Raw genomic sequence first — 144,179 nt, 5'->3', positions numbered from 1 at the left:
CCTCTGTGTCTTAATTTCTTAAGTTTAATTTGTGGACAATAATATCTGTGAACTATGAAGGTTAAAAATAATGCAGTATTATGATAACTACTCTAGAACTTATCTCCAAAGTTAATAGAGTGTTTAAACAGATACCTAATGGTATGAAAGGTGTAGACTTCTGGTTATTATGATTTAAAAAACGTTTTAATTAGAATATTCTTGCTTCTGTGAGCTCAAAACACTTTACAAGTAAATAGAAATTTTGCATCTCTTTTTCCATTCAATCCTCATAACAGTCCCGTGATGTAAGGTAGGTATTATTTTCCTCATTTTACAAGTGGCTGTGTTCGTGTTAAGGATTAGCAAGATTACATAGTTTACCCTAATATTTTATAAAAAGAAGACCTGAGACTCACACCAGTCTTCTGAAACTAAATGCAGAGTTCATGCTGCCTGACCACACTAGAATTTGTCATTCACCTTCCAAATGCCCAGTGAAAAAATCTATACTCTTATCCTCTCTCATATTCAATTGTTAGAAAACTGTATTCCAGAGATGGAAAGAAAGTTAATTTGGATCATACAGAAAATAAGCAAGAGGAGTGGGGATTTTTAAAGGGAGATCTTAGTATATAACACATAGAATGGCCCAAAGAGATCATGAAAAGGTGTGAGCAATGCTACATGTTCTCTGTGTAACTTGGACAAGTTACTACATCTTAGCAGGCTGAAGTTACCCAAGTTCTGAATTGAGGCTATTAGTATTCACTTCATAGTGTTGCAGTGGTGATTAAATTAGATCATGGATGAGCATCTGGCAAATAGATGCTGAATAGATAGGGGTTTCCTCTACCTCATGCATTATGTTCGTAAATGTCTACTTGGCAAAATCTGGTAACTAAAGGCTTAGAGTTATGAAGCCTACTCATGCCAACAAACCAGGCACAGTGTGTACTTGGCAGGCATGGCCAAATGTCTCGGCAGTTCTTGGTCTCAGCTGTCCTGAAGAGAAGCGTTCTTGGTGGGGCCAATAAAAATACTTGGGCCTCTGAAAGTAAGTTGATTCCTGCCCTTTGGTGTGTAAGGATAATTGCCAGTAAGGGTGCTAATGTGATCCACACGTTGTAACAATTTTCTGCTCTGGATGACTTAGATACTGATAATTAATAGATAAGCACTAAAATTCAAGCTTCATGTGAACACAGGCATGCCTAAGAACAGTACTGGGACCATTAGCTCATACCACAAAGACTACTGAGCCTCTACGAAATGAGCACAGCACTCACTTGCTATTCCATTCCGAGCAACGATGAGTTCTGAGTCCCATTACTGACTGTTGAAGCCTCCTTCCTCCGGCCTTATTTGTAGTCTACCTGCACACAGGGGCTCTTCCCAGATGTAGAAGGGGGAAATCCATTTGATTTAATGGAGGCAAGCCTTTCCTGCCCATGTTCATTTCTTCATGACAGACAAGTTTATTGAAGAGACTGAAAACTTTTAGTAGTCTCTGTGGGCTTATGTGTGTATGTGGGTATGTGTGTACCCTCACCAGCTAACCAGGAGGGAATATGGTTTTCATGATCACCTCCTTCTATACAATCCTGATATAGAGCACACTGTGAGGGCTGACTTATGTGAGGATTATTAGCAAAGTCACCTTTCTAAAGCCCGGGGTGTGTCTGCAACTCTCTACTGCAATTCATTTACTCTCCTGTCTGTGGGTTTTGGCCGTTTCTTGGCTTGTGAAATTTGAATTCTTGCAGTACGTTACCTGTCTCATCCTGGGTGGGGAAATATCCAGTTATTGTTTATGTTTGAGTTTAGTATGTTCTAATTTGATATCAATATCTCAAGTAAAAATGGCAGTCAAATTAATGGCCACACTCTGGACTGCCTTGACAATGGGAAAGACACAGTGCGCTGAGAAGAACCTTGTTCTCTGATACCTCCTTAGGTGTACGTAAGGTGGTACCACTTCTCCATCACAGAAACCAGAGTGTCTGCCCTCCTTGTCAAGCCTGGGGCTCCTTTCATCTTCTGAGATCAGTCTAGGAGGGTCACAGCTCTGTGCTGATTGATCTCAATCATATCTAAACCCATCTATCCCATGTACTTTCTGAAGGGAAGCTTGTAAAAGTCTGAGCCATAGTGTGGTAGTTTTTTTTAATTGCTGCTGTGACAAATGAAAACAAACAGTGGCTTAAAACCATATAAATTTATTATTTTATAGTTCAGGATCAGAAATCTTACAGAAGACTCACTGGGCTAAATTTAAGACTTGGCAAAGCTGTGTTCCTTCTGAAAGTGCTGGGAAAGAATCTGCTTCCTTGCTTTTTCAAGCTTCTAGAGATCAGCCACATCTCTTGGCTCATGACCCCCATCCTCTACCTTCAAAGCCAGCGAGTTCTGGTTGAGTCCTTTCCATGCTGCCATTTCTCTGGTTCTCTCTCTCTTCTGTCTCCCTCTTCCACTTATAAGGACTCTTATGATTACATTGGGCCTTCTTGGATAGTCTAAGGTTACGTCCCCATCTCAGAGTTAACTGATTATCAACCTTAATTCCATCTGCAACCTTAATTTCCTTTTGCCACATAACCTAACACATTCCCACTGGTCCTGGGATGAGGTTATGGACATGTTTGGGGGTCATTATTCTGCCTACTACACAGCATCCCCCTTTTCCCTCATGGCAAAGGATCCCCAGGACCATTGCTAACAGTAGGCCTAGTCAGCTGCTGGCCATACAGCAGCCTCCCCCAGTGAACTGCCTCCTCCTGCCATTGGTAAATGTTTGTGATCAGCCTCCATTGGCAGCCCTCCGAGGCATGTGGCCTGAATCAACTCTCAGGGATCTCAATGTCCTCACCCTTTCAGCTGACACAGCTCTGTGCTCTCAGTCGTCATCCTGTGACCAGTTCACCAAACTCCACCTTGAATTGAAATTTCACTTTGGGAAGACTTGGTGATCTGTGCTTCCTAAGGCTTTAAACATCTGATTGCTAAGACCAAGCAGAGTGTCAGCCCTTGACCTAGGATTAGGGCTACTGGATCTCTGAAGAGGTTTGCTTGAGCTTCTTCACCAGTCCCTAAGACGTTGTATGGCCTAGGCCCAGCAATGGAAGTAGTTAATCCTCTGGTCACAGTCCAACCTAAAGATGATCATAGGATTCAAGCCAGGTGTGGTAGGGACAGTGATGCTCTTCAAACATTATAAATCTCCTCTCACATTCCTAATCATCTTATAGTTAGGCAGGGCCATAGGGCTGGTTCTGGCCACAGGAAGAAAGAGAAAATTATATTGGTCACTGTGGGCCCATGCCTAATTCTCTAGTCACACTGTAGCAGTAAAGGCAATCTTAAGTTCCAGATGGTACAGCTCCAAATTTGTAGAGCGCCCATCATCCTGGTGCCTGAAGACCAATGACACACATTGGACATGTAAAGTGAGGAAGAAGACACAAACAAGGCTGTTGAGCTTCAGATTTGATATCAGTTGATAACCACAGCATAAGCAGCCTGTGCTAACATACCAGCCCAATGAAAGGACTTCCCGAGATTTCCAGAGCTTTTGGAAAAGACTACCTCTCTCTTTCTCTGGCATTGCAAGCACATTTGATCTCGGAACTGCCAATAGTCACCTTGGCACCATGAAGAAAGGACTTGTCTGAAAACAAAGCCAGCAGAACCAAGGATGAAGAAAAAGAATCCCGTTGACCTCATTTGGATCCTTGATACATTTCAGCACAAAGGCTGCTTGACCCTTTGAATCTCTTAGTGATGTGCAAAAGACATTCACATTTTTGCTTAAGCTGGTTTGAATGGCATTTCTGTCCTTTGCAATGGCAAGCATTCTCCCAGTCAAAGACTGTTCTTCTGACAGATTCACGGGGCCATCTGGAATTATGTAGAAAGCGGGATTCTTGCATATCAGAGTGGGGCCCTCAACACAACTTGCTCCCCCTAGAGACTATAATTTTTCCATATTCTATATGCATGTCTCCTGTTGAAGTATAATTACATTCCTCTTTTCCATTTCCTGAGAAGGGAGGCTGTGTTCACAGTTTGGAGTAGGGACACAAAATAACAATCAAATCACTAAAGGGAAGAATTCACCAGTAGTTGAAAATAAAACAAAGGGAAAGTGAATATTGATGACCTCCACTTACAGACAAAACAAAGAAAATGGTGCTGCTTTTATATCACTGTAATGCTCTCTGTTAGCATCGACCTGCCTTCACATGCTTCCCACTTGTTAGCTTGGGCCTTTGGGAGAATGACCAAAGATTCTGAGGTTTCTTTCCCCAGAAGAAATGATGAATGTGTATAGATTCATCCACAGTCTCTCTTTTGTTTCCTGTCTGAGCCTGGAAGGAGGCATGTAAGGGATCACTGATTGGAATGAGATTATGCTCTGTGGCCATGGGATTGTACCAAGATAACAGGTCCACTGAGGGGTCAAACCAACAAAGCTGACCTCGGCTTCAGCTTTAATCAGTGGTGCCAAATTCTGACCAGCTGAGGAGGCTGGGCTGAATCACACTTTGGTGTGACCTGAGCTGGCCCCCATTCTCCACAATCCTAACATGTGATTCCTCAGAAAACTCCCTGAATAGACCAAGTGAAACATCCAAACTTAGAAATGGCCAATGGCCTGGAGGCAGCAGACTCAAAATTTCTTCAACCTTGACCATACTGTGAGTGGATAAAACTGAGTCTTCACCAAGTGTCCTTTTGGCACAAACTCAAGAATTCAGCAAGATCTGTAGGAGAGATGGCATTGCATTGTGCCCAGGAGGTCAGGTTCAAGTTCCAAAAATGCCTCTTGTTAACTAATAGTGTGTATTTAGCAAGAGAACATATATGCACCTTCCTGTGTGAACATGTATTACTGACCTAGGAATTATAATTAGAAGATTGAAAATCTCATTTCTTAGTCCTGATGGCCTCTGTTGGAGAGTGTGTGGGCAGTTTTCCCCTCTGACTCACCAAAGGCAGAATACATTAACACATATTTCAAAAGGATTTATTTCTCCATTGTAAGTATTGCTATTTGGGAGTCATGGCTAAATAGCTCCTGACTTGGATGGAAAGAAGTTGGATGCTATTTACGGTATTCCTTTAAGTTATACTTCTCATTACCCTCGACAATTAAAATGTTAAACAACATAGCATACTTAGTTGTGGAAGTTGGATGCCCCCTATGAAGATCTATTTAGAGAATTATAGAATTTTGTATGGGAAGGGATTATCTGAACTACATGCTCAAGTCTTCTTGGTGACATTCCCCACTCACAGTCTTTTACCCTGGAATGCCACTGCTTCTGGAGGCTGTCTGCAGGAAGTATTGCTGGGACCTGGCCATGTCACCGCACCCACCTCTGATTTTAGCCATGGCTCAGACCAAGCTCACCTTGAGCTGATGGTGTCTCACCTCCAGCAGGTGCCCCATATATTTCAACATCTGCTCATGACCTTATTCCAGGCCACTTACTGTGAAAGTGCAGCCTGAAAGCAGGGTGGTGCTGAAGCCTTGGGGGAACCATAGATCAAGGGTGCTGGACCCTGGCTCAGTGTTGCAGTGTAGCCTACCCTCCTTCAGGTGGGGTAGATGATTCCAGGAGGCTTTCTGCAAGCTTCTCAGAGGTTTCTGCATGACACTCAACAGTAGCTCTTCTTTCTTCCCTGTCTCACTACCCCCACCCCCTTCTTTCCTTTCTGTTACCTGGGATCATCTCCCAAGTAAATGCCTTGCAATCAGGCCTTTGCCTAAGGCTCTAAGTTTGAGGGAAACTAAAACATCCTATTCTGCTATAAGAATGTGAACTTTAGAAATATACTGCCTGACACTACCTATGTGACTGTGAGCAGGTATCTTAACATCTGTGCCCTCGTTTTTTTTTATCTGTAAAATGAGAATGATAATATTACCTACATCCTAGGATTATTATAAGCATTAAATATTTTGAAAGCTCTTAAAAGAGTGTCCAGCCCATCATAAATGCTATATAACCATTGTTACTGTCTACGGGCTCGTGTATACGTGGAACAGCAGTCATTGTTTAAAGCTTTACCCTACAGTGGGTGGAATCTGTCACCTTATAAATTGCATCCTTTAGACAAAATGGCTAAGATTTTTAGGTCACAGTAGCTCAGTTTTACTCAGGAGGCTGGGAAGTGAGTTAAGTTTACTGGGGATTCCTACCTCACTTGGTAAGTCGTTTCTCTGGGTCTGGCTTTGTCCTAGGCACTAAGGCTGTTAAAAACAAACAAACAAAATTCTATAGTTATAGTATAAGGCAAATGGATTATTTTAATTGGTCTATAAATGGATAGCAGTTCATTGTTACAAAAATACTAATAAAATGCTATTAAATACAATAATTTTCACCTTTTTAATTTTTTCTTTTGAGAAAGAGGGTCATATAAATAGCAAAATACAATATCTAGCCTCCTGACAGCCTTGAGTTTATAACCGTAAATGTTCTGCTGATAACATCTGCCTCCCTTTGATACAGAGCCGAACACTATGTTTGGATTTAATTTGCAAGTATAAAAAGTAAGTTTCAAGGAAGTGATAAAAATCAGAGATTGTGAGACCACAATGGGTATTTGCTGGGGTCACCGAGTGGCAGACTGTGTGTGTGACCAGGAATACAAGGAAAAAATACTGAATTGTAATTGCTGGCTCCAATTAGCCCTTTCCACTCCCACTTGCATACAAACATATTCACTTAGTTTCCATGGCCTCTTTACTTAAAATATGGTCCATGGACCCGCAACATCAATACCACCAGGCACCTCAGTAGACCCACAGAATCTCAGGCTCCCTGAGATCGAATCTGCATTTCAGCAAGATCCCCAAGTGCCTCCAATGGGCATGAAAGCATGAGAAGCTCTTAAAAAGGAGGGTTATTTGCTTGCTTAACCAGTTACCCGTCCCAACTTATTCTGATCTTTGCCCACATCTTCCCCGGTTGCCCTAGAATGACTGAAGGCAGACCCTGGGAGTAGAGCTGACTGCTGTTTTCATGTGGGAAGGAGGGAGGGAACTGGCATAATGAAGGCTGAGAGGCAGGGAGAGCGGTGTGTAGGGGAATCTTAGGAAGGGGTGGCTGTAAGGGATAATATTGTCAGTTTTTATGTACTCACCACCTACAATTCATAAAGGTTAGTCATTATGTGTGTTTATCCTAGACTTTTTAAAAATAAAGGGTGATTGATACAATTGAAGTCCCCTGTGTTCTCCCTGGCCCCATCCTTCCCCTCTACCTATAGGCAACCACTGTCATGATTCATAACCTTTTACCACACACACAGCTCTAGATTCTAGAAAGCATTGTATTGTGGTTCTAAATTTTATATAACTGTTATATTGTTTAAACTATAAATAACATTCTAGAAGTTATAATTTTGAAATCTATGCCTATCAAAAATACAGATTTCGCTCATTCATTTTTAAATTTTATTTTATATCATGGTAGAGTATATGTAACACAATTTACCATTTATAAGGGTACATCAGTGACATTAACTGGATTCACAAATTGTTTGACTATAACATCTACCTATTTCCAGAACTTTTTCATCATCCCAGACAGAAACTCTATAGCCGTTAAGCAATAGTTCCCTATTACCACCTTTTCTTAGCCCTTGGTAACCGCCATTTTACTTTTTGTCTTAGCCTGTTTGCTTTTTATTTTGTAACATTACTCATTTGCCTTTAATGGCTACATCACATTTCCTCAATACATATATATTATGCATTCCTCTTTGGGCTAAATTACTATATTAGTTTTCTATCACTACCATAACTTTAGTGGCTTAAAAACAACACAACTTCATTTTCTGAAAGTCTGACACAGCTCTGTCTAGGCTAAAATCGAGGTATTGACAGGGCTGCGTTCCTTTCTGGAGGCTCTAGGAAAAAATCCAGCTTCTAGAGGCTGTTCTCATTCCTCGCCTTGTGGTCCCTTTCTCTGTCTTTGAGGCCAACAACATCTTTCCAACTCTTCCACCATTGTCACATCATTTTCTACAGCTCTCCTCTTTCGCTTTCCTTTTATACTTTTAAGGCCCCTGTGATTACATTGGGCCCACACAGATAATTTAGGATAATCTTTCTTTGATTAGTAACCTTAATTCCATCTGTAAGCATATTTCCCTTTTGCCAAGTAACCTAACATATTAATAGCAGACTAGGATGTGGCTATATTTGGGGGCGGGGGTGGGGGTGAGCAGGGGTGGCTGCATTATTTTACTGGTCACAATTCCTAAAACAATTGACATCCACTTTTTTGTCTTTTAGTGCTCACTTGTAAGAGTTCTCTGGGCAGTAAATCTACAGTAATGTTCTCTTCCTCCTTCATTCTTGAAGGTCATTTTGGAATCATATTTTTCTTTATTTTGGATACAATTTTTGCTGAGACTGACCGCAAGGGGGCCCAGGTTTATTCAAGCTGCACAGGAGTGGAGGCATTGACCTTCACTTTTCAGATATGGCCTTGTGTTTACTGCCTTTCAAGGTCCTACTCTGGAAGCTTTAAGCCAGCAAGTACCACAAAAGCCCATGGAGGACTTTGTAGCAGAGGTGTCTGGGACATGTGCTAAAAACAGAAAGAGCCATTTCTAGGAGAAGAGAAATGAGAACCAGGAAGAAGAGTGTGCAGGGGACAAAGCAAGGAGATGATCCTGGCAGCTGGCCCAAAACATGACTGAGGTTCCTCCGCATAAGGCCTAAGGTATATATGGTGTATGAGAAGCATGTGCATCTCGAGAGCTTTCCCTTTTCAGGTCAAAATAGCATGAAGGTGCTGCTGTTAATCGAAATACTTTTAGAGTTTCATTAAAACCAAAAGCACATTCTTTTGACTATCAGCACAGAAGCAAAATCTTCATTATTTTTGGAAGAGGTTTACTTCCATGGACAGCCAAAGAGCATCACAAGTCAAGTCTTGTAAAAAAGGAAGCTCCCAGCTGAGTAAGAACATTTTTGGTCAAACAATGACTAAAACTGATTTTCTGATGTGGCTCTAGAGCAAAGTGATCACCTGTCCTAGTTTCCCAAGACTGGGTTTTTGCCATTTATCCTAACTTAATTATTAATAGCACCCACTGTCACTCCAGTGTATGTGATAAATTATGACATCCTATCTTAAATGCAGTTCTGAAAAAGGAAATAACAAATGTGTAAGCAATGGCAGGATTTCGCTATTCAGTGCCCAACTTTTCAGTGTGACTGCTTTTAAGAACACATTGATATAAACATATAAGTTCTGATATGTTTATTTGAAAAACAAACATTCAAGCCACTCTCTACATTTTTCTTGGCTTTTTTTAATAAAATCATGAACATACAGGTAGCAGGCAAAGCGAGTTGTGGCGTGACAGTGGTTGGCAGGAAACCTCCCCTTTCACACACCGTCAAGGTAAATTTACATGACTACACCTTCCACAGATTGTCCTTGATATTATTTACTGTAACTAGACTTTATTTCAATAATAATGTTAGGAGAAAATGCAGGAGCTCATGTAGTGTACTGTGTCCTGGATACTGCAGTCCTACAGCAATGGCCTTGGAGACAGGATTTTCTTTTGGGGGCCAGTTTAAAACCAGAAGGAGTGGCTGAGCCATGACAGTGTAATAAGGGAGTTGTGAGAACGCTTGCTAATGAAGACAGCTAATTTCTGTGCATTGCCAGCCACTTAATTCCACGCACACTTTATCTTCATTCTCGCATTGGTGACAGATACACTGGCATCACTTCATAAATATGACCTTACTTATTATCATAATACACTTTCCTGAAAGCTAGAGAGGGCAAAAATACTTCATGGTGACTTGTGACTATTCATTTAACATCATAAAGTTCTATTAGAAACATGAAGACATAATACTGACACTTCAGACTATTTTGGGCTAAGGAATGTAAATAGACAATGTTTCAAATAGAAACATCCCCACCATCTGATATCAAAAATAACAACTTTGCAACAGACTATATATCTGGGGGGTTCCGGCAACAAAGAAGTTCTGAGCGAAATCACAAAACCATAGTGATGAAATACAGAATCAAAATAACACACTTTCAACTATTTTTGGAACTCCCTTTTCCCAAGGAAGTCAACATAATGAAGACGTTTGATCATTTTCCCAAGCCAGACTCCCTTTGAGGAGGCATTAGTGGGTCAGAGGAGGGGTGGGAAAATCAACAGTTAATTGATGAGCAAATATTTATTAAGCGACTATTGTGTGCAGGGCATAGCACAGTGGTTAAGTACATAGGCATTAGATCTACCTGCTCTACCACTCCTAACCTCAGGTGACTTACTTTACCCCTCATTCCCAGTTCTCTAATGTGGAGCTAAAAACAGGATCTGTTTCATAAATTTGTTATGAAAAACCACAATTAATTTTAGGCATTTACAAATCATAAATTAATTAGGCATTTATAAAGTAAGTGGCATAGAGCATGCACTGAAATGTTATAGTTAGGGAAAATAATATATCTGCAGATAAAAATATAACTGCCCTCAAAAGGCAACATATAATAAATATGGAAGGGTCGCTACAGCAAAGTAAAAGACGGTAGGTCTCTGTGAGTTAGGGTGGAGGAATTCTTCATGGAGGAAGTGGAGATCTACCAGAGTCTTGATGTGCAGGTAGGAGGCGAGGAGGTCATAGGGCACACCTCGCCAATGCCAGGGTATAGGTGTACCATATGCAGGTGAGAAGGGAATAAAATAAGTAGGCCTTTCTAGCTGGAGCAGAGGGTTTGTGCAGGGAGAAGTGGGAGAAAAGTTGGTAAAGGTGGTTTAGGCTTAGTTTGGGAGGAACTTAGGTTTTAGCCAGTAAAGGTTTCTTTGGACAAGCTCATGCCTTGGTGCAAGCGATGTTGGTGGCATCATGGGCAGAGTTGGCTGGCCAGCCTGGAGGAAAGATGATGTGTAGCATGAGGATCAACTCTTCTGAGGCTTCTGTAGTACAACAGAGGTCAAGTGTAAGGGCCTGGATAAGGATAAGGCTGCTGAAAGAGCAATTTTCCTGTGGATTCAGCCAGACATGAGAGGCCTTTGCTTAACTCGTGCTAACTGACCCCAAGGGTTTTCTGGTCCTCAGGGGAGGCCAAAGGCCAAGGTCCAGCCTGGGTTGCTAAAAGGATGAGTTGTTATTTTTTAAATCCTCATCCAAATATATGTTTGTTTGTTTGTTTGTTTTGATTTTAGAGAGAGAGGAAGGGGGAGAGATAGGGAGAAGGAGAGGAAGAAACATTGATGTGAGGGAGAAACATTGATCAACTGCCTCTTGTATGCACCCCAACAATGGACCAAACCCACAATCTAGGTATTTGCCCTGACTGGGAATCAAACCCACAACCGTTTTTGGTGAATGGGATGATGCTCCAACCAACTGGGCCACCTGGCCAGGGTGAAAAGTGAGGTCTTAATAAAATAACTGGTGCTTTAAATTTCTTTTTATGTGTTGGATAAGAATGTCCAATGGGAATGAATAATTCTTATTAAACACAAAAGAATATTGGGTATGTACTTGAGCTGGAGACATTAAGAAGAAATATAAAACCAGTTCTCTAAAATCTTGATGGCTCTCACAACCAAGATAGGGGAAGGAAGAGGAGGTGTTTGAGGAGAGGCATTTGTTCAGGAGAAGGCCAAACACATGGCCTCTGGTTGTTTGATAAGTATTGTGAGCAATGTGGATCAAGTGTGCTACTGAAGGTCAAAGAGATTCCTACATGCCACAGTAGTTACAGAAGGCTAATCCAATGATTTATTTTATCATAAATTAAGGTATTTCTAATTTTAGAGAGGAAAAGCTAGTCTTATTTTGGTTAAAGTGAAGACCAAATTAGAAAAATAAAATGACTCATAGATAGAGAGCAGGCTAACAGCTGAGTGGGAGAGGGGAAGTCTTGGAGGATAAAGGGATTGAACAAAAAAGAAAAAAAAAAAGAGTAAAAACTAAAAAAGGGGGAAAGGAAACTAAAGTGAAATTCTACAGTGTTATTTATCTTTTTGCTTTTATGTAAAATTTCTTCTGGGTCATAGACTCGAATGAGCCAAGCGATTTAATAATAACAGCTAACAACTATTGAACCCTTTGTGTTAGGTACTATGTCAGACCATGTGCCTATCAGCTCACTTAGTCCTCACAGACTTTGTAAAATAGGTATACTATATTATGTTCACTTTACAAATGGGGAAAAGGGGTTTTGGAGAGTCAATTTTATTCCCCCCAAAACTTTCATGGCCATAAGTATAAATATCCCCATGATTAGACTCTGACCTGTCATTTCTTTTGTTTTTATTTTGTCACCATTTCTGCCATTCTTTTGAGACTGATAATGTTATGTTTAGGTAGTTTCCACTGCAGGGACCCTTAAGCTCTAACTGGGGCAGATTTGTGGATTCAGTACAGGCAGCGTCACCCCGTAATGCATGCCCCAGATTCAAGTCTACGTGTATTGTTTAAGCACTTCTAACACCCACTGCTGCTAGGACCTCCCTGTATTGCTCTGTCCTGGCCATTTGCTTGGCCTTGGACACTTGCGTGGTGGTTAGGAAGCTGAGGGTTGGAAGTTGAGTGGTACCTGAGGGCTACTTGGGTCTTCTGCCTTCCTCGGCCCCTTGATCATTATTGAAAGGGCTGGTAGCTCAGCCATTTAGTAGCTGTGTGATCTGGAAAAGATGTTCAAATCCTCTAACCATTAGTTTCCCTGCCTATAACATCAGAATAATTATAGTACCTACCTCTTAGGGATGGTGTTTAAATGAGTAACGGTAAAACATTTATAATAATGCTTGGCACATAATAAGAGCTCGATCAATATTTGTTTATTATGTTTCCAGAGCTGTTCAAGTGTTCATTGGGGATATTGAATGGGTTCAGGCCCTAGAATCAAATCACAACTTAGCAATTGTAAATAATTATATATGAGAACAAGTTGTAACATGAATCCAGAACAAGACTGACAAGTAACTATTTTACAAGTAAAGTACATTAGGCTGTAACTTAAGTTTCTTTATCAATTAGGAAGTAGAGCAAAGGGAGGGGAACAGCATTGCCAGAAGAGAGCCTAGCACCCTTGATTTTCACATGCTGAAAGTGTTCACATGTGTTGATCAAAGTTAAGTCTGAGGAACTGTTGCCCAGTAAACTTGTGGATCCTGCTGATTCAGAAGCCCTGGGAATTTCTCAGTGGGGGTGAGGAGGGATTTCTCCTCTCTTTCTCTCTCTTTTTAAAAACAAGTATCCTAGGTGATTGTTAGGCACTTGAACATTTGGTTACCATTCATCCAAGGATTGAGAGTGTCCTGCCAGGATCAAAGTGGATTTGCAGCTGGACAAAAGCACGTCTGAACCTTGAGACTTGACAAAATGATCCTAATTCCTAGGCCTTTGGGACATCAATTGACCAGAGAGATAATTACAAACTGGCCTTGCAGGGCATTTATTGAGTAAAGAGCATTGACCACAATCTTATCTGATGCCAGCTCTGTAGGACACTCAGATCAAGGGATATGGGGCTTAACAACAGCAGAGCAAATCTGCCCCCAACTCTCCACTCAAAACTCTTCCCCTTAATAACAAGAATTAGAGGAATCAGCAACACCACCTTCCATGAAGCTTTAAAACATAAGATATGGAGGAAAAAAGCAGATGGAAAATTGGTAAATGAGTTACCAAAACAGTACAAGGTCAAAACAGAAGGTCTACGGAGGGAAAAGTGAATTAAGCCAATTTGCCTACAAAACTGTGGAAAGGCATAAAAATTGGAGACACGAAGTATTGTGAAATATGGGAAGAGACTGGGTGGGGGTGGGGGTCGGAAAAGATAAGTGGGGTGATTAAAAGCTACATTAAAGTTATTTGAACCCCTGAATTTCAAATAACTACCCTACTCACTTTTTCTGGAAACTGTTGAAGTGTGTACTGACCAAAACAGGGTATAAACTATGAAAGAAGAAGACAGGGATTTTAGGAAACAGGAGACCCACACAGGAAGGACATGAAGGGAATTTCCTGTGTGATGACAAAGGGAACTCCCCAGACAACAGCTGTGCAGCAAGAATAGAGGACAACCACAGCAAAGGGGAGTTTGGAGCAAAGGGCTCTGGGAGGAATGTCTCCAGAGAAAGAAATGGTGACTTACAGTTATTTGATGGGCTTGAAGATGAGAAACATTGTATTGAAAGCATGCTACAAGATGTGGGAAAATTGTGCAATTGATTTAAAAAAAAAAAAAAAAACCAAAAAACCCAAGTAAATAAAAAATTAGGAAATAACAGCAAGAAAAACAAGTTATACAATATAGGACTATAAATAGTGTATGAGTTACTTGGCTTAGAAGTGAATGGTAGTCAAAAATAATGAAAACACTGAATATAAATTTAACCAGAAATTATTATTATAATTATATTGAAGGCATATGCAAGCTAATTATAAACCGAGATATAAGTATATGGATATTCTTTAGCACTACAGTGATAAATACCCAAAGACATAGGGGTGGGACAGTGAGGAGAGGGGGAGAAAGAGAGAGAGAGAAAGAGAGAGAGAGAGAGACAGAGAGAGAGAGAGAGAGAGAGAGAGAGAGAGAGAGAGAGAGAATGTGTGTGTGTTTAGAAATCTGCTGCTTTAATTTTATTTTAAAGACTCAACTTTTATTATAAACTTTCTTGTAGTAGAATATTAAATGTGTTGATTCTGGAGAAAAACTGCTGAGGCTCAAATTCTAATGTCACCACTTCATAGCGTTGGGGCCTTGGGACAATTACTGATGATCTGTGTGCCTGCGTGTTTCCATCAAGACAGTGTGGATGACATGACTCGTGGTCTGAGCTTAGAATTAAATAAGATCGTTCTTGTAAAACACCTAGCACAGTGTCTGGCATATAGCAAGCATTCAATAAGCCCTATCCATTATCATTTGACTTTTAAACTTACATTCGTGTGTGACTGTGATAAGAACAAAATCATAAGTTTTTTAAAAAGCCGAGAGGACAACCAGAAATCCCTAACAAGGGAGCTTTTGGGAGGCTCTCTATCCACACCAACCCAAAACTGCATCCTGGTTTAGTAGGCCTTGAAAAGGAAACTAAAAAAAAAAGAGAGAGAATAAAGCTTGTTGATTAGTGTATCTATTAAAAAACAAATTTGCTTCACTAACATTTTGATATTAGCCTTCCTTTCTAACTCTTCACATGGTATAGAAATAGTTCCCTTTCTTAGGCCTGTTCTTTGAAAGTAGGTAGGAGAACAGTGGAAGTATTTCTCTGGATGAATTAGCTGAGGTGCTGGCAGAGTTCTGCTATTGTCTCTTGGTCAGGGGGCATAATTCATGGGCCAGGGTCAGTGTGGTTTTGTGCGACCCTGTCTCTCCACTTGTCTAGCTGAGGGAAATGACAAGTTAAGATTGGAAATAGGCTGAGCTGGGGTGTTTTCCTCACTGCTGCTACATCAAAACAGCTAATTGGAATCTTTTCTAGCTCTCTCTACATGCAATTGGCTGAAAATGAACCATAATAGCTGACAGAGCTGGAACTTGATTTTGTTTCTCCTAGAGAGGTTTGTCTGTAGGGTTCTTATTAGGAGCAAATAGTGTCTGCTGACTCACTCTGCTCTGAAGCTTTCCAGGCCAGTGCCACCCCCCACCCCCACCCTCGCTCCCAAAAGTTGTATTCCTGGGGACCCATTGAACTACAGGTGTCTGGAGTGCAGCGTCCTTACTCACAACCCCTGCGAAGAGGTTCACTGATGGCCATGCCCCTTCACAAAGTTTTCCCAGCACTGACCATTGGATCATAGACGACTGCTCCCTTCTTCCTGCCTGGACTTGGAACTTGTGGGTCCTCCCCTCCCACATTCCGCACCCTAAGCTCCTCAGACAGCCACCCTTTATGCACTCACCCTTGACTCAGATGGGTTTATTTCTTCTCTCTTCACCATTTAATGTTTAGGTTAAGTGGTCTGTCTTGTCCACGTCTTAAACTTTGAATGCCCAAGGGTCGAGGACTGCATTTCTTTGCAATTCTCTGGTTTCAGCAATTCACACAGCCTATAAGTGCTTCCATGGCATGTAAATGAGAAAGAAGTGAAGAATTTTAAAGCTCATAAACTGTTTAGAAGAATAAGAGAAATACCTAAATTATAGATAAGAGAATGAGAAGACCAAGTTCAGGGACCAAGCAGCATTTTGCAATTCACTCCTTTGTGGTGTGGAGTTCATGAGGAGAGCATCCTGTTAAATGAGGAGTCAGGCCAGAGCTGCTGAACCCCCTGGGAGGATGAATGAAACTCAGCACTCACTTGTTGACCTTCAGTGAGTTATGGGTGCCGTGATCCTTCGGTATCCTCATTGAAAAATTACACAAAGAATAGTTAAGTTATGGAGGGATAAAATAAAGCTGAGGAATGCTTCTGAGCACCTCCAAGAATTGAGGGTTTAAACTTCAGCACCATCTTTTTTGGTGAGTATAACTGAGAAGGGAACGAAGAGGTGATTAACTGAAAGGTCACCAGAAGGGAGGTGGCATTTCCTGGTTCAGCTAGGGAAGCTGGAACACCAGGCCAGAGGGAAGGTTAGAGGGAGTAGGGAAGGCAACGCTTCTCCCTGGAACCACAGAAAGCTAGAGGCAGCATCACAAGTCAAATCCAATGGCAAACACTCCCATGTTGCTCATCACTTCTAGGGGACACAGGAGGCTGCTTTCTGATCACTACTGTATTAGCTTCCCACTGCTGCTGTAACAAATTACTATAAAAATTTATGATCTTACAGTTTTAGAGATCAGAAGTCTAAAACAGTCATAAGGGCTATAATCAAAGCAGAGCGACATGCCTGTAGGAAGCTCTGGGGAGAATCTCTTTTCTGGCCTTCTCCTGTCTCTAGAGACCCCCTGCTTCTTCAGCTTGGAGCCCCTGCCACTCATTACTCTAACCTCTTCTTCTGCTTTCATATCTTCTCTTGACTGTGACCATTCTATCTTTCTCTTATGAGGACTCTTATGACTATATTGCCCCCATGCCCCCCAAAATCCAAGATAATCTTTCCATATCTTAATTTAATTATACCTATATAGCCGCTTTTACCAAGGAAGGTAATGTTTTTGGCAGTTCTGGGGATTAGGAAGTGGTCATCTCTGGGGGCCATTATTCAACCTATCACAGCTACGCAATGAAGTTCATCCCCTTTCTTAAAGATTAATTTTTTTTAGTGGTACAGCCATTATTGTTTATAAATGTAAAATAAACATGTCAGAGGTTTATTTAACTCACACATTAATTAAGGAACTTATAAATTGGCACAATGATTTCAAAGATGAATTAAAAGCTCACATAGGCCACCAGGAATGCTGAAATGATAGATATAAAATTGGCCAATATCTACAGGACAACAATTGAGTACGTCTCCACATATTTTACATTTCCATGAAAATTATCATATTTGCATTACTATCAGTAGTCTACAATTTACAGAGTTGTGGTTTCCCTGAAAGATAAAGATAACCCAATGTGCTATCCCAGACAGCAAGTCATCTTTTTTTGCCCATTTCAATCTTTCACAATGTTTCCTCACACCTCCTACAACTGAAAATTTCTTTTTGATCTTCAAAGAAACACTAGACAACCCTGAGGTAAGACTTGAAACAATCTGGCATCTGCACCCCCAGCTGCTGGACTGTGTAGCCCTTCTGCAAGTCTTTCCACCCTTCTTCAATGCCTCCAGGTCTCCCCACCCTCACATCACTAGGCTATCTACTTCATTGGTGTGCACTTACAACGATCAAGTGCTTAAAATGCGTATATCCCTGAGTGAGGCAAAAACAATCAGGAACCTAAGCATTGTAAATGGAAGGCAATAGTGTAGGTAGCAGTGTTCACCCCAGTTAGAACTAAATAAGGAGGTTTTTAAAAAGTTCCAGTGCTGGGATCCAACCCTAGATCAATTGAATTACTACTTCTAAAGGTGAGAGTCAAGCACTGAGTCTAAAAATCTCCCCTGATAATCTCATTTGAATTCTTATGTGGACTACTGATATAAAGCTATGCTACTCAAAGTGGGGTCCAAACACTAGAGCACAAGCTACACCTGGGAGTTCGATAGATATGCAGAGACTCAGGCTCACCTAGACTTTTAGAATCAAATCCTGAAGATGAATGTGATCTTAGTTGCTTTGTATGCATGTTCAAGTTTAAGGGGCACTGATGTAGAGCAGTGGTTTGGCCAAATTTGGCAAGTCTCAGGATTATCCAGTTGGCTTGTTACAATATACATAGATTGCTGGGTCCGACCGCAGAATTTCTGATTTGGTAAGTCTCAGTAGAATCCAAGAATTTAACTTTCTTGCAAATTCCCAGGGAACCATATGTTGATAACTTCTTCTACAGAACATTAGAGAACATGAGAGAATTCTGCAGAAGCTCTCGCTCTTTCAGGCAAACCACACCATACTACTAACTTATCTATTCCATTGAGCTGGTTGGTCCTCTTAGTAAACAAATAGACTCATGTACCCAAAACTCTTCGGGGCAACCATAAAAAGAGTTGCAAAACCAGGCAGAGAGGTTGTCTTGAGAGCAAGAATATGCAGAATGCATCTTGGGCAGAATCAACTTGCCTTCCTCTCTAGTGTCCCCCATGACCCTTCACTTTTTGTAAGGCTTTCTTTGGGGAAAAGCCAATGTCTTCTTTCTCCTGAGGCTGGAGAGTAAGAAGGAAGCCCAAATATATTTCCTTAGTCTGCCTTCCTCCCTTCCTTTCTTCCTTCCTTCCTTCCTTCCTTCCTTCCTTCCTTCCTTCCTCCCTTCCTTCCTTCCTCCCTTCCTTCCTTCCTTCCTTCCTTCCTTCCTTCCTTCCTTCCTTTCTTCCTTCCTTCCTTCTTTCCTTCCTTCCTTTCTTTCTACTTTCCTTTTTTCCTTCCCTTCCCTTCCCTTCCCTTCCCTTCCCTTCCCTTCCATTCCCTTCCCTTCCCTTCCCTTCTCTTCCCTTCTCTCCCCTTCCCTTCCCTTCCTTTCCCTTCCCTTCCCTTCCCTCCCCTTTCCTTCCTCTTATTCCCGCCCCCCTCTCTCTCAGGCCCCCCTCTTCTCTCTCTTTTGCTGATATAATCCTAGATGAATCAGGATGGTTTGCAATTAACTGACTCCTGTTGTCCTGAGGAACTTTATTTTAACAAGTCACTGATCCATATTCCTCTCTGGGGTAGGAAAGAGCAGGGATAAGTCTTATTAACTCTATTTTATGGATGTGGCATCTAAGGCTAAGTTCCAGTGCCCAAAGTTACTTAGCAAGTTGGTGTTAAGACCTGGTCACTACCCACAAATGCCTCTAGGGCTTTTCAACATAAGCCATTCATTCAGGCTTGCCTGCTCCCGCTATCCTCCTGGGAGAAAATGATGCTGAGGTAGGTGGAAATGCACAAGCCCGGAGTGTGACTCACAGGAGTGGGCAAGAAAGAATGGGTTTCTGCGTCCTTCCAGGTCAGAGCCCACAGCTGCGCCTGGAGGCCATCCAACAGGCCTGTGGAAGAGGGTGTGGAGTACGGAAGTGAGTGGGGAAATCCCAGGGCCTAAGGGCCTGAGGGTGTGCCCAGCCTTGTGCCCGCTTTCCAGAGAGCCTGGTGCTGGTGGGTAGCCCAAAGATTCCACTGCCATCAGTCTTGTGTGTTTTCTTCATTTCTTCCTTGTTCCTCAAATTGCTGACCTAGGGCCACCTTCTCAGGATGGTTAGGAGGATAAAAGCTTTTTTATTTTCCAGCTGCACTGGGAGTGAAATGTGACTTGCTGGTCTGGTTCTTCTTTGCGTTGCTCCTTCTTTTTCATTTTGTCTACATCCCTTCTCCCACCTGTTGGCTGCTTCCTTATGACCAAACCATGGCCCCTATCATCCCCTTGTCCTGACCTAGTGCTCTTGTAATATTGCACAGCCAGAGGGGCTTTTACTAAACACTCCATTTCTGAGTGATGGACCCTGTGTGAGTCCTTCTACACCATGAGTCTCTATGACTCAGCAAAGATGCTTTGCTTTGTGATTGTTTCTTATTGATGGCTGATATTTACTGCCTAGCTCATGCCAGGCACTGAGCTAAGTTCTTTATACAGTTTTTGCTCCTCATTTAATCCTCCTAACACCCTATGAAACAAGTACAGCATTACTACTGTACCAATTGTATAGATGAAGAAACTATACAGTCACCGTGAGGTTAAGTGAGAATTTGTAGTGTGTGTGTTACATTTCAGAATGCTCTTGCTAATGCCTATGGAGAAGGTCCCAATGGTAGGTTACTCTCACACCCTCAGTGTGGTCAGTCCCCAAACTAAACTTCAGGTACAAGAATAACAAAAGAGAAACTATTCTAAGTGATCTGCTATCAGGGTGAGTAGGTTACGTGATGTGTGGATAAACAGCACAAGACACAGAGCTATAGTCTGGCTGTCATGAGACTGTGGGGTCCTCATCACCTTTTAGTCCTTGGTCTCTTTATCTGTAAAATGCGATGGTAGAGCTATATTACTTCCAAGAATATGTTCAACTGTGAAAGCCTAGAGAAGCAGAAGTCTCATTTGCCTCTAGAAACCTGCTCCCCTTCTGTGTTTGTAAACAAGGATCCAAGGCTTAGTGCTGGACAAGTGGACCGATGGGGGAATATGATCTGAGGTAGCCCAGAGGCTTTGGTTGGACAGTCCTGCTATGATGGGACAATTAAATTACAGGAAGAAAAATTTGGATAGAAGTGGTTTGCTAACAGCCATATTCCAGCTAAATTCCTGTTTTATTGTCCTGCTTACAGGGGTTGCTTAAAGCTCTTATTTTTGCTTCTCCTCTATTTGCTGTGGTCTTTGCTGGGAAAACATGTTCTGCATCCAGAGTCTTGAAAGCTGCCCTCAAACCAGGGATTTATAAAGTGTGGGCATGATCCAGTGGCCAAATGGTATTTCCTAGCTCCTGAAACCACAGATCTTCAGCAAATGGAGGTGGTATTAGAAAGAAGTTATGATAAAGTGAATATGGGAAGAGAAGTCATGGGAAACATCCAAAACCTTACTCTAAATAGCTGGGAAGCTCTCGGACCATGTAAGAATGACTGGCCACTAATATAACTGTGAGCTAAAACCAAGCACCTAGTATCACCATTTTTCCCATTATTACTTCAAAACCCTCTTTGGAGAGAAAGAAAGAGGGCCAGAGGAAAACTGAGGCTTAAAGAGAAAGAAGAAAAGGAAATTTAGTTTGGAGAGGTCATGCGCATTATCCTCCCTCCAGCTCAGGTTGCTTGGCTCCCAAGCTCAGGATGCCCATGGCAATAGGGTAGTTATCTTTACTCCCAGTGAGAGGCTAGAGATCTAAGCTGGTGTCCACTTGAATACAACTCAGCCTTGTAGTTAGTCCAGTGGTTCATTCCCCTGGGGCACAGAATGAAATGAGGATTCTGGTGTCATTTCCCTTAAGCCCCACTGGCATAGCCGAGGGCCCAGGGAGAAAATATCCCGAACTAGAAATAAGATGATCTGGGTCCTGAGATGTGATCCTTCATCTCTCTGAGCCTGTGTGCTCTCATCTGTAAAGTACAGATTGTTATACCTGTTTCTCATAGAAAGTGATTATGAGGAGCATCTGAGATAATAAATGCTGAGAGAATGAGTATATTAGTTTATTTGAATTATTGGCTTTCCCAAACAATAAGCATTTGTTATGTCACACAGCTGCAGTAGGTCAGGAATTTGGGGCCAGTTAGCTGAGTGGCTCAGGTTTGAGGACTCTTACGAGCTTGCAGTCAAGATAGCTGCCAGGGCTGTGTCATCTGAAGGTCTGACTGGGGCTCAAGGGTCTACTTCTCAGATGCTGCTTCTCAGATGCTGCACTCACACAGCTGGCAGGCTGATGCTGGCTTTTGGCCAGAGGTCTTAGTTTTTTAGCGTGTGGACCTCTTCTTGGTAGGGCTGCTTGAATGTTCTCATGATCTCTTGCAGGCTTCCCCCAATGCAGGCCTTCCCTTGGCTATATAGATTGGCCCTATTCCATGTGAAAGGGACTATGTAGGAACGTGGCTACCATGGTCAGGACGGAAGCATCTTAGAGGCCATTTTGTAAGTTGGCTACTGTGGGTGTCATCAGAATTATTGTACTGTCTGAGAACATTGCTGTAAGTTGGAACTACTTTATCTTAAGGGGTGACTTTGGCTAAAATTTGGTCTCTCAGACCAGCAGCTCTCTCTGTCCTCTGAGCCTATGACTGCAAAAGGCATTTCTTTTAAAGGGACTCTGGGAGAGTAGGGGTGGGTCGGGAGGTAGTGCAGATGATAGGGAAGAGAAGCTAAGTGCCATGAATATTTAATAAGAGCAATGAGTAAAGATCAGTTAAGAAGCTCAGAAGAGCCTTAGGAATGTTAAGCCAATAGTGTCTCCGTCAGCCCTCACTGTGCCTGCTACAAGGTGGAGGTAGTAACAGAGTCCACAGTAACCAATAGTTTCAAATTTCCGCCCCAGCGGACCTTTAATCAGTTTTTCCACCAAAAAGCAAATATAAGCTTCACTTCCTGTGCTGTTTCCTGCTCAGCTTCTGTATGGGTGTCAGCCGTCACAGAAATGGTCAGAAAAAGTGGCCCAAACTGAAAGTGGTAAGCTCAGCAACCTTCCTTATGCTCTGAGCATTGCATTTATTTTTCACATTAGTGAAATGCAATCAAATCTTGACAGAATTTTTCAAAGGTTTTCTTTTGCTTTTTGTGCCTCAGGGAAATGTCATCAGGGAAATTTTATGAAATAAAATGTCAAAAAACATTTCTTATATTTCTAGGTATTTTATATCTAATAAATTCAATTGTCCAAGTATTTATATACTACCAATAATGTGCCTCAGAACATAGCAAGATAATGGTGAGAGTGGGGAGGAAGCACAGTATAGAGAGAACTAGCCCTGGTTGGTATGGCTCAGTGGGCTGGATGTCATCCATAAACCACAAGCTTGCCGTTTCGATTCCCATTCAGAGCACATGCCTGGGTTGCAGGCCAGGTCCCTGATTGGGTGTGTACAAGAGGCAACCAATCAGATGTTTCTCTTGTACATCAACCTTTCTCTCCCTCTTTCTCTCTACCTCTCTTTCTCTCTCCCTTCCCCTCTCTCTATAAATAAATAAGTAAAATCTTTAATTAAAAAAATGTTTAAAGAGAGAATTAAAAAGTCTCTGCCCTCAAGAGCTTTATGATTTATGTGCAGTGACAAAGGACTTAAAAAGAGAGGGAGAGAGACTAGTGCCACCATTGCAGACTATTGATGGTGGACCTGGCAGCCATTTCAGTATCTTTTCCTTGTCTACCTTCCACTATAGATGCACAAGTGAGGTACCTTCTTTCTTGGCCTCACTGGAAGCTAGTGTGGTCACATAACCTAGTCTTGGCCAAAGAGGTATAAAGTCTGCTGGAGGCATTTGGGAAAATTTTCTTTTCCTTATAAAAAGGACAGGTGTGAGAAGAAAGCTCACTGGCACTGCTCCCCCCTTCTTCTTCCTGCCTTGAATGTGAATATGATGGCTGGAGTCGGGCAGTTATCTCGTGACCATGAAGCAACTAACTTGAGGCCCAAATCTCCATATGCAGAGCAAAGCAATTCCAGCGATTGCCTACTTCCAGACTTCCAATAATATGTATTCTGCCATTTTCAGGTGCCTTTTCTTTTATTTGCAGATTAGTCCTAACTGAGGTGGAAGATACAACTTGAGGCCAAATGAGTGTTAGAGAGTAAAAGGCCTGAAAGATCTATGCAAGGTGGATTCAGTGAGAGTGGAGAGGTCAGGGAGGTCAGTGAGAGAAATCAGGGACTAAGGCTAGATGGAAATGTAGCAGATGGGATGCAGAATGGCATTATACATTGGATACACCAAGAACCTCTATTCATTGTTGTCCTTTCTATAACTATAGCCAGCTCCGGACATGGGTTGAATAAGAAAGCAAAATGTGGGGAATAGTTCTAAAATAATTTCTGAAAATCAAGAACATTATATGAGAGGCACTATCATTTACAAAGGCCCCTTTGACGGATTCCTCTCAAGTGTCAAGGCAAGGAAAATGTTTACCTCACAATGAACTAACCAGTTCCTCCTATTAGAGCATTAGGACTATGGGACCATTGTGTGGTCCTTTTTTTGCCTGTCTGATAGGAAACTCTGTTTTCCTTCAATTATTGGAGCTTTCCTTAGACATGATTTGATTTGATTTTCAATAACTTCTCCCTTCCCTTCCCCTCTTTTACTTCTTGTTTTGCTTTCATATTGATCTTTAAAAAAGAATCCTGTTATACTTGTGTTTAACAAAATGTTACACGATATATTTTTTTCAGAATAACTACATAAATAGAATAGCCAAACAGTCAGGAACCAGTGATTTTAGTGTGTTGGATTGAGGAATCTGATGTTGTGTACCTACATTCCAATAAAAGTAAAAATAATAAAATATTTTCTGGGTGTTGGTAAAGGTGTAAATAAATATTTTAGAAGTAGGTACATTTTGAGTGGGTCTACCACATGTCCAGCCCTATGCTAAGAACTACAATAGATCAAAAGTTATATTTTTTTGAGAAGCTAATTTTATTGGCTAGGAAAGCCTTACCAACAATCATAAATACTGGCTTCTATTTATTACTTGCCAGCCATGTTCCAGGGACATTCTATATATTTTCTTATTTAAGCCTTATCCCAAGACTCTGATTCAACAGGTCGGGTTTGCTACTAAATTGCTACCCAGGTGATTCTAATGTATAGCCAGGGTCGAAAATTTCTAATCCAGTTATAAGATAAATAAATATTAGGAATGTAATGTACAACATGATGGTTGTAGTTAACACTGTATAGTACATTTGAAAGTTAAGAGAGTAAATCCTAAGAATTTAATCATTTCACAATATATGCAAGTCAGATCATTATGCTGTATACTTAAACTTATACAGCACTATATGGCAATGATACCTCAATGCAACATAAAAAATTGAAAAATGCTCTAGTGATATCTTACGTCAATAGATATAATGATTGCTCACTATACAAACTTCAGATAATGTTTTCAAAAGACAACACTAGGTTATCTCCAGCTTGGTATTATGTCATAAATCAGCTCAACAGAAAAATGCTCAGATGCTTTTGAAAAAAGAAAAAAGATAAATGAGTAAGCACCAACATGCTTATCTGCTTTTGCTTTCCAGAGGAAGTTTAGAAATTCCCTGCTCTCTGTAGCATTCAATCACAACTGTCTGAAGCATGACCTCAGGCTTTACTTGTTGTTAAATAAAATATTCTAAAGCTATACCTCTCTTCACATGTGTAAAGTTTTGGCCTATAATACAAGAACAGGACAGTCCACTTCCACTATCAGCACTCATCACATTAACAGCAAAGTGCCAAACAGCACCATTCATCACCAAGGCCGCTCATTAGAATCAGGGTTTTGACTGGAAAATACACCATACGGTCTATGACTAACCTACTGGAATCAATTTATTTATGGAGCTCTCATTTCAGAACTCAATGATTTATAGTCCAAACCTTCACAAACCAAAAAATATGGATAACTTCATCATGATGGAGAAAATGTGCTGGTCACTTGATTTCATATTTCCTGTCATCTTAGGAGAGGCCCTGTGCCACATGGCCCAACGGTAAAGAAGACAGGTGGCTGCCTTCAGTGTATGGGTGAAGGCAAGCTCTTAAACAATTGCCATCCATCATAAGAGACAGAGTAGAGAGGAAGGAACGGTTAGCCTCCAAGGCCAGAGGGAGAAAAAGTTAGGCAACGCCTCAGAAAGGAGCTATCTTAAAATGTTATGTTAGAAAAATCTAACCTATACCTTGTTGCTCTTTCTTAGTCCGCTTGAGCTGCCATCACAAAATAACATAGACCTGGTAGGTTATAAAAACCAGAAAAACAGAAATACATTTCTTGCCATTCTGGAGGCTGGGAAGTCCAAGATCACAGTGCTGGCAGGGCAGGCTTCTCCCCAAGGCTTCTCTTGGCTTGTAGACAGTACTTGATGCTGTGTGCTCCTGTACCCTATCCTGCGTGTGTGGTGCTTGCATGGAGGGACAGCACTCAGGTGTCTCTTCTTATAAGGGCACTAATTCCACAAAGACACCCACCCTTGCTACTTTAACCCTAACTACCTCCCAAAGGCTCCATCACCAAGTGCCATCACATTGTGTGTGTGTGGCAGGGGACTGGGGCTTCAGCTTATGAACTGGCTTGTGGGGGAAGAGGGGACAAGCATTTAGCCCACAGCACTCCTCCCTCCCCTGGGAACCACAAATCTGATATCTTTTTCTATGAGTTTATTGTTGTTGTTTCAGATTCTACAAGATTTGTGTTTCTCTGTCTGACTTACTTTACTTAGCATAATGCCCTCAAGTTTCATCCTTGGTGTTGTAAATGGCAGAATTTCCTTTTCTATGGCTGAGTAATATTGGGTTGGCCAATATTTTCTTTTCTTAAAAAAAAAAAGACATATTTTTTATTTTCACTAGTAACTTTATTGATTTGGATATTTTGAGTATTTTGGCTATATCTCATGTGGTATAATGTTGATTGTTTTCAATTAATGACTTGATTTGATCACTATCAACTTCAACTGGTCTACCCAACCATGGGGCATCATCCAGAGAGAAATCCCTAGCACAAAACTTCACAAACCACGTTTGACATGTTCTATCAGTCACAGCACCTTCTCCATATACTGCACAAATCCTCTACATTTCAGTTGCACTTTTACCTCTCTTGAAATAATAAAGCGTGATGTGCTGAAATGTTGCATATTTCCTTCCATTTCAATATTAAAATGACTACACAAAAATTCACCAATTTTGATAAGTTTTTTTTAAAAATGCATGCTGATATGACAGCTGTCACAATGCAACCTAACAAAATTGTTTCAAATGAAGAACTTAGCATTACTAGAGCCCCATAATGGAAAGAAATAAAGGAACTTCTTGGCCAATCCAATATTTCATTGTGTGTATATATATCCCACAACTTTATCTATTCATCTGTCAATGGACACTCAAGTTGTTTCTATGTCTTGGCTATTGTAATAATGATGCTATGAATATGAGGGTGAAGATACCTTTCAAGTTAGTGTTTTTATTTCCTTTGGTTCTATATCCAGAAGTAGAATTGCTGGATGATATGGTAGTTCTGTTTTTAATTTTTTGAGGCACATCCATACTATTTTCCATAGTAGCTATTACCTGTTTGCAACCAATGAATAGTACACCAAGACTCACTTTTGTCCACATCCGAACCAGCATTTGTTATCACTAGTTGTTTTTGTTTGCTTGATGACCATTCTGTCGGGTGTGAGGTGATATCATTGTGGTTTTCATTTTCATTTTCCTGATGATTAGTGATGTTGAACATCTTTTTATGTACCTGTTGGGCATTTGTATATTTTCTTTGAAAAAAATAGCTATTTAGGTATTTTCCCCATTTTTAAACAGGATTATTATTATTATTATTATTATTATTTGCTATGAGTTGTATGAATTCTTTTACATTTTGGATATTAACTCCTTATCAAATATGTGGTTAGTACATACTTTTTCCAATTTTTATAGTTTGTCTTTTCTGTTTGTTGATTGTTTCTCTTGCTGTGCAGAAAATTTTTAGCTTTATGTAGTTCTAATTATTTATTTTTTATTGTTTTGTTTATTCTTTAGGTGTCATATCCAAAAATAATAATTGTGAAGAGCTTTTTTTCTATAGTTTCTTCTACAAGTTTCAGGTCTCACATTTATGTCTTTAGTCCACTTTGAGTTTATTTTTATAAGTGGTGCAAAATAGGGGTGCAGCTTCATTCTTTTACATGTGAATATCCAATTTTCCCAGCACCATTTATTGAAAAGACTGTTTTTTGACAAATACTATACTATTTCACTTACATGTGGAATATGAAGAGCAAAATAAACAAGTAAACAATATGGAAACAGACTCATAGATACAGAGAATAGACTCATGGTTGCCAGGGGGGAGGGATGTAAGAGGGCTGGGTGAAATCAGTGAATGGATTAAGAAGTACATATCGATAGTCACAAAATAGTTCTAGGAATGTAAAGTACAGCATAAGAAATATGGTAATGATATTGAAATATTATATACAATGCCAGATGGGTACAAATATATGATTGTCTACTATGTTGTACACCTGAAACTAATATTGAATGTAAACTGTAATTTAAAAATAAAATTAAAAAGAAGAAAAAACTTTTCTCCTTTGAGTATTCATGGCTCTCATCAAATATTAGTTGACTGTTTATGCTTGGGTTTGTTTCTGAATTCTCAATTCTATTTCATTGATCTTTTTGTCTGTTTTTGTACAAGTACCATATTGCTTTGATTATTATAACTTTAAAATATAGCTTGAAATCAGGGATTATGATGCCTTCCACTTTGTTCTTTCTCAGGATTGTTTTGGAATCTGTTGTGGTTCCATGTAAATTTTAGGTTGCCATTGGAATCTTGGTAGTGATTTCACTTAATCTATAAGTGGCTTCTGGTAGTATTAATTCTTCCAATCTATGAACACAAGATACCTTTTCAATTATTTGTGTCTTCTTTAATTTCTTTCAGCAATGTCTTGCGGTTTTCAGAGTAGAAATCTTTCACCTCCTTGGTTTATTTCTAAGTATTCTTTATTACATTATTGTAAACTATAGTGTTTTCTTTATTTCTTTTTCAGGTAATTTGTTTTTAGTGTAGAGAAAAACTACTGATTTTTGTATGTTAATTTTGTATCCTACAACTTTACTGAATTTGTTGATTAGCTCTAACAGTTTTTTAGTGGATTCTTTAGGATTTTCCTGTCCATATATGTTGTCACAGATTGAAAAATTATATTTTGTATGGTTGAATAATATTTCATTTTATATACATACCATAATTTCTTTACCCATTCATCTATCAGTAGACACTTACTTAGGTTGTTCCATATCTTGGCTATTGTAAATAATGCTGCAATGAACGTAGGGGCGCATATAACTCTTTGAATTTGTGTTTTTATTGTTTGTTTTTCTTTTTTTATTTTTAAACTACAATTGAAATACAATATTATATTAGTTTCAGGTGTACAGCCTCATGATTATATATTTATATAACTTACAAGGTGATCATGCTGATGAATCTAGTAATCATCTGACACTGTATATAGTTATCACAATATTATTGTCTATATTCCCTATGCCGTACTTTACCTCCCCACGACTATTCTGTAACTAACAATTTGTACTTCTATATCCCTTCGACTTTTTTATCTATTCCTCCAACATCTTGCTCATCTGGCAACCATCTAAATGTTCTCTGTATCTATGAATCTGTCTATGTTCTGCTTGTTTCTTTATTTTGTTTCATATATTTCATATATAAGTGAAATCATATGGTATTTGTCTTTCTCTAATTTCACTTAGCATAATACACACTAAGTCCATCCAGGCTATCGCAAATGGTAAGATTTCATTCTTTTTATGGCCAAGTAATATTTCATTATATATATGTATCACTTTTCTTGATTCATTCATCTACTGATGGACACTTAGGTTGCTTCCATATCTTGGCTATTGTAAATAATACCACAATAAACATATGGATGTATGTATCTTTTTGATTTAATGTTTTGGGGTCCTTTGGATAAATACCCAGAAATGGAGTTGCTGGGTCATTCTTTGTCTCTTGTTATAGCTTTGTTTTAAAGTCTATTTTGTCTGGTATAAGTATTGTACCCCAACTTTTTATTTCGTTTTAGTTTTGTTTTCATTTTCATGAAATATATTTTGCATTTCTTTACTTTCAGCCTGTGTCTTTCAATCTGAAATGACTCTCTCGTAGCCAGCAAATGGAAGGGTTTTGTTTTGTTATCCATTCCGCAATCATATGTCTTTCAATTGGAGCATTTAATTTGTTTGAATTTAAAGTTATTGGTTTTATTTAAGTTTTTTTAAAAGATTTTATTTGTTTATTTTTAGAGAGAGGGGAAGGGAGGGAGGAAGAGAGGGAGAGAAACATCAATGTGTGGTTGCCTTTCTTGCACCCCCAAATGGGGACCTAGCCTGCAACCCAAGTGTGTGCCCTGACTGGGAATCGAATTGGTGACCCTTTGGTTCGCAGGCTGGTACTCAATCTGAGCCACACCATTCAGAGCTGAATTTAAAGTAAATGTTGACGATATGTATTTATTGGCATTTTTAAATTCACATTATTTATTTATTTTTTCTCCTTTTTCTTAAAGGAGACCTTTTAACATTTTTTCTTGTAATACAGGTTTGGTGGTGATGAACTCCTTTAGCATTTCCAAGTCTGGGAAGCTCTTTATATGTTCTTTGATTCTAAATCATCGCCTTGCTGGATAGAGTAATCTTGTTTGTAGTTTCTTCTTTTTCATCACTTTGAGTATTTCTTGCCAATCCCTTTTGGCCTGCAACTTTTCTGTTGAGAAATTAGCTGACAGTTTTATGGAAGCACTCTTGATGATAACTAACTACTTTTCTCTTGCTTCTTTTAAGATTCTCTCCTTGTCTTTAAACCTTTGGCATTTTCATTATAATATGTCTTGGTGTGGGCCTCTTTGGGTTCATCTTGTTTGGGACTCTCTCTGCTTCCTGAATTTATATGTTTGTTTCCTTCACCAGGTTAGGAAAGTTTGCTGTCATTTTTTTAAAAAATAGGTTTTTAATTTCTCCCTCTCTTTCTTCTCATTCCAGTACTGCCATGATGTGAATGTTTATATATTTGGAGTTGTCCCAGAAGTTTCTAACACTATCCTAATTATTATTATTTTCTTTGTGCTGTTCTGATTGGCTGTTTCCTTATATTCTAAATTACTGATCTGATTCTCTGCTTCGTCTACTCTACTGTTGATTCCTGTAATTTATTTTTCATTTCAGTTAGTGTAGCCTTCATTTCTGACTGGTTCTTTTTTATGGTTTCCATATCTTCTTTTGTGTTGTTGAAATTCTCATGAAGTTCCTTGAGCATCCTTATAATCATTGTTTTGAATTCTGTATCCGGTAGTTTGCTTGCCTCCATTTCATTTAATTTTTTTCTGGAGATTTCTCCTGTTCTTTCATTTGGGCCACGTTACTTACTTTATCTCTCCATTCTGGGTGTTTCCCTGTGTTGGTTTCTATGTATTAGGTAGAGCTGCTATGTCTTCTGGATTTGATAGTGTGCCCTTATGTAGTAAGTGTCCTGCAGGGCCCAGTGGCACAGTCTCCTTGGGCACTAGAGCTGGGCACTCCAAGAGCACCCACTCTGTGGGCTGTGTGCACTGTCCTGTTGTAGTTGAACATTGATTCCTGTGGGCACATCACTGGGAGGGATTGACTCCCAAGCTAATTGACTGCAAGGACTGGCTGTGACTACAGTGGAGGAACTTCTGTGCAGGGGCTGACCCCATAGAGCAGGACTTGCTTCAGTGGGGCTTTGGTGTCCATTGAGTCCACCCCTTGTGAGTATCACTCATGGAGGTTGTTGGGCTGCAATCTAGTATGCTCTGAAACTATCCACCAGGTCCCCTGGCTCTGGGGACCCCTGGGAAGTGCAAGGTCAGCTACCACCTGTGCCCTGCCTAGGGTCACCCAGCACAGTCTACAGAGCATTCTTGAGATGGCTGCTACTTGTGTTGGGTTTGGAGGTGCCTGGGAAGACCAAGCTGCAGATGTGGCTGGTTACCAGTATTACAAGGTCTGGAGCTACTTAGCAAGAAATATGGAGAACACTGAGGCCAGATGCTGCTTGTTTGAGAAATTTTAGGGAAGTCACAGCATGAGCCAAGAGGGAAATTTTCTATGGAAAAGCCATTGGAAAAGACTTGGGCAGACCAAAAAATTGGGGTGGGTGGGGTCTCAGGGAATCACTAGAGCAGGGTGAACAGTGTATCAGTTGTAATATCTCTTTTATTTCTGATTTTATTTATATATTTGCTGAGTTGCTAAAGGTTGGTCAATTTTGTTTGTCTTTCTGAAGAACTAGCTCTTAGTTTCACTGAATTTTTTTCTATTGTCATTTTAGTTTCTGTTTTATATATTTCTTCTCTAAGCTTTGTTATTTCCTCCCTTCTACTAATTTTGCACTTCATTTGTTTTTTTGCTAGTTCCTTGAGGTGTGAAGTTAAATTGTTTGAGATTTTTCTTGTTTCTGGAGGTAGTCATTTATTATTATGAACTTCCCTCTTATAACTGCTTTTGCTGCATCCCATAAATTTTGGTTTAATGCCTTTCCATTTTCATTTGTCTCAAGATACTTTTTGATTTCTCCTTTAACTTATTGATTGTTCAGTAGCATGTTGTTTAATCTCCACATATTAGTAAAATTTCCAGTTTTCATGTAAGTAATTTCTAGTTTCATACCATTATGGTCAGAAAAAATACTTGACATTATTTCAATACTCTTAAATTGATTAAGACTTTTTTATGGCCTAACATCTATCTTGAAAAATGTGCCATGTAGGAACAGAATGTATATTGTGTTGCTATTTGATGGAATGTTTTGTAAATATCTTAAGTTTATCTAGTATAACTGATGATTATTTATTTTTCTTTCTGGTTGATCTATCCATTGAAGTATATGGCATATTATTATTATACTATTATTTTATTGCTGTCTATATCTTCATTTAGGTCTGTTAATATTGCTTAATATATGTAGGGTAGACAATTACAAATGTATGTCTCCTTGTTGGATTGACTCCTTTATCATTATGTAATGCCTCTCCTTGTTTCTTATTACAGTCTTTGTTTTTAAAGTCTATTTTGTTTGATATAAGTACTATAGCTACTCAAGCTTTCTTTTGGTTTCCATTTATATGGAATATCTTTTTTCCATCCCTTTACTTCCAGTCTGTGCATGTCCTTATATCTAAAATGAGTCTCTTGTAGGCAACACATAGGTGCATCTTGTTTAAAAAAATCCATTCAGACACTGTGTCTCTTGATTGGAAATTTTAGTTTATTTAAAGTATTTATTGATAGGTATGTGCTTATTGCATATTTGTTAATTGTTCTCTGGCTGTTTTTATATTTCCTTTGCTCTTGCTCTTTCTCTGTGTATTGATCACTTTCTTTAGTTGTATGCTTATATTTCTTTCTCTTTCTCTTTTTGTGCACTTACTGTAGGTTTTTGATTTGTGGTTATTATGAAGATTACATATAGCAACTTATATCTCCAGCAGTCTATTTTAAGTTGTTAAACACTTAAGTTCTCTCTTTTGCTGCTTCTAAAATTCTTTCTTTGTCTTTGATTTTTGATAATTTAATTATGTGTCTGGGTATCATTCCACTTGGATTCAATCTATTTGGTGTTCTTTGGGTCTCTTGGATCTGTATGTTTACTTCTCTCCCCAGATTTGGGAAGTTTTCAGCCATTATTGCTTTAAATATGCTTTCTGTTCCTTTCCCTCTCCTCCTTCTGGAGTTACCATAATACAAATGCTGTTTCTTTTCATTGTGTCCCCTCAGTCGTGTAGGCTTTCTTGACTCTTTTTCATTCTTTTTGGTCCCCTGACTTGTCATTTTCAAATGTCTCATCTACCAGATAGCTTATTCTTTCTTTTGCAGGGTTACATCTGCTTTTAAAGCTCTCTTTTGAATTCTTCAGTTCAGTTACTGTATTTTCAGCTCTAGGCTTTCTGTTTTGTTTTGTTTCAAATAATTTCTATTTCTTTGTTGAACTTCTCATTTTGTTCACTCATTGTTTTCCTAATTTAGTTATTTGTGTGATTTTGTAGTTCACTCAATTTCTTTTTTTTAATTTTTTTAATTTTTCTTATGATTTTTTATTTTTATTTTTATTTATTTTTTTTATTTTGGTTTTTCAGTTACAGTTGTCCCCTTTTCCCCTGAAATGTTTGTCTGACAATTCATAGATCTCCCTTTCTTTAGGGTCATTTATTAGGGCTTTATTAGTTTCCTTTTGTGGTGTCATATTTACCTTATTTTTCATGACCTTTGATTCCTTATGTTGATTCTTTATCTGTGTTTGAGTAAGTAGTCTCCTCTTCCAGACTTTGTGTGTTCCCTTTGGCAGAGCCAGATTTTCACTAGTCAGCTTAGTTTGGGTTTCTAGACGTGTCTGTTGGTAATGTTGTCAGGCAGGTGGGGCCTCTATTAGGCCTTATTTTGGTGTGAGGCAACTATTTGAATTCTAATGTTGAGTATGGTGGGTATGTGCCACTTTCTGAGAAGAGCTGGGTTGGGCTGCTGGCTTTGCTTCCCTGCCCAAGTGAGGCTGTAGATTGGGCTTCACAGTTACCTGGATTCTCTTGCCAGGCTTACTAGATAGTCAGTACTGATTACTATAATCAGCAGTAGGTGGGGCTATGAATTAGGTTCCCTGTTCTGACAGGGCAGCAGGATGGGATCCAGGGACTGCACAATTCATTATTTAGGGACCTGAATTAGGCAAGAGCATGCACTGCATATTCTAGTCAGGTGAGGCCACCAGTTTTTTCTGAAGACAGGAAAAGCCATAGGCTGTACTCTATTCAAGTGCCACTGTAAGCATGGCTGTTGGATGAGCTTTGTGGCTCCCCGTGTACTCTACTAAGGTTCCCTGGTCAGGCAGGCTGACGGCTGTACTCAGTAATGAGAGCTATGAATTAGTTTCCCTGCCCAGGCACAGTGGGAGAACCAGCTCCAAGGCTGCTCAGGTTCTTTCTTTGTAGTCTTGATTTAAGCTGACCTGTGCCCCAAATTCCCTGGCTGTACAGGGCCACCTGCTTTGCTCTGATGGCAATCAGCTCTGCCTGCCTGCCTCTTGGCTCGAGCACTGCTTGGCTGCAAAGCTTCCAGGTGTTCTTGCCAGTCCTTCCTGTCAGATGGGGCTGGGGGCCACACTCTACAGTGGGTGGAGCTGTGACTCAGCTCTTCTACTTGGGTGTGGCAGATCTAGCTCTAGGGCCAGCAAAGCTCTCATTTGAGGACCAGGCAGACTTGTACCCTGGCAACTACCCTGGTCAGACTGTATCACTGACTTAGATTTGCAGAAGAGCAAAGCTGCTGGTTGGGGCTACTATTTGGGCTCTGCAGGTAGAAGCTTGGTCTGCCAAGATCCAAGTGCTGGTTGTTGGAAAGCTCTCTTCTCTGTCACAATCAGATGCCCAGCGCCTGAGCTCTGCAGATTGCCCTGTAGGGCAAGGGCAAGACTAGAGTAGGGGCTCCCAAGAGTGATCCACAACGCTACGGGTGGGAGCTGGATGTCACCTCTGTGTTCTCTTCTCACTAGCGGAACCGTAGACTCAGGGGAGACTTCTTGGCATGATGCTGCACAGGCCTAGGGAAGGGGCAATGCAGTCAGTGTGCAGCTGTTCCTCTTACCCTTGTAATGCAGCCTCTCTTGGTCTCCATGGGGCAGGGGGCTGTTTCAGTCTCACTCCCAGTCAGTGGTGTCCATGAATAGTTGTTAGTTGTTCCTTCTGAGAGGGAGAGCAAAGTCAGGAATGACCTATGTCACCATCTTGGTGATGTCTCTTGCCAACAATAGCCATTCTAGCAGGTGTGAGATGTTATCTCATTGTGGTTTTCATTTGCATTTCCCTGATGATTAAGTGTTGTTGAGCACCTTTTCATGTACCTGGTAGTCATTTGTAGAGTCATACCTCGGTACTCGTAGGCTTCAGAACTCATCAAACACTGTACTCATGGCATTTGGATAAGAAAAAAAAGTTTCAGTACTTGGCGCTTGCTCGGGACTCATTGCTAGAAATTGTATGAGGCACGGCGCTGCCCCGCGAGAGAAAATGCTTCACTGTTTGGTACTCTTCACTTTTGGCCCTCATCACAAGTTCCGGAACGAATTAATGACGAGTATGGAGGTACCACTGTATAGTCTTTAAGAAAATGTCTATTTAAGTCCTTTGTCCATTTTTAAATTGAGTTATTTGTTTGCTTTTTGCTATTTAATTGTATGAGTTTTTAAATATATTTTGGACATTAATTTCTTATCAGATATATGGTTTGCAAATATTTTTTTCTATTTCCTAGGTTGCCTTTTCATTTTGCTGATCATTTCTTTTGCTATGCAAGAGCTTTTTAGTTTAATGTAGTCACCCTTGTTTATTGTTTTGTAACTTTAGGTGTCATATCTAAAAAGGCATTGTGAAAACCCATATCAAATAGGTATTTCCTGTTTTCTTCTAGGAGTTTCATGGTTTCAGGTTTTACATTTAAGTCTTTACAGGAGTCTTACTTTTAGACAGATTTTTTAAAGGGCAAGTTCAGTAAAAAAAATTTTATAATGAGTCGACACAGGGTCAGATCTTAACATAATATACTTAACTGCCTCCTGCCATATTCTGGAGAATTTAGTAAGCCAAGCTCTCACTCAGTGCCCTGTGCTTTAGGTAGAAGGGCAAAGTGTCATCTCCAAGCATACTCCCCTCCATGTTATCAAAATCTTGGCTGCCCATTTTGATTCACCTAAAGTGTAGCCTTAAGACATCAGCAAGATAAATGGACCTTAATTCTGCTAATGCTTTCTTGGCTATTGTCACTGACAAAACAAAGGGCCAAGACTCAAATCAATGGCAGTGGTCTGCAGTCACTAGTCACATTGTGGTTTATAACTGGTCAAATTGTAGATGGAGAACTGGGGTTGAGCACTCTCACATAGCTCCTATCTAAGGCTTTGCCTAACTTCTCCCTCTTGAGGCTTACTGTTCCTTCCTCTCTACTCTGTCTCTTAAGACAAATGACATACGCTCTAGAAGCAGTCCTGGAGACTACGTAGACTCAATCTTATTTCACAGAGAGGGAGTTGGAGGCCTAACAGGTAAACTGAGTTCCTCGCATTCCCAGAGCTGGTTAAAGACAGAGCTAGGACCAGCCTGAGCCTCCTAAGTGGCAAATCAGTCTATTTCTTTCCTGTATACTATGAGCATAAATTATATCAAGTAAACGAGAAGTACTATTTCAATAGTCAGGTGACCTTAAGTAGTCATTCTCAAACTTCAGTGTGCATTAAAATCACCTGGAGAGCTTGTTGAAACAGATTTGCTGGGTCCTGATTTGAGAGTTAGTAGGCCAGGGGTGGGGCGCTGGAATTTGCCCTTCTAGCAGGTTTCTAAGTGGTGATGACAATGTTAAGGCCATCAGTCTGTGGACCACACTTTGGGAACTACTGGTATAAAGCAAACACAAGCCATTGCCTGCCATTCATCATTACCCTCTTATGCAGTGTCCGCCAGTTGAGAGCCACATGGTTAGATTCTCAGCAGGAAGTGACTGCTGAACATTTCCTTGAACTTCCTAGTGCATTTTCCACTGCAGTTGTTACAGCACAGGGGCGAAGAGCGCTGGCCTGAGTGACCACCTAGGTGCTCTGCTCTGTGCTCTAGTTGCTGCATGATCTTAAGTCATTTACCATCTAAGTTTCAGTTTTCTCATCTGTGGAATGTAGTGGAGGCGGTATTATTATCCTCTAACTCAACCGAGGAAGAATTATATCAGATAATGCATATGAAGTGTTTAATGGATAAAAATCACTTGGTATATCAATCAGAGAACAGTCAGGGAAAAAAATGACTCTAGCTCATATAGAGTTGAATAAAGAATAGTTACTTGGGTGATGGAAGGGCTCAGAAACCCAACAGGGGGTAATGAGAGAAACCAGGGGGTTAGCAACAGCAGAAATCAGCTACCTATCTACCACCCCTTAGGCTAGAATGAAAACGGCTCATGTTGCCAGAGCTTAGAAGCCAGAGGCTTCTACTGAGAGGGACGGCAAAGTTAGACTGTTGAGACACCCGAAAGAGGGTGTGTCTGAAGAGTTGGAGCCATACGGGGGAGACTGACTACCTAGAAGCCAGAGGGCAAAGACCCTGAGAATGCTGTTCTCTGCAGTACAGAACAGAGCAGGAGAGAAGCAAGAAGTGAACCTGAGTTATTGCCACACAGAGAGAATGTCATTGTTGCCACAACTGTAATTATTTGTGCTCCTCTTCTCTCCATGACTAGACCATGTTTTCATGTCTAGGACACTCTCTGTGCCCACATGTAAAGTAAGCACCATATACACGCACCACGTGGCATTGCCATAAATTCACTGAGCAAGGACAACAAAATGGGAGCTATTTCATTTACTAGGTGCTACAATGTGAAACCTGAATCTGGAGTGAGCTTAGCTCCCTGCCTACAACCCCACATCACACTCAACATGCTGCCCAAAGCCTCACGCTGTCCCTGTACTGAGTGTTCAGAATACACAAACTGTAGGACGGAGACAAACCAGGTCCTTAATAAACCATAGTTTGTAAAGAATGATTCTGAAGGTTTGGAAATGGATGGTGGAGGAGAGGGGCTGCGGGACAGTGGGCAGTCTTCTGTTTTATTATAGCAAGAGCATGCCTTGAAATGACGTCAACTCGAGGTATCTCATCACTAAGGATATGATGTAATCATGCAAACAAGACTGAGTCATCAGTCACGTGACCACTCCTCCTGCCCTTCGCCCTTTACAAAAGTGAGATAATAGAATGAAGGCGTTGGCAGAGACTACAGAAACGGCGACTTTTCCTAATCAAAAGAGCAAGAGAATGGTTTTAGAAATATTCCTTAGGTGATAATTGAAACTTCAAACCATCACTTAAGTTTCAAAACAACCTTTATTCTGTTTGAAGACCTAATACAATGCATTAAAGCAACTTAAAACAAGACACAGCTCCATGAAATCTATAGCTTGAACCAACTGTCAAGGAGGCACACCCCCCCACACCCCAGTTGCCTTGTAAAGGCAAAATTACAACTGACCATCACATCCTCCCTCTCGTCAAAGACCAACTTTATTTTAACAACGTCATATAAACAGATTTGTAAAAACATTGAACAGATTGTAGTTTTAAAAAATACACACATATAAATGATTTTTTTTTTAAATAGCAGCATCCTGGGTAGCTAATGCTATCTCATGGTGACAAGTTTAATGTTAAGTTGGATAGTGTTTCCAATGAACCCAATTCCGTTCCCTCCCCACTCATACTAGTATTTTACATAACTAGATTTTTTAAAAATAAGAATTTGGCATTTTGGAACTTTGTCCCGTGTGAGGCATTGTGCTTTAAACTGCCCCTTTCCTAAGTGACCCGGAACTCAAATTTCAGGGTCTGCTTTCCAGCTGACTTGGATACCATGCATAGCAAAAGCACAGTTGTTAAAACCAGCAGAATTTTTCTCCCAATAAGGAACATCAGTAGGACTTCCCAAACACATTACTAGTTCATAACCAGCTATATAACAAAGCAATTGGTTCCCTACAGTGACAGCTCACATAAACACATTTTGACTTGACACACTGAAAACAAGGATTTCCAAGTTAAGCAAGTCATCCAGACTAGCTTCCCAAAAGGAGTAACTTTTAAAAACAGGAAAAAAAAAATAGCCAAAGAATTATGAACTTCTCACTTCACTTGCAAACAATTTTCACCTTTGTAAGACAAAACAAAGCAAATTCACAGGAAAACAACAACCCATACATATACACAAGAACTGTACTAGACATTTGCTTGTTACGCACTTGAACTCAATGACTGTGGATCTGTTTTGGCTGAAAGGTGTACTGGAAACAGTCCATGCACATATACATATATACATATATCAAGGGCCGTGAAGTTGTCAGATGTTTCAAATACATACTTTTTGCCTTTTCGTGTGGTTATAATTGTTCTCTCATGTCTAATATCAGGTCCTAATGCTCCCACCTCTATAGCCCTGTGACAGTCGTTCTGCAGCTTAGCTTCCAGCTTTTATTTCTAGGATGCTATCTACCTTGGGTGGGGAAAATCAATGCATAGGTAAGAGCACGAATCAGAGTGCTTCTGCTGTGTCTCTTTGTACTTGTGAGCCACTGAGACAATGTTGGTTGGAGAGGACTGTCTGAAGGAACCCAGAGAGCTCTGCTGGTCAAACATCTACGACACAGGCGGTGGGCATGCTACATACAATCAAGGCACCTGGCAGAGGTGTAACATCATACGTTTGGTGTAACTCACTGTGATAGGGGGTTAGGAGTCCTGCCTTTGCAGTTCGAAGAAATCTATTGTTTGTGCTTGTGAGATGCAAAAATAAGGCTGATGCCTAATATCATGTCATCTGGTGACGTCATGAAGCAAAAACACTAATGAAGCTCTTTTTGAAATGTAACTATTAATAAAATATTCCATCTCAGACATATTTTAGAAATTAAAGGAAAATTATTTATACTTAATAGCATACATGGACGTGCTACCAAAGGGGGGGGGAACACTCTAGTTTATAAACTAATATTAACTAATTGTTAAGACTTCTGTGTGATGTGAAAAGATTGTTTTAAACTAGACACTCACAGACTCAAACCAGGAAAACCATCAATCGTCTAGAGATAAGAAGGAGATGGTCACATCAGTACAGTCAAGTTTGAGGGCTGACAGCCTGGCTGTAAAACTGACTATTGCTTTTGATATGAGTAGCTTCATGTAAAGAGGAAAAAAAATACATTCTACAATTGATTAAGTCAACTGCTAGATTCTTTCCAAAAAGTTTTAAAAGGAACAACATTAAAAAAAACAAAAACAAAGTCCCTCAACCCTAATAAAGGAAAGAGAAATAAAGGTGAGTGAATCTAATGTTGAGAAAGAAAAACTGAAACTCTAAGATTCCATTTAATCTACCAGCGTAGTGACCATGATTATAATTAGCCTTTATTCCTCCCAATACATGCACAACTTCCACTGAACAGAAAGGCTTTTGCGTATGTGAATCAGGGAGACCCCTCACTCATGCGTGCCCTAAATTGCAACAATGACTCTCTAACAACCCCTTCCTTTTCCCCACAGTGAGGTGTAACACCTACAATTATTTGGGTGAATGATGATTTCTGAAATGGCCATGACTTTCACAAGCTCCACACAGCCCAGAGCAGTATCAGTTAACAATCAAACCTACTTGCTTTATGATCTAACATGAATGGAACGCTTGGAAAATAAAAAATAGCCAGATAAAAATCTTTTTTCAGATCATGCTTTTTCTAAAATGAATCCTTACTGGTTGTAATGGTAGTCTAATGTTTAAAAGAGACATTTTCTAAATGTAACAGTTATATTTTGAAATCAGCATTTCAAACAAAGGTGGAATGCTGTTCTAGGTGCTTTCCTTCCTTCCCAAGAACTGAAATATCTGACCAGCTACACTGTGTTAAAGAGTCCTGGTAGATTTGTAATTGTCATAATTGATAATAACTAGCAGATCAAAGTGGGAAAGACCAAAGTATAAGCAACTTCACTTTGCAGTTAGGTACTTTTTCTCTAATCATGAGAAAGAGAAAGTGCATTCCACCACTCCCCCCTCCCCACCCCCCACCTGTACATCCCTTAGCTACATCCCCTCCCTAGATTCAAGAAGTTCACAATTCTTTATAAAACAAACTTGCCAGGTACCGTATTTTAAGTCTTGAAACAACATTGTTGAACTCAGTGATACTTTGTCATATTCATATATCTTTTTCTTCTTTTTATTGAATAAAGCAGCTTTGAAGCTTATCAGGCACTGCCCAACAAAACATTTAGTCCAAAAAAAATCCGTTATGAACTTTTTAACCTTGGACTAACAGCCAAGTACTCTGTACAAGAAAAACTGTAAAATATTTCATAGTTTTAATTCTGAAGCCTTTTTTTTTTTTTTTTTTTTTTTACTGGCATCCTGTACATTTCTTCTTAAAAAAAAAAAAAAGTAAAAGAATAACAAAATGAATATTAACACAAAAATCAGGGACAACAGTATTTTCAAGCAACAAAAATTGGGGTAGGGTAAGCTTATTCTGAAGGTACATTTAAAACTGAGAAAACAACTTAATGAAAATTAAGAATTGCATAGCGCTGTGAATTTAGCCTTCAGCAAAACAAAACAGAAACTATTTGGTATTGATACAAATCCATCTATTTGATAGTCAGTCATCCAATAGTATGTACATATTTTATATACTGAATGTCACTTTAAGTTCTGTTTCCTAAGTTCCATTTTGCCATTGGTGCATTTTGTTTTTTGGTTGAAAAGTTTAAACAAAATGCTTTCTGGCACTTGGCAACAACAGAATTTCCTCTGAACGTACACAAACTGACATTCTCCCAAAGTGTTCTTTGTGAGCCGAAGTGCCTTTTCTGCTACATGTCGTTCTCCTGTTAGAAAATGAAATAATCCACAGTGCGAAGTGTCTGGGTCCACCGTGCACAGCAACACCCAGGCTAAACCAGGCTGGACCGAGCATTCCCAGCCAGGGCTCTTCAGCCCCATCTACCCTCTGGTGTACAAGGTCCCAACTTTGAGCTGGTAAAGCTTCAGAAAGCATTAACGAGCACCATGATGAAAGGCCTCTTTGTCCCTGCACGCAGAGATTTTTGCATTTCTTTTTCTCTTTGTGTTGTGTGTTGTGGTGGCTTTAAATTAAACCAAAAATTTTTTTTAAAGGAAAGGAAGGAAGGAAGGAAGGATAAGCACTCCAGATTAGAAACGTCTGGTCATCACACAGTGCACGTCTTCCCTACTACTTTTGTCGAAAGCTCGAGTCCTATCTGCAGACAGACGGCTTGGTTTCCTCAGCTCAATTCGCAGGTCAGGCTGGAGAGGAGCCCTGTGCTTTCCAGAGGCCTCAGGGTGGCTGAATTTCAGGAGGAGGATCCGAGGGCCTGCTCTTCATCGCCTCTGCTGTGCGTATACCGGGTAGGCTAGTGTGACGTTGAGGGAGTCGTTGTGCTGCACCAGGGAGGTGTGTTGGTAATGGAGCACCAGTTCTTTCAGGGAGCTGTACAGGTTATAGGGCTCAGCAAAGCCATAGCCGGTCGCCGTTTTGTTTATGACACAGTGCTTTACCTCGCCATCCACCCTGGAGAGGAGAGAGAGCAAATGCGTTCTGACCTTGACAAATCGTGACATGGCAGGTGTTTTTAACAAAATCATCATCATCATCATCATCATCATCAAAAAGCACACCGGATGTAGGTCAGTTTCCACCTGGGGAGTAGTCCTAGGTTAACTGTTAGAATCATGGCTCTGTCCCTTGCCAGTGGAGTGACTTGTGGGGGGGGGGGTAACCCAGCTTTACTGAGCCGCTGTATTTTCATCTTTAAATTGGTTTAAAAGGAAGATGATAATAATATATGTGTCACGGGGTAGGTTTGAGAACTGAGATGGTGTGCTTTGTTAGAATGCTTGGAATGCAGTAAGCAAGTAGCAAGTGGGAGCTGCCAACCATCAGCATCAGCGCTGCTGCATGACCAGAGTCATCATGGTGTTGCTAGTTATTAACAAGATCCCTTCTCTAAGGCTGGCCTTACAACGTCTACATGCCTCTCCACCTCGGCATGTACTCTCTACTCTATTCCCCTGTCCTTCCTCAAAGCTCCTCCCACTCCTCCTTTCCTACAGGACTGTTTCTCTGCTTCAAGGGAGGAAGCTCACGGAGTATAATGTTCTTTTAAGAACCCTGCCCTCCCGGGGGCGCTCGCCGATGTTAGTGATCCAAAACTCACTTTTCATTCCGAGCACGCCCCACACTATTAAGAAATAAACAACAAGAAAATGTGCCATAGGACAAAAAGGTCTTCTCTTGGGTGTAATTATTCAAGGACCATGACCAGGGTTCTTTTTTCTTGTTTTCACCTGTTCCCGAGGGGGACTTTTTAAGCTGGGGGTGGCGCTCTTTCTTACGTGAGTTCTGTCTGGTCTAACTCTCCTAGCCTTGAGAGGCAAAAATAAAAAGCCAGTGTTACCATCTCCATGTTAAAGATGGAAAAAAAATAATAAAGACTTAGAGTAGTTGCAACTGAAACGCAGGTTTCCTCCTACTAGACTCTCGTAACAGACCGACTTTAAAATATAATGTCCGTTTTATCCCCACTTCTGTAATTGTTGTACTGTGAGATCCTTTCAGATGAGAACTTTTTCAAATCCTTGCGCCCCACCCCCAATTCGGCCGGCTGACCGAAACACCTCTTCAGGAGATGTTAACGCGACAAGGAGTTTGCCGGAGATACGTACACGACAGAGCAGGCGTAGCAGCCCTGTTTACTGCTTTCCCGGACAAGAAAAGTGCCATCTCGCTTCCCTCGCAGTAGGTTCTCAGCTTTGTTTCGGTTGCTGCTTCCGACATTCCATGTCTTCTCATCATGGTGGGGCAAATCCTCATCGTCTTCCAACAGCGAATATTGGCTAAGGAGAAGAAGAGGTTTCCTAGTGAAGTGCATGGCAGCCACCTACCTGCCCCACTGTCCCTCCCATCACTTTGACCTGCTTCTGTCCCTTCTACGAGCGGGCCTGACTCAGCTAGCCTCTCTGGCCTGAGTTTTCCGCAGTAAGTTATACTCTCTGGTTCTCAAGTCAGCAACTAAGCTCAGGTACCTGGGAAGGTATTAAATAATCCTGTTTGTCCAGCTTTGGTCAGGAAATTGATGGAGTAGGAGGATTGCCAGTGTTCAAATAACTCAAACAAAACATATACTTAAGCTTCAAAAATATACTAAGCCTGTGTCCTTTTTTATTATTGTTCCAAAAATATGTTGGGATTTTTCAGATATTCAGGATCATGGGAAAAAAATAAATCTCTCTCTGCCCTCCCTAAACTTTCCCTTTAAAAAATTCTGGATAATGAGACTGAGTTTACACATTTTCTCCTACAAGATGTTCCAAACTCAGAAAAATTCCTCACTTGTTCTCTAAATAAAGCAAGTCATGTGTTTTCCTAAAATGAAAAAAAAACAAAAACCTTTTGCTGCCTCCCGTCTGTGGTAATGACTTACTCTTCAGTGTTTTCATTGCCCAACCACTCGTTCAGCTTCTTCTGCCGAACACCTTTCTGAGTCAACCACCTGAAGAAGTTTCAAAAAGAAAATGCATTCATTAATTTATCCTTAACTTTCGCCATTCCCAAGCACTCCCTTACGGGATTCCCTTTCCAATAACTTACATCAAGTATTGGTCTCTCGTCTTTCTCAGCTGGATGAGGTCTGGTTTAATGCTGTTCATGCGTTTGTCAATCTCCCGATACTCAGCTGCCTGCTTCTTCAAGTCTTCCTCTAGTCTTCTTCTGCTGTCCACAATTTCACTGATGCGAGACTTTAACTTTTCATAATTATGCATAATCCTACGAGCAAGAGAAATGCATTTGTAATTACCTGAGCTCATCAGGAAGGTTTCCTTCAGGTAAAGAAGGCTTTCTCTTCCTGCTGCTTTTTAAACACGGAAAGCACAGAAAGCGAGATAATTTTTAAGTCATTTTACAAGACTGTGGTTATCTCTAGCACAAGGACAGAGGGAGTACTCATGGTTGACCAACCTTTGTATTTCTTTCTCATTGCCTTCACGTTTAAACTTTTCTATGTACTCTTTGCTGTAGCGCTCCTGGGTTTGGCACTGTTCTTCAAATATTTTTATGGTTTCATTAAATGCTTCAATAGCTGTTCTTTTCATTTGGATTTCCTGCAACACAATTTTAGCAAGACCTCGTCACACCTTTTGTAGAACAGGCAATTTTCTTATTGTGAGACACTCCCAGAACATCTGATCTGTATAATTATCTAGAATGTAAGTACTCTGTTAGCAAGGTGGGATTCTAATTCATAAAACCCACTAAAATACTATCACAAAAAGCACACATCTCCTTTGGGATTTATTCCAGTCTACAGAAGAGGACTGCTTGACAGTTTCCTAAGTTTTCATCTTTGCTGAAGCCACCCCCCTTTATCAAGTTTACGACATCCACATTGCCGTCTGCTCCCCCTGCCGGTCCCAGACACATGATGGCCTAGAGAAGATTACATCTCTAGGAAAACAAAACAGTAAGTGTTGCCTTTGTTTTTCATGGTAGAGTATATCATGGTTAAATCTCTATTTCTGAGATTAGACTAGTCTGTGGAACTTCCAATTATTATTAGCTTCCAATCTAAAAAGAATTCTTCAATCAAGAATTACATCAAATCAACTTAAAACTCAGAAACCTCTTCATTTATCTTATGAACTTAACTTATTCTGATACTTACAGGCTTCATTTACAAGATTTAGAGATACAATGAATAAATTACTAGAATAATCAACAATGATTCACAAACAAATGATCTCTTCCCTCCCACTCTATTTGCAAAGACTCAACCTTTTTTACTTTATTTTTGAAGCTGACTATAATATGTGTTATGTTTTAATAACTAAGACTTCTAAAATTTTAATCTGATTTTCACAGAAAACTCACCTGGGAAGTACGGGTATAATCCTCATATAATCTATCATATTCGCGACTTTTTTCTTGAAATTGAGTGTTATATTCGTGTAATTTTTTCCCTACAGCTTCGATATTATCTTCTTTGACAACTTGATCCTAGAAGGATTAGAGAGCATAAGGAAAAGAAATTCAGTTGATAAACAGTTCTTAATTGATTAAATACCTTCAGAAAATATGTGATGTGGAAAATCCTTATTTTATTCAGTTACTCCAAACGTAATGTTGTGATTATGAGTACAAAGCTTTTCACATTTCATTACATGTAATTCATCTGCTTCAAAATGTTTCTAAGCATTGAAAGTGTCTTATTTAAATAACATAACAACATGAGTATTTGATTACCTGTTGGTATTTGGATACTGGATAAAGTAATTTCACATCCAGCTTGGGATTGTACTGAGCTAGAGATTCATTCCGGTAGTGGTTTATTAATTCAACCACAGAGTTGAAGGTTAATGGGTCAGAGAAGCCATATTTCCCATCTCGGTGAAATATTTTGATTAATTTGTTATTTCCTCCTTTCCTATAAATACAACATAAATATAATGGCATTACAATTTTCTTTACAGAATGTGTTTAAATGTCAATGTGACCCACCCTAATTTTATCTACATTCTTTGACTTACCTTAGTGTAAGAGTATAATCACCATGCATTTTAGTAGATGCGTCTCGTACCAAAAAGGTCCCGTCAGCTGTATCTCGAAGTTTTTCATTCACTTCTTCCCTGAAGTGAAAAGGACATAAGACAGTGCTCACCTTGAGGGTTTAGTGATTCTAGGTGCATTTTTTTAAATAGACTTAATTTTTAGAGCAATTTTAGGTTCACAGCATCACTGAACAGAAAGAAAGTGCATAGATAGCCTCTATATTCCCTGCCCTCATATATTTAATTTATTAATTACATTTTCAGAGCTTAACAATTTATTCTGTTTATATAAAAAAATGTTACAAACTCTATCTCATTATAGACAAGTACATGGGAGTTTAAAAAATAAAAACTCTACTTTCACTATTGGTATAACTGTGGTACAAAGTTTTAATTATTTTAACCAAACATGCTAACGAATCAGCAAAGCAAGTCATGATCCCAAAGAGGTTTCCTACCCACACCCCTCTTTTAAAAAGCTAAGAATAAAAATGCCATTTTATTTTATGATGTTTAAGAAAATAATGATTTTAATTCTTAGAGTTTTGCCTGCTAAGGAGTGAGCTTCCACGCTGCCTTTAGGCAGTGTCAGTTCATCCTGGTGCGTCCCTGACATCTCTGTCAATAACTGAACTTCTCGGGACTTTATAATGATTTCCTGTGGCACCCAGCACCTACAGCTCTCCAGTGGCTCAGTGACTGCTCTGATCGTCTTTGGAAGAGAACCAACTATGCTTCATGCTTATGTTGGATGATATCCTAAAAATGGAACTCAGCAAGCTGGTGCTTTTCTTTCTCTTAATCTAAAACTCTCTATCTCTAGTGAAAACTAAGAGTTTCTGTAGGCTTACCTAGAGATATCTCCCCAGTACCATTCAGCATCTTGTAAGGACATATTGTTATTCATACCGTTGTTGGCTACAGTAGTGGGTTTTGGTGGTTTAGGAGGCAGTGCTGTAGATTAAGGAGAAAGAAGAAGTTGTTTGCAACCCCAAACTACAATTGAACATTTTAAATTAGACCTAAATTTCTTTAGATAAAAAATAGAGTAACTGTGAAATACAACAATAATTCAGAATTCCATGAAACATGATAGTTTTCTTCCAAAAAAAAAAAAAAGAAAAAAGAAAAGAGAAGAAAAAGAAAAAGTCAGCCATCTTTCAGAGTAAGGCTCAAAGAGAAAAGAAACTAAAAAGAGAACAGTTTGAAGACTGACAAAAATATTGGGCTGGCCACCTGAATGGATTTCAGAGTAAATCCAGAGTCATGCCATTTCTACTTCCAGGTTCTAGTTATATTAAAGTTTCATGCGTGGTCAAATCCACCTAACATAAGAAACCATGAACAGATGAGCAGGAGGAATCACCTGGGTTGGCTTTAAATTCCTCTTCTTAACTGTAAGAGACAAATTCAGTTTCTGCCCTCCACAAATACTGTTGTGGTAAAGAAGCTCATTTACGGCAATATGTATTAAGAGCAGAATTAGGTTTCTCTAATCTTAGTATTTCAGGCACTGTTCTGCCAAAAGGCACTTTAAGAAACTCATCTGTGACCTAAACCTCTTCAGTGTTCATGTTACTATTCTAGTGAATAAATTGTGCTCTATATGCCGACTGATTAAAAACCATATTCCTCTTCCTTAAGATCAAATCAGTATTCAGATACTGACAAATGAAAGGCTACAGTGTTTCTGAAATTTCTTAATTAGGAGGAGGGCTAACAGGATGAAATAATTTAGAAAGCAAAATAAGTCTAGGAGTTTTAGTTAAATTCTAAGTCATATGTTTTGCAGCAGTTACTACTTTAATTTATGTAAAAATTATTTCAGGAGTCTATCAAGAATATTTTATAAAGACTAGGATTAAGGAATGGAGAGCCAACTTTTTTTCTCATGACAGTATCTTAATATAAGAGAGCAGGCAGAGAGTCTCAACATTTGATTTAGAATAGTTTCAGGTCACCTAGAACTGAGTTGCAATCACTGCTACATTTTACATGCTTTCTAAAGTAGCAAGTGTTATCACTGCAAAGGTACACCACTGTTCTCATCCACTGGCGACAAAGAAAAGCAGCACAAAGGAGGCATAATTTTAATTAAAGGAACGCTATACAACAATATAACCCAGAGAGCAAAAAGTCTTAACAAAAGACACCAGTGAAAAAACTGGCATTCCATTCATATCCACTCAAGTATGAAGAAGCATTTACCACATACAGCCTGACCTGCTTGCTTCCACAGGCAGTCCACTGGCTTAATTTTTAAGCTATGATCAAACTAATTCTTATTAAATTAGAACAAATCAATAAAAATAGAAATCTAAAGAGGCTCTGTTACAGTAGCTGTCAAAAATAAAATAAAACGCCACAAAATTAACTAGCTTTCTATAAGAATACTGCAGTATTACCTGGTGGATCCATTTCTATATAAAACATCAAGTCTGTGCCACAATTTATATCTGTCTTAGCATATTCTAAATCCAGGTCTTCCATAGTCCAAACAGTGTTGTACATTTGTGCGAGAGTTCCCTTGGCTGAGCTCAGTTATAAGAAAAGAGTCCGGCTTTCTTTGTAATGGTGCCTTGGAATTCATTTTAAAACCTATAAGGGGCTGCACTGTAACCTATTACATCACACACCCCAGCCAATCAAGTCAGAAAAATGTCACCAGACCACTCCTGCTTCATCATTTCTCTTCTATACCAGCCTTAAGCACAATCCCAACCTCACTAAGAACCTACATTTAATAGAACTGCAATGTATACACGCTCGTCGTTTCAAAAAGATGTTTAATTTGACTATTCTCCTCCAGCAGTGAGTTTCCTAATTCCTTTTTTATTACTCCTTGCAGCATGGTACGCTCCGCTGTTGGCAGGTTGACAAAAGCTGATATGCTGCAGCACGTAGCCTTTTTTTTTTTCCCCCTAGTGCATCTGGGTTTTTAGATAGACGATCATTCCTTGGTTTAAAAATCTTACAAATGCATCAAAATGGTGTATATAAGGCATATTTTACAATCCTTAAATACTTCCTCTACATAGTAAAAGCAGAAAGGATCTGGATATTTCAGTCCTACATAATTCACTGAAAACTCAGAACTTAAACACTGTCACAAATGTACCATATTAGAAAGCACAATTAAAAGGAAACATATAGGTGCAATCTCCTCCTCTACCCAACATTGCAAAGTCAAAACTAGACTTTATGAACAAATGTGGAAAATTCTTAACAGGAACGAAGAGGTCTATTGGCAGATATAATCAACATAACTGTCAACATTAGTAATGAGAATTTTAATGTTACTGTCTAATAAGACTGGTCAAGGTAAGCTGTGTCTTCCAAAATGAAAGAGGCCATATGTATCAGAATGCAGAGGAGGGGCAGAGTTATCTTGGCAAAGTATTTCTTACTGATGAACCCATCCTCCATCCTTGGATTTACTGTGCTAATACTGCTTGAGGGAGGAGTGAAGTAATCACTTTTGGGGGGGCTTTTATCCCCTCTATCTCAAATGCCTCACACTGGAGACAAATATTACTATTCCTTCTTAGCAATATTCATGGTAAACAAATCAATTCCCCTATAAATCCTAGTTATTAATCTTTGTTACTTAAAGCTGTCCTGCATATAATCCTGCTGCTCTTACTGGAGCCTAATGTGCATTCCCCTTGAGAAATGGTCTCTCTTTACATTATGATGAGAGGGAAGGAAGAGGGGAAAAAAGCTGCCTCTTCCCATGTAAATGTGGCTGATTTAAAAAACTATAGTGGGCTTTGTGATCTACATACATATTTGTGTGATTATTTAAAGAGCACAGAGGTCCTAAAAAATTTACTCTTAGACTTTCTATCAAATTTGAAATCATAAAGTATATAAAATAGCAGAGCAAAGGCAGGCCATTCCCTGAGCACTGTTCACTTGAATCCCCTCTCTAGTTTAATTCATTTTCCCATTAACCAGGAAGGCAGAATCAGCCCATACTCTCCCATCCTCTCCCACTCACTTGTCTATTGCCCGAGGGTTTTAGTAAACCTAAATTCAAATTTAAATAAAAACGGGAAGAGTGGTGGTGGAGGTGGGGGTGCCTCCAGATAAGATTCAGGAAAAAAAAATCTCTTTAATGAAAGTATTGACCCCCCCGCCCCCCATAAAGGGAGACAAGTCCTCTGGGTAGCTGTGGAGTGTCCCACAGAGGGCCGGCCCGCGCCTCTGGGAGCACCTGGTGCAAACCAGTCCTGCTGCTGGAGCCCATGTGGCACAGCCGCCCTGGAGCAGGGCAGGGGGACAGGTGATTTTCCACGTCTCTCCCAGGCCTGGCCCGGCACCAACTTCCAGCCAACAACTTTGTAATCACCTCCTTTCCTCATTTCCAACTAACCCCCATCTTCCCCTCATGCTGTGCCCCTCCAGGAAAGGGGGAGTATCTCCCCATATCTGCCATCTGCCCTCCCCAGGGAGTGCTTACAATAACCCCCTCTTTCTCTCACTCTGACACACACAGACCCACGTACACAAGAACCTTTCACAGAAGTACCAAAAAAAAAAAAGCAAATAACGAAAAAAAACCCAAACCCTAGCACAACAGCGAAAGGGTAGAGAAGTGCACAAATTAAAAGCAACTTACTTTGTAGGTTATGCATTTCAATGGTTTTTCTTTGAATGCTTGTATCCGACAATGAAAAAAAAAATCCCCAAAGCTATTCTTCAGCAACCGGGAACAGCCCCCACATCTACCCCCTCGGCTCCGGCAGGCGGTGCTCGCGCCCCGAGAACGCGCAGGAGCCCCGGGACAGACAGGGCGAGCGCAGGGCCCAAGCAGCGCCGTCACCGCTGCAGCTGCGCCCTCACCGCCGGCTCCCCACGGAGAAAGCCGCTGGCTGTGGGTACAGTACTGGGGAGGGAACAGGCCCAGGAGCTTGCACGTCTCTCTGAGATAAAGATCACGGCTTTATGATTAACTTGGGCAGGTTCAAATATTTGCTGAGCTAGGGATTTCAGGGAGGGGAGGGGGAGCCCAAGTCAAAGTCAAAGTTGTCATCTGCTAACAAGTGGCCAATGCCAGCCCAACTCGCTCATTTTCGCCGAGGAAATGAGAAGGCCATTGTGCGGGGACCTAAAATAGTCTAACTGGCTGTGGCAGCGCGCTCGCTGGCTCGCGGGGCTCAAGTGGCCACAGTGAAGCGAAGCACTATGCGCAGCCAAACACAGGAAGTGGCTGAGCTAGTTCAGCAAAAAATAGAATCAAAGCCTTGCTTGTAAAGGCCTGAACCTCTTGGAATGGCCCAGAACACCATGCCTTGCTCGAGTCCACCTCCTCCCACACACTAACACAGGCAGCCCGCAGGTGTAACAGGAAAGCCCTATGCAGCGACTGGGCAGGGAACAGGTTTAAAAAATATGTAATAGTCCTAGGGAAGATTATTCTAACTCTGCATGGATACTGTACTTCACTACCACGTGAACACTCAGAAAAAAAAAAAAAAAAGAAAAAAAGCCTCTCTGCAGTTATTTTTATAAAGTCAATTTCAACTCAGACTTAAATAGCCATAGGACTTTGTAATAATTAAAAGGGGTGCCTGCCTGAGGTTCATGTGACCACAACACCGAGCCAAGGATGGGAGGGAAAGCAGAATGGCATATGGAAAACCTTTCTGGAGGATTTTTGTCCTCTATTTGAGAAAGGTGCAATGAGCCAGACTTAGTTGTCTACTATTTAAATAATTAAAATTCGACCTAAGGAAATTTTCACTTGCACCAGCTTTGCTATTATTCCAAGAACCAAAACACAATGTAAAATCACAGAAACACTACCTTTAAAACCAGAGAGTAATTTTTCAAGCAATTTCCTTATTACACAGGCACAAAATTCTGACCCCAGGGGTCCCGTAGTTTGCACAAGATTATAGCACTAGGACCAGGACCCAGCCTTCTGACAGTTGGTCCTGAACCCCTTTTTCTCCACCCACTGGCCCTGCTCTTCACTTCTCTCTGCCAGAGAAAGTAAAAATTAACAAGTGAAACTGAAGCTAATTTCTTTTAAGCCGCATGCCAAAAATTTCACACCTACAGCAAAACTGACTTTTTGCTTTCTATTTTTAGCTATTTAAAAATTTTAAAAGGTACCTTCTAATTCTTTTTGAAGAAATATCGGTTCTGTCTATAATAACCTCAAATTCTGTATGGACAGGTGACCCAATGGTCACATACACTGATGAAGAAAGATTGAGGTGCTGATATAAAGTCTACACAGTCAGGGGCCAGTTTCAGGATTACCTGCAACATCTGGGAAGTGCTCCTAACCTCACAGTGAAAGTGACTTAACAAACTTTCCTTTGGTGTCATTCATGTCATATGAAAAACCTCTTTTTTCCCAATAGGGGGTGGGGGAACCAGTGTATAAGTGAACCTTCCAGCTCCTGCCAGCTGATTACAGGGACATAGGGTTAGTTCAGAGAATACCCTTGCACCCTAAGCAGCATAATCTTCAGTCTATTTTAAAAATAATCTTTCTAAAGCTAGAAACTTTGGAAACACCAGTCTCTTAAGCATACCTGTCTAGATGTACAAGACGAGTCAAGTCAAAACCTTCTAAGATTAAAACGCTCTCTAGTCCAACAGTATATTTTCTGTTTGAGAGGAAAATAATCCACTGGAAAGCAGTATACCCTCTACTGACAGAGAGAGTCTTAAAATAGATTTGTAAACTTTGCTTCCAATTTCTCACAATATGTACAATCATCTACCATAGAGGCTCTATTATATTACAGAAACTGTGAGCTGAGTCTTTTCTCATTCAATTTTAGTCTTGGAAAAGTGATCCACAGGACACATGCTCTTTATTAGCTTAAAAAGGGGAGCCCTCTGCTGGTAGAACAGAGTCACTGACTTCTGACGGGGGGGGGGGGGGGGGGGGAGTGGGGAGGGGAGGACGATCCCAGCAAGTTTCTATGTATTTCATTCATCTTACACTGTGTCCAAAATTTCACACAAAATAAACATAAGTGTCAACTGTCACTTAACCTATATGAGTCATCAAATGCACAGATGTCACACAACTTAGGAAATATTTTTCATGTGGCTGCTATGCTCTTGAAAGAAAACTTGTATGTAAATTTCAGCATTTGAGACCCAAAGACTCAGCCACACTGGAAAACTTACACACATAACTGAAAACTAACTTTAGCCTTCCGAATTCTTCAAGACAGTGTGTCTTACTACTTTTCCTTGCCCGAGAGTTTGGCAAAACTCACTTCAGAGGCACAAGTAGGCCATATTTTGCTTCTTAGCAGGTCCCTTAATAAGATAAGCTTGAAAAGTATACACTGAACACTGTACTCATATGTGCAAATTACCATCAAATAGCGAATGTTTCACAACCACCTTTCATCCTGCGCAGCTTCTTACATGTTCTTGTGGCCTATAATTTCTGAAGAAAAGACCACTTAAAAAAAAAATCTGTATGGAGAAAGAAAAACAAAAAACAAAAAACCCCCAAATTGTTGTTTAAGGGTTAAAGAAATGCCTCCTTTATACTTCTAACTTAAGACAACTTAGGACAGAAGAAGGACTTTTCAGCATGATGCAAATTCATTATTCCACATCCAGCTCTCTTCACAGCCCTGTACTAAGAAAAGCGTCCATTTGAACTTTTAAACTCAGGTTTACATATGCACAAAAATGACGCATCCTGAAGGTGTGCCCTGTCACTTTCTTCTCAGACACTGCCCCTTGAAAGAGAAGGCTGCACTGTGAAAACAGTAGCTGAGCTATACTCCACCAATATACACACCCTGAAATAGGTGTTTTTCAGAGCACAAGTAAAACTTCCTATTTTTTAATACATAACCCTATATGGCTTGCCTCTGCTATTCCTACCATCTAAATGTATGCATGCATTTTTTTCAAGGTTTCACTTCTCACCTTTGAAACAACCTTCTAATGTCAGACCACATTTTAAATTCAATAAAAAATAAATCAGAGGAAAGTAAAACTCTTTGAAAGTCATTTTCCTCTACCTTAGTGCTTGCTTTAGTCTTGGTTGAAAAGCAAGCCCAGAGCATTTGAAAGAAGATTTATGAATCAGGCTCTTTAGGATGAATGTTTTGCAATGTGCCAGTGGTTAAAAATTAACTCTGACAGGTGTAGGAGGGTGGAGGATTGGGGGAGGGGGGAGAAAGAGCCATTTATTTTCCACTCTGGACTTGAGGGTGCAATATCAGACTTCAATTATGCTACATTAATATTTCTGAATGCATCCACAAAATCTGAAATATGTAAATACATGTATAATGGGTTTCATTCAAAGGCACCCCAAGTTAAACAGTCCTGTTTTTACCTTAGTTGCCCTATAGCTACCTAAGTATCTGCAGGGCAAACATAACACAGGGATTCAAGAAAACCTGCTGCTCAGCTTTAAATGTGTTTAAGACTTTTAGTGACAAAGGGAACAGCACCTACTCTGTGTTTAGCCCCTCAAATCGTACTTTCCCTCCATAAGGGGAGAATCCTTGCTTTGCAGGTTTGCTTTATGCACTAAATGACTTGGTATGTAAAAGTTCTTTGAAAGTTGAGATGTTTATCATATATTTAAAAACAGGACATGTGGATGATTATCATTCTGTGCCCTGTTCTACGCTAGGAAGGGCTCAAAAGGAGAAGCGCCCTTTCTCCTTGAGAAATGCGGTTGAGCAGATGAGAAGAGTTAAGGGTAGGCGGACAGGGGGCTTTGGGGCAGAAACATACTGACAGGTCAGCAACCCGCACCTCAAGCAGTGGTAGGAGCCACTTGGCCACAGACAAAGCGGATGGCACTGTCTGGGGCTGCTGTGCACAGATGTACATTTTGTGCACTGGGTAAAGGCACCTGGGCAAAGTGGCCGGAGGAGCTGGTACTAAATTCCATGCCCCTCCATGCACCACACCACACAGAGGGAAGGGCAACGGACAAGCGCCCTCCAAGGATGCACCCAAGAGGCAGCATCTGCTCCTGAATGTCTCTTTCACATTTGCATTAAAGCCCCTGCAGGCTCCCTGGGGTCTGTCTCTGCCCACTGGGAATGAGGGCTCAGTGGGGAGAATGGCCCAACAGGATTCAGACAGCACTCACCAGGAATGGTGGCGTTGGAGCTGCAGGGTGAGGCAGGCTCTGGCAGGGCCTTAAAAAACCAGAGTTGATGCAACAGACAGTAGAGACATACAAAAGGTCATGAGCTTCAGTACCTAGCACCTCATTTAGTTCTCACAACAACCCCAGGACAGAGGCATTATTCCAATTTCACAGACCGGAAAACAGTTTGGAAAGGTTGAGTTACTTGATAACAAACTTGGCAAGTAAGTAGTAAGAGCTGAAATTCAAACCTAGTTCTATTAACTCACAAGGTTCTTTTCACTACATTAACCGACAGAGGGAGTGATTTGGAGCCTTCTCCCGAAAGTTATAAAAATTACACATGGCTCTTTACTGTACATGACCCAGGATAGCAAATTTCACATGTTAGTTTATTACTTGCTGGGAGACTTCAGAGGACTGGTGACTGACTGGACACTGAGAACAGCAACATTGCTCAGGAAGGTTCCAAAACCCCAAGCAGTAGGGGCAGCGGACGGAGTGGCAGCCTGGAGTCCTCCCACAGAGCCAGCTCCAGCACAGGCGGGCTGGGTGACACCAGGTGAAACCCTTTGCCTCTGCTGGCTTTACCTTCCTCATGTGTGCACATGAAGAGCTGAACATGGCTTTCAACTCTAGCGTGATGCTTTTTAGGATACTGTCTCTGAAAATATTTCCTGCTCTTTAGAATCTGATAAAAATTTCAAGCCATTATTTCTGTACTTTGCAATTTATCTTGAATAAATCTTTGAAACTCCTTGAACTGAAAACCTATTGCTTCTTCCCCTATTCAAATTGTACCTATTATTCAAAGCCCATTTCAAGTCTTATTCTTTCTATGAGCTTTTCCTGTCTACTCAATTACCCTAAAAGGGCACCAATCTCATCCCTAAAATTCTTTTTGTATTTACAGCCATGCCCTTCCATCTAGTATTTAATTAGGCACCATGTACTAATGGGTCCTATTCGAACAGACACTCTGCCTCCATCATCACCAGTTTTGTCTAGCCATTCAGGTTCTATCTGGTAAAAACTAGCACAGATGTCTCTCTGCCCCATAATAGTCTTGCTACCCCCTCCCACAAATATCATTCATGTGTTCATTTCTATTTACGATGGTAAAGTTGCTGCAAGAGAATGATTTATGACCGTTTATGGAGATGCCGGGTGTTGTGCTTCCAAAGCCCTGTGGTACCAGCACATGCAGGGGCCATGATGGAGGACTCTACAAAAAGGTCACATTCCCACCAGGCTGAAGAAATCATTTCTCTAACCCAGGGATTCCTGACAATCATCTGCACTGGAGCCATTCCTGAAAACCAAGGTGTTCAGGGTGAGACGGTTTCCCCAGAAGGGGCAGTATCTTTTCACAAGCGAGAGACATTGAAGCACCCGTTTAATTCCAAAGAGCCTATATAATTTCCAGAACAGCTAAGACATATCACACAAAGCGGAAAATGGCTCAAACCAGGATTTTAAATGACTTGGATTCATTCTTTTTTAAGAGACTGTATGAAATCTGGGATGGTCTAGCAAATGTTCAAGGCTTTATTTATCACTCGTCAACGGAGCTGATGAAACTAATCCACCTTTGCAACTGGCACACCAATTTCTTATGCAAGAATGTGGGCAGTGTCCATGACATATAAAGCAGTTTTAAGTGTGCATTATGAAAATGGTTGCAAATGAATCTTCTTTGGCAGAATTAGGCAGAAACTGATAAAGACGTTTAACCAGTTCACACCAGTCAGACTCACTAAACTCCCCCATGGATCCTACTATACACTGTGTAGTGGAAATTCCCAAAAAATCCACGTGAGAAATTCATTTGTGGGCATCTGTCTCACCCTGGCTGGCGTTTACCTTCCATGTCTCCTCTCTCCAGAGGAGGAACCTCTGAGAAGACCCGGACCACCCCCTAGCACTTCCCTGCCAGCAAGGCCTGCTCTCCCTAGGGCCTGAGACAGCCAGCCACACTAGTCAGGCGCAAGTGAAAGATCGTAGCCCAGCCTTTGGCCCAGAGATCTCCTTGGTTCTTTTTAGCCATCTTCCTTCCCCACTCATATGATTAGCTTAGGGAAGGCCATCAATGAATGCCTCCAGTGCCATGCTCCACACCTGCCCTGACCCCTTATTACAGAGTACTTCTAACGGCACTGCACTCTTTCCTCCTGAGCCCAAAGGCAGCCTCTGACAATCAACACAGAGCTCCGAGGCCCATAAACAAATGACCCAAGCCATCGCAGGAGATAAAATCTTTGGGTGACCCCTTGGACCTCAGTCCCAGGCCATCCCTGTGGACAAACATCTCTGACGCAGTTTACCTGCCATTCAGGGTCTACCTATGAACACCCTACTTGCTGAGATTTGGAACACACCACATGTGTTTTATGTACAGTTCTGCTGCCCCATATTTTGGGCCTGTCCACAGAAGACCTGTCCAATACCGGCCTCACTTTATCCCAATCCTACCACTGGGTTTTAAGCAAGGCTCTCATCTCGCTCAGTCTGCACCTTCCAAACACAAACAACGAACCCTGGTCATGGGACACCTGAGAGAGCACAACTTCAGTCTCTGCTGTGTGACACTGACAAGTGGGTCCCCATGCCTGCTCACACAGAGATAAATGTGGTCGTTCACATGAGCTACCTACGAGGCTTTATTTAAATTCTAGGCATAAATTAAAGTCACAAGCAACACCTTTTACTGGTCCTGCAATTTCACTTACAGGACCTTAATCACTATTCCAAATGACCCGCTTTTAACCAGTATATATAGCAAAGGAAGGTTGTTGCGACCTTCCACAGTTGAAGACAAGTACATCAGTTTAAATTAAATCCACTGCTAACACGATCTACATTTCCTGCTTTGTTAAATGGCTAATTGAATGCCAGGCTGCTTTCAAAGAAGCGTCTGGCTTGCTCTAACTTGCTGCAGTGAACACCCTGCTTTCATACTGCTTGCATTATTGAAAATGTTTATTTTGACAGACATTTCTCAGCATACCTGCTTCCAAAAAACACATTCTCAAATACTTTAAATTATATAGTAATTATAAATCCCCTACTTTCTAAATATTAGAAAGACAAACAAAAATGTCAACAACTAAAATGAGCTCCATAATTTATGCAAAACTAAAAACATAAAAGTTGAAGGGAACAGACAGCTCTCCCAACAAGCATCATCTAAAACCAAGATCATTTAAAATTCACAAACACTGAAATATGAATAATATTTACCATACATACTATCACTCAGCTATTTTTTTTCTTTAATCACAAGAACACATGCTATTATGGATTCCAATTCTACAAGAAACTTCTGTTATTTCAGATGAAGCCTAAAGCCACCATTTTTAAGGCTCTAAAAATCAAACAATGAGAAAATTTTGAATGTTCAAAGGGCATTACCTGGTGCAGGCTGTCGTTCGTTCCATTCTGTTGAGATTAAAATTTCTACAACTTTTATGAGGTGTTCAGTACTCTCAGAGCTATGAAAAAAAAAAACAAGGGAGAGAGAGTTCTATTAGAAATGTCTCCCCTAAAAAACAAGATCATTTTCATTTTCACACATTTCAGTGCAAATAAGCACATGCATCAGGGAACTAGTACCTTTAGAATAAGTGCAACGGCCAGTTGGCCCAGGACTACCCTCATCACCCCAAAATACGTGTTTCTCTTCTCTCACTCACCTGGATGCTGGGAATCTGAAAAGCAGAGGGCTGAAAAGTTCAGAGAGCACTCTTGCAGTCAGAAGGTTCTTGCTGGAGCTTTGGGAGAGCTTGAAGAAATGTTTTAGCAAATACTGAAGTGTAAGCCAATACTGATGAGGTATGTTAGGTGACCTAATGAGCTTCTTTAACAGCTGGATATATTCTTCGGAGCTTTGAACTTCTACAAGTTAAAAAAAAAAAGAAAAAAATAATAAGAGACTGTTTCTAGGAATCACTGAATAAACACCTAGAAAATTTCTGTTCTAGCTATAGAGAAAGGAGTCATTTAAAACAAAGTCATCAGAAGAAGCAGATAGTCCATTTGTTCTTCTCATTAGAAAAAGCATTGTGAGAAAGTAGAAATCTCAAGTGCAATGGAAATGCAAGAAGCTCTTTGTGTAAAAAAACACACACAAGAGGTTCAGGGTGTTCTGGTAGAAATCTGCCCTCCATGGAGCAGCTGCAAGTGTGATTGGCTGCTTGGGAGGAACATCAGATAAGTATCACAGGTTTTAACTTTGAAGGTTACAAACCACAATTTCCTGTCCCCAAAGCACTTTAACTGAGCATTAGCTACTAAAACTGAGAGCCCTTTTCTCTCAACACTTCTGTAATGGCCACTTGAAGAAGATGATAAGAACATCCCCAGTCACTGGGTCTTAAGTCACCCATGGTCCTCTGAACCCACAGGTGGTACTTGGAACACTGTGGCCTTCTCTGATGTCATGAACTTTGTTAATACCGGTCAAAGTTAACAATTAGCCATTTCAACATGTGGACAGTCTTCCCAAGCAAATGAGAATCTGGGTCTTCTATTGCAGTGGCCCCCGACCTTTTTGGCACCCGGGACCTGTTTTGTGGAAGACAATTTTTCCATGGACCAGGGTGGGGGAGGGGACAGAAGGCAGAGCTCAGGTGGTAATGCTAGGGTGCACGGGTCCCCAACCCCCAGGACGTGGACTGCTACCGGTCTGTGGCCTGTTAGGGACCAGGCGGCACAACAGGAGGTGAGCTTGCAAAGCTTCTCTCGCAGTACCACCTGAGCCCCACTTCCCACCATCCGTGGGAAAATTGTCTTCCATGAAAGTGGTCCCTAGTGCCAAAAAAGTTGGGGCCCACGGTATATGGCATCCACAGGCAGGAAAGGAGGGAGTCTGGAGACCCCTGTTCTACTGGATGGTAATGGAGGGAAGTTGTGCTGATGGTAGTGGGGGGTAGGGTGGTGGTGGGGGGAGGAAAGATTCCTACTAATATTTTCTAAAAACTATCTCTCCATAGGCAGATGTTACAAGCACATCCATCTCACTACATGTTCAATGAGGTTCTCTGAAGAGAAAACAAACCTTGGGCTAAAGAAATCATTTCATTGTAAACAGCTACTGGAATGACAGGATTCGGCAGGTCCAAGAGATAGCGTTTGAAAGCGTCTGCTAAAACTTGAACATCGACTGTTTCCAAGTCAATGGAGGCAGCATCTATGATAGAAACATTAAAAAAAAAAAAAAAATTTCAGACATTTTATACATTGCTTGGGCCAATTTTCTGAATGACTGACTTAAATATGACATTTGAAAGGAAGCCATGAGGACCGATACGAGTTTCTCACAGGGGTTGCTCCTGGTATTTCAAACAGAACATGTTTTCTTTTTATAGGCCTTCCCCAACACAGTAAACATTTAGCATGATGGCCCTTGCCCACGATGTCAGGAGCATATTCCCAGACTCTGGGGCAACACAAGGTTATTGTGCCCCACAATTCATACGTTGGAGCCCCAACTCCCAGGACCTCAGAATGTGACTATATTTGGAGACAGAGCCTTTAAGGAGGCTTTAAAATAAAATGAGGCCATTATGATAGGACCTAATCCAATTTGACTGGTACCCTTATAAGAAGAGGAAATCTAGACACAAAAGGACACCAGGGGTGCAAACACAGAGGAAATGCTGTATGAGCACACAGCAAGAAGGCAGCCATCTGTAAGCCAAGGAGAGAGATCTCAGAAGAAACCTCTGGGACTTCTAGCCTCAAGAACTGTGAAAAACTAGGGGGCTATTTTTTAAGCCATCCAGTCTCTGCAATTTTGTTACGGCAGCCCTAGCAGACTAATGTAGCCCCCCCAAAACCTTCCAATACCTTCTGGAGGGTGGTTGTGCCCTGGCTGAGAGGGGTTCTGCCTAGGGATGGCTAACCATATAGTCAATGTTTCCTAAAACCTCAACAGAAAAATGAAAAATGCAAATCCACAGAACTCCTAAATTTGAGCTGCAGAATACTTTATCTCAGAATATGAATTTAACCCAACAGAGTGAATGGTTAGACAGTAAGATATTAAAGATTTCTGGCAATCTTAAGAATATTCATAAAAATAAATTGATGAGGGGCAGGGCAGGAGGCAGTGGAGAGCAATGGGGGAAAAGTTGGAACAACTGTAACAGAACAATAAAAAAAATTTTAAAAATACCTTGAGCATCTTTAGAACATTTCCCCCTAATTCTGTCAGGGCATTATGATTAGGGTATCACTAATCTAACCAGTAGGTTCTATAATGCCTCAGGAATGACAAGATGAGCATATCTGTCCACCAAACACATCAGCTGGAAAAGAGGTTAGGCAATTCAATAACGGGGTGATATGGATCCAAGTCACTCTCTGAGGGCCTGAGACAGAAGAGGCATAGGGCCTAGCAGAAAGAAGGAAACCTGCGGGCAGGAATGGCCATCTAGAAACAAGAGGCATTTGGCTGCTGCTGACGGATGCACCCTAGTGACGTGAAAGGTCACTTGAAAATTATCTGTGGACTCCATGGAGAAAAGGTGAGCTGATGCACAAAATGCGACACTTTAAAACAACATTATTGACTGTGGTGTTAAAAATAAGTTGGAAAGCAGAGCTGTTGGAAGTGAAGATAACACTTCTGCTCATTTGAATTCTGATACAGCTAGAAATGTGTGAGACATTAGCAAGACCTAACATGATGTAGTGACTGATTGGATGAGGTTGGGACCTGGAAGAGAATGAGAAAGAATCGAAGTTTATTCCAAGGTGCTAGAGCCTGAGTAGGAGAAGGTGGTGTCCTGGATACCATGAACCAAGTGTGACATTATATATCACTCCAGGTTGAGCCTGAAGCTACAAAAATTCCTTGGATACATCCTTATCATAATCCAAACTTGCCCAACTAACTAGACAGATTTTACAGAAGATAATCACACAACACCATATAGCTCAGAAAAGTTCGTCTCAGAAAATGCTGATAGTTTGACTAAAAGAACTATTAAACTTAAAAGGTAGAGAACCAAAGGGTTAAATCATTTCAGTGTCCTACAAAGGACTATTGAGAGACATCACATCTCTAAGTAGAGTCATCACATCTCTGGTATTGGAAAGGAATACTAGGTCTTTGCTTAAGGGATCCACTTCAGAAGTAATGCAACTACTTACAGTGGACTGTCAAGCAAAAGTGTGTGCATCACTGCAGGAACATTCCATAGCCACTGGCTGCCGGGCAAGCTGCTGCCCACCCCTCATACTTCGCCTCATATGCTTCATTTACTATGTGTCTTTTCCAGCAAATTAATTTTGCTTAATTTGTTCATCTTTAAAAATGTCATCAACCATTGGATGATGTGGTATAAACATAAAGACACTAAATATTCCCCATGTCCCTCCATGAGGCAGGGTTTCTACCTTCTCTGTGCAAGAGCAGGGCTGACGAGCTGCATCTCTGTCATGACACTTCCCGGACAGTATGTGAATGATGTTTCTCCCTGCTACACTGACAGTACCTCGAGGGCATGGACTGTGGCTCCTACCTGCTCCTCTAGCTTCCCCCAGGGCCCAGCCCAGCACAAAGGATGTGCCTGCTCATGTTTGTGGACTGAATGATAAAAAGTCCTTAGTGTGGGGCTTTGGTGAATTAACATTACTCTAATACAAGAGGTGCATCCCAAAGAGCCTTTAGAGTCTGAATGAAATAGCCTTATTTCAAGTCTTTGCATAAGCTCACCTTATGTCAAATTCCACTCAAGTTCATGACAAAGTATGTTCTATTTGTTTTTAATGTAACTTCTGAAGCTTCTTAGAATTTCTGATTTCTGTCCTATGTCTCCTTTTTTTGCGTTAAGCTCTTCCAAGAGCTATACATGACTTTTGAAGGTAGATAGGTGAGAGGTATCTAATCCTTAGGTCTATGTCAGGGGAGTTTGCCTCCTCTTCTATCCGACTTTATACTGAGTGGGCTCATGACAGGTAACCAGTAAACTCTCCAGTGCTTCACTCTTCTTCCAACTGGAATGGCATCCCCTCCTGACCGACCTCTAGCAATGTTAGTAGTTCTCAGTTTTGCTGGCATATTTTGGTCACAACCGTGGAACAATAGCATATAGTGAGTAGAGGCCACGGGATGCTGCTAACCCTCCTATCTTGCATAGAACAGCCCCCTACAACAAAGAATTATCCATCCTAAAATATCAATAGTACTGAGATTGAAAAGGCCTGATATTTAAAAATTGAAATATGACTGACATATAACATTCTATTAGTTTCAGATGTACAACAAAATGATTTGTTTTTGTGTATATTGTAAAATGTTCACTACAGTAAGCCTAGTTAACAAAAATTTTTAAAGCTTTTATTTATTTATTTATTTATTTATTTATTTATTTATTTATTTATTTAAAGGGGAAGGGAGAAAGAAAGAGAGGAGAGAAACACCACTGTGCATGAGATACATCAATCACTTGCCTCTCTAGCACCCCCAACTGGTGACCTGGCCTGCAACCTGGCCTGTGCCCTGACTGGGAATTGAACCAGTGAGCCTTTGGCTCTCAGGCCAGTTCTCAGTCCACTCAGCCACACCAGCCAGGGCAACCAATTTTTTTTTTTTTTTTTTTTTAATGAAAACTTTTAAAGATAAAGCCTGATTCAGGTTAAGGAAAACCAGAATAGGAAAAAATTCACACTATTAAAATTCAAACGAAACAAGAAAGAAATAACTCATTTTAGGGCTATAAATATAGTGAGAAAAAAAAGCGTAAGGGCTTTTGGAGTCAGAACAATTTGGGCGCAAGTCAGAGCTTTGCGATCAGTAGTAACTAACACTTACATTGCAAGGTTCAAGAGTTGATGAATAAAAAAACTCAGTAGGTGGTAATCAAAGTGGGTTGTTGATTTCCTGTCTGTCCTTTTCAGACGCTGGTAATCCACAGGGTTGGTTAAAAGGATATGTTTCTTTGTTTCGTTTGGTGTAAGTGACTTATCTCCGAGCTTCTTCCAGGATGCTATATTATTTTTATGAATTGAAAAATCCTCAAGCTGGAAACAGCCCCTAAGAATCAACTCCTAAATTTAGATAATGTTTACTTTTTTTTTTTTTTTTGGCCACAAAATTCACTTTCATAGTATAGTACAGAATCTAAATGAGACCAGTGTTCTATGTGTGTGTTTTGGTCTCAAATGGGGAACGAAATCTGTCTGTCAAAATATATTGTTGACGTGCAACTGGTTATTTATTCCATCTCACAAGTGGTGTGTGTATATATATTTTAAGCTAAGCTGCATCATTTGTATTTGATCACATTTAAAAACTCAACCACTATTTCTCAAGTAACTCCCATTTCATTGGTCTCTGATGTCTAAACATTTCCTGTGACATGTTCAACTTGACCGATTTTCTGACCAAAACATGTATCACTATTTCAATTGGCTAAAAACAAAATTCAGTGTTTCCTTAACACCCTAGCAGAGCTGTTAAAAATAAAAACATGTCTTTCACCTAGAGTTTTACGCCAGTCAACTTCTAATGATCTACTCTGTGGGTAAGATAAATGCAGCAGCGAAGAGGATACACCCTGTATAGAATAAGGCTGATCTCCATGTACAAAGGAAAATAATAAAAGTTAAAAGAAATATATTTTAAGCTTCAAACATTTGGGTGGTGCATTTCAAGTGAAACTATTTACTGATAAAGATCTAATCTCCTTCTTTTCCCCCAGAAACATCTTGTCTAGAAATTTTCATAAGCTGCCTCATTTTGAAGCTGCCTCACACTTCAAATTTTCATTTGTTAACCATCATGTGGATGTTCTTCGCACACAGGTCTGAAAAAGCTCCTTCTAAATCTGGGTTTCACTCTTTTTCATTCAAACTTCCACCAGTTAAAATAATGTGAGGCATAAAATTATTTTTCTAAAAAGATAACTGTTGGAAAGGAATGAAGGATCTGAGAGATTCTAGAAGCTGATAAAAAAGAGGACAGTCTGGAATGATGGCAAGTAAATTCACTCACATCCGTACACTTTTATTCTGATGGCAAAGGAGGGAAGGGACAAATAATAAAATGACCACTCGGTTGAATTAATTGATGTCATTTAACCAATGCTGTTCAGGAGGTGGGTTGCACCCACTCACAAGGGCCGCTGGAACTGTGCCCAACTCTGCCCAAGTTGGAGTTCAGTGATAACATGAGAGCTTGAAATTGACCATGGTGAGAATATTTACACCGTGGAAATAGGCAAATGAAACAAACCAGGGTTTTTTTCCTCCGTAGGAGTTGGTTTACCAGTACACTGTGGGATATAACAATATCATGATGTTAATGTAAATATGGCATGAAAAAGCAAGCAAAAAGAAAGGAAGGAAGCAAGAGAGAATAAAAGGAAAGGGAAAAGAAAAGGAAAAAGAGAGAAAGGGAAAAGGTCAAAAGAAACATTTATTAAATGACACAGACTTATAAATATTTTTTAAACTGATCCAGATGAATTATATGTAGCCAACTGCAGGGTCAGAGAAAGATGGTAGATAGGCAGAGCCAGTGAAAGCCCAAGAGGCTGTTTCTCTCTTCTGCAACTCCAGGAGGGCCGAGAGGTTCTTGGCTGCGATGACAACCAACATTGTCTACAGGCAGGCATGCACACACACCCGAGCACAGGAGACAGACGTCAAAGGTCTGCACTGTTAGCGTAATAGGGCAGAGGGAACTATGCTTGATTTCTGGGCTCCCTTCAAACTTAGAATGTTACGTGGTTTTAAGTTCAAGTGTTTTGTGCTTTACCCAAACCAGAAAGGTAAGAACTGTCTTTGTCATTTGTATCTGTAATTCCATTACACTCACCACAATCAAGAAGCTGTCGTAACTCTGCTGGGTTGCTGGAGCTCTGTGTTCTGTAAAGAGTTGAACTTTCCAGACCTAGGACACAAAGCAGAGCGAGTATGCAAAACACAGCTCTCTGGAGAACCTGTGAGCCGGCTGCCAGAAGGACATTCCAGTTCCCATCCAGTATCTATTCTAGATGTGTACCAAATATTCTTGGAAGTCAACTCCTACTATTAATCTTATCTGGCATGTCAATAATTTTGGCAAAATCTTCTGGCCACTAAGGAACAAGTTAATTATATTTATTAAATTATGGAGAACTTAATCGTTTCCATACAGTAACTACATGTTAATATGGAGTTAGAAATCAGACCAAGATTATGTCCCCAGTACACAGCAACAAATCGCTTATGTGTCTAGTACAGGTATTTAATGAATGCCCAAAAGACAAACATAAATTATAACAACCATGACACAAGGTTATAGCAAGTTAACTCATTCCTTCTACCCATTGGATTACCTTTCTTTTCAATGGCTTCTACTAGCTTGATAAGAAGAGGCGGAGCAATGTCAGGAGGGGCAAACTGTTCTGCAAGATCTGGAAGGGTCAAAGCTGCAAAGAAACAAAATCCAACAATTAATTTTAATTTGGGGCAATCAAATGCATCAAACAACAATGAAAAAAAATTAAATACAAAATAATTTAACTCTATTTTACAGTAGCAAACTCAGGCCTCAGCAAGAGAGAGCCCTGTGCTGGGGCCCTGCACTCTAGAATGCTCCTCTCTGGGCCTCTTCCCACAGTATTTGAGTTTGGGAGGCCAAGGAGATATGGCCTTCTCGCCTAGGACACTCTCAGAATACTTACCCAGAATCCCAAAATTCCTTGCCCCAGTGGCTTCTCAGGGCCTGTCCCCCAGGACCGACCTAGCTGAGGTGGCCCTTGGGCCTGAGGGGCTCAGATGGAATAGAGTTTCAATGTGCAAGGCCCCTGAAAAGTCATGCTCTGGGGCATAAGTTGGAGCCCAAGTTCAAATCTGACCTCCTTTTAAGTAAAAGTATTTTCTCACAATAAACCAGAAGAGGGAGCTAAATATATTCACCTCAAATTTCTCAAACTGTAAAATATAGGTAAAATGATAGTGTTTATGAAAGTATCTACATATGCAACCTGTTTATTAGCCATTAATTAATAACTTTTTAGACAAGGTTTATCACTGTGTACTCCTACTAAGAAACACTTTATACAATCTAAGAAAGACTATTTGTAATTTTGTTTCAATGAGACTTTAGGTGTGTGATTATTATAAGCCATAAATTATGTTAAGCAAATTTCTAATGAGGGCCATCTTTCTAATGCTACTACTCTGCATGGGACAACAAATTTACACAAAAATAAAATAAAATTATATTATTAAACTTTGACCTCAGAGAATTAATGACCTTGTATCATTTTGCAAACCCTATACCCTATGGTCCAAGACCTTTTTAGATTGCACTATGTCCTGTGATAGACAATACGTGATCTTGTCACCTATCTCTGTATTAGCCATTGTAACTACGTAGGATAAAAGAAGAAAAGCTAAATCATGGAAGAAAATCGTATAGCAGCACCATCTAGTAGAACTTTCTGTAATGATGGAAATGTTCTAATAGCTGTGATAGTCAATAAAGCATATGTGGCTAATGAGCACCTGAAATATAGCACTGGGACTGAGAAACTAAATTTTTAATTTTTACTGACTTAAATTGAAATAGCTGTATGTTCCTAGTGACCACAGTATTGGAGGGCACAGTCCTAAAGCCTGAGCAAGGGAAAATTTTGTCAATAGCAGATGAAAGATTCCTGAGCTGGCTTTGTGCTACAGACAACCCACTATAAAGCCATCCCTGGGGACAAGGCATTTGGACAGAAAGGGCTGATCAGCATCTGAACTCTAGGCTATCATTGAGTATCCTGGGTGCCTGCTACACCACTAGAACACATCCTGTACTTCATAAAGGCAGAACAGATATGCCACTGACTTTCTAGACAGTCACTATGCAGAGAGATGAGTGAGAACTTGATCTCTCCTATATTTCCTTTGTCTGCCTGAGCCTATGGATTACTTGGAGAATTTGCTAGGAAATCAAAGTACTAACACCAACTTCTGGAATTGGAATATCCAGAAATGGAGTTAGTAATCTGTTTGGGGTTAGTAATACGTCTTAGAATATGCTGTTACGATAAGCAAATTCATGTGGGTGACTCCCTAAAAAAATCCAGCAATGACATCACCAAATCTCTAAATGTTAAAATGCGAGTATATCTGGAAACCACTTAAAATACAAATGTTCTGAAAGTTTCATATAGAGTTTTTAATTTAAAACACTGCAAAATTAAAAAGGAAATACTATAAAATGAAAAAGCACAGTATTTCATTTCCTCTAATTAACTATAAACTACTTCCCCTTGCCTTCAAAGAGTATCAGCTCACAAAAATATCCTCCCCCGTAAATGCCTTCTCCATTGAACAGGATGAAAAATATCAGCATATGAAACAGAAGGAAAGCATAAAGGTAGAGAAATGATGTACAGAAATGTTATTAATTAGGATTCACTGTAGTGTCTTTTCTTAACCCTCTCAAACTTACAGGTCTGAACACACGCCATGATGCAGAAAGTTAAAGACTAAATTGTAAATACACGAACCCATATATGCATCCAACACCCATCCAATTAACATGTCCAGTTCCACTTTCTCTTCCCTCATATATTACACAAGCATTAGGTTTTTTAAATTAAAAAACAAATCCCTGAAGTTGGCAACTGAAAATGGAATTACTTAATAAAGGTTTATCTCCTTCCATAATCTTATCAAAACAATCATTTCTGCAGGCAAATTTGAAAGTTAAATTAAGTGATAATTAAAGATTTCACCTCATTGTGATTGGAATATACACCCAACAGCTGTTATATTACTGGGTTGGCAAATACTACATATGAAAGTTATAAAAGTGCTCCTTTTTTTCTATTGTATGTCTTCACTTCAACCTGACGGAAAAAAAAGGTAAAACTTTCTTTCTTTAGTTCTTTCAATGGTTCCTTGGTAAAAACAAACAAACAAACAAATAAAAAAAACAAGGTAGTTTACTTGCAGTATCCTGAGTTACAAAATATCATTCGCTTCACTCATACAGGTGTTATATGAAATTAAAGCACTGTGACAGCAATCGGGTATCTGGAACTTTTCTCAGAGTGCACACCAGAATACTTCAAAAAGAAAGAAATTAGATGTCAATGGTAGTAAGTACAGGTACTCCTTTTGAAATACACTGAATTTCCCACTGAATTTTTATTATAGAAAAAAAGCTTTGTTATCTAAATGTATGAGTCATCACAGCTGATCAAGGTTTTGCAATGGGAGTTTTAAAAGGTAAATTTTACAAGGGGAGGTAATTTAAAAAAATAGCAATGCAAGAATTTCTTATTCTTGTGACTCAATCAATTTCGCCTTTAAAATATTTAAACATAGAGAATGTGGCAGCTCTACCCAGAAACCTTTGAAGTTCACATCTTTTACTTCAGGCAACAGGATCAATTAACACCAAGAGTCTAAAAACGTATTCTAAAGCAAAATATTAATTATTTCAACAATCCTAAAATCAACTATTCCTTTAATTTTATTAAATATGCAAGGTCAATATTTACTTTATCATGAGATCTCATTTTAAGAAATTCCAACAGGAAATGGCAATTGCTAGGAATTACCAAATTTGGTAAGCTGTTCTTTGAAAAGTCCATGATAAAGCCCCACATCACACAGTTCAATAAGCCAAAACATAATGGAACTAAAAATATATATACAAAACATATGGGTCACATACAGAAATTAGCATGATCCTCACAAAGTCTGCATATAAATCCTCATTAGATTTTTATACCTTAATGAAGAATGCTTTTTAGTTGTGAATTCTGTGGTAGCTGGTGGATAAATCTGGAGAGCCAAGTCCACCTTTAAGAATCTGGTGAATGCAGATTTTTATACTATAATGCAACACCAGTTTTTCACTTAGCTGAATCATTTTTTCACCAGAAGAAATCAATATTACTTAAGGAGAAAGAAGACAAGAAACAACAGCCAGAAGGGTCTAAAAGTGGTGAAGCCAAGACGTATTGTTTCCTTAGAAAAGAGGAATTAGTCTTCAACATTGAACTAGGTGCCCCAGTTGTAGAAAGAATTTTTGATGACACTTCAGATTCTGCGTTTTCCACTAGTTCTCTCTTCCCCCCTTTGCCCCGGTGACAGCCAATCACACAGAACAGAAGAGAGCCTCCTCTCCGAACTCAGGCCCTTCCCAAACCACTAACATTGACAGGCCTGAACAGCCCTTGGGCACCAGCGGTGTGTGGGAGACAGTGGCATTCCTCGCGTTAAGCGGTGCCAACACCGCTACAGAGTGCAAGATGAAACCAGCACGCAGCCGCACCTCTTGGAGGCGTTCTCCATAAAAAAAGATATTTTAGACTTAGTGCCTGGCAGGGACGAATGGAAAGTTTAAGCTGAAATTCTGGGACTCCAGAGACTGCTCACGCCAAGTATTTCATTACTGATGGAAGCAACTTGGAAGTGTATGAAAAACTGCCACTTAGCTTTTAAAATCTAATACAAATACACAGAAAAGAAAGTGAATATGCAAAGTGTGAATCAATATTAAATCAAGATGTTTGTCTAATCACTGTTGCTGAACCCAAACTTGATTTCTGTCTGAAACAATCTCTCTCATTATTTCAAATAAAAAATGTACTTTCTCCTAGGCAAAGATTACTTTTCTTAAACCTTATAAGCATGTTCATACTTTATGCCTATAATGGTTAATACCTTGAACGTTTAAACTTCTTAAGCTCTAAGGGCAAAGCCATAACAACTGCTAAGATACTACAGCTTAAAAAAAAAAAATTTTTAAGCAACGCAAAAGAAAACAATTATGGATTCCTTAATTTTGGAGCACACCTGTTTAATCAGCAGGTGAGAAATTATGAAAAGCGCAGGTTTAAAGCCAAAGAGACCTGGGTTTAACTTGTGGTTTTGTCACTTACTGAATGTAACCTTGGGCATGTAAATTAACTTGAACCCCAGCTTCTTCATCTGTAAAATGGGAATAATTATTAGTGTAACATAAATAACATAAATCAACATGGTAGGCATAGTGCCCAGTGTGTAGAAAGCACAAACTAATGGGTATCTATGACTTAGAATTATTCATATAATCGTTTTCATCATTATTGTTAATAGATTTTTAAAATACCCAAGTGCAAAGACATATTTTAAGATGAGAAACTATAACTATTAAGAGAAAAGTCTTGATACGTTTTTTGAAGATTAAAATTTATTATTTAACAATTTTTAAAAATCCTCACCTAAGGATATGTTTACTGATTCTAGAGAGAGAGAATGGGAGAAAGAAAGAGAGAATCATCAATGTGAGACAGAAACATCAACTGGTTGCCTCCCATACGTGCCCTGACCAGGAATTGAACCCACAACCTTTTGACGTACAGGATTATGCCCCAAACAAGCCACCTGACCAGAACTCAATACTTTTTAAAGATAGCAAAATGAAGTACATGAGAGGGTAGATATCTGTATTTTGATTTTCATTCTATAAACATACTCAATATTTTTTCAGAAGTCATATTTAAAATATCACCTTATTTTCAACATATTGCCCTTTTTCCCTATTAAAAGACTATTATGCTAATCTCTTTAAGTTATTATACTTCAGTTTTTCCAATATAAACATAAATGAAGCTGAAATGATACTGAACATGATGGAAACAAGCTTTTTTGGGGGGGTGGGTGCAGATACAGGCAACCAGAAGTAGAAATAAAAAGAGTAAATGTGAAAATAAATCTTCAGCCATAACTACATTATTTCCAGCGATAACTAGTCAAAAGGAATGAAAAGAGTTGTCAACAGATTTAAACAAGAAGCTGGTAAATCTTTTCAGATACCCTAAACTAATTAGTCTTCAATATCTTTATCTTCTCCCAGTTACCTCTTCTGCTCTACAGCTTAAAAACAAAGGAAGGGGATCTGGGATCCTCTGCCTGTTTCATTTTATTTCTAGACAACAGACTAGTATAGGAAACAAACAGGAGGCAGAGATCTTATTAAACATAAGCAGACGTTTAGTTTTGCTTCTGATGGCCTCAGCTAAAGCCTCAGTCAGGAGATAACTGAAATGCAAGATTACACTTAATCTTTGACAGGCTAGCCTAATGAATTGTGATTCTTATCATCTAAATTGGAGGCTGAAAGATTACCATTCATAGTGCATAGCAAATTAAAATGCTGGACAGGAGGTAAATAGGGAAGAAAGGGACTCCTTTCCCCCCGAGGAAAACAATTTATAGTTGAGACTGTGGGATTCAGGCGGCTAAAGATTTATAAGGAAAGGTGGTCCTTTGCTCTGGTGGCTTAGAAAGATTCCACAGGCAGTGTGACTATGAGGCCCCCAAAGGGAAAGAAAGAAGGAATAATTGCGTGTCATACACAATGGATGCTGGACCAATTTTTGAATAAGTATGTGAGTATTACTGAACATCAATTAGGAGCCACACCCCCATAGTATTTCACAGACATGTTTTCATTCATTATCCATAGCAGTTCAAAGGTGTATAGTCCTTACTATCCCCAATTTCAAGGTGAGAAACTGAGACAGAGAAATGAAGTCATTCAGTCAAGGTAACAAAGCTCATAGGCAGTGACCCTAAGTTCAGCTTGGCCCTCTTTCTCTCCACCAGAGTCTACATATAGGTCCCATTCAAGGAAAGACACCTATGAGGAGTTTGCCAAAGTTTCCTGCCAAGTCTCCCTAATTTAAAGGGTAACTGTGATACAGCTGTTACATGACATACAGGTTATTAGATGCTTGATCCCATGAGTAAATAAAGCTACGCAGTTTTATGCCACCAAATAAGCAAGCCAGTAGAATTCATAGAATTCTCCCACACAATAAAACATTTTGAAATGCAGATAATTAACACCCTAAGGAGAAGGCAAGGGGGAGCCCCTTTCTCTAACAGGAGGGCAGTGGGGGCTCCGGATGGGCCTTGCTATCTCCCTCGTGGCTCAGGGTGAACTTGGGGAGGCACTCACTCCTCTCTCATTTATATCTGATAACAGATTTCACAGTCAAATGAATAAAATATAATGTTAGAAATGCTTACAAATAATTAAGCAGGGTCTTCCAATGTAACTTGAGAAGCCCAATCTGCTAAGAATTAAAGGAACCTCCTCCCATCAGGAGAGGGCAGATGGACTGGGCAGAAAGGTACTACTGGGGAAACTGGAGACCAGAAAGAAGCGTTTTGATCTAGGCTGGACGCTAACTGTGTGGAAGCAGGATGTTGGCTGGCCAAGGAGAGTGCAAAGGGAGGGTGGACTGCCAAGGTGGAAAATCTGTCCAGCTAGACGGAACAGGCAGTTTGGAGAAAGCCTGGACAGAAATCAGAGAAAAGAGCCACTACTTCTATTTGAATAACAGAGAGTGCAGGGTTTTCTCTCTCACATTTTAAAATATACTACCAAAGAGTTGAAAGAACTGTACAGTGAATGCCCATATATCCTCATCCTAGATGCCAAAAGTAACATTTTGCTCAGTTTTATCACATATCTATCCATCAGTCTCTCTCTCTCTCTCTCTCTCTCTCTCTCTCTCTCTCTCTCTCTCTCTCTCTTTTGATACATTTCAAAGTAAGTTACAGAAATCAATTGCTATGGACTGAATTATACCCGCCCCCCCCCCAAACCATATGTTGAAACCTCAGCTCCCATGTGATAGTATTTGGAAATTGAAAATGTGGGAAATAATTAAGTTAAGATGAGCTCATGAGTGTGGGGCCATTATTATAGGGTTGGTGCCCTTATAAGTAAAGATGCCAAAGATCTCCCTTGTTCTCTCTTTGCTATGTGAGAACACAGAGAGAGGACAACTCTGCAACTCAGGGAAGAGCTCCCACTAAAACCAATCATGCTGGCACCTGGACTTCCAGCCACCTGAACTGTGAGAAATAAATTTCTGTTGTTTAAGCCACCCACTCTCTGGGATTGCACTGTGGCAGCCCAAGTTGCCTAATACATCAATGCACTACACCCAAAGAGAGGAAAGAAACCTTCATCTAGAAAAAAAATCGATGCCAAATTCTAAATCTATAGGTATTTAGTAAACATATTCTGTTTGCCAGAATATTCCCCAGGGCAGTACTTTCTAAACTCAATGTGTATAGTAATAACATGCTGCAGAAGGTCATGGTACAGTTCACGGTTTTGCATTTCCAACAAGTTCCCAGGTGATGCCCATGCTGCTGGTCCTCAGACAACACTTTGAGTAGCAAGGATATACAATGAGTCCATCAATCACAGAGACAGAATCCATAATCCTAACCATTAACCTTCATACTTCATACTTGCTGCCTAAATGCCCTGGGCTTCAAGGGCTGGTCTTACAAAAGATCCCAGTAATCCTGAACATGTGTTGGGCGGATGATGCTGACTGACACAAAGGGTCTAGCTATAAAACCTAATTAGATCTGATACGATACCTAATTAGATATCAGAAGAGAGAGACTAGCAGTAGAGGCTCTGCTGTTCTGTGCATCTGTGCACCCATGTGTAGATAGGAATCACGTGGCCACAACCTGCCTAGTTCCCACAGTAAGTTCAGGCTGAAGACTAGCACCCAGTTCTCCTGAAGCCCACATGGGAGCTTTTCTCACCTCCCATCACATTGAAGGAGACCTAGCTGTTTAAATTTTGGTGGTGGTGGTAGGGCTGAGGATAGCAGTAGGAAATATTAGAAAGGCTGATCTATGAAATTACTACCACTAGTACTAGCATTACTTCTGGTAGTTCTCAGGTATTGAATACTTTGTATTGACAACTGTGCTCAGTGCTTTGCCTCATTTAATCTTTTTTTTAATGTATTTTATTGATTATATTGTTACAATAGTTCCAACTTTCTCCCCTTTACTCCCCTCCACACAGCATCTCCCTCCCCCAGCAATTCCCCCCGCAAGTCCATACCCATAAGCTTTCCCGCTTCACCCTTTCATATATTCTTCTTCTTGACTGCCTCATTTAATCTTTACAACCTTGGAGGTACTGCAATTGTGCCCACTTTACAGATAAGGAAACTGAGACTAAGAAAAGTTAAGCAAGTTAGCCACAGTAATGCAAACAGTAAGTGGTAAAAGTAGGACTTTAAAGAAGTGGTCAACGTCAAAGCCAGCCACCACCACTCTGAATCTCGGTTACCTCGTTAAGATGACATACCCCATGATGACACTCCGGTCGTTACAAAGCTGGGGAGAGGCTGAAAAATCTTTGCAGGATGTGGATGGAAGAGCACTTGGCAACAGGAGCTACCCACAATCACAACCTTTAGTGACGAGATGTGTTTGTTTCACTTGAGCTTGGATTGGTGGGCCATATTCTTGCCATTACCTCTGCTCTGTCAGGATTGAATCCTTGCCAGCCCACTCAGCCAGGCTAAATATTTTCAGGGCAGCATTTATTAAATATTTTCTCATAAGGCTAAACTAAGCACATTCTTCCCCAAGGATGTAATGGGTTTTATTCAGCTAAGTATAGCTGGCTAACTTATCACTTTTCAGCAAGGTACAAATGGACTACTCTGGTTAATCACTGGGTGGAGAAAGGGCCCAGCAAATAACTTATAAATACATATATTTTGTAAAATATTTCAATAGAGTCCAAAATGAAAGCTTACTAAGATATGCTTCATAAGTACATGAAGGGAGTTAAAGTGCTCATGATTAGAGAGGGAGAGAAGAGAAAAAAATTAACTGTGGGATTGGGAAGAAAAAAAATAAAGGCAAAAAAGACAGAAGGCCAGAAAATATATATTGAATAGAAAATTCTCTACTAGCTAATACATAAAAACAACATAAGAAAATAAGATAATAGTAGTCATATTTTTTCAATTAAAAACGTTTTTTTAAAAATCACTGATAAAACTGAGTTATCCATATATAATAAAAGATACAATTTTTGACATAGAAGTAAAAACAACCCTAAACACTTGTGTGGGGAATCATAGTTTTTTTTTTTTGTTTGTTTGTTTTTAAATGAAGTAATATACTTTCAGCACCTCAGACAAATGTGATTAATTCTAGTTGGCTAATAAAATTCTCACAATATACTATGATTGTCAGTGAAATGAACAAGAAACTACTCACCTCTCAGCTGAATAAATTCATGGACTTATTCTGGTTATGATTTTCTTTTTAAGGATAACTATTTTAGATGGGTCAAACTGGGCAGCAGTTGGATCTTATTAAATTCTCAAATAAGCTTAGGAAAATAAAGTATACACTACAGAGACTTATTTGTGCTAGACTAAACTATCCTTTAAAAAAAACTGGTATACAGGACGCCCTACAGATAGAACAGAAACAAAATATAAAATATATATTGATTACAGAAAGAAGACTGCCCATATTCCCAAAGAGTCTTAGAAATAAACTAAAAAATATAGAAGATGATAGCTGAAAACTGGGTGTATTTTTATAATTGCTTAAAAGTCAGCAGGGAAAAGGCAGCTAACTGGTGAAAGAAAAAGGGTGAAGTCAAAAATTAAGCTGGATGGACCCAGATAGGAAACTTACTCCATCAGTCATTTTAATCAATGACTCGAGTCTCTGGCAAGAAAATACATTGGTAACAATTTGTAGACAGCACACGACTACAACTTCCCAGTAAAAAGTGGGAACAGTAAGGAAAATGCTGGTTTCCTATAATGAAAATACCTGCGATGTTGTTAATGAGAAAGTACCCCGGGACTCCGGCTGGGGGGCGGCCCAGAGGTGAAAGCAATCACTGATCACTGCAGGGTTTTCCTTTCTGCATTTTCATCTCAGAGTTGCTTCTTTCTGAACAATCGTGACCACCTAAGCTCCACTTCTCCATTGCGCCACTTGGTCTTGGTTGAAAGGGAAGTGACAGGGCCTGAACCATGGGAGGGTGTTTTGTACATTTTGTTCTATCAGATTAGGCCTCAGTAACGTTATGAATTATGAGCTGTCAACTTCTTTTTCATCTGCTATAGAATATGCTTCTTAGAAATTGTGGCTATAAATAAAACAACAGATGTTTTTTGCTGGCTTCAATAGGAGCTTGGGTAATTTTTAAAAAGGGGCTGGAAGTTAAGCAAATTAATCCAAAATGCTGTATTAGGTTTCCCCCTGTTGGTCATTTTCTGCATTATCCTTTTGAAGGCACAGATTCATTTTAGTACATAAAATACTTTGGGGGCCATTTAATATTAGCCTGTTGGAGAAAGGGGTTTATAACACACTGCATTTTTTTCTGTTACTTCTACATAAAAAAATACTCCTTACCTATGCATGTTACTATAGGGTACGAAAAACAGCAGAAAGGCACTCTGCAGCAGTAGTAGGGAAAAAAATAAGACAACAGGTGAGACATGAGCTCTAGATCTGTTATTAACAAGGTTGGAGAACTCTGGGGAAAACATTTAATATCTCTGGGCCTTCACTTCTGTATCATTGACGTGGTAAGGTTTACCTTAAAAGTTCTAAAATAATTTCTAGTTCTTAAATTCTATGATTGGAAAATAAAAGTCAAGGAGATCACATGACCAATATAAAATTACTAAATTTCATTCCATCATGAATCACTCTCAAATTCACTCTAGTTTCTCTTTAGGCACCATGTTGTTGGAAATATGGCAAAAATCACAGGAAGGCACCTGGGACATGACTGGAGATGAGAGCAAACAAAAAATTACTTCAAATATTGAGGGTAGTGGGGGGGATAAATTAAATGAATTGCATTAAATAAATGAAAAATGGCACAATTTAATTGTATTTCATTGGGCTGCTTTAACCTATCATTTCTAACAGAAGGAGGGAAAGCTTTTCTGAAGTAGTATGTAAGTGACATACAAATTTTCAGTCTGTCAGAATGAACACATGAATAGGACTAAAACATTTCTCCGATTTCTGAATGTGGATCTAATAGGAGACAACTAAGTACATGTTCTTAACTGTATTCCAAAGTCAAGACAACTACAAATCAGAGGCTCTAACTTTACCTTGGTTTCGACACACCATGATTTGGGTGGAGGGGGGGTACAGATCTCGAAACTGAGAGCAATGTGAAAGTCAGGCTGAGGGAAGGAGGAAAACGGTCACTGGCTAGACGCTGCTCTAGTCACTTAGGTCATTTCCTTGAGTCATGATAACAACAGCCTTGTGAGGGGCATCAGTTCCACTGTGTATGTGGGAAAGACTGAGGTTACGTGACTTCAGTAAGGTCACTTGACTAGTGTCTTGTGGAGAAGATACCACAGCCCACGTCTGTCTGAAATGATCTCATTGGGAGGAAGGTTCTATCACCATCGCCACTTTAGAGAGGGAAACACTGAGACTCAGAGAGGTTAAGTGACTTGTCCAGGCTCACACAGCTGGACCAGTCAGAGCCAAGATTGAAGGGACAGAGGTTATCTAGTTTAGAGAACATAAAAGCATCTTTCTTCCAAGGAATCCTTATGTACTAATTGAGTGTCATCGCATTAAGTTCCCTTAGGGCATGTGGTTTCCATAGAGACTGCACCTTTTCTTGGTCCAGCTCAGTGCATGACTCTGGAAACTGGGGCTGCCAAGAGCCAGACAACAAAGTTAGAAAGATTAGCATTCTCTAGTTAAAAAACAGACCTAGAAAGTGGAGAGCTCAAGAACAGCCACTCCTTGATTGGCCCATTTCCCTACATACTGTATTTTTAGAATTCTCTGACATTCTACAGGAAGTCGAGCATATCTGATCTATGCACACTAAATGAGAGAAGAACTTTCCAGGCATGATGGACAGCCAACCCTCTTCAACCCTGAAAATCACAGTATGAGGCCAACCATCTCCATGGTCTTATCTTTGACCAATTCATCACTTTGGAAGAAAAGACAAAGGTATATATGAAAAGAAATCCAGGTGATATAGCATAGAATTGTACACTTAAAAGCTACATAATTTTATTAACCAATGTCACTCCAATAAAATAAAAGTCAGAAACTCAATTAGATCAAAAAAAGAAAGAAATCCAACAGAACATACAAATCAGCACCAAGTAGAATATATACCAGAAATTCAGAGAAAGGATGGTTTTCAGTACTCTTTAATGATGGGTTCCAATTATAAGGCACACATACAATTTTAAAAATTTCTAATAGCCACATTACCCATAAAAATAAATAGGCTAAATCTTTTATTTGACCCTACATATCCAAAATATTACCATTTCAGCACACAGGGTGGGCAAAAACAGGTTTACACTTATAACACAATAAATAATACAGAATAAACTCAGTTTTATGTACTCACAACTGTAAACCTACTTTTGCTCACACTTGTATAATCAGTATAAAGGTTATTAATGAGATATTTTACATTCTTCTTTTGTTCTGCTACACTTATAGCTCATCTCAGTTTGAACTGGCCACATTTCAATGGCTCAGTGTAACTGGGACATGTTGGCTGGTGGATCCTGCACTGGGGCAGCACAGCTCTAGCAGACATACCCAGTCTTCAGTTTTTCTCAGTGTGAATCTGGTTCTCTGGAGAATGTGTTAGCTTTGAAATCAAAACTAAAAAGATATACAAAGAAAACCATATTCCTTATATCCTGAGAGGGTCAAATAAGAGTCCTGTGTTCTTTACTCTCAGTGTGTACTGAGTAAAAACAGCTTTACGCTACTGCAGAGGCATTTAGTTTGGGTGGACTGGGAGGGACCTGGGACACCAGCAGGGCTCGTTATACACTAAGAGTATCAGGAAGCAGGTGTCCTGGTGTCTGTCACAATGCCCAGCGTGGGGTGAGGACATTAAGCAGACCTGTAAGTTGATGCTTCAGAAAAGCTGTGATTAGTAAAACTGTTTCATCTGATGGCTCTCTGTCTGCTACTTGTTACCCTTAAAATGAGTATCAAATGTGTCTGTGTGCCTCCTGCTAGAGACAGTCTGCTGACTATAGCTGACATACGGTCCCATTATCAGGAAAGGCTGCCGCAGCCTAGCTATTATGTCAAAAAATCTCAAGTCTGATGAGGTACACATCTTGACAGCAGGAGCAGCAATAACTTCATTTATAGTATTAGTGATCATTAACATGTCTGATATTGAGTACAAAATAAATGAACAGAAGTTAAAATAAAAGCGGTGGAGGTAGAAACGTGTTCCTAGTATTGGAAGCAGAGGCGGGCACCTTAGAGAGCTGTCTTTCTTCCTGATAAGATGGTTCAATGGCCTATATTTTTATAGCTCAGTATCTTCAAATTCAAACTCTCTAACAAATCCCTTTTTCCAGAAGAAGCAACTTAATAAATCCATTCTTATAAAAACTTGGAAACTATTTCTCAACTGTGTTGGTAATGATATTAAGTGCATCTTGAGCTTCATCTGCTAAAAAGGCAGCATGACATGGGGCTCTGGACGAGGGTGGAGCACCTTGAGGGACAGCCTGTGCTGTCAAACGCTGTCTGCCTTGCAGGAGGTGCCCATGCTGCTTGCTCTCTGTCCCAAAACTTGACTCTTTCCAAGTATATGGAATATGAAGCTTACGCCCAGCTCCTGACACTTCCAAGAAGGAAAACGTGAGTTTCACAGCTCAAATAGCTGCTTCCACTTTGGGCCCAGAAGAAAAATTCTTCCTTTAGAAAGTCAAGCAGCTATTGCTTTCTCCAAAGGTAAAGTGTATTATGGGTGTCAAAACTAGAAGTGTCAAGCAGTTCCCAATTCAGATTATACGATAACATTATAAATCACTATTCAGCAAAGGCAGTAAGAAAAGAACAGAGTGGCAGTGAGAGTGCTCCTCAGATCTCTGGGTTCATTTCAGGGGAAGGGGTCTGAGTCTGGGGGCAATGGGGGGTCACTGAGCTTGAACTTCTAAGGAGAGGTTTGTGAGAGCCCCCCTTATGAAACAGTTGACACAGAGAGTTTATCAAGTAAACAAGACTTTCAAGGTGTCAATTTTAATGGTTTGTGGGCTTGGTGATGCAGGTCAAACCTTGGTATCATGTGCTACTTTATGACCATACCCAGGAAACGGACTCTCAGGAGGAAGTGTGCAGTCTATAAAATCATGTCCATACTACCTGCATTAAACAGCTAGAAAAGATTAATTTCAGATGTAAATCAACATTTCAAGAAAGAGGCTCAAGAATATAAGCATTGGGAGGTCACTCACGGAATCTGTCCCAAACTCATTGTACCAAGACAACAGAGGATGTGATCAACAAGTAACTGTTGATACTCATTTATAAAGAGGTCAACTTCTCCCAAGATGTTCAAGAACTCGTGGTCAAAGAGGACAATGTGAAGATGAAACTTAATGATAGACTATGACCCATTTGAGATTCTTAATTAAGAGATCTAGGTACTTTACTTTAGAATTTGTTTCGCCTGGGTTCAAATAACACATCTGCTTCTTTTGCACTTGGTGGTTAAGTCTCCAGAGCAGGGGCCTAGAGCAAGGACGTTAATCACTATACCCTGCACTGTGACACATGAAAGGTTTTTTTTTTTTTTTTTTTTTTTTTTTTTTAATGTGTATTGGTTGGGCTTCTCTAAGTCGAATCTTTCTGGACCTCAGTTTTCTAAGATGTAAGTTCTATGGATTGAGTTATCATTTCTAAGATCCTCTCAAATGCTCTAGGAAAACTTTATGAATTGAACTTGCTGCTGGAAAACAACAATTGTGTTATGCATTTCCACTAACAATATTGAACATAAACCCTGAAATAGTGTATCATTGAGATTTTAACACCCATGAGTAATAGCCTTTTCCTTATCCAGTACTTGAAGATAGTATACGAATAATTCAGAGATTGTTAATGAACAATAAAAAGATGGTGTGATGTTAGGAAAACCAAAAACCAAGCAACCAAACACAAAAACCCAGATAACGTATGCCAGATACAGTGACTGCTTGAATATTAATCAACCTGTTCTGAAAGGTTGTCTGAACAAAGGAAGGAGAAGACCATTTTGCAGGACACAAGAAAAAGTATGAGCAGAACATGCTAACTTCATAGTGTAGTGTGCCTGTTTTCCCAACCCTAACCGACTGTCAGACTATATTACTCCCTTTTGGGATCTTTCAGCAGACAGCAAGCCAAAAGCATAAACAGATCAACATTAAATTACTACAGGCCCGCCCTTTGTTAACAATGTTTCTCCTCCACAGTTATGTTTACATTTTAGCAGGCTCTGTGGTAAACAGGAGAGGGGGAAACTTCGCGGCTCCGCCTATCACAGAGGCAACTTCTACTGGCCATCTGTCCGCGTTTCATCGAGTCATGAATCCCTTTATCTGCTGAAGTGGGAAGATGATAGGATGTGGTGGCAAGCTGGGCCTAGCTGCGGCACACAGCCCTCACCTCTTCAGGTGCTCCCATCTCAGACTGTTGGCCACACAGCATCCTGCATCCCTGGTGGTACATATCACCGTGGTGGCTAGGGAGACGCCACAAAGCATGTCTGCCATCTCCTGGAGTGGCCACACCCTGAGGAGGACATGCTGTACCACAGGACAGGTACTAATGCATCATGGCCGCCACTTGGCAGGTCATCACATGACAAAAGGTTGGGTGAATACACTGACCTTCTTTAACAGGAAAAAGCCTCGCAAAACCGAAAAACAAGAGGCTTGTCCCGAACATCTATCTTCCTTTCCCAAGTCTTTTTCCCAACTTGGCAATATTTTTTGTTTCCCATTATCTCATTCTTTTGCTAATCCCCCGCCCCAATCTGAGACTGCTAGGGGCTGAAATGGAAGTGATCAGTGAAGCTTCTGGGGTTATCATATCAGACGACTGTGGTAGATTTTAATAGGGTCTCCAGCCAAATGCTTCCAATTGTAGAATTCTAGGCATAATCTTCTTTGAAACACACATGCACATAGATGACTCTTTAGTACTTTGCTATGAATGAATCATTAAAATGTGTCTAATTAAGATCAATAAACCACTCCAGTCAATGATGGATGATGCAAAGCTGAGACTAGATGATCACGTAGGACACCCAATCATGCTCACTGTTAGGGCTTCAATAATAACCAGCTTCAGACAATGACAATGAAATTAACAAGTGTAACAATAATACCTTAAATTTCTGTAGCACTTAGATTACAAAATGCTTTTATATATTTTTATTTGATCCTAAAAACAGAGAGAAGAAAAACTAGTTAAAGAGAAAAGGGGTGAAGGGGGGATCAAAGTAGAGAAAGACAATCAGTTAAATAAGTTCAGGCTTCTTTCATTAAAAAACAGTAAAACATCTAGTTGGGTAATCAAAGTTGCTTCGAAGAATGTGCTATTTTAAGTAAACATGTACTTTGTTTTAGAGATTTCTGTGAATACACCCCTATGAGTTCAGTGTTCCATACTTACAACTGGGTGCTTCAGAAAAAAGAATAAAACCACACCACAAAGCCAAGTCTACAAAACCCATATCTATGTGGGTTTTTGAAGATGTTATCAGCGTTTTAATGTGAAGTGTCTTGCAGACCGAAGTCCTAAACTTGAATCATTACTTCTCGGGAATTCTGCAAAGCATAAATAATGTTCCAAACAATGTAAAAACACCCATGAATGTGCATATTATAATCTCCCCATGACAGGGGTGATAATGACAACAGTTACCAATAATGGAGAAGAAGTAGGCTGCTTCACACTGACAGTATGCTTCACTTTTGCCCTCTGACTCCCTCTGGAGTTATAACAGCAATGGAAACAAGTCAGGGTGGGGTCCTAAAAGAATACAGTAACATGAAAGGAGTAAGGCTGAGAATCAAAAGGAAGATACATCTCATTATAAGCAAGCTTAAGTGTTTTTCCCAACCTCCAATATCTTTATAAAATCACTTGCTCATTTCCTCCAAGGACTATTTCACAGAGCATGACTTCAAATTAATGCTTGGTTTGGTCCATAAGAGTCATGAAGAAGTAGCTGACAAATAGCATTTGTTTAACCCACTGCTGAAGGAGATGATGAGGCTGACAGAGGCTGACCCAGATAAAAGATGCTATTCGCCTACAGCTTGGTCGAGAATGAATATCTCCAAAGACCATGGAAGAGCCCTGAATTCACCATTTGTTTCTGTACAACACTAACTTCCCTTTACCAGGGAGAGTGGGTTATTTCTTCCACATCTGTGGTATGGGAAAACCTTTATATGACAAAAATTTTAAGAGGACTAAAAAGTGAGTACTTTGCAAATCAGGGGCTGGAACAATTCTCCTTTGGTAATTTTTAGAAAATTAGATGCTGTTAAATTTCATCATCCATTTAGAAATCTCAGAAGTTTAGCTCTAAAAAGCTTCTGGAGCAACCCAGTAACTACATTCCAGGCCCTTCTAGATTTCTTTCCCCTGACTGATTTCTCTCCCCAAAAGTCCAGCCTCAGGGCAGTCACATCCATTCACACTGTCAGCTAGGGACAAATTCAAGAGAAGATCTGGAAGTTACCCAGTGGAAAATTTAGGAGTAAGATTCACAATCTCAGCAAACCATGATTTAAGATACCACTTCATTTGCCTCATTAAACAAACACACACTTACACACACACACACACACACACACACACACACTTATGCAATCTGCTCCCCTGTATTATATAAAGTTCTAAGATCTAAAAGAAACATGATTATGGGTATGACTCATAGCTAAGCACTTCCAAGAGTGTCTTCCCTTAAATCACAATAAAGTTGTAAAAAATAAGTTACAAATGGTGACTAACTCAACACTTAGCAGTCCATTCAGGCCAGTTCCAAGGTAAAAATGACCTACATATTAAACCAATGTCCCAGAAACACACATAACCCTATCCTTAAAATTCCTGATACAGGGTCATTTTTTTAATTGAAGACTTCGCTAAAACATTCTTTCAAAGATACCCTTTTGGCTAGAGGTTTCAGATGAAAACGCCTTAAGATGACTTTTGCTTTATAGAGATTCCAGTGACCCAATACTACATAATGCATTCTTTTTGATTTTTCTTTTTTTTTGCAAATTGGACTGAATAATCTTTTTGGTCCTTTTTAAATCCAAAATCCCACTCAAAATCCTTTTCAGCAAACTTTCAATTTTCCATCCTAATTGAAAAGGGGAGAGGATAAGAGAAGGGAATTGATCATACAAAACAAAATGTCTGAACAGTTTATGTTTTGATTTATAATGCAGAATTATTCTTTTTGTTGGGGTCAGCTCTCTCATGGTCTAGCTTTATTTTTGCTGACAGTCGCAGAAGAATAGGCAGTTCACAGAGAGATCATCAGAAGTTTGCTCAGACAAAAAATTTTGGTCAACTGACATATATAACATTTATGTGCCACACTTATGACCAAATGGCAAGCATTTAAAAATCACTCAAGATTCTGGAAACGTTATAAAAATACAAAAACAAAAAATAGGATGCATGGGAAACTAAAAGGAAGACATTTAATAGCTCTTTCTTGGAATTGATACAGATGGGTTTATAGTTCATTGTTTGTGGTCATTCTTCTGACTAAGTAAACATTCCACCTGCTTAGTCAAGTGCTGAGAGAATATGATTACAACAAAATACGTATAAAGCATGCATTTCATTTACAACAAAGGATTCTAAAAAGGCAAGCGTGTGCAGCTGGAAGTAACTGCTACCACATTTCACCAATCTCCCCAGCTCACTGTAGGTAGTATTTGCAAACTCCTCTATATGTTCCAGCTGTTTTTAGATAATAGCTGATGCTGGGAACATCTTACCTAACTTACTGGACTACCATTTTATTTAAAATAGGATTCTGGACTCTTTCTTTTATAAGGACTAGATCCATTTATTTTCAAGTCAAATAAATGACCCAAAAATAAATTTAAGTTTAGCTCTTCCGAAAACAGTGATATTTCACATTGAATGTGCCTGAGGCCAGAGGAAATGTTCTTTCCTTTCCTAAAATTTCTAGCCAAGTACTAACAAATCCAGTTTCTTCCCAAGAATATTTGTTTTCTATTTCTCCGAGTCTAGTTTAAAAGGGCTGGAACCTTTCACAAGAAAGTTATTCCATTTGCTAGTTGGCTCTTTCTCCAAGTCCAGTTCAAATCCTATGGGACACATAAATCCTTATCTGAAATGTAGGATAAGTGTCATGAAACAGACTTGGAAACTGGGAAACTGCAGCTCAAGGCATAAACACAAAGGTATAAGTGAAGACCCCCTTTAAATCGAAACTGTAGCAATCAGAAAGACCACCAACCGTTAATTCTTTAATGGAAACAAAAGCATTCAAGGAAAAAGTCTGCATATTATTACTAATTTGGGGAGAAAAACAGGAATGCAGATAGAATTAGTACTGCTAGGACAAAGAGACAAAGTAAAAATAAATTCACATTCATCCTGAATTACTTAAGTCAGACATAGCAACATTTTTTCTCAATCAAATACTGTGTCGGGTCTTATGTGAAAAACAAAAACAAAGAAACAAAACAAAAACAATCAAAGTAGGAGGAAGCGCAAGGAGAGAAGGCAGAACAAGGTCGATTTTACAGCCACTAAGCTGTATAGGCAGCAGCCACTGGATGGCAGCGGGCTGTCACCTAGGGAAGTTTATGGGTCCTTCAACGTGCCCTGCGTGCTCTGCCCCAACAGCTGGAGGCCTGGGGAAAGACAAGGTGGCTCCTCTCCACAAAAAGTGTCGGAGGCCTCTGGCCTAGGAACTGTAAACCTTTGCTCTGATCACCAGCAAGACCCCTGAAAAATATGAATTTACTATCAGAATATGAAATTGGGGACTAAAATGAAAACTTCTAAATAACTTCTAGGATTCTGAAATTCAGAACACACACACCCACACACACACCCACCCACCCACCCTACAGTTTCCTATTGAAACATTATCATCCCAAACCCAGTACAACAAATTAAACCTTTTAAATGCTACACACTCCCTTCCCTCTGTTCCCTTGGCATTTGATACTTTTTTTTTTTTTTTTTGGTGAAATCAGTAATCTCTCCAGTGACAAGCTTTACTTTCAAAAAGTCTATCTGCCAACTTAAACAGCAACTCCTAAGGCAACCAAATAATGAAAGACACATGTAGGTACTTGCCTGTCATCAGATACAAACCCTTCAAGTGTGCCTGCAATTGGGCCTGTAATTCTGCTGATCTTGGTTTGGGACAGTGTGCCAAGAGCGGTCTAGGGTGGTCTAGGTCCTTGTCTGAACAGCAGATGAAAAGGTGCAAGGGGCTGACCTTTGTTATCTCTGCTGGACTTACTGCGAAATAAGTCATAACTCTTCAGTTCAATGGGGAGATGTGAGGGGTTGCTCAAACATTTGGCAAACATTAAAGTCTTAAGACACCAAATTGTGATTTCTGCCTCATTCCTGCCGGTGAACTGGAGGCAGTGCTTTCCAAGTTGAAACTCATGATCCATCCAGAACATCTCCACGGTCAGCCCTTCAGTGTGCACAGGGCCAAGGTTCCACCAGCCCCCAACCAGGGAGGGACCCAGCACAGCTAGGAGAGAGTCCCTTCCTGGATGATGTGCAGTTCGCTCCTTTTCCCTCTCACTGTGCAGTCAACTGCCAGCTTCTCCTCTGTGGGTCTAGAAAGACTGTTTAAAAAATTGCAAAGTCTCAAAGCTGGAGTAATGAAAGGCTGGAAGATTTGAAACAAAGAATAGGATTTGTAATTCTAGCCCATAAGTAAAGCTCTCTCCTGTTTGCAGCTGGGCCGATCATCAGAAATCAGTGGCTGATGAATCCAGGTCTGCAGGAACCAAACGTTCCACACACCCCAAACCCAACCCCAGCCTGGAGACTGACTTAAGCAGCCTCTTATGCATTTCCTATGAGCCTTAGTCAACAGCTCACCAATATCCAGCCCCCTTAGTGCTGCTAAACAAGTAAAACCTTGAGGACCATTAGGGCTCATAAAGACATACTCATTTTAAAAACTTTTTTCTTTTTAACATAAAACGATACATTGAAAAACCAACTGAGAAAACACTGTTTTCACCTTTCATCTTCTGAACCAAGACCCTGAGTCATCTCAGGCATGGTAAGACTCCCAGAGATGTGTTCAAAAGGTTTTAGCAGGAGTACATTTCCAGCACACATTATTAAGTCTAGAACTCTAGAATATTTTAAAATCAAATCTGGAATTCAGGAATTTTAACTTCCATAATGACAAGGGCAACGTTAGCCAACAGAACCCACTGTATCACCTACTTAAAGAATCAGTGCGGCCAACAACAAAAAATCCTAGCATAGTTTAAATGGGATCCTTATCTGAAAGCAGTATGCTGATAGGTTTTAAAGCCAAATCTTTAGTGCCCAGAAGTTGGTTACTGTGTCAGAAAATCCTTCCCTTCTCCCTTGGGGAGACTCAAAGCAACAAGTTGTTGGAGCCTCAGGTTAATTTTAGTATGTGCATAAAAGGTAAACGCACACTCTTCACTTAAGTAGACCTTTTAGGACATGAATTAGGTTTCCCTTTGCTCACTGACACTGATAAGTGGGTTTTGAAATCGCACAACTAACCTTAAGAACTCCAAGAGAGTCCATTCAAAATCCCCTAGCAGCACTGCTTTTAGGAACCATAGGGCTGGAGACCTGCAAAAGCGGGGCTCTCCTAGAAGGCTGAATGTCAATACAGGAAGTCTCCAACTTACATATGGATTGTGTTTCCAAAGCTCATTTGTAAGTTCATTGTGCAAAACTAGAAACACATTTCCCCCCAGAAATGTTATAATGTTTGGTGGTCCCCAGATCAGACCACCAAAGTCTATTTCACTCAAGTTATTTAAAATAACTTCCCTGGTGATGCCTGTAAATGGGCATATTTGAGTGACATTGTGAGTAACATAAATTCTAGTAAATAAATATGGATGTCTAACTCACTCATGATATTATCTCTATATCTAAGTATGTCAAGACCAATGGGAATAATCCAATCCTCCACCCTTTGCAAATATCAGAGGCAAGGATGGTGACAAGAGCAGGAGGAATTGCAAGGGGTGGGGGACAGGGGACAGAGAAGGTTTGGCGATGCCAGAGAACATCACATGGGTTCCCACTGGCCTGCCTTGCCTGCTGGAGCCTGTCACTGAGATCCCAGACCCTGTGGGAGGGACTGCAGAAGGGGCACTGCAGCCCTAGCCGGCTAGACCTCAGAAAGAAGCAAGAGCAGTGACAGGAGAGAGGATGAAGTTTGGTATCTCCTCCTGAGTCTAAGGTACCCTGCTCACACAGCCAGGGAAGCGTGCATGCTCTCTGCTTCCCCCCGCCCTGGCCTGAGCTTCAGTGAAGGCAGTGAAGGCGCCTCCTTATTCACGATGGTGACCCCAGCATCCAGCCCAGTACGTGGCACACAGTAAGCACATAATAAATGACTGTGAACTGGGGTGCTTAGGGAACCATCTCCAGTTCTTCAGGGGAACAACTGAAGATCAGTAGCCTGAGACAGGTACTCACCCAACAGTCTAGCAACTGCCTTCTATGTGGAATGTGCAAAAGGTGGCCTAATTGAGAAAGTATCTGTGTTACCTTTATCCCAGCAGTTTCATTCAAAGAGCACTTGAAATGCTTGCTAAGTGATGCCTATAAACACCTATTAAAATGCAGCTTTATGGGAGGTTAAATCATTATATTGTAGTAGTGGTAGCAGCAGGTAACAGGAGTTCCTTCAGTAACAGAATTCCTAGAATTTAACCTATGTTACTGGGAGGAAATTGTTTAGTTACAAAGTCCAAATGCCCAAAACAATGTTCTGTAAAATGAATCTGAATTTAAATGGTTCAGTCACATGTGTCTAAGTACTGGATTTTGTGACAGACCCCACCTCGTGCTAGGGTACATCATCTGTCTGGGCAGCATTAAAAAAAACCCTATACATCTGTTTTTATGGAAATTCGCTACAAAAAAACCAACGAGAGATACCACTATCCAGACTTGATGGTTGAAAGATAAGAATTAAAAAGGGATAAAAGTTGGATCGTTGGAAAAAGCATAAATTTAAGAGGGATAAAAGTTTCATGTGTACCTAATTCTATTCTTCTTTAATGGTAGGAACATAATCAACTGGAACAGGAAAATGACTCTGAATTTTAAATAATGAGTAAGCATATATTCCTTTTCCCAAAGGAAAGGACAAAAATAGAAGAGAAAGAAGGTATCATTACTGGTAAATGGGCAGGTTTTTACAGAAGGAAATTACACAGACTGATTATAACAATGCATTTCAACTTTCCTACATAAAATGCTCATGTCTTAAATTCCTTGACAATATTCACAAAGTTACCTCTTCTCTATTTCAGCATTTCAAATTATACAGCAACACTGGGTATAAGCCTACTGCTGATGTCTATAGTAAATCTGCTGGGATATAAATGTTTTACCTCCCTCAGAAAACATTCCTTGATTTATTATGACCTCAACTCCAACAACTCTTCTTTCTGGCTTTTGCTTTTATTGTGCCTACTCATTTAAATTCATCAATATGTTGCTTTATAACAGTTTATACATATTTTCACACATATATAGGTGTACCATGCAAAAATTAACGCAAGTAACATATGGTTCTCCCAATTTCCCTTGTACCACCTCTTTCTTTGCTGTTAAGAATACTTAGTTCCCAAATTGGGGCGTGGAGGGCGGGGAGTAAATAAACTTTGCCAAATTAATTAACCAAATACGTAATGTCAACATAGGGTATCAGATGGTTATTTGGAAAGCACCAAACATTAAAAAGCTTAAAACTCTAAATATAGGAACAGTGGTGGCTTTATTCCTAAGTTTGTTAGGGTACATACCAACAGCCCCCCTACCCCCCCACCTCCCCCCATCCCTGCCTACAATCACAGATAAGACACTAATCTATGTAAATTTTAATCTTCTCAATATCTGAAGGGTGTTTAGATATGTGGGACATAGAGAAGAGGTAGATTTAAGATGATACAATATAACAATAAAAAATTGCCACACTGGTGTTGCCTATTTAAATACAAGTATTCTTAATCACTGCATTTATGTATCCAAATATTGGGAAAAGAATTATTAAAAAGAAATTTTCCCAGTTTGTAACCACTTAAAACTTTAAAAAAAAAAAAAAAGAATTTTTTTCTTTAATCATCAAATGCTCCTTAAGGATGGCTGTCCCAGTGACTGGGTAGACCCAGTTGCCCAGGGCAGTGTCCTCTGTGTAGCGCTCACGACCTGGAGAAACCCTTGCATCGAGAAACCCTTGCATCGAGTGGCACGAGAGGCTCATGTCACCAAGCCCATCCCACTTCAGTCGGACAGGAAATTCTGAATTTCAAAGCTTGGACTGAAGACAAGCCCAAACTAACAATAGAGTTAAAAAAGTGTTTTCAGAATCAGGCCTCCAACATTTGTCTACTTAAAAATGCATTTATCCACCTAATGTTCCATTAAAATAAAATTCTTTTAAAAGATGCTTTTAAAAAAGGGACTCTAAGAGCTGCATACTTTCTTTCCCTAAATATCATTATGATTTAATGCGCTTGACTGAGAAATTCAAAGCACAGAACAAAGACTTCTCATTAAATCATACATTTCCAAATACCTCAACGAAGAATACTAGCAAAATAATTCCGTTTTCATCAGATTGGCAAATGACTTTTAGTTTTAGTTCATCCTTTTAACCAGTAGGTGGCAATCTTTATTGCTAAGACTATTTAGGCAAAAGATTCAATTTAGAAATACAGTTTTTCCTCCTTCCTGTCATAGAAGTGAAATAGCTCTAATTTATTACGTTACTGTAATTTTGGCCTCGTAAGAGACAAAGAAGACCTTAAAATCTCCTTTAAAAGAAGCACACCAAATAACCAAAGGCAAAATGAGCCTTTTATTTTTTGGTCCAGCATGGTTTTGACAGTATTATTATCCCAAGTAAGGCACAGATTATAGAATATATCCATATGGCATATTAAAGGCTCTGGAATGGCCCTCAGCTAAAAAGTACAGATATTGAAGACATACAATGTAAAAAGAATACAGGAGGTGACTAGACAACATGTTCAAAGGGACAAGACTTATAAATGCAAATGAAAGCACTGTCTTAAGAAACAGTGGTTGTTCCAGAGGTATTTTTGAGGCGACAAATAGTAGCTGTTTGGCAAGTTCACTGCCCCTTTCACAGAAACTGAAGAGAATATTCAAGTGAGGGTGTTAGAAAGAATAGGTCAGTGTGACTACCACTGTTGTCTAACTTATGCAATCCTGCTGTAATTTAACCTCATTTCTTCAATGGGTAGCCTCAAAGAAGCTGCAAAAGAGTTCATTACTACTCTCCAGACAACACTGCTTCATGCAATTTTTAACTGTTTAAAATCAGCCTGTCATCTTTATTTCCTGTAACTAAACAGTTTCAATTCCTTTCATTTCCTTCAGATCTAAACATATCACTTAAGTTTAAGAAACAATTTGTGTGTATGTGCGTGCCTGGGCCAGATAGCTGTAAAATTTTTGAATGGTATCAACAAATATTTGGTTTTCGCCAAAGAATACTCTAACTAGTTTTTTAGGGACTGGTTGTGATCATGATGCCTCACTGAAATCCTCGGCTTGGTAGAGTAGCATTAATTCTATTTTTCAGATGGGAAAACCAAAGTTAAGTATGTTACCGTCTTTAGGTCATACAGCAAATTAGTCACAGTAATTAGGACTAACAGTTGGCCAAGGGCATTGTTCGAAGCCCCGAGATGCCCAGCCTATCCATGTAAGCAAGAACAATGAAAAAGACGTTGACCAGAAGCATAATGGTCGCACTTTGCTGCTCCTTCAATATCAGTCACAAACTCATTCGCCTATACATCTTCCACATGCTCTCGCTAGGACCCAAATTTAGCATATTCAACACTCAATTCACTTACTGTGAAAAGGAAAGAAAGCAAGCACATTTATCAGAATTCCAAACTTTCCAAGAGGTACAACCACTGTTAAATATATTCACTCACAACATAATAAGTAATTATGACTATAATAAGGATTTGCTGATGTACTGAAGTAGTTCAAACTTTTCCTCCAACCAGAAAGTTCTTTTGATTAGAAAACAGGTGATCGTTAATAAGACACATCACCATATTGCATGCTGTGTTCTTTCTGGATCTGAAATGTAGTTCTTCCTTTTGAGGGTAGCAGCTGAGTCTCAGAGAATCAGCCCAAAGCAGAGGAACTTGGATGCCAGATTTAACCCGGCAATTAACTGTGAGTCACTTCACCCCGGTTTTGTTCCCTCGATAACAAAAACAATTCCTTATGCCACAGAGATGCAAAGAGGTTGGTAAAAGTACATACAACTTTGGATTTCTTAGGAATTGTCTATATAGCCATGGGATGTGTTATGCAATAAAATATTACAGAAGTTTAGATGATGTTCAGTTAAAGCTATTATTTACCTCTAGTCCCACTGATTGCCACATTAGATCTGAGAAGTGTAGGCAAGTGCATTTTTCTAAAACATACATTGTCTTAAAACTATTGGTAGAAAACAAAGGAACAAAATTTAAAATTATCAATGGATCTGACCAATCAACTATTCAGTGAACAGCAACATTAATTCAGCATGAGCTACTATTATGGTCACAGCAAAAACTCTCCATTGTACCACAGAAATTTAAGTTATTACTAGATATAAAATATGTGGTTAGAAGTTTTCACAAGAACTACTGAGTGAACTTAATGTTCTAATTAAAAGAAATAAATCAGATTTATTACCCATTTAGGTAAGAAACTTTGAACACATGCTTTCTGCTAAGCCCACTGAATGAAAGAACAGAATCCCAAACACACTCCTCACAACTGTGCTTCATGTTGATTCCTTTATCTTCTACCTTACTAGAAGAAAAAAAAGATCACGTCAAATTATTTCAATTTTAGAAGTTTTTTATGTATAAATAAAAGATCAACAAGGATCAGTGGTTAACAGAATTTTGGTTTGCCCTGGATAACCATACTGTTGCTTATTATATCTGTCAAATCCACAGGAATGTAATCTTAGTAAAGATATAATTAATGCAGCCACAGAGCACTCTAAGTTAATGCTACAATTTAAACTACAGCTGTTTAATCTTCTCATTGTAAGAGACCAGAATACCTAATGCTTGATTCTAGAAAAGCAGGAAGTAAACAAGAGTAAAGAGAGGAAACTGAAGTTACTCAATTGTCCATGAAGCTTAAGGAACCATTTTATGTAGTCTCAATTAAATAAGTCCCCTGTCACTCTGGTCCACGTGACTGAAGGGCAGATCATTCACAGAATCTGGATCCCCAAGCTAACTTGTTTCTGTCAGAGGCACCAAAGTTAACTGAGCACTTGCTTTATGCTCAAGCCCTGGGCTGGGAGCAAGTCTTGATTGTGCTTCTTTTTGGCCAGCAAACTAAACTGCCACTAAAACAAAAAGAAGACTGCAACAATGGCATACGTGTGTATATCACAGCTGGTTTACATGTGTTGTCTGGTGAACATCTTAGGGGGAAAAGAAAGATACAACTATTAGTACAAATTCCTCATGGGGCCCCAGGCTACCTCTCTCCTCTGCTATGAACTGACATCAGTGTCTTCTGTAGATATATCTGCTGCATATTATAGAACTGCCCAGAGTGAAATGGTTTATTCAGCTATAGCTGGAGTAGAACAGAACCTTTAGCTTCCTAACTCCACCTTCTTTTAATACCCTGAAACTTCCCTTCAAAAATGTTCTAGGTTATGGCCACCAAACATGGTTCTTCCCAGAGCTGACTTTTCTCTGAGGAAAATTCTCTTATCTAGTCAGAGGTCATAGGAGAGGATACACTACAAACAAACAAACAAACAAACAAACAAACAGGAAACAGGACATCAAAACCTTTCCAAGTTTTATGAGTCTGGTCACAGCAGCAGAACAAATATTTTCTAATCAAAACTATCACTTTGACAGTTACAGAGCTTGGTAGGTTTTACATGCCTATCAGAGAGGTTCGAAAATAATTCTTCTGATACCAAGAACAGAAAGACAAGTTATGTTTCACATAACACAGAGGCAAAGGCCTCAGAATGGGTCTTTTTTCATTGTGGCCTTTTGTAAAAATTGCTAGTCGACTAGTGGGAATTCTGGCAGGAAAAAAGTCCCACCAGAGACTGGCTTTTTGTTTTTAAAAAAAAAAAAAAAAAGGAAGAAAAAGCCTTGCTTATGCAGAAAATTCTTGCTTTTTCCATTATGTGGTGTCTGGGGGAGGGTGGGAAGAGGAAGGCTTCTTTTCTATATCTGTAGAGCTCTGTAATTTAAAATGAGTCATGTAAAACATAAACGAAAATGTAACCTCTCAGACCGGGGTCAGCAAATTTTATTCCCACTTAGATCCAGTCTTCTCTGGCAAACTTGACTAAACCCGAACCAGGGACCTTCCCTACAGATATACTACAGCTTACCCAGAAACTGAGGTTCAAGTTTGAAAGAAAGGAAGCTCAAGAAGGAGGCTTCCCAAATTGAGAAATCACTGGCTATAGCTCAGCCTTGCGATATCCTTGGGTCATCTGGTCAACCCAGCATAACTCACATTTCACAGGAATGCTTTTCCTCAATCCCAGCTAGAGAGGAGACCCTAACTTCTAAGAAGGGAAGAATGATCTGTTTTAGGGTTAAGCCAGACCACACAGTACTTAATACTAGAAAAACATATGAGGGCCAATCTACTCATGCAAGACCTTCCTTTCTGGTACCACCCCCTGCCTTGGCTCACTAAAATCATTAAATCTGTCTTGATGATTTAAGGCAACCATCTAGCACCTGGGCCCTTTTTTTTTTCCCTTTGGCTTCGTACATCATGACTAACATGAACCAAAGTTTGATTGCGATGTTCCCTGAGCAAGACCCAACCTGAGGACACATGGAAAAGTTCAGACCCTGATCCATGTTCTAGTCTCTGCTGCTCTCAGTGAAGATGAAGCTTTTATTTAATCAAAACACTCTTCTCAACTGCTACAAAGGAATCCAATCTAGGTTCAAACACTGATAATGTTCTAATAGCACAACATTTTTGTATGAATGGAATGAGCTCTTGCTTTAATTTATGAGATTTGATATTCTTCCCACTTTATTGCAAGAAAAGGTTTAAAGAAGTTGATAGATTTCATGCAAGTGTCTACACAAATTATCTCAGATAAGTCTTTGGTTTGATGTATGGTTCAAGTTCATAATCTTTGACAGAAACAAAATATTGGCTAAGCATTTTTTATATCTATACCTTTAAGACTTTTAAAATAGTTTGAGTATAACTGCAATTTTGGGACAGGTTACAGATATGTGAGACTATATTTAAAAGTCTACAATTGATAGGCCACTACTTCCTAATATTTATTTAATATTTGCTTTCAGAATCTGTGATTGCTTTACTATGACCTCTGGAAAAATTAATACTACTAGGTTCCTGTCTAACTCCATTTCACTTGGAGGGCGGTACGGTGTGATGTCTGCATGCAAGTCCTAGCTGTATACCAACTACCAGTGTTTGCCTCTGGGCAGGCTTCTTCTTCTCTCTAAGCCTCAACCTGTAAATAGGACAAGTGAGATAATGCAGGAAGAGCACGTAGCATGGCTCCTGGCACAAAGAAATGCTCAATGCATGCCAACAAACATATTAATAAAGAATCCTGTTGAAGAAATTTCAAACTTTTCATCTCAGAGGTAAATCATTTCATCTTACATGGAATTAAGAAAAGAAAAACATAGCATCCAGAAGCAATAAACTAAAAACAGTAATATAATGAAGGGGCAAATACAACGCTTTTAGCAAATCAAAAACTCACATCATCATTCAGCTACATGTCCATAACTGAGAAGTCCAGAGTAAGATAACAAAATTAATCAAAACCCAAACTCCTTTGCCTAAAACATTAAATAGCAGCTCCCTGAGATGGATTTCTGGGAAATGGTTAAAACCTATCAGTAATGGTTTCTTCAACTCCTGTACACAGAAATTTTTTTCCCTTCATTTTAAGAAGCTGTAAAGACTGTAACTATTAATCCCACCCTCTCCATTTACGTCTTTTGGAAAGTACACTTTAATGTGAGACAATATAATATGAAGAGTACTAACCACATTTGCTAGGATGTAAAATTTAGAACATTTCCAAAGGTGAACAAAACAGAGCATTTGACACTGGCAAAAGATGGTCCCTTAGGAATCCAGTGAATCAAGACACTCTTAAGCAAACGCCTCAGCTGTATTTTAGATGTGTTTTAGAAAATGGGCTGAGTGGGTGTTGCCTGAGAGGTGGGAGGAGAGTGGTTTTATATTTTGGAAAAATATCACCGTGATATTACTCCCTTCTAGAGTATATGCAAGGCAACTAGTCTCACAGCTAGACTAAAACTAACCCTCTCCCCACCATCAAAACAATGAAAAATTATTTTCACCCTTACAGTTAAAGAATATAAATTACTCAATATATTAAAGGGATGTAACAACTACGTTGGAATTCACCAAAAGCAGTTACAGAAATAAAAATGGTTAAATGATGACAGGCAGCGGTCTCAGTCTGCTGCACAGACTCTGGCAAGGAAAACAAAAGTAAACATTTTGTGCACCTTGTGAAACCTTTCCTTCATGTGGGCCAAAGTTAGATGATTCCAGTCACAGAAGAGCAGGATAGATGTGGTCTGACAAGAAACCGGAGTTTCAACCTAAACAACTGTGAATATTATGCTCCAGTATGTTTAAACTTCCTCTAAATGTTAAAGCTGACCAGGTTTCTCAAGTTTCCCTTAAAGGAAAGATTAGGCCACAAATGACAGTTACAATATAACTGTACATGTAACTACAAACAATGCTGGCTAGTAAAGTAGCAAGTTAGAACTAGCTTTCCATCCTTAAAAGCTGATTTTAGTGAAATAGCAAATGCAATTAGAAAGGTTTGGTTGGATAATTAACAATGACTTTGCCTTACATACTGGACTGAAAGATATATGTTTCTATATAACATTATATGTAAATACTATATATACTTGTATACGCTTTATATAAATGTTACTATATATAAATGTTATTCATATATATATATGTTGTGCGTGTGTCTGTGTATATATATATATATAGAGAGAGAGAGAGGGAGACAGAGAGACAGAGACACAGTGACAGAGAGAGACAGAGACACAGACTCTAGACAAGTGAGGATGAACTTGAAGGTTAACATTTGAACCATTTAAGCCCTGTAGGTTCCAACATGTCTTTAAATCAATCTCTTCCAAGCCTGTTGTTCTGATAGAAGATTCTTTTGATGAAAGGTAACTTGTACATTTGCTTTATTCTTTTTAGTTTTTCTTAGGCCTGTTTCCTAAGAGTGGAAAACTCTTGCTGTTTAACTCATTTTAAAGTATCAGGCCATATCATAGGTCACGGGAAAACCAGGGGATCATCTGCCTTTGGCTCAAGGGTGCCCTCCTGGTTGCTCGGCTGCCCAGGAACAAAGCTGTGTCACACAGCATGAACAGAACCCCCAGGCGCCCTCCACAGTATGGCACTGCTGCTTAAGGACACAGGGTCAATAGTCAGATGGTCTGGAGATAGATCCCACTCCCCCACCAGCTGAGTGGGCCTGGGTCATCATTTAATTAAGCCTTAATTTCTTTATATTTGCAACATGTGTAATAATGAAGCCAATGTCAGAGAATTCTTCTGAAAAGTAACAAGTTCATGTAGTAAAATGTTACCACAGTATCTGACACAGAACTAATATTTGTTGAACATACAACTATAGGTAGGTGAAAACCCAATTCTATATTTACATATGTACACATATATTCATATATGTATTTCTTTAAAGTGTTCATACATTATAAGCATTTTCCCCATATCAATATTTTTATACTTTCTCCGTTGCCTCTTTTTTGGACTATACATTATATTTCTAAGTATTTGAAAAATACATATAGCTTACAGTTTATTCTTTTGATAATCACTAAGTTATTCAAAATAAATTATTTTTAACCTATGCTTTATTAATTAGAAAGTTTAGGAATGAAAAGGCAACTTTTAAACCTTCCCTTGTGGCACAAGAAGTTTAATATACCTTTCTGGGATCTTGCTTATTAGGAAATGACTCTCAATGGCCCTTCTACAGGAAATATAAGGAAGAGGCACACTAAGTTCTTGAGTCATCACCTTTTCTCCTCAAAGCTCTACTGAAAGCAATCTGCTATCCTTTGCATTTACTACTACCAAGGAGAAGGGAGCCTGCATTTTGTTCCTTGGTAGTGAATCAGATACTCTAACTGGATGCTTTCACAGTATTCTTATAATTAAAAAAAAAAAAATTGCCAAAACATATCTAGAGGTGGCCTTTCATTGATTATATACAATGTGGAGAACACTTTCAAATCTGTACACATGCATGTAGGCTTGTTTTCATGTTGTTCTTTTTCACTTGCCATGACTTCATGTTTTTCAACACTTCAAAGTCCTGTGTTAGAACTTCTTTCTATATATCTATCATTTTCTTCCTTGTTTTTCTCCTATTCTTTGGATTTTGGAAGAGTTTTATCCGTGTTTCTCCTTAAAACACTAATTTTATTTTCAGCTGGGTTAATTCTACCATTGATTGCCTCTCATAAAGGTTTTAATGTGCTAGTGCATTCTCAATTTCTTTACAGTCATTCTTGTTACGGTTTCATTTCCATTTAATCCCATGCTATTATTGTCTCTTCAGCTCATAATCATCTATCTGCTTTCTGCCCCTCTTTCATTAGGGCCATATCTTTTTTAGTAATGGGTTATTGTTGGAAATCTGCTCTTCCTTCAAATCTTCAATATGATCTACTGTTTCCTTTATAGAACACACTTTACAGTAGACGTGGATTTATTTTTCCTGTGTATTGATCACTCAACTAAGAGAGATCTACCAGACCTGGTGTTTGCTTTTTAAAATTTTTTATTTTTTTCCCATTACCATTTACAGTATTCCCTCACTTATCACGGGTATTACGTTCTAGAATCCCCCGCAAAGTAGGAACCTTACATTTATTCTGCACTCTTAAACCTATGTAATCTTAACAACATACGTATACAGTACCGCAAAATCCCACCATATAGCGATAAGTCCGCGATAAATAATTAAATATAATATTTTTTAAAATCCTGCGATACAGTGAGGCTGCGATAAGTGAACCGCGATATAGAGAGGGACTACTGTATCCCCTAACTCTGAACTACTCTTGATCCACTTGGGCACTTGTTTCAGATCTGGAGTTGGTCAGCAGGTGGACATGAATAGTTCCCAAGCCAATTCCCAACTTGGTTTTTATTCCAATGTAGTTCTGTTAGCCTGAAAGAAAACCTTCTGCCTCCACTGCCTGGCTTTCTGAGGCTGTGAATGGTGAAGAAGTCAACAAACAATACCCCAACCCCCAGGAAACACAGGTCTTTCTAACTCTAGCCCACCTACAACACTCTTCTTTTTTTGGACTAAAAGTCTCAGGATGCAAGAGTAACAGATGCTAGCCTACCCTCCCAGCTCTGCCTGGCTATTTTTGAGTTCCAAACTTTTACTTATAGAAAGGCACTGCTGAGGGAGATGACAAAGGGAAAGGGAAGAGCTTTCTGGGACAGCTGCCTAGGTCTTCTGAATAATGGGCAGGGAATTAGGGAGGAGATGGCTTTGTCTACCTGTTTTTAGGTGGTCAAAACTTATTCTGCCTTTGTTTTTAAAGCTGGTTCCGTTGAGCTCACAGTAGACATTTCTCTCACTAGTTCTAGTTGTTATAACTGGTTAGACTACGTGCTTTTCTCTACCTTCTTAGGGACTCCAGTGAGAAGTCTCAAGAGGCTGTGTCAGGACCACCAGACAGAGACCTTTTAAAACTGGAAAATGTTTAAATAAGTTTCTTTTTCAACTGAAAAAAAGAAAAACATAAGCAAAAATAAAAGCGTCCAAGAAGTTCTGCCTTTGAAAGATTTATCTGTGCAATGTCACACTGTGCCTTTAAACACTTAGAAATAAAATTCACCTGTGCCTTTTTCCTGCTCTCATCCACCCTCCTGTCCTTGAAATTCAGGTAACAGAAACACAATGTTTATGTTATAAAGTTGGCAGTGACTGACTTTTCTGAGAAATAAAGTTTGACATTAAAAGGAATTTAGCCATTTAGCAAGTCGTTTAAAATGACGTTTACTGCTAACTTTGACAGAACTTAGGTAGAAGACTTCACATTCATTTGAGCCAGCTTGAGATTTCTTGTACTTAGGGATTTCAAGCAGCCACTATCCACATGCCAAAACACATATTTCTTATGCTGGATACCTTCAACTGTTTGGCTTTTAAGCAGGTAATAACCATCCTGTGCTCCATTTTAATCAAAATGATATAATGATGAGTCAGAAATAAGAAAATCTAAAACTGAGGTAAACACCTGAAGCAGATATTTAACTTCTTCAAGAAAAAAAGGAAGGAAAAAAATCATTTATTAGTGGTATATAACTTTGGAATATCCATCAAGATACACATATACATACCCAAACTCTTTCTTACTTTTGTGGCCTATCAGTCTTTTTATCACTCAACTTTTTAATATATTTAGCAGACATAAGAAAATGTTAAGTCATGTGTAAAGCAAAGGTAATATGTTGTGTGGTTATAGGAACGTAACAGCCAAAGAAACTCAGAAACAACAGACATAAGTGAAGCCTACCCCCAAAGCAGAAAATATCTGGTTTCTTTAGTTACTGATAACTTCACAGAGGACTGCTTAACAAGACCCACACATCTGCCTGCTGGGGGATTCTTGAACCCTGTCAATGAACACTTCTTTCTAACTACTCACATAATCATTTGAGCTTTCCTTTCTGAAACTGGAAAAGTGTTATAATAATGTCATTTTGCAGGGAGGTTGAGGATCAATTGAAATACATGTAAAATCCCTAACAGAATGCTTGGCAAACAGTAAGTCTGAAAATTTTTGAGACACATTTTGAAAAAGGCATTTTCAACATTTAAAAAGACCCACGAGGAAGTGTGGGACAATGACTATAATATATACTTGGCTATGTTCTAACCAAATTCATTAAATCTCATTCTTCGGTACTCAGTAGGTATTCAGTATTATTTAGTAATAAAGTCATTTTACTCTACCCTCTTTGAATCTCTCTCTTTCAAAATGAATGATTTCCTTTTTGCTACCTGGAGGAACCATGATAAGACTTAAGTTAGTCAAGTGAAATACTTTGAGATTATAAATTAAGAATGACACAGACATTCAACTCTTTCTAAAGTTAGAACAGAGGTAGAAAAATACATTTCAAGTGAGCTGTTTACTCATAAAGAAGTAACATTCTTAAACATTAAAAATGATTTTAAGAAATAGTATAACATATTTAATGATGATTCACAATAGATTATCTTATTAACAACCTTAATTAATTCTGAAAGTGGCATTTTCCAAAGCCCAGAAGCAAGCTGGAACCCATGCTGACTCTTCTGGCTGTCACAGTGATAGCATGTGCTGAGCCTGAGGGGCTATGGCAGTTTGCCTCCTTAGGGTGAAGCCTGGGAGATGTCGATGGCCGCCCCAGAGTCCTTCTGGCTTTACGATGCAGCCTGGCCTAATGCCTGTGCTAATGTGCTATTTTAATACTTCTATCACATAAATTTAAAGAGGTGTGAGTAAACAAAACTTTATAACCTGAGCAGACAAATGTTATAACCATCACCCTCTACCTGCCTTGGAAAATTTAACAATAACAAAAACAACAACAGAAACACTAGACAAATCTTTAGGAACTCTGAAAACATATCATACCAACAAATTCAGTCATACCACACAGGTACAGGACAAAGAAGACATTTCATGGATATATTTTAATTTACTCAAGGACCACAACATGTGAAACTGGAAGAGTCTCAAACCAATTTAGATGTCAGAAATTGCTGAGTGCCCACCAGTAAAGGTAGAGCATAAATTCTCACACTGATGAAATATATCTTAAAATCATACAGTATGTAAATTTGCAAAAAGTTGGTACCAATTTGGCACTTTCATTAGCAATAATTCCATGGAACAATTTCCAATCAGATTGTGCAATGAGGTCATGTGAGGCATCTGCCCAAACATCCCTGCTTGTTTCTCTGTATAAGACCCCTATCTTCTGGCTTCAGGGTTGCACTACTGAGGAAACACTACTAGTGAGAACTTAAAATTTTCTGGGTTTTGTTTCTCCAACAATTCTTATGAGTAGGAATGGAGAAGCATTTACTGATCAGGTGTAACAGGTTAAACAAAAATAGAGCCACAACTCAGAAGAGGCAGTGTCTACTTATTTTACAATTAAGAGGACACTGGGATTAGAAGAGTTAAGAACTTTACAGGAAGCAAAGCAGAGTGAAATTTCTGACTCAAATAATATATCACAGAGATTTATATTTTACTAATGCCTACATATTTACTATCTTGGATATCAGATTTGATCACCAAATTACACAGAGTCTCCTACAATACAGTGGAATAAATTCACAGTTGGAACTTCAATATGCATCAAACTGTGACAGGATGGAAGAAACTATAGGCACCACCTGAGAATTGATAAGTAGATGAGTATACACATCTCCAAGCAAGAAACAGTCCAGAGAAGGTCTTCCTGAAAACAGCAGCCATACTGGTGGCATAAAAACACCAGGAGAAAGTTTTGCATGCATAATTAAATAGAAAGAGCTACTGCTTGTTAGTTTTAACTGCAAAGTTATATAATATCAGAACATTTTAACAAAGTATACTGCATGAAATTATTATCGTAGAAACAAAATACCATAGTTCTTTATATAAATTAGTAAGTAAGAATAACACATTTGTAAAGTATTCTGACAATATTTTGTTAAATTTGACATTTTAGGGAAATCATACCCACGTAATTCAAATAAAGCCAATGTATAGTTCCCTTTGACCTCATCTATTTTTTCATTGAAAGCCTAAGAACTGTTTTGATATTGAATGCTATAAACTCAATCGAGATCTCAAAACATTAAGATATAATCCATCATGCAATCATGCTTCTCATTTCTAGCTATTGCATCAAATTATTTTCTCCTATTTCAGTCTTCAAACCAATTTTATGTTTTTCCTCATGGAAATTCGTTAGCAACAAAGACACATGTATGGAATAGCCAGCTATACTGCTGACATCTGTTTTCTTTTACTAAGAAAAACATGGATATGTAAATGGCATCATATACTTGGTATTCTTACTTGCCAGAGGTACAAAATTCTCCCCTTTTTGGATGTTACTTAACAGATGCAAGGCACCATTTGTTGTTGAACTTTAGAATTTCTAATGTTTATTTTCTTAAATCAGACTTACTGGAAAAGTGCTTATTAATCAGATTTCCCCCTGTTTTAGACAAAGATGCATTCACCTAGAAACCAGAAAAGACTGACATCAAAGTTATCACAGAATCTATTGAAACTGAGCTAAAAAGGAAACACTTTTAGCATATAGAGTTCTACTTTCATGACAGACTATTTTATTCGAGTATCACCATTAGCTTGGTTGCTGCTAACGAAATAGGCTCACACCACTTACACAGCTCCTTTTTGAATCAGAGGTGTGAGGGCTTTATTGAGGCTGCACAGATATGGATATTGGACCCATTTTGGAAAAAGAACACAAAATGGAATCTCTAAAGCAAGAAGCCTTAATTGAAGAGTCTGAAGATATGTCTCACTTAAGTAAGAAAATATAATTTTTGTACCACAAGCTCTGTGACTTTAAATTGTACGGGTCATGGTGGTGGCCAGGCGGAAAGTTTTTCATCCAGTAACACCTTATCTCTAACCCGGGACTTAGCTGTCACCAGAACTCCAGGAAAGAGAAAGTCAGACCCTCCCTGAAGGAAGGAGGGAGGGAGGTTTTCCTCTTCTCTCTGGGAGGCCAAGGGGAGCTCCCTACCCACTCAGGGTCTGCTTATAAATCCTTCAGCGACCTGGCCAGCTCAGGGCGGAATCTTCCTGCTAAAAGGCAGCAAAAGTGAGGTTCCTTTCTCTTCTTGTAAATTTCCTTTTCAAACAACCCTGGATCTATAAATTGTTCATTAGGGTCACTTTCCTGTCTCTGTCCGCACTTCTGGGAAAACAAAATAACTAAATTTATAATTAACAGGATGATGTCTTAAAAATCAAGAATTTAGTAAAAAAACAAAAACAAAAACAAAAAACCAAAAACAACAAATGCTGGTTCTCATGAGAACTATCAAAACATGTAACTTAATACATGAGGACTCTATTCTGTGGTTATAAGAGGAGAGGTTAGGCTAATCTGATTTTATCAAAGCTAATTATTACATGTGTTTTCTCCAGTTGAACAGTACTTACTTTTTAATCAATCGTATTGTTACATCTTCTGGAAATGTATTTCATTTCATGCTAAAACACAGAGGGCAAACACTTACATTTTTCCACCTCGGGAAAAAATCTTGCGTTCCAATTAAGTTTTTTGGTTGGTCAGAAGTTAGGGGCAGGGTTCAGAGGCCCCTATCTTCAAATACCCTCTCAACAGCCCCGCTTTCTCCCAAGAGCAGTCAGTGCAGAGGGGGCAGGCAGCACCACGCGTCAGCTGTCTCCCCCCATCACTCTGGGGGCTGCAACAGCACAAGCCTCCAACTTCAGAGCAGAGTCTCAAGTAGGAGAAGAGGTGAGGGCAGTGACAAGGCATACTCTGAATGAAACAGAATTCATAAATGCAACGCTATGTGAAGCAAAGCAAGTTACTTTCACAGATACTATTTCCGTGAAGAACAGTGACACCTTATGACCACGGGGCCCAGCAAAGGTGTGTAATTTGGGATCAGGTCACTAACTCCTGTGACCTCTGTACAGTGTTGTCAACTTATGTGATTTATTACAGCTTTGCTTTCTAGACGGGGAGTGACAACCGTGGAGGGACGTTCAAACACCTGGCGTGAAAAATGTAAAATTAACATGGCTGGGGAAACCATGAAAAGCAAACACAAATTGTGTGCTTTGTTCTAGCTCTGTTTAGAAAGAATTTTGATCCAAATTTAAACTAGCCCCACCAAGTGCATGCTTTATGTTTTATATGTGAAACTAGCTGGGACCTGGGACCCACTGTCAAGGGTCAGAGGTGTGAGCTGGGAGGGTTGTGTAGGTGGGGGATGGAAACGGTTATGAACTCAGATTCAGAAGAGCTCTCTCAAGTCAGCAGATTTCAACATTCTATACAAACTAACATGGTCAAGGAATCTCACTGGTCTAAATACTCTGCACTAGCATGACTTTAGTTAAAGTATCTCAAAATACTGCCTTGAAAAGGAGGCCCGCTAGACAGCTTACTTATGAAAGGAAAAAATACATTTTCATTTCCCTACCCCTAAATTCCCACCACCTTTAACTCATTTTCCTTGTGCAACGGGAAATATGGAACCAGGGTTGAATGGAGTTATGTGTACAGAAATAAAAGTCAGTGTCTAAGCAGCCTAATGCAGAAAGAGCAAGAGTGTTTTCTTTCAATAGGATGTCTCTCCTAAGGGAAAGGAAACACACCCATCAAACACCCTTCACCTGTACAAAACACAGGAGAGGTTCTCTCCAGAGAAGGTAAAATGGACCTTGCCTGGGTTGTGGGAAAATGAAATGTGACCCTCATATCAAAATGTTAGCTCTCATGCAAAGGGAAGGAGATAAAAGGAGAAGATAAAGAGCAAAAAACCTATGCCAGAGGACATTTGCTGACTTCACTTAACACATGTTATACTCACTTTGCTTAAGTAGTGGACAGAATACACCACTGTCTTTAACACACACTCCCACCAATAGAACTACCTGTCCTGATCATGGGTAGAAATACAGTTCTGGAGACATAGCAGGTAATGGGCAAGGTCAAGGCTGCAAAAATACCTCAGATGTGAATGATGCAAATAACAAAATACACCATGATTTCAAAAACAGGACTGGGCTATCATAGGCTTGTTTGCCCGTACTGTGACATACAACAAATGTGGCTAATTTCAAAAGTCACGCGGACATGAAAACAGCTAGATGTTGAGCTTCAATAACAAGCATTCATCCACTTGTAGAGAACCTACTGTACTGTTCTAGTACTTGGGATAATGGAGGGACAACTGAGATCCCGGAGTTCATGGAGCTTACAATTTACCACAGGAACACGCAATGTACAGTCAACATGGTAAGTCAATGACTAGGTTAGACAATAAAAGCTTTGCAAAAGAGGGGCAGGCTGTCACAGGAAATAGGTGAGCAGAACCAGCCTCCACGAGAAGAAAGATTTCAGTAAGGTGGGAACAGTGGGTTGGGCAAAGGGAAGAGCTGTCAAAGCAGAAGGGACAAAGCTCAGCCCTGACATGGGAGTGGGTAGAAGAGGGCATCAGACCACAAGCTGCCTCTCTCAAACATCCCTGCTTCACAGCACAAAACAGGGATGCAGTTCACGCTTATTGAATTACTTAAGTTCCAATAAATAAAAGACTACCCAGTACACAAATGGAATCCAAACTACAGGCTAGGGCTTTATAAGAAAACTGTACATAAAATGTATTGGTGGAACATACGAGTATATGTTAGATTCTCAAATGGACTTTTTAGACTCTTCCCCTGCTCCCCCAAAGTTACACGTCACCGTTTTACTTCAGGAACATACAAGGATAGTGGAAAAGTGGGTTCTATTATATGAGGAATCCTTTACACAGAATCTACTTTTGCACAGGAGTCTAATGACAACTTTCTTTTAAAAACAGAGAAGGTAGCAAGCAGGGAGTACAAGGTGTACATGGTTAGCAGGTAGGCAGGTCCGAGCGCCCTGTTTCCCCCATGCCCCTTATGGGGGTGTGCTAGCAGTCCACAGTACAGTAGCTCCACAAGAGACACCTGCATGGAGTCTTTAGACCTCAGGGGTCACCTCCTAAAAAAATAAAGGCAGTCAAACACGAAAAACAGGCTAAGTCACATGGGGGGAGTAAAAGAAAAAAAAGGGCTAAAGAGTTCAGTTACAATAAGAGAAAAGCACCTTCACACACTTGGTCACTACAGAAGCTTTTCAAATAAACAGGCACTTAGGCAAAAGAAATCAGAGTCCCATAGGTTTTTATATCTAAATTTGTCTTTACAACTATTTTCCATATCAATTTGACATGCAACTAGTAGGACCTACCAAATTCTCATTTTATAGGAATCATATTTAAGTGAGAATACAAGATTAACATTTCCAGAAAATCTAATGTTTAGTACTACATTCCTTGCCCAATACCCCCCAATACTGTCTTTTCAACCTCTCAATTATTCTTAATTTCTCATTTATATTCAGGCCTGTTCTTTCTAATCCTTTAATGTACATTATCATGGGTCTCTTTCTTAAATTCTGATAAAAATTTTCATCTCACTCTACATTTCTGTGATTAAAAATTTTTTAAAGCTATTAAAAATTTCAATTGTCACCACATTACATGAGAAAGCATTATAAAAGTTTAAGACCTAGAAAGAGAAGATCTTAAAAAAAAGAGAGACTTGCTTTTCTGTATACTATATACAAAAGCAATTATCAAATGCAATTTTATTTAGAAATTATTTTTACAAAATATTTTTGTCACTAATATTGACGACTCCTCTTTGCATCCTTTAAATAATCTTCCTAATCCAACTCAGATATATTTATGTTCTGTAATCTTGTATTCTGGGATAAATTAAATCATTTTCCCTTTTGAATTAGCCTACTTATTTATAAAGATGTGTTTCTAACTTACAAAACAAAAAGTCAAATTAAAAATGGATCAAAAATATGTAATTTGGTGGGAAAATACAACTATGTATATTTTTGATCTGCTAAGTGAAACTATGCAAAACACAATGGTTGACAAAATTTGTGCATGTGTCAAGATTTTAATTCCCTGAAAATAATTAAATTTTGCTTTTGAACTGTATAGTAAAACATATTTGGGCATTATTGCAAAGTATGTTCATGAAACCAGGATCTCTTTTGAGTCAGGCGGGAGAGGGAAAAGCACTTCTTTTCAGGCCTTCTTAGTAAATTCTTTGACTTCTACAAAATATTACCAATCCTATTATTACTCTATGCTAAAAGGCAGCTATTTACTCTTACATTCTGATTCTTATTCTCATTACCTCATTCATTTCGGCTAGAATAAGCCAACATTAAAGAAAGCATAATAGTATTGGAATTTCTTCCAGAAATACATTGTGATGTCCCATCCCAGTCAGTTCTACTCAATATGTAATCACTGCCACTGAGTCCACCAGTTTTTAACATACCTTTCCACACCTATCTCAGTTTTTGAGGGGAAATAAAAATTACACAAGGGTAAAAAAAAATGCTTGAAATTTACTAAAGGGGCAATGAGTTGACAAAGCTGACTACAAGGCCTGTCTCTGTGTGGAACTGAACAGAGAAAAGAAACCCTTAAATGAACAGTTGTGCACAAACCTCAAATGTGGATTGTCTCCAATAAACAATGCGTGGGTTTTTAATCAAGGTGGTTTCCACTTAAGAAAAGGATTCAGTTATCTTTTTCTCTCATGAAGGCCAGGCACACTATAGGCACTAATGCTATGTATGACATCACCCACAAAGGAAGAGAACTCCCTCTATCTCTATACTAACTACAGCATTGGGTTTCAGCTGCAGGCACTGTGCTCCTGGGAAGAAACCAAGGGATAGACACCAGGTTATAAAAACAATGGTTTCTTCTCCCCTGAGTTCTGTGGTCATTTTATTACTCTCTACATTTTCCATACAAATCACATTAATGTTAAATATACTTATATGAGACTTAGCCTCTACTTTCCTAAAATGATTATTTAAATATATAATACCATTTACAAGAATAAGAAAGGAATAAGTACTTAATTCAATGATAACTACAAAAGTGGTGTTTAAAGACACTCACTAAACAGGTTCTCAGATACCATCTCCCTGTTTTATAACTAAACCCTCACCTCACAAACGCAAACTTCTAGTTGTGTAATGATTGGCCAAGCTTTTGTGCACCACACACAAGTTCAGGTAAAGTTGTCGAAACAACTTCTGCCCAGAGCATTTCAGCTCAACCCATTAAGCAATCACTCATCAATACTGACCTTGTTGCTCACTTTCTGCTTCAGTTTTCGAAGAACCTGGTGCAACGGGAAGGGGTCGAGGTGGCCGAGGCTTTGGGGTGGGAGGAGAGATTTTTTTCCTTCCAATATATTCTACATAAGTTCCTGGAAAGTCCCCTCTCTCCCCTGTGGTTTCATTGTAGCCATTTAACCAGCCAATTTCTTCAGGCCTGGCTTCCTGTCCCTCACTGAATCCAAGAGCTACCAAGGACCCCTTATTCACCGTCAATATATCACCTAAGTGCAAGTCAATATCTTCTTCTCGCTCCTTTTTATAGTCATACAGTGCTCTGTACTGGTACCCCTCGGCACTCATGTTGGCAAACCTGTAACCATGCAACAGGTGAGTCTGGTTACACGCTACAGTCTAGTTCTACGTTTCCGTGGAACGTGAACTCAGAGAGTGTGTTAAGATTCCTAATATGTGTCCAACAGAGGACAAAGGACAATTCTCCAAAGGTTTAAGGGAGGTGACTGGCCATCGGCTGTCCATCTGTCCTCCATTAATGGTGCGACTGAAGGCAGGGTTCCACCTCCTCTGCAGGCTGCAGTTCTCCCACTGGCTTCCTTTTCAGCAATCCGTCAACACTTGGACTCCAGGCCGACTCTCACAGCGAGGCCCAATCCTTTCTGACACTCTTGTCACACTGTCCATCTGTCGTCTGATTTCACTGTTGCACTCGACACGCGAGCTTCACCTAGCAAAGGAAAAATAAGACTGATGAATGAATATCACACTTTGCCATCTGTGTGACTTTGAATTTCTACTTCCATTCAACAAGTACTTCATCAGTCCGGCAGTTGTACATGGGCCAGCGTGCTATTGCTCGACACGATATCGACAACAAAGATTAGTGAGACAGTCCCTGCCTTCTAAGAGCACTAGGCAGGGGTGGAAGGGGTGCTGACATGTGGTAATGTCTCACAGATAAGACTGGTACACAAGGAACTGGTACACAATAACATCAGGTAAATGCCAGAACACAGCAAAGACTAAATGCTGTGGAGTTCAAGGGAGGGAGAGACAACATCTCACAGCTGGAACCTGAAGACGGAATGGAATGTGTGTCATGACCTTAGATACAGATGTGACTAAGCAAATACCATATTCTGGAAGGAGCTAGAACAGGGAGCCCTAGGCACCTGGATGCAAAGATGGAGCCTCACTAACTTTTGAGAAAGCAGACTTCAGTTTTTTAGTATTGAGGAGAGTTAACTAGAATTTAAGGAGTTAAGGAACTGAAGAGGAAGCAGAGGCAGTTGCTGCATATTACTGGATGAAGATAGCTTAGTGGAGGGAGAAATGGGAAATGAAAGTTTTTTCTTTTTCTTTTTTTAACATAGTGGAGACAGATGAATTATAGAGAGTCAAAGATTCTCTAAGTGAGTTAGTAAGTTCGTGTTGGATTGCCAATAGAAGAGTGTGCACACGTATACACTTTGCACTCCATTCATTTTTCATTGTTATCTTTATTATAAAGAGTCAAAGCAACCTGAAGGTTTCAGTTAAGCTGGATGAATAATAAAGCAATAAAATCAATAGACACACAATTCTAGTGTGCTATATCAAAGAGAGCTTGTGTAAATTTTATAGCGTGGAACACTTTAGAAGTTTAATATTATAGGCACTCTTCAGTGTAGGCAACTTAAGAAGCAAAATCTAATCACAGCATAATTGTTATGTTGGCATTCAGAAGTGTATTCAACTTTACATGGCTAAAGCCTCTTAGCTGTAATATAATAACACTCTGAGAAGAGTTACATATTAAAAGAAGCAAAACAAACACTGGAAATCTTTGGGTAGAAGAATACTCATTTGGGTTAGTATTCTACTTTGTATTTCAGTTGTCAGAGAAAAAAATTAAAGCAACCAGCAGAGTGGAAGAAGAAGAGAAACTATATTATGTTTGAAGGCAGCCTGCCTTTTTGCTAGATCCAGAATCAAATTAAATACTCACTGCATAAATTCACACAAAAATGAAGACTTAGCAAATCTCATTTTTAGTACAAGTGTTCTCTGTACAAATGAGACACAGGACTCTAAAGAATATGAAAATTTACATATCCCTAAATTCATGGAAACCAGGCAATATGCCTAAGAATAATGCAGTTCCTCCAAATCTACCTTGAAATTTTTGTTAGCTTTTCGAGGCAATGTCTGTCTTTTTGGGGAAAAAAAAAAAATTCCTCAACCAGCAGGCTGGTAGATCTCTCCTCCAGCTGCTGCCTATGGCTTCCTCTGTTTCAACAACCCAGTGGGCCAGTTTGGTGAGATTCTTAACCGAATTTCAGCAATGACCAAGCCCCTGCTTACCACATACCTATGTAGCTATGTGTGTTCCTCACCTGGAGACACTGTAGTAAGAAAGGCTCCATGTCTGATAAAGATATTACAAACCTGAAAACTGTGCTAATGTTGGCCTGAGGCTAAATTTGTACAAAGACAAAAATAACCCTGAGGAACCTGGGGCTTTAATGAGGCCAGACTCTAGAGTAGCAATCACCGCCATATGTGCCAGAGACCACATACATTTCTATAAATTCCCCCTCCTTCACCATTTGCAAAAAGCAGCTTACTGAGCTGTGTAAGATAAATCCTGTATAGAACTGTGGGCCCTCGTCTGACAAAAAGAATCCCAGATCATCTATGACTCTAGAACTAGAAGTAGAACACACCATTCCTGTCATCTGGGACTCCATCACCAAGGCCAGGGAGATCAATCAAAACAATTCAAGATCAGCCATGATTCAGTGCCAATTCAGTGGTTGGAGAGCAATGTTCTAAGAGAAGAGGGAGAGTTGAGTAGTTACTTGGGTGAGGACTAGATCGTGCCCTAGGGCAAGGTACACTGTGTCCTTGGCTAAGAAGAGGCAGGCACCGCTATCCTACTACACACTTTCTTTTGATCACCAGACCCATTTTAATGATTTTCATTGTCATCATCATCATGGTCAACACCTGATACTGAGGAGCTGTCCCATCATCATCGAATACTTGTTGGGAGTCATATGTGTATTAACACATTCAATACAATACAATTAACACTTTCAACAGCAAAATAACCATGAGGCAGGTACTATCAATAATTCTTACTTTACATGTGAGGAACTGAGGTGCAAAGAATTTAATATCTTGGCTATGATAACACTGAGCAATTGATAGGTGGAACCAGCGTTCAGATCCAGGCAGTCTGGCTCCTGAGCCCCTACTTTTAACACCACTAGAATCTACTGCCCAAACTCAACTTGCTTTGATGTCCGAGGACAGCCCAGATATGTCTATAGGGTCAATGATGCAGATTCCTTGCCTGCACACTCTATTTTTTAACTCTCTGTGACAGCAAGCAGCCTTACTGCCAGTGTGTGTGGCTCTTTCACAAACACACCTGCATAAAAAGAAATCATTATAACTCAGCAACAGGTCAGTCAAGTCCAAGACCCAGCATCTAGGACCATGCAAATTTCCTTCCAAAGAGACTTCATTAAAATGCATCCTTGCCAAAGAAGTCCATAAACTAGTGAATAAAAGAATACAGAGCACATCACTTCTGGAAGGCTGCCCACTTCTGGAATCCTGCCCATTTCTGTTCTATGAGCTTAAGCTTCTGCCACCTGTATCCCTTTTGGCATCTGTGCCCCCTGTGGCTATCCCAGGATCCTCACTGCACAATTTGTAAAAACTCAGTTCCTCCTTAAGGGGATATATGAAGTATTAATCCACAGTCACAAAGGACAATCACATCTGGAGGACTGACAAGTTCTCTTTTCTCTCACCCTTCAATTCTCCCCAGGAATGCAGAAGACTCAGCAGCCTGAGGCATTGGCAATGGCTGTGTAATCCTCCAGAGACCAATGAGCCCTAATTATTCAGATCTGCAGGGTCTATGTTGCCCAGATTCAGAAGATTTCACCTCCAGTCTCTGGGTACATACACTTGTCCACCCAGCCTAACATAATTATTCACAAAGGAAAAGTGTTTTGTATGTGGATAATATCCACCATCCATAAGTTAATGTTTTCAAATAACTAAGGTGATGATGTTCTGATATCTAGTCTCCAAGTTAATGCATACATATGTTGCTGTAACAAAAGGTATAAAGGAATCCCATGAACAAATAGTAAATTAAATTACTCTTATATAACATCATACGAACGTTCAAAGTTTCCTTAAAGGGAATGATTTTGCTTCCAGTCTTTCAATCCTTTTAAAGACTACCCGCAATACTGATAATTGGAAGTATATTTCCTCTCTCCCCTAAGATACTGATCAATTCTCATTCTGTTCCTCAAAATAAATATTGTTTCTGATGCCTGACAAGAGGCAACTATGACTTCTTAATGTACAACTACTTGAAAATAAAATTTCAATTTAACCCTGTAACCCAGAGGCATTTTGGCAAAGAACCAAGCATAATTCTTTGAAAAGTCCCTTGACTTTGTTGATTTACTCATTTGCCTTTTACAAAGAACAAGGATTTAGCAACCTTGGTGAGAGGCAGGAATAAAAGATATTTTAAAATCACATTGAATAAACCAAGACTATATCCTGATCATATGATTCTATCCTGCAATAAAATTAGCAATTTGGCACTGGGTCTCAGCACAAAATGGGTCTGCAATCCAGATGCAAAGGCTATGGAGGGGTTCCTGGGCCCCCCATTCTTTCTCCCTACATTCCACCCCTCCATCCTCAGCGTGCTAGCTCTCAGCCTAGGGCAAACTCCCCACCCAAATTCAGTCTTTAAAAAACAAAACTCTTTAACATTTTCACTTTTCAGCTATGTCCTGAAAATCATAGAACTTGAACAAAAGTTAAATTTCCAAGTAAACATAATGAATTTCAACTTAAATGATGCACTCTGGATAAATTTTATGGCACATGAATTTTTATCTTAACTGAAACAAATTTAAAGGATGGGCTCAGATTAATCCTGAAGTCACAGTCATCAAATATCTCTACTCATTTTCAAATCAACCAGAATGTGCTGCCAGCTGCCACACAGGGCTGAGCTTGTGCTGTGAGGAAGTAGGGTGTCCGGGTCAGGACTCGCGCCTGCAAGCCCTTTTGAGGGTGGAGGATGGAGTAGGGGCACAGGATAAACACAGGTGAAACAACAAGGAAGGATAAGGAGGCAGGGCTATCCAGAAAGCAAAGTGATGGCCTGGGACCAGAGCCTGCAGGAGGGGCAGAGGAGAGAGACCCAGGCCCAGCTGTGGGCAGCTCCTAGGCTCAGGGGTCATCACCTGGAGGCAAGAAGAAAGGCTGATGCAGGCACTCACACTGCAGCTGCCAGGGCCTGAGACTTTGTGGCACCCTGCAATGGCCATCAGGCTGACCATTCCAGCTCTCTGCACCATCACTGAAGAGAGGCCCTGAGGAGGCGCCATGGAATGAGAGAACTGAAGTACACAATCTAATGTTCCTCCTCTTGTTAAAAAACAAAGCACTAAGCTTCAGACTCAGCAGCTGTCCCCATCAGTGCCTAGATTTTTAAATTTGGGCAAGTTACCTAAACCTCTGTGTGGCACAGTTCTAGCACCTGTGAGATAGATACAACAAATACAAACCTATGGCTCACAGGGTTATTATGAAGATTATATTAAATTGCATATATAAAGCACTGAGCTCCATGCTTGATAATTAGAGCTTAATAATTAAAACTGACACAGTGCTTACTATAAGCCAGGCTCAGTACTTAAGAGTTCTGCGCCTATCAACTCATTTAATCCTTACAAACACCGTAGGCACAATTATTACCCCCATTTCACAGATGAAAATAAACAAGCAGAGAAGTTAATTTGCCTGAAGTTGCATAACTAGTAAATTGCAGCTATGTTATTATTACTATTGCTACTACTATTAGTAGCAGTACTGAATGACACTGCCATTTATACAATTCATATTTAAAAACACGAACATTTGCCAGGAATTTTCTTTTGCATTGCCTCTAAATGCTGCAAGCTGTTCTACATGAGTCCTGAAGCTAACCAAAATAAAACTCTCTGCTGTGCCATTAACTCCTTTTCAGAGTAAAGAGATAGACACAGATAGTTAACGGCTGCGTGAGGACTTTGCCCATCTAGTCTCCCTACCTGAGGTAGAGGGTGTCTCTGCAGATGTCAGAGCAGAGGAGACTCAGGAGGCAGCAAGGGTGTTTGGGAGTGTGTCAGGTAGGAGATGGAGTTAGGGGACAACACTGGGCTCCAGTAGGGTTTGGTCGCTGCTCCCTAGCTGCTCTGGAAAAGATGAGGGCACTAACGCAATCCTCCAGGGGCGAAGGCAACAGAGTCCTCATGTTACAGCCCCACCTCATGGGGCTGAGCCCTGAGTCTGGACTACTGGGGGTCCAGGGAATGGGTAAAGGGCAAGGGGCAAGGCACATGGACCCAGGTATCCGACTTTATAAAGTACTCCACCCACTGGTGGAGTTTCCTTACATTTTGGCCAGATTTCTGTGGCTTAAATAATAGGGGAGGGCGGAGGGGTTTGTTAATCTGAAAACGATTTTGACTACAGGTGCCTGTAGATATGTAATTGGTTTACTTTAAGGAAAACAATGCTGAAAGATAAAATCTCCAAAGATGTTTTTATAGTAGGAATTTTTTAAAGCAAAATCTATACTACACTCATTCTACCATTTCAAAAAAATAATAATAACTAACGTAAGCCAAACAGACAAGTTTACATAGTCTATTATTCAGCTCATCTGGCATAATGTATATGAAATGGCTTTTTATCGCCACACTTTTTGGCAAGTAATTCCAATAAGAGTGTTGGCAGAATCATGGCAAGTAATCACATTAGGGGGTATAGGTGAAGGAGATAGGAAAAGAAGCAGTACAGTAAATATATAAATATTTAAAAATTAATTATAAGCTAAGCTTTTGGTTAAAAAATGTTATATAACCTATATTATGCTTTTTAAAGTAAAAAATAATTGATAACCCCTTCCTTCCGAAATAATTAATAACCCCTTCCTTCCATTAACAAGTAACTTTCTCACCTTCTTAGGGCTTCACTGAGATACTCCATTCTCTTGCCTTCACTGGCAAACCCTTGTGCCCCCCCTAAAAAGGGAGATCTGTGAGGAGCCTCTCTAAAATGTATAATATACTAAAAAAAGTAATTCCCATTATCGCTGTATTGTGCATGCCTCAGATGTGAGAATTAAAAGCAAAACCCCAAATGCAAGCATTATCTCAGCTGTCTACACTCTACCTGACCATAAAATATTTTTTCAATCTGTTCGTGCACCATCTCTTTATTCAATAAAACACACTCTGCAAATTACAAATTGCAAGAAGCACACTGAAAGTTGAACTACAATTGTTCCTATTTCAATGAACAATCTTATGGAGTATGCCTTTTTAGAATACTCCTCTAAACTACCTAAGGAAAAAAACATTTTAACCAACATACTAATGTAAAAGTTACATGGCATTCATGGAAAAAAATTAATTGAAGATGTGGCCAACACTTTTAAGAACATAAAATTTGGGTAAGTGCACTAGGTTTGCATTTGAGATACAAAGCTCTTCTAAAATCAGCTGTTCAATGGATAATCCCAGCAGTTAAATGCATACTACCATCACCATTGTCAATAACCAAAATATGTATTACCTATAATTTATGGTATCACTTTTGTTTCCCAAAACCAACCTTATGCTGTGGGGATTTCCTGATCTTAGTAAATTTCAATTTCAAACAGCTAAAGGAAGACAAGAAATCAATGGGAAGTAAAATGCTTTTTTTTACATTGGCTGTCATCATCGCAGATGTGAAAACACAGTGATATCATCATTTTACAAAAGCAGATAAAACAGTAGATAATAGTATGTACATTGCAGAGTTCTGTTATGCAACTGGCAAGAATAGGTCCCAAATCAAGATGAGAGTTTTAAAAAGCAAATGCACATTCTTTGAAAGCCAGTATCAATCAGATACTTAATACTTTCTTCCAATCATAAAAACCTAGATGCTTCAACAGAAAATGTAGGATTCTCTACTACCTACCTGCAACTGGCATATAAATGCAGAGGAGGCGAGCAGTGGCATACCCAACTTCTGCAAGGCAGGCAGCCTCCTCCACTGGCCTTTCCTGGTTAAACCTTGATTCTAACCAAACACACCTTCCCAAACTTTAGAGGGACCTCCCCTCAAAAACCACTCTTAAGGTATTTTCTTTGTAGCAATCAAAATGTTTGCTTCCCAAAGTTTAAGCAACTTTTATTCCTTGAAAAACGACAACGAAAAAAGAAAAATTAACCACCATCACCTTCTGCTTTTAAACTAGTTATTTTAAGAACAGGGCAATCTGTCAAAAAAAAAAATTATTGCTAGCGGTAGGGGGGCAGGGTGCTTTTTATTTTCTTTATCAACGATAAAAGATGTTTGTGGGCTTTTGTGCAAGTCACCAAATTCCCAATGAGTTACACCTTGAAGATGCATGACTCTGATAACCTGCCTCAGAAATGAACCTGTTCACCTACTCCAACCTTTCCCAGCTAATACCCTATCATCTTTAAAGCTGCCAAAACGCAATACAAGGGAATGAAATACTAAAATAAAATTCCACCTTAAGCCTGGGTCAATAAGCTTTGTGAATGTCCCGCCTAAGAACTAAAACTTGAAATGACACACTGAAATGACAATCTCATGCTGCATTCAAAACCCGGAACTGCTTTATCCATTTGTACTGACAAAGAGGAAAAGGACAGATAAAAAAAAATCCTATGGCTTCTAAAGTCCTAAAAAAAACCCAAAAGAGTAAGTTCATACTCAGATGCCAACAGCGCTGCAGCTCCACCAGGCTTCACGGTGAAAGTGAGACCTTTTCGGTATTAACAGCGCCCGGAGAAGCATAAGAACGTCCCCGAATCCAGTTCATGCACATTCTGCATTCAACATGTAACAGCCATTCCGCTTATATCCCTTACATTTCGTGCTCGGATTCTGGTTACCAAAGTGCATTTCTGGACTGGAGTGGTTGGCCTGAGCTTTTCTGTTCTCTTTGGTGATCTGCGGAGCACTTTCTGACCTTGGGAAGTGTTAGAGCTGTGGTGTGCAGACCGTTCCCCACGATATTCTAGCTCGGGCTTGCACGCTTCTCCTGTTCTCCCTAACCGGCTCCATATTGCTGAGCAAGTCCCTCCAGTCAGGCCCAACGTTACAAAAAGCTGAATTTCCGGGCTGTTCCAAGACCCTATTAAACGTGTCTCCAACAACCTGCCCAGGCCCGGCCGGCACTAGACGCCGAGTTGGGGCCCCAGAGATCAGCCGCCCCGAGGCGCACTTCCTCCACCCCGGAAGAGGAGGGAAGCAAACTTCGGGGGCGTGGGGGTGGCTGGTGTTGAGCTCCGGGGACCACCGCCGCCCCGCCCGCCCGGGGACGGGCCGGAGTACCGACCCTGGTTGCAGCTGGAGGGCGCGGAGGAAGGCATCGCTCCCCGCCTCCCCGCTAACGCAAAGACAGCGGTCAGCGAGCTCTCCTCCAGTGAAGGGCCCCGGAGAACTGCAGCAAGGCGACAGTGGGGAACCTCAGAAGTGTGCAAGGACGGAAGGGTGGGGGAATGCCGGAGATCGCCTGCAACTCCGGGGATGGATGCGTTCGGTGGCGTGCAGAGCGAGCTCGAGAGGACGGGCAAACAAGAGCCAGAACGCTGGCCACGAGCGTGGCCCGGGGCAGGCGGGAGATGCCGGCGGCGATGGGGACCGGCGGCCGACAGTTTTCCTCCCGCTTGGCTCCGCTGAAGAAGCCGCTAGTGGTGACAGGAAGAGAGCGGCGACAGCCGCGCGCGCACGCACGCACCGCCTCCCCCTCCCGAGCACACACAGCCGGACCCGCTGCCACAGCCTACCTCCCGTGATGACCGGCTTCCTTCCTCCCCGGGCCCGGGCTGCAGTGGCGGCCTCCTGCACGCACGGCTCCAACGCGCCTCTGACCCGGCTTCGACTCACCGGCGTTCCCGATCGGAGCTCGCCGTCTCCAACCCGCTTGCCCGCCGACACAGCCGCCGCTTCCTCCAACTCCGCTCCAGCTGCTCGCGACTCCTCTCCGTGAGCCCGCAGCTCCAGCGCCCAGTGCTGGCCCCGCCTTCGGCCCAGCCCCGCGCGCCCCGCCCCCGAGCCCGCGCCAACCAGGGCCCGCGTCTCCGCCCCTGTCCGCTGGCGCCGCGCCCTCCGCCGCTGCCACTCTCGGAGTCCACCTCCCAGCCCGGCAGCCAGAGGGGCGGAGTCTCGCTCTGTGGACCCTTCCTGAAGCCCAGCTCGCTGGTTGCCCAACTCGCCTTCCGCTCGCGCCGCTGGGGATGCCCTGGGCCACTGGGACGCGCGCTACCTCCGCTGTGGAGCACTCTGGGTTTGAGTCCTCCGGACGGCCAGCCTGCTGCCCGCCTATGGCGGAGCCAGCTCGGCCGCTGGGCGTCTCCCAGACCAGAGGCAGCGGGGCTGAAGGAGATCGAGAACAAGTTCAGACTTAGAGGCTGCGTCTCTAAGCCGGGCGTCTTGACACAAACCCCAGCCCCCCAGCACAGTGGCTGGGAGGAAAGGACTCCGATTCAAGGGCTTGCCAAAGCCGGGAGGCCCTGCAGTTCTCAGCCTCGCCAGCACAGCCTCGGGAGTGGGCGGAAAAACCACGCCACCCCGCGCGGCGCCCGGGGGGTGAATGAGGGGTGAAAAGGTGAACCGGAGGGACGAGCGCCCGCAGCCTGCCGCGAAATCCAAGAGCCGGACACCGCCGCCACCGGGAGCCAGGCGGGTTCCGCAAGAAGGGAAGAGAGTTTTATGAGAGCGCACGCTGGCTGATCCCTTCCAGTCCTGAGATGACGGAACAAATGTAGGTCGCTCAGGCAGACTGCAGCCCTCTCCTTGTTTGTTCATGAGGTCGATGGAGGAAGCTCCCAGTGAATTATATTGTCCCACAAATCTGTTAGCTTTCAAAGGCAGATTCTTCAACTAATTATCATTACTTAAGTTGACCCCCAAAAACCTGATGGTGGTTCAGACCTTCCACTGACAAGTAAGATGGAATGCCAGCACCTTGTGTTCCGCTCTTTTCCATTAAAACACGCAGGGGTAGCTTTTTGAAAAGCTTTTTCCAGATTCCTCCTGCTGCAGTTTTGAGATCTGCACTCGCCCAGCCTGCTTCCCCCAATGCCCTTTTTACAGCTCTTTCCCAATTTCTTTGCAAGGATATTACTTATTTTTTTTAAACTAAGCACTTAGACTTTTGTCAAATTTTGGGTTTGGTGGTTTATTCCAGTGGGCGTTGGAAGCAGAGGAAAGAACATTCTGAAATTTATTGACTACCCTTAGAAGATATCATTTTTAAAGATGACACATTCTAACGGAAAAGTTCTACTCTGAGCTATTCAGGCACTAGCATTTCTATTATTCCAATATGTCTCTTGAAGTGCCAATGCAGAAGCAGAGAGCTACCAACATGTTTAAGAATCCACTCTATCTAAAATTATTGTAGATATGAAGTTTACCAAGCTACATCCTTCCTACCTATGTAAAATGAAGGGTCTCATAAATTGTTTGGCTGAGCTTGGTAAATAAAACGAGGTCCCTCACCTTGCAGCAGGATTACTTTGATCCCATGCAATGGGCTGAGATATAACTGCTGTGATGTTCACTGTATCTCTGGGCTTGGGTCTGAAGAAATCTTATAAGCAGTCTCCTTTTGTACATGATCAGTTCCTGGAAAGGGACTTAGATACTGCTACAACTGGGGTTCTTTTCCCCTCAACCTAAAAATAGCATGAAAGCCCAAACTGAGCTTCCTTTTTTAGTCTTCAGTAATTTATTTCCAGTATATGTTTTACTTTAAAAAAATTTTTCCCATCATATTGAAACACATGGCATAAATCCAAAGAATGTTCATGGAAAGACAATAGACTTCTTTTTTTATAAACAGAATAATTTCAGTCTTTGTGTCATCTGTATTAAATCAGTACCTGTCCCCATATTATTAATATTCACATATTTATTTATTTTCATTTGCCATTGATTTCTATGAAATAATAAAACAAGGGCAACAAAACAGCAGTATTCAAACTTTTTTAAAAAAGCAACTTTTTCTTTAACAAAATCTTATCTGGACTCCCAAAACAGAACTGTTATAAGAAGCCATGTGGTGAGGCCAAGAGAGCAGCTAGGTCTTTGGGCCAGCCAGGTCTTTATCTCCTGGGGATTTGTTGGAAATGCAAATTCTCTGTCCTCACTGAATCAGAAATACTGGGGATGGAGCCTAGCAATCTGTTTAAACACACCTTCCAAATGGTCTGGGGCATGCTAGGTTTGAGAACCATTGCTCTAGCCCAGGGCATCTGGGAACACAGACTGAAAATGACTGTAATAAAACACTCAACTAAGTGTACAAACACCACAGTTCAATCAGTAATGACCAAACTGTTGGCTGACAGATGGTGCCACCATCAAGAAGCTCAAAATGTCAGAGGATGTACAATTTAGCAAAGGAAAGTTGTCACATACAACTGGTGACAGTGAAGGTGTTTTGGAAGTCAGACCTAAGGGAGTCAAGGCCTTCCCCCATCTATCTCCCCAACACTTGGAAAGGCTTTCAGTGGCCACGGCAAGTTAAGAAGTGTCCTCCCCAAAGAGGACCAGTAGAAAGCTCTCATTTGCCACCATCACTCCAGTTCCCTCAATAATGTGAGTGCTAGAATATGCTTCCAATAGACCTGAAACCTAAAGATGTAGGTTAGGGTTCAAAAAAACAAAATAAACAAATACAAATGCCTTAGAGCCTTACTTATCAAAGAAAGGACCATAGACCAGCAGCATTGGCAGCATCTAGGACAGTGGTTCTCAACCTCCCTAATGCCGTGACCCTTTAATACAGTTCCTCATGTTGTGGTGACCCCCAACCATAAAATTATTTTCGTCGCTACTTCGTAACTGTAATTTTGCTACTGTTATGAATCGTAATGTAAATATCTGATATGCAGGATGTATTTTCATTGTTACAAGTTGAACATAATTAAAGCATAGTGATTAATCACAAAAACAATATGTAATTACATGTGTTTTCCGATGGTCTTAGGTGACCCCTGTGAAAGGGGTCGCGACCCATAGGTTGAGAACCGCTGATCTAGGAGCTCCTTGTTAGATCATCAAAATCCCAGGCCCTATCCCAGACCTACTGAATCATAATCTACATTTTAAAAAGTTCCCCAGGTGATATGCAAATTAAACTTTGAGATGCTCTGTCTTAGACCGGGTCCCTCAATTGTGGCTACATGTTTGGAATTGCCTGGGGAGCTTATAAAAATCCCACTGCCTGGTCCGCACCCCAGATGGATTATATCAAAATCTCTGGGGGTGGACACAAGCACCAGTGCCTTCTAAGGTTCCTCAGGTGATTCCAATGTGAAGCCAGGTTTAAAAGAACCACTGCCTTGGAGGAACCAGGTAGGAAAGGTGACATCAGAAAAGTCAGCTAGGGAGAAACAAACCAGGTAAGAAAGGTGACATCGGAAAAGTCAACTAGGGAGAGACTGGAGCCCAAGTGGCTGGTCTTAGAGGAGGCAGCTGGTACAAGAGTTGAGCAATTGTTGCCACACAGGGATGTGAGCCCAAATTTGCCAGACCTTCAATTTTCAAAGAGAAGCTGGAAATCCAGACTTGTATGGGCAATTTCTCAATTATTAAATGCTGGCAATTAATTCAACACTTTTTGAAACTTGGGTTAGGCCACATAAATGTGATAACCACCAGTTTATGGTTTTATGATGCTGTACATCATAAAATTAAGAGGGCCTAAATATAGACATTTATATAACTTAAAGAGAACTGGCATGTTGGAATGTCAAACTGTTGATCTAAAGGCCGTGCATTTTGAATCTTCTGTTCACTACGGCACCAAACATTGCAGGCATTCAATGACTGAGAGTTGGTAATAGGTGAAATATCAGCGCTAGCAACCTGGGCCAAAACACTACAGCATTTTGCCTAATATTTTTATTTCTCCCTCCCTGCCCTGATAGCTGAAGTGTTTGGGATGGGGGACAAATCAATCTTTGTATTACTTAGCTTAAAATCTACTTTTGTGAGTAACCAGTTTAAACACATATTAAAAGAAACATGAAAAAATTATTGGCTGGAATACTTCTTAGCATTTTGTTGTTTCTGGACTTGTATAATCTGCTTCTGTGGTCATAACCTATATGCTGGGCATCCTTATCTCTTTGAGCTCTTCAGTCCTCATTCTTGGTGAATAAGATTAAATAAATCAACAAGTGTGAGATGGAAGTAAATGAGCCACCTTAGTTACAGTTTCAGTTAAATTTTACTTTACTCGGTCAGTATCTGCTCTATAATAAAGAAGCCAGACTTAAAGTTATAATGCAGTAATGTCAGTTGAGTTGATAAAATAAAAAACATAGAAACAGATATTTGTGTAGTTATTTTCTTTAATGCAAGAGCCACTTTTTAATGTTGAATAACTCCAGCAGCTAATAGACTTCCTGATACATAGTAGATACTCAATAAGGGAGAAAGGTCAGGAGGGTTAAACGAAATTCAGCGTAGAATTCTTATATTTATGACTGTTAAAGCAAGAGAATGCAAGTTCTGTCCAGATAGTGCCTCTGAAGGTCTGAATGGGTCAGAGGTAGATCTGGGGACTGAACAGCTGGGCCACCCATACTGCCAATCTACAAGTGGTGCTAAAATATTGCCAGGCATAGGACAATGGGAAAGCCATATGCAAGGAAAAATTAATCTTGATGCTGATATCCCACCACATAAAAAATTGACGGGAAATGGATCATAGACATACATTTAAGAGCTGAAACTATAAAACTTCTAAAAGAAAACATAGATTTGAAGAATACTTCTTAAATATTAGCACACAAAAAGTATGAACCATAAAAAGAAAAGAATCAACAAATTGAACTTCATCAAAATTGAAAAGTTTTGTTCCTCAGAAGACACTATTATGGTCACTTAGGGAGAGGAGAGGGTGGGGCTGGGTGGAGGTTGGGAAGGGGAGGAAAAGTGGGAACAACTGTAACACCATAAGCAAGAAAAATAAATAAATATCAAAAAATAGTTATGGGGATGCAAATATAGCATAGGGAATACAGTCAATAATATTATAATATCTATTTATGGTATCAGGTAATAGATTTATCAGGTTGATCACTTTTTAAGTCATATTGATGTCTAATAACTATTTTGTATAGTTGAAATTAATATACTATTATATGTCAACTCTAATTAAAAAATAAAAATTAGTTTTAAAAAGACACTTATGAAAATAAAAAGCCACAGAAAATACTTGCAAAACATGTATCTAACAGATACCTTGAATTTAGAATACATTAGTAATCCGGACAGTAAAATAATAAAAAGCAAACAACACAATTATTTCAGAAATGTACAAAAATTTGCACACTTTACTAAAGAAGACATATAGATGGCAAATAAGCTCAGGTGTAGAAGCTCAACATATTTAATTATTAGAGAAATATAAATTAAAATCACAATGAGAAGCGACTTATATACTTATATGCCAATGTTCATAGCAGCATTATTCACAATAACAAATAGCTGGAAACAAACCAAGTGTTCGTTACAGATGAATAAAGAAACTATGGTATATACACACAATGGAATATCATTCGGGCTTGAGAAGGAATGGAGTTATGATGCACACTACAACGTGGAGGAACCCTGAAAACATTCAGAGTAAATGGTGGTGAGGCTTGAGGAATAGTTCATTCTGGTTTTGGAAAATGTTAGTGAAGTGTCTCAGGCACCAAAGGCGTACATCACCAAAGTGAGCAGCATGTTTACATCCCATATCTCAGGAATTTTTCCAGGGTACTGTCCTATAAACATGGAATCACTATTATTCTATAACATCTGTTTTTGTGGGCTCCATGAAGCTACCTCATTTTGATTAAAAAGGTTTTACAAAGCTTACAGTACCAGTTAGTTAGCTTTCAGCTTCCTGAGCTAACATTGCATTCCCATCCTGACTTACTGACTAAAACTTAATCACCTTGTTTAGATGGAGTCATACAAGTTTTTTTCCATCACTATTTACAGATGCTCTTTCTTATGTGTTAGTTGCTGTATTGATTTCTTTCTCAGAGGGTCACCTTTTCCCAAAGTTCTGAAGCCACTTTACTCCAACAACAGCAGCCACAGATCTTAGGTCCCTGAGGGTGTGTCATTTGAACTAAAGAAGCAATTCTGAAACAGTCTATGATTTTTTTTTACTTGAAAATAAGCTTGCATTTGAAACATGACAAGAACTGTAAATACAATGAAAAGCAAACCAATAAACTATATATGTTACTGATTCAACTAATTGGAAGTTGCTGGTAGTTGATTATAAACCTCACCCAAGCTTTGAGCACTGGCACAATTGTTAGGGTGCTGTTACAGCTGTCTGGGTAAAGAGGATTTGCTTAAATATGCCCATGTTGGCACTACCAGCATAAAAATTAAGGGCAAAGTCACACTGACAGATAATGAGCCCTTTATCAAGGAAACTGTGTTGGACAATCTCGCTGCTCAGAAAGAATTTTTCAAAAGAAACACCAGCCTTTGTTCCCACCACTGGAGGGGATCCAGAACTGTCAGCGCTTCTGACAGAACCTAGCCCCAAGTATTCAGCCAGCTTTGCAGAAGAAAGAAATACATTACCATCAGCCTCTCCAATCCAGCTCCTATCACACAGCCTTTTCTTTGGGTCTTGCCAAGCTATGTGTGCAAAGAAAACACTTTAGATCAGGTGAGGCTATATTGTGACAGTAACAATTTTTCTAAAATTGGTTAGAATCTTTCATTTTAACACTCAAAATCCTTGTTGGGTGGCTGTATCACCATGTTCACAAGGATTTCCTTTCTCCAGTTCTAATAAAATGCATTTGGAAGACATGACTACTAATAATTGAAGATGTTTGGTAGGTTATTAGTTTCTTTAACCACTAATGTATTTGAAAAGCATATCTTATGTTTTCTGTTCTAAGGAGGGAGCCATGCGTATGATGGATTTTGTGTTAAGTTTTAATGTTTAAAGAGGTCTTTTACATGAATTGTTTTATTTAATGTACCAGCCTGGGGTTGTAGGCAGATCACGTATCAGGATTTCCATTTTACAGGGGCAGTTATGGACTCAGTAAGGCTAGGTAATTTGGCTGGGGTCCCCTAGATGGTAGCAACAGAACCAAATCTCCACGTGGGCCTTCTGACTCTATGACTACAACACAGGCTATCTCAATGTTCAGTGATGCCTGCCTTCAGGTTAATGTGCTCTTCAATTTGCATCAATAATAAACCACTTCTGGGCAACTTGCAGTCTAACCAGGGCTTGTTAACTGATCTCTCACCACTATAAATCAAGGAGTCCAAAAGGATGTGGGCTGATCAACACGAATTCCAGACCTCTGGGATCACCTCATCTCTCTCTTCGGGTAATCTTGAATTAGGGTTGGCAAGTGCCTCAGGCATAGAGTTTAACTCTCCAGCTTTTCAGATAAGGAAACTGAGTCCCAAAGAAGTTAGATAACTGTCTCCATGTTACACACTTAGTTGATGCTCCAAGTCACACAGCTAATTAGTGATGGAATCATAACAAGAACCCAAGTCTCCGAAATCCAGGCACAGGGCTCCCTGTTCTAGCCTGTGGCCTCACTGCTATCATTCCGGTTTAGCTAGTACCTGGCAAATACTTGCCAAATGTAACAGGCACTGTTGACTTATTAAAGAAAAGATTTATGACTCTTATACATGATTACAGGTCTGTCAACAATACCCTTGTAAAAGATTAATAATCTTGTACATAATATAGGCACTGTGCCACATGAAAAACAGAAGGAGCTATGCAGGCTGATGATGCAATCTAAGGCAAAACTTCTTTAAACCCGAAATGCTATAAAATATTCTACCATACAATCCTATGGCAAAGGAGTTGGCAACTCCTGCTATGTTTTTCAGTCACTGAATTTGAAAAGGAAAAAAGAGTATGTATCTGTTTCCAGCCATTTACCTGACCATGAATGTTGGTACACCCTCAGATCCACTAACACCACCTCTTTTCCACAGTCCATGTCGGACCCCACTAAAACTGTATCCTACTATTCCCCTCATTCAGGGAATCTTCCCCCCGCAATATCTGTAATACTAAAAGCCTCGTATGCTTCCTAAGGCAAGGTGGCTTTGCTAAGCTTTTCCTTATTCATTCTTTCTGGGAAAGGAGTTCAGGAACTTCTTGGCTTACGAACGGGATACCTTGTAAAAGGCTACATGACCATTAGTGTTTAGATTCAGAGTTAAGCCATACAAATGAACTTTAGAGCTATTACTAGTTTGAGGCAGTATCAGGGAATGTGCTTTTGCTCTGGAGTGGAGCTCTGGATGTATCTAAGATTGTTCACAAGTAGAAAGTTCACCTTACAGGGATAGGTGTTTCTTCCTTTGGCAGGCTCTTGCCCTAGTACTCCTCTCCCTGCAGAAGAGGTTGTTGAGATGCAAAAAGAGGGTGGAAAGAGGGAGAATAACAGTAGTTAATAGCACTTATTATGATTCAAGCAATGATCCAAGTGCTTTACACACATGAATTCAGATAGTCCCCTCAGCCACCCTATGAATCAGGCAGAGTGCAATTTCTTTTGTTTTACAGAGAAGAACACTATGGTAAAAAGAGGTTAAGTAGCTGATAGAGCTCAGCTCTGAACCCAAGCAACTTGATTTCACACAACACATGCTAAACCAGGGGTCTGCAAACTATACCATGCAGGTCCACCCTGGCGTACCACCTGTTTTTGTATCTGTGGCTGTTCTCATGCTACCACAGCAGAGTTTGTAGTCATGACAGGGTCTGTATGGCCCTCAAAGCCTAAAATATGATCTGGCTTTTTAAAAAAGGTGCTGAGCCTAGCTCTAAATTCTACTGGGGAAGGACAGGGATTGTCTGTCTCATTCTTTAAAAAATGCAAAGCACTGAAGGCTAATGATTAAATATCTTGAAGACAATTTAACATCTATCTAATTCCTTTACAATATTTTCTGAAGATGAGGGAACTGAGATCTGGGGACATGAAAAATTACCCCTAGAGTATACTGAGTGATAACAGCAGAGCCAGGTCTGGAATCCAAATCCCTAAACCCATAATTCTGGTGTGTTTGTGATAACACCTCAATTTTCAATTAGGAACTTAGCAAGGATTAGTTGAAATGAGTTGAGAGCAAGACTGGAACAAATTATAGGTACCATTCAGCAGATGGAAAAGAGAGGTGAAGGTAAATACAAAGAGGCCAAAATGGAGTGAACACAGTTTGTGCTGACAAGGGTTCAAGGCCCCCCAAGACAAACTGTACCTACCTCACAGTTTTGTCAGAGGCCAGCCCTGGCTAGGCCACTCCAGCCTGCTTGCTCTCCCAGCCCCTCACTTCTCTCTAAACTACTGTAGATAGTCTACTGGACACTCAAGAATAGATTATTTTATAAACATTATTAACCATGTATTTGTTTAGTCTTAACTGGATTGTAAATTCCTTGAGGGAAACTCCAAAGGTCATGAACACATGAGGTATGGAGTCTGCATAGTGGGCCACACCCTGGGGAGTCAGAATGGAAATACTGACCTGATGATTTCTCAGTATTTTCATAAGAAAGTTCAAAGAGATCTTTATTTATGATTGTTTTCATCAATAGTAATTTTCAAAGCCCTCCTTTTTTAATCTTAGAGTTTCAAAAGAATACACTGTCGAAATTAGCTACTGTATGACTTGTCATCTAACACATCCTTTATTCCTAAAGGAACAAAGTACATATTTTCCCAAATGTAACTGAAATCTCAACTCCTGCTACTTCTTTTAGGGCTTTGGGGAGTCTTAGTGTTAATCAAATACTAATGAAAATCAAAAGAGCTAGACTCTCTTATGTAATTTTCCGTCTACAGAAATGTAAATAATATTTAGAGTAGCATTTCAGAACTAGTGCAGTGCTTTGTTGAATCAATTCAAAACCTCATAGTCCAAATCATACACAAATGTAAATCTATTTGCATCCATTACTGCCTAAAATGAAATTTTAGAAGTTTTTAAAACTTCAGATGCCATAATAACACCAGTCCAGGGAAACGAAATATTTTGTAAAACTCTCAACCTTCTTGGAATTGTTTCCAGTTAGATCTTATGGTGATTTACTCCGTTGGGATGCAATGGCAAACTTGCACAACTTGCCCAGTCCTTGCTTTTCTAAGATTTGCAATCCCAATCCCAACACAATCCTGGTGAACTATCACAGAAGCATCTATTTCAGCCACAGTTCAATATGAAATGACCATAACATTTTCCTCAGGTCTTACTGCCTGGCCACAGTTGGTTGGTCCACAGAAGGACAGCTGGCTCAAGTGAGCCAATGAGTGCTGAGGCTGGGCAACCTCCCTGATGTTGGAGCTATGAAACTTAAACCTCAGAAGCATGAATTGCCAGATTTTCTTTTATCTTGACAAGAAAAGTGATGGAAGGTGGTTTGTGAGCAGAGAGAAAAGAACCAAGTAGATGTGTAGAGAGGAAGAACCTGCAAGAGACACTATGAAGTCATGAGTTCATGATTTTAGTTTTTCCTGCAACCTAACCACAGGTTCATCTTTGTATTCCATGCGATCCCTTTAGGTTTTTACAATAAAGCACTCTTTTTTGTTTATGGTTACTGGAGCAAGAATCTGTCCCTTGGTTAGAATTAAATGTCTTAAGAAATACAAAACATAGATAAAGTTATGGAAAAGATGAAACGGAAACAATTTTCCTAGGAAAACATGGGTTCAAAGTTATAATCAAAGATCAGTTAGGTCAATGTCTTGAATGTAGCAAGTGCTCAGTAGTTCGTTGTTGTTGTTGTTGTTTATTTTAATAAATAATAAATAGCAAGGTTTGGTGAGGGACATATAGATGATCTAGAGAAAAGAGAAGTAAAGCAGACGAAATGAAAGCATACTCCACAGGTCAAAATTAAAGCCTCTCTCCCACTCTAACCGTATCTGGGTCTAATCTTTGTCCTTATTGCAACAAGTAGCACAATTATCCAGCCTGTTGTGTAAGCAGAACCCTGGTAATCATGCTCTTTTTTCCCCTATACTGAGTCCATGTCATGTCATCATCCTGCCAGTCCCAGCGGTCTCACCAAGAAATCTCTCGTATTTCTCCTTCACTTCCATCTCCTTGGCTGCTACCCCTCTCATCCCTGCATCATTCAGTAGCCAATCACTGTTCTCTCTTCTGCAGCCTCTTCATTCCTAACTCCAATGGATGCTTTTTGAAATATAAATCTGAATACAGCACCCACTTCCCCCTAAACACACACAGGACACATATTCTCTTTTAAATATTTGTAGTTTCCCATTGGTGTAGGGCCATGATTCTCAGCCCTGGTTTCACAATAAAATCACCTGGAAGCTTAAAAACAAAACAAAACACAACACAACTATGTTTGGGTCTCATTTCCAGAAATGTGTATTTAAGGAATTTAATTGTTTTGGAATAAGATCCTCTTAACAGTCTTTTTCAAATGCTAGCCAGGTGATTCTGGTGAGCAGACAGAATTGAAAGAACTTCTGGAGGTACATAGGCCGAACTCTTTAACATGGGCTATGCACAGTTCTTGTCCCTGCTTCTGTCTCTTCCCTCATCATTGACCACATCTCTATCTTCTGTTCTCCAGTCACACTGGCCTTCTCTCAGTTCCTCAAAGACACCACACTCCTTCCTGCCCCGGGGACAGGGCTCTGAGTAGGTTCTTCCTGTGAGGCACTCTGTCTCCAGATCTGCACTGCATACCTCCTCCTTAGCAAAGACTTCTTTGACCTCCCCAGTAGGCCATATGTCCATCTGGGCTCATCAAACTCTACACTGTTCTTTTATAGCACTTGTCATAGGATAGCTTTACAATTACATGTGATTCTTTGAATACATTTGTCTTCCCCACTAGACTACAAACTCTGTGTAGGCAGAGACCCCGTTTTGCTTTGCTCACCAGCACATTTCCAGTCCCCAGCCTCTATCTGGGAGGGGAGGACCATTTTACATATGATGAGAACCAAGAGAGAAGAAGGGTGATATTTACTGAGGGCAGCACTAGTTACTGGCTGTGCAAGTTAAAATTTAGGCCCAAGACTCTTGTTACACAAGAAACAAAACTTTAAGAGAAACCCAAGTCTTGATTGGAATGGACAGTACATATCTTTAAGAGGGATGTGATTGATGATGGTTGTAGGATGGGGGGAGTTCGGTGTAAAAAAGCGTAGGGTAGGTGAAGGTCTGGAGGTGAGATCTCTGACCCCAGCATGTCTGGTCTTTCATTTCATGCCCACAGACCACCACCTGTGGCTTGAGCGGCATGGCCTGAAAGCAGAAAAAGAGAACCTTTGCCCGGTAATACCCATGGGACTTGGCAGTGCAAGGCAACAGCCCTGTGAGTCACTGGGGCAGACTGTGGCTTTGTTTGGGTTGTAGAGAGAGGACTCACCCAACTAAGAGGTATCTAGTTAGGTGGTTAGGTGTGGAGCTAGATAGACTCCATGGTTTCAAATCTCCACAGGGAGCTTGCTACTTATTGGTTCTGTGACTTAGGGTAAGTGACTTATGGTCTCGATGCTTCTGTTTTCTGACCTGTAGCATGAGGATGATAACAGTACCTATTTCACAGCAGGTGCACAAGATTGTATAGATAGAATCTCTTTAGCATGGTAATTACAAAAATAATGGATTCTGGTTGATGCAAGCCTTCTTCAGCCACTCTCTTAATACTTTATTCCTACTCTAAGAACTCTACAAGGTTCCCAGTTTTGCTTCTGTGTTGGGAGACCTGCAGCTGGCACCCTGGTAGTTGCATGGTCTTAACCTCCGTGGCATGTGGCCTCCCCTGTGCAAGCCAAACTTCTACCATGAAATGAGAACAGACTCCTGGCTTCTGAATGAGACCAAAGTGCAGCTCATTTATGATTTTAGAATTTTTGGTAGCTCATAATGTACAGATGATGTCCCTTCTCTGTGCACTGAAATGCCATCACGGTCTGAGAATGCCTGTGAAGCCATGCTCTCATCTCCATGCCCTGTGATATCTCTAAAGGCAAGTCTGTCACTTTCTGGAGTGAAGATGGAGGGCTTGCACCAGCATCCCTTTCTGGGATGGTCACAGAGGAAACCACCCAGCAGAGAACATCCTCTTCCCTCTGGCCCCACATTATCATTATAAATGCATTCTCAGGGATGGAATACAAGAGCATCCCATTTATTCACATGCCTGAAACAAAGTGTTCCGAGCACACAGTAACACGTGAAGGCTCAGAGAACTGGACACATGTCACATCCTTGGTAAAATATTTCCTTTAACCAGAAAGTCCTTTCTGTTACGAGCATGTAAATTTCATCTGAAATTTCAATATGACTAGTGCTCATTGGAAGAGGAGCATGATGGTTTATTTCATGTGTTAACTGGACTGGGACATGGGTGCCCAGACATTTGGTCAAATATTATTCTGGGTGTGTTTGTAAAGGTGCTTCTGGATGAGAACATTTGCATTTGGTAGAGTGAATAAAGCAGATTACCTTTTCCAGTGTGGGTGGGCTCCCTCCAATCAGTTGAGGACCTAAATAGAATAAAAAGGCATGACCCTCCTATCTGACTGCCTTGAGCTGGGACATTAGTTTTTCTTTTTCCTGCCTTTGGACTGATTTGAACATTGGCTCTTTCTAAATCTTTCAGACTGGAAATACACCACTGATTCTTCTGGTTCTCAGGCTTTTGGATTCAGATTGGAACAAAACCATCACTTTCCTGAGTTTCCGGCTTGCCAGCTGTAGATCTTGGGACTTGTCAGGCTCCATGATCATGTGAGTCAATTCCTTATCATATATCTCTTTCCATATACATTCTGTTGGCTCTCTGGAGAACCTTGACTAATACAGGGAATGTAGGAGATTTATCTGCCTTAGCAAATTCAGGGGGCCAAATGTTATTGACTTTTTCCTTGCTAACAAAAATTCAGAGGATTTTAGAGAAATACTGCACTTGAGTGAACATGACTCACCTACTATATGGTGCTGTGGGGCAATGAAAGGGGAATTAACATATAGTGAGTGCTCACTGGACGTCAGTCACTTTCACAAACATCAATTTAATGAGTTAAAGGAATATTGACTGACCTAAGGAATTAGTTTAAGAACCAGTCCCAGACACCAGTTCTATCATTTTCTTTCCCAATTAATATAGAATTACTAAATTGAAAACGCCTCCAAATCAAGGGCCTCCTCTTGCTAAAGGAAGCTGCAGAAACTTCAAAGGAGGAGGTGTGTTTACTTTCCTTGTGTTAATTAACTGGGTGGTCATTTTAAACATACTATTCTTTCTGACAAAACTGCACTATTGTGATGCAAAATAGGTGGCCTGACATTTTGCCTTCCTGACCCAAAACTGCTAGGGTGGTGTCTCACACTAGACGTGTGGTCACCGCCTGCCTGCAAATAGGATAGGTCGCTGTCCCAGGTTTTGGCAGGCTCAGGGACGTCTCCACTTCCTCACAGGCTTTTTGTAACTCACAGGAAGCCTTCCAGACTCAGTACCACCCCAGATGCAGAAACTTACTATTTTATTGCAAGATGTGAGGAAAGGGTCAGGAAGTTAGTTTTTCTGACCTACATCTTAAGAGAGCAACTTGAAATCCTGTGGCCTCCTGGTGAGAGTTTTCTGGGACTCCATATACCAGGTGGAATGCTTAGAAGGTCCACGAGGAAGAGGATTCCACCTGAAATGAGTCTCTCTCTAAATACTCAGTGACCCTGCAATTTTTGATCAAGTAAGAACCCCAAACAGTGACTCACAATTGGAGAGGAAAAGAATTTATGGCTAGAAACTACCTGTCAGTTATGTCACTCAACTTCTCGGGCCTCAGCTGCAAAACTGGAGTGTGGTGAGGAGAGCTGGGAAGGGGGGATGAAGAGGAGGAGGAGGGTTGGGACTGCAGAATTTCTGAGACACCTTGATCTTAAAAAATCCAAGCTTTTCTGTTATCTCTATAGAGAGTGGTTTTATCAGCATGATAAACCTTCCGACTTACAAAAGGTAAGTCCCTTCTCCTTCATTTGGATGGCAGTGTTCTTAGATTGTCAGCCCTCTGGTTCCTTTAACAAACATTCTGGAGCATTTGCTATAACCTGGACCCTGTGCCAGGATCTCGAAGTACAAAATAAACTCATAAACTTCTGGGGTCTTGAGGAGGATCCTGATTGCTAGTTTAAGATAATACACACACACACACACACACACACACACACACACACACACACACACACACATAGAGACAACACACTCAAAACTGTTCTTTTAAAAGAAAAACACAAAAACACTTGTATGGCAGTTTTAAAAGGTCTTTGCAAGAGCAGGTCAATATCAGTGACTCGCTTGTAACTGAGTCTTTCAAATAGTAATGCTGTGTAATGTCCCAGGTTAGGTCAGAAGGGCTTCTGCCTGGTTCTCTCGGGACACTCGGTGTGGGGGAAGCCATCCACCATGCAGGAAGTCTGACTAAGCCCAGGCCTCCCTGCTGGTGTAGGGGCTCTGTTAACTGCCCCTGCTGAGCTCCCAGGGGACCCCCTCAACCGTGGGCCTGTGAGAGAGCACAGTGGAACCTTTGCCGAGGGGAGTCCCAGCCAACATCTGACTGTGAGGGTGTGAGAGAGCCCAAGGGAGACTTGCTCAGGCTGAGCTCTTCCTGAATGCCCAACCCACAAAACCGAACAAAATAAAATGGTGGTTTAAGCTGTGGGTTTGGGGGTAATTTGCTATGCAGCAATAGTAACCAGAACAATATCTTCACCAAAATTATTCTTAAACTAATCTAAAATCAAAATCATGAAAACATCTATATTACAATAAACTTTTTCCCATAGGTATACAGTCTGTGTTCAAGGAGACAAAGATGACAATGGTATAAGTGACATAAAAGCCTCATGCAATTTTCTCAAATGTATTATATTTTTAAAGCATAGCCTTGAAAAGTTTAAATTTCTTCAAACTAGAAACATATCCATGAAACACTATATTCTGAAAAGTAAAAATTCAATTTAAGAAAAATGAAACCAGATCACCCTTTAAGTAAACACTACAGTTGTCCTATTTCAAATTATCAGTGCTCTTCAGGACAACTGAATTTTTTGTTTATGAGTTAAAAAAAAAAAAAAAAAGTCATCCTGAGTCTTTATTTACACTAACCATAGTGAAACCTAATCTGGCCTGGAGATCAGGGGAAAAATACAGGAAGGTAAGAATAAGCTCCTGCCTTCCACCCCTTAGCTGGCTTGCCTGTCACGTGATCCTCCTCGTCTTAAATTTGTAGATATTTTCAACATCATCAAGATTCATGTACTCTAATTCAATCAGGATCCACCTCCTGACAATGATGGCTTTATGACTTGACAGATCGAGAGCTTGTGTGAGGGTGCAGCCCCTAGTCAATGCAGAAAATACCTCCATTTTATTAACAGATGACAATAACCTAGGAGAGCAGCTAACCTTGCCTCTTTCTTTTGGTTTCTCTGCAAAGTTGTGATGATAATCTTGAACTACTTTAATAGTCACTGTGTCTGTTGGGGGAAGCTGCAAATCACTTTTTAAAAAAAGAGTCTGAGAAGACACAAAATCATCTTTGCAAATACGGTAGTTTTCAAAATTAACTAAACTTCTTTTTTAAAATTTGCATTTGCCCTAGCCACCTCTGCCTGCCCTTTGTCATCTGAATGTTAATATTCTATTTTCTCCATAAGTAGAGTAGTGAACGTGCATTGGGGGGTGGCGTGGGGGGCGGGGAGGTGTCAGCAAATAAACATAAAACTCACTCAAGGTCCTTTGGGGTTTGGAACTAATGAATGGAACAAGTGAGAAGACATCTATTTTCAGGACTGTACTAACTACAGGTGATATATAAAGTCCCATATGAAAAAAAGAAACAGATGAATAAGGGATTACTTAGATAAACAAACTCACAGAAAGGTTCCTTTAAATGGCAAGTTCCTTTATTTATTTGGAATATGATTAAAAAATATCAAAGTTTGGTGCAAAATTTTCCAGGAATACTTCTATTACAGAAAAAAAGGGCACGTGTCTATGAAATAACACTGGATTTCAAGGCCATGAAAAAAGACACTTAAAAATATAGCTGTTTTTCTTTACTAATCGAACTGTGAGATGTTCTCCGATTATTTCTCCTCCCCTGCTATGTTTGTGGGGTCTCATTCTTCTAAACTAGTTTAGAAGACCTTCTGAGCTGTGAATCCTGGTCTCTCTTGAGCTGGGCTCCCACTGGACTTTATTCATTTCTCTGTATATGCAAATGCCAATGTGGAGCTGAAACAGCTTGTTTACATCATGTCTCCTCCATTAGACTGTGGGGTCCATAGGGCCAAGGACTGTGGCTTAGTCATTCACCTTCATAATCCATCATGGAACAGTTCTGTGTGCAGCAGGTGCTCAGGCAATGCTGGATGGCCTGTCTTGGGATCTGTTGGCCATCACTTTGTTTCCTTTGCACTTCTAATATACTAGATGTATTTTCCTCTTAATGTTTGTGATTTTCACTGCATCCTTTTGAGTTTTGATTTGAGGTACTTAATGAAGAGACAGAGATCACATCAGCTAATGCCAGGCCTGCAGAAGTCTGTATGTATGTGCCTTGAGTCACTGCCGCCCATTTCTGGCTTTGCTCCCCACGTCCACACCCCACCCTTACGCTCTGTTTTCATTCCTTCTTCTCATTTCCCTTTTGGAGTAGATGTGAAGGTGAGAAAACTTCATCTGCCTACTATGTTTGTACTTGCTAAATACTGTGCTGGAATCAGCTGCAATTCTTAAGTTATTCTGAAGAAAGTGGTATATATCTAGTGCAAAATACATTTCTTTGTAATCTCTAGCTGTAAAAGCCCTAGTCTGTTTTTTTAAAGTATGAGTGGTGTAAAGCCCTGTTCTGAACTTTTTCTGGCACTGAAAAACACAGAGTGAAAATATTCACAGTCATTACAAGCCATGTTTTAATAATATCTAATGGCTTGGGCCACGGTCACCAGAGGTGGGGGGTGGGGGGGGGAAGCATGGTATAAAGCTATGTAGAACTGGATTTCATTTAGATATGCTACAAATTTCTTTTTTCTTTCTCTCTCTCTCTGTGTGTATGACTGTATAATGATTGGAAGGAAATATATAAAATATTAACAAGTGCTAATTCAAAGACATGGGACTTATATTTTCTCCATCATATTTCTTTTCTGTATTTCTCAAGTTACCATGATGAAAATGTACTATTTTATAACTAGAAAAAAAAATTGCTGGCATGTTATTTAAAGAAAAAAAAAAAAAACCTGAAAAAACTCAAAAGACAGAATAGACTGGGATATTTGTTTTATAAAAAAAATCTATGTTTTGTACTGTAACCTGGGAAAAGGGAAGAACAAAGTGGTTTTTAAAAAATTTTTTATGGTAGTATTTTTCTAATGAGTACAACTGTTAAATTCTCAGGAGTAGAGAGTAGTATAATAAGGTCCCAGGGATCCATCACTCAACCCATTAACCACACTGCCATAGTTCTTTCTTGTCGCTTTCCCTCCCCACTTCTTCTTCAAAGAAGTATTTTTTTAAAAAGGTCCCAGTTATCCTTTAATTTGTTTTGATATGTTTTATTTTACATAGCTTGGGTTTTCTCCTCTTGGAAAGCTTACAAAGCCTCAGAGCTTCTGAACAACCACTAATGTGAGACACAGCACCCTGATTCTGCAAGTATGTGCCCTTCAACCCCACCCCCAGACCAATCCTACTGAAGTCTCTGGGAGCGAACATCTATCAAAAGCAAAGCGATATGATATTTACTCAACTTTACTCCTGTCCGGTGGGTCAGAGAACAGACTCCAGTGTCCAGGATAAAGCCAAGCCTGGCCGGGCCTTGGCAGCTCAAGCCGCCCCATTGTGATTCAAGATTCGCGATGTAAACACATGCAGTGTTTAACCATTGCCAGTTTGCTTTGAATGTTTGATAGCCGTGACTGGGGCTTAGGAAGAACACAGTAGTGACTTCTTCACTGGAACTGAAGTTGAGGCTTTATTTAGTATTTGGGCAAGCAGCACCGGCAGCTGCAAGCCCTCAATGGGCGCTTTCTAGTCCCAGTGTGGGGTGCGCTGCCTTGCTGGGAGCTGAAGGTCTGGAGCTGCCCAGGAGCTGGCAGGAGGAGGAGGAAGCAGGACAGCCCCAGCCTGGGCCATCCCCCAGCTCAGTGACAGGTGCTGAGGAACAAGGAGAAGGAGGAGCCCCTCCCCATCCGCTCAAGCCAGAGCTCAGTGTCGGACACTGACTGCCCTTTTTATTGCGTTTTTATTTCAGGAGTAGGGATGTTGGCAGGCAGAGATGTACCCTGTGGCTTAGTCTTTTCTCTGTTGGGCCAATGGTGATGAGAACAATAACAAAGACCCTGACTTTGCTTAATGACCAAGACTCACTTGGATAACACACCAGGGTGGCTGTTGGCAGAGAGCCCTCTAGATGTTTGATGTAGTGTGACCTATTAGAGTGGGAAGGGGGATTGGAAGGGAACAGCTCTAAGTTATATTCTGGTACTATGAAAGGACATTATCTTCTCTTGATTTGAACTGACGATCCTGTTTATCATTAGCTGTCATTTACTGGGAACTTTTCTGGGTCAGGTACTGAATTAGGTACTTTATGTTTATTTTCTCACTCACCTGAAAACTGCAAGGTTATATTGTTTCTCTCTCTTTTTTAGCAAAGGAGAAAATTGAGTTTCAGAAAGGTTAAGTAATTTGTTCAATGTTATTATGCAGTTTATAAATGCTACAGCCAGAAATCCAATCTTGGTATGACTATAAAATAACTTTTACTCTTTCTTAGGGAAACACATGACTTATACCTAGTAAATTTTAAATTCAAGGTACCAGGTGGCTGTGGCCTAAAACAGATGAGGTGGCCATCGGAGTACGGAGTAATCCAATAATGTTTATACACAGCAATATCTACTCTTCATTGCAGAAAATTACAGAAAAATTCAGATGAGGTAGTATCAATAGGAAGGATTGCAGAAGGATTCTTTCTTAATACTTTAAGAAAACCCCTAGTCTGGGCTTGGTGAGGCTGTAAAACATTTTTTAATGCCATTAGGGCATCGTTCTTATTTTAAATAATTGCTCATTGATTTTTAATTTTAAACAATGGACTTCATTGTTTAGAAGAGTTTAAGGTTTACAGAAAAAATGAGGACAGTACAAAATTCCCATATACCCTGCACCTCATTTCTCCTATTATCATCCATCTAATAATGCACATTTGCTATAATTAATGAACTAATATTGATATATCATTAACTGAAGTCCATTGTTTATTCAGATCGTCTTTTTTTTTTTTTTTTCTTAACCTAATGTCCTTTTTCTATTCCAGGATCCTATCCTGGATTCACAATACATTTAGTTGTCATATCTCCTCAGGCATCTCTTTGCTATGATAGTTTCTCAAAGTTTCTTAATTTTGATGATCTTTTCCTAATTTTGATGATGTTGACTGTTTTGAGATGTGATTTTGTAAGAGTTAAGAGGATGTCTCTTTTGAAATTTGTCATTAGACTAGAGTAATGGGTTTTTGAGTAGTGAACTTCAGATGTACAGTGCCATTTTTATCACGAAACATCAAGGATATATACTATCAACATGATTTATGACTGTTGATGTTGACCTGCTGGGCAGTGTTTGTCAGGTTTCTCCCCTGGAAAGTTACCCATGCCTCACCCTCCTCCTTTTCATACTGTGTTCTCTGAAACTCACTTTGCACAGCTCACACCTAAATGGGGTGCTCATCAGCTTTTCAAACAGGCTTACTCATTTCTTCCTTCTCTCAAAGTGATTTCTTTGTGTTTGTCCTGATTTTGATAACATTTATATTTATTAATCTCTTCACCTCTACTTCCACTCTAAAAATTGTAACTACAAAATCACAGACTTTCAGAGATTGGAGGGAATTTTTTTTTTAAATCTTTTAATTTTCTTTTTTTAAGTATATTTTATTGATTATATTGTTACAATAGTTCCAATTTTTCCCCTTTTGCTCCCCTCCACCCAGCACCCCCCTCCCCCAGCAATCTCCCCCACCCCAAGTCCATGCCGATGGGTCATACATACAAGCTCTCCCACTTCACCCTTTCATATATTCTTCTTTAAGATTGGAGAGAATTTAATGTGTGCCTGGCTTTTTCAGAATTGGATTATCTAGTAGCCAGATGAAGCAGAAATACATCCATGTATTAAAAGAATTTAATATTTCCCAAAAGCAAGGAAGTAGTCATTATGGGATAGTCATAAATTTGTTGTGTGTCCTGACATTTATTTTGGAGACTGATATTATTTTTATTTTGGTAATATTAAAGGGTGGAAAAGTGTTTTCAGCATCAAAGTTCTAAACACCTCTTAGCTTTTACAGAAGAGTTGGAGAGGTGAAGTGAGTCATTCCAGTTTACAAATGTAGTGTCTCAACCCAAAGAAACAAAGTCTGTTTGCTACAGATAGGAACAGACATCTGCCGTGAAAGCAGATTTCCCAGCAAAACACAAAGGCAGCTGATCCTTTGATGAAGAAGAGGAAAACAAAGATGACAGAGGAGGAGAGAAGTTTGAGATGGAGGCAGTACCGTTTTTTCAGCATTATATACACAAGCATCTACAGTATTGATAAGAGGAAAGAAAAAATAACCCTAAATAATGTCAGATGTAAGCACAACCATTTCTTCCTAAACATTTCAAGTTTTAATCACCTCTACCTATGTACTAATGAGGGCAATTTTTCTTTATATATTTCTATTCTCTTCGAATGTTTTACAACATATTTTTATAATTTAAAAATTTTGAATTAACAATTGTGTTAGAATATAAAATTTTCTGGCCATCAACTTGCTTTAGTGGAAAGAAAATTGAACAAAGTTAGAAGTGTGTGTTTGACCTTGAACTGTTATTTGACTAGCAATCTGAGTAGCACACTCTTTAACATGTTATCAAGGTCCCAGATTACTTAGGTATCTCTTGCCTGTAAATCACATTTGTCTAAATTTTGTGTGGAGTGGGAAGATTCAGAAAGCAGAGTTCAATTTTCCCCAGAAGACTCTGCCCCCAAATCTATATAAAGAGCTTGTAGGCAAGATGGATTAGGTGATTTGCCCCAAGGGTACTGCTCAATGAAAATACACTGAGGGATATTTTTAAAGAAAATTTTTAACAGACATATTTGTTTGATTTATTTTATCCAATGTTCACAAGGTGGTGAAAGTAGTGGTGGAGGAAGGGATCACATTCATAAAACTATGATTGAAGCACGTGGCCATGGTGAGGAATAGGGAATGATGTAGCCCAATGTTTGCTATCTTTCCAAGAAAGGGAATGTCTTCTGAAAGTCAAAATATTTTCATCAGTTCCCCTATGAGAGTAGTTGTATTTTATTACCTATTCAATGAGAAAATAAAGATTTATAAATTAGGCGTGATATTAATCACATAACCACACTACATCTTCCATATACATTTAAAAAAACAGTGGCACACATGTGTGAAAACACATATCTGTTGAGTCTGTAGATAGTGATTGCTGCATAAAGCCTTTAATAACCCTTGGGACCCCTAATCAGGAAGGCATGTACTTCTGCTCCCTCTGCTCCACTCCCTTCCCATACCTAATCCTAGGCTCTTGAGCTAAGCCTTCTTTTCTAGTAGAGGAGCTTTTCTACCTGGACTTCCAGTTTCTATGGATCCACTTCCTGCTCCCATCTCCAGAGAACTCTGTGAGAAGAAAGCGTGGAGGCAACCCCTGTGGGCTGGTAGGTTGACCTGGGTAGAATTTTGGGTGTTCTAGAGTCCAAGCAACTCTTTGTCACATTGACCAATGCCTTCCCCCAACCCCCACCACTTTGAAAGGGATATCATCCCTGAAAGCGGCAAGAGTGGGCATTAAGAAGTACCCATGTCTCTGTGCCTTCAATCTGTCCCTGCCCCATAAAACAGAGCCACTGCAAATCAAAAAAGTGTGTGAGCTCTGGGTTCAGACTCATTCCTGAGGTCACTCATGAACCACTTTGACCTTTTTTGGCTTCTAGAATGGTTCTTTTTTTTTGGTCCTCAG

The 144,179-nt window shown here is 40.0% G+C and overlaps 1 protein-coding gene across 4 annotated transcripts; it reads right to left on the bottom strand.

Annotated features, from left to right (window-relative positions):
• Positions 1 to 41,692: 41,692 nt before the first annotated feature.
• Positions 41,693 to 121,053, bottom strand: PIK3R1 (phosphoinositide-3-kinase regulatory subunit 1). Of its 4 annotated transcripts, none has more exons than XM_090276341.1 (16): positions 120,851 to 121,053; positions 110,975 to 111,690; positions 67,331 to 67,423; positions 66,829 to 66,903; positions 61,060 to 61,191; positions 59,696 to 59,897; positions 59,415 to 59,494; positions 47,752 to 47,854; positions 46,880 to 46,978; positions 46,596 to 46,776; positions 46,224 to 46,349; positions 45,315 to 45,457; positions 44,946 to 45,122; positions 44,779 to 44,847; positions 44,021 to 44,191; positions 41,693 to 42,866 (listed from the first exon to the last, which is right to left on the bottom strand). In XM_090276341.1, exons 2-16 carry the CDS (start codon positions 111,306 to 111,308, stop codon positions 42,677 to 42,679), a joined length of 2,175 nt encoding a protein of 724 aa, XP_090132467.1. In that variant the 5' UTR covers positions 111,309 to 111,690; positions 120,851 to 121,053; the 3' UTR covers positions 41,693 to 42,676. The 4 variants fall into 4 exon arrangements, with proteins under 4 accessions (XP_090132467.1, XP_090132468.1, XP_090132470.1 ...); XM_090276342.1 differs by having other exon boundaries at positions 120,951 to 121,053; XM_090276344.1 differs by lacking the exons at positions 59,415 to 59,494; positions 59,696 to 59,897; positions 61,060 to 61,191; ... (2 more) ...; positions 110,975 to 111,690; positions 120,851 to 121,053 and adding an exon at positions 51,522 to 51,986.
• Between the last annotated feature and the right edge of the window lie 23,126 nt (positions 121,054 to 144,179).

This window comes from Furipterus horrens, unplaced genomic scaffold, assembly GCF_987537825.1.
Source record: "Furipterus horrens unplaced genomic scaffold, mFurHor1.1.pri manual_scaffold_5, whole genome shotgun sequence".
In the NCBI taxonomy this organism is placed as follows: Eukaryota; Metazoa; Chordata; class Mammalia; order Chiroptera; family Furipteridae; genus Furipterus; species Furipterus horrens.
This window is presented reverse-complemented; position numbering and strand designations above follow the sequence as displayed.

What these genes read in the sequence shown, in the direction of transcription:
- PIK3R1 (XM_090276341.1), bottom strand. Translation starts at nt 111,308, where the DNA reads ATGAGTGCCGAGGGGTACCAGTACAGAGCACTGTATGACTATAAAAAG. An exon ending in TACTGGGGAGATATCTCTAG is followed by an intron (nt 46,979 to 47,751) that starts GTAAGCCTACAG and finishes TTTTCACTTCAG; the next exon opens with GGAAGAAGTGAATGAAAAAC. An exon ending in AATGAGAAAGAAATACAAAG is followed by an intron (nt 45,123 to 45,314) that starts GTTGGTCAACCA and finishes TCTTGCTCGTAG; the next exon opens with GATTATGCATAATTATGAAA.